Raw genomic sequence first — 144,179 nt, forward strand, 5'->3', positions numbered from 1 at the left:
TAGTTATGGCTTAAAATAAATATCTGTTATAGAGGGATGCTATTCAGGCAATATATCCTCCTCTGTTGCTTGAAGCAAATGTTATATATGGGTACTCAGTTTTAGGTAGGCATTTCTCTGACACCCCGGTAAATAACCATGCTACAGACCCTTCTCAAACTAGTCTCCTACTCTTCTTGTACAATACCACGTGCCACAGCCATCTTGCTCCCTGGGTTTTATCTAGAATATGCCCCATGCTATCCTGCTTCAGAGGCTTCCTGCTTGCTGCCACTGTTGGCCTTACCAGCTAGTCCCCACATGTTAAAATTCTACCCTCCATCAAAGTCCACCTCCAATGCCTCTTTCGTCATGAAGCCAACATTGACTCTCTGAAGCAGGTATAAACCCTCCTTCCTCTGACATCTCTTCTTCTCCTCCCCTTGACTATAGCACCTAGAGTAGCTTATTTACGCATTTGCTCTATTCACCAACTAACTTTTAAAAACTGCTTAATGAGGCCAGGCACAGAGGCTCACGCCTGTAATCCCAGCACTTTGGGAGGCCAAGGCAGGCAGATCACCTGAGGTCAGGAGTTCGAGACCAACCTGGCCAACATGGTGAAACCCCATCTCTACTAAAAATACAAAAATTAGCAGGGTGTTGTGGCACGTGCATGTAATCCCAGCTATTTGGGAGTCTGAGGCAGGAGATTCACTGGAATCTGGGAGGCAGAGGTTGCAGTGAGCTGAGATTGCACCACTGCATTCCAGCCTGGGTGACAGAGTGAGACTCCATCTCAAAAACAAACAAACAAACAAAAAACTGCTTAATGGCAGAACCTAGCATATCATATCTCTATATTCCCTTTGGTAACCTGAATACTGTTTGGTGTTAGGTATATAAAGAAAATAAATGTGTGTGTTTTTAACTGAATCTACCTGAATAAAAAGGGTAATATAGGAACAACATTACCTATAGGAGGTTGGATGTTCCTGTGAAGTACATTTTTTATCTACTTGCTATCTTTGTAATTCCTTCATGCTACAATGAGAGGTAGAGTTTAAACCTGAGAACATTCTTGGAAGAGGAAACTTCATTAATTCAAATATACCACAAGGTAAAAAAGAATGATACTAGTTTCTTTGAGACAGATGTAAGAGGGGATGGAATTGCTATACCCTCTTTCTTATTGCTGCAATGTGATGGGAAGGGTTTGGTGCTGGGTGGAGGAAGTATTGTCAGTAGCAAAACAGGCAGTGTGAAAACTGAGCTCCATGGAGACACATTTTTCTGCACTCCCCAGTTCTACCCTGGACTGACTTTGAGCATGGTCTCAAGGAAATGATCTCTACCCTTAGATTATGGGATCTCAGTCAACTTTCCTCTGGGACTCAGGAAAGAAGTTTCTTACTTTTTATGTTCTTTAATTTCTTTTAATTCACCTCCTAAAGTTGCAATTCTACCATTGCTGTTGACAGATTGGCATGGATTCTTTTTGACTTATTTTTATACATATAATAGCATAATTTTACTCTAATAAAAATAAGATTATATTATACACACTGGTGTACAATGGTTTTGGTTTTTAATGAACAATGTGATGTGGACACATTCCACATATAACTGCTTAAAAATAACTCCACTATAGAGTAGTATGTAATTTATTTTAACAATCTGAAATTTGCTCTATCAACTATATATTTCAAGCTCTATGATTTCGAATATAATAGTTCAGTTCTTCCTATCAAGAATTCAGCTCAGGTATAAAGAGAGAAGAGCCTTCCCTCCAGTCGACAATTTCCCTTGAGATGACAAGGGGGATTCCTGGAGCCAGAAGACAGGAGGGTGTACACATCTACTCTCAGGATTTTCCGGGTGCATGTGATGCTCATCTGCGTACTTCTGAGTATGAATTTCTGTGGGTGCACACTTTATTATGAAGGGAATCTGAAAGAAATTGGATCACTGCTGCTAGTCAAGGTAAAAAGTCATCTGACAGAGAAGTGGTATAGCATAGTTGTTGAGGTTAAACTACCCGCATTTAAACAACTCTGCATCTACCAGTTGTGTGACACAAGAAAAAGCTGCTTAGTCTCCTGGGCCACAGTTGTCTCATCTTTAAAATGGGGATAACAATAGAATCTGCTTTAAAAATTGTTAGAAGTACTAAATGATTTAAAACCTGTAAAGTGGTTATACAGGCCTGGCGCATAATAAATGCTTAATTAAATATTAATCAAGCCTTGATATGTACCTGGCAGTACACAACAGGAAGAGGAGGCTCAGTCGAAGGCTGAGTGCTGTCAGTCAGGCAGCAACTGGGATTTCTGGTGGTCAAACAAGGGGGCTTTCTGGCCCCACAAGCATGGACAGTTTTGGTCTTCTCAGCTTCAAGCCCCAACTCTTTGGGGACTTTACCAACCCACTACAGCCCACACATGTTTTGAGCTGAGTTTCTCTGGCACAAACAAATGCTGGACTAGTGTAGGGTACGTGCATGCGGCCCCAACCCAACTGCCATTTGATGCCAGTTAAGTGGATGTGGATAATTCTGTCGTGTGCATTGTAGGATGTTTAGCAGCAAGCCTGGTCTCTACCCACTAGATGCCGGCAGCATACCCTCAGCTGAAACACCAGAAAATGTCTCCAGATTTTGCCAAATGTCCCCTGGAAGTCTTGATGGCCCCTAACTGAGAATCACTAATGTAACCTGATACTGGATAAAAAAGTTGCTTATTCCAGCTCTTTCTTGTTGGTAAACCTTATCTATTTTACTAGACTAAGAATTTGCAGGCAGGGACCAGCCTTATACACCACCCACTCAGCCACCAGCACAGTGCTCGATCTTCAGACTTCACTTAAATACTTACTGCTTAACTCAAAACAGACAATCAAACTAGTTGGTTAACATTTTAATTTCTGATTTGTACTAAAATTGATTTAAATAAAGGTGACATCAAGACTAATTATTCCTGCTAAGCTTTGAAATGTCAATTACTTCAAAACACATCCTTTTCTTAAAATACATAACATAATTCAAGCTGGGGTTATTTTTGTCTTTTCTCTGGTCACAATTCCGTACATACTTCACACAATAGCTGGGATATATAAAGTTTGGTTTTAATTGCCATCTATTCATTTTCTTCTTTACAATGAATTGGAAATATCTCAAATGCACTGAGGACTTCTTTCTAGCGATCCCTTTGTCACTGGTGTCACGATGTCTGAATTTTAAATCACTAGAGATGCTCAGCCTAAGAAGAGGCAGGGGGATTTTGCTCTGTGCTTCACACACAGCCTGGCAGTGTCTGTTCATAATAGCCCTCGCAGCAATGCTCAAGGAAACTGTTTGTTCCCTTGTGAGGCTTATTAGCCTGACATTTATCACATTCTGATAAATACAAATTCCACACTCTGAATTTTGCTGCAATTTCATATTTTATACTTCTTTTTGTCTTTCAAATAGGGGCACACATGAATCTAAACACCAAGACGCACCCATGGGAATAAATGTGCATGACTATGCTCATCCCTACTGAAAACTGCAGCTCATTGTACTGAAGGTGTAAAGCTGTGACTGAGAAACACACTTGTGGTAACTTTCTACTGGAGTCCTAGAAAACTTCATAACATTGATGAGGGGGTTTGAAGGCATATGTGTGAATTTCCAGCAGACAGAGGTGTAGCATCAAGAGAAACCAAAGAAACTTTTGAGAGGGGGCATTTGCATAATGAACCTACTATGGGGTCAGATGTGGCCCTCAGTGTTGGGGCTCAGGATTTGAGCTTTGCAATCACACTGATGGGGAGTGGTGTCAGAGACAGACTCACATGTCTGTAGCTCCCGAGGCTATGCCAATAACTTGTTTGCAAGAAGCAGTGCAGTCAGCAGGGCAGCATCTTATCCCCCATCGGCATTGCTATGACAGGCTAGGTAGTCATCAGAAGGGAATTTAATAGGCTTGAAGAAACTATGGAGGGAAATAGATATATGGTCTAAAGATAGACTGCTCTCTAGCCAAAAAGCCCAAGACACCCATTCCCTTGACAGGGATACACATGCCACCCATAACAACCAAGTGGAATTCTGCCCCTTAGGATCCTCCCCTTTGGCTTGGATGCTGGTGACATTTGACTCAAGGACACACCTTCACTGTTTCTGAAAGCCAACAAAACCTCTTCTGACTAATGCATTTTTTTTTTCTTAAGGTAAGTTAGCCTTCAGACAGTTAATTCTCTCCTGGCATTCCACCCAGGAAGCAGAGAGAATGTGTGTGAACCCTAAGGCAAAGGACACTCAAGTCTTGACCAATGTCCTGCTGAAAAGTAGGAGAGTGATTAAAAATATCAGGTCCATGCTGGACTGAAAAGAGCAAATTTGGACATCTCCTATTTTTTTTTTTTTTTCAAATTACTCTGAATATCTTTGCTTTGTTTCTTGAAATGTAGAGTTGGAATTTAACTTTCAGAAGACATTTTATTTTTCTCTCTTTTAAATCTTTGTTTGAGGATGAAGGTGGGAAGGAACCACATTTTTTACTTCTGTGACAATGAATGAATGTGTGAAGGGAGATGAAATTTATAAAGTGCCTGTCCCCAACAGAGGCAGTGCTGCAGAACCGTGAAGAGTGAGGACTCTTGAATTGGACTGCTGGATTGTGAATCCTGGCTCTCTCACTTCTTACATTGGGTTAATCACCAGTTTTATGTCTCTGTTCCTTCATCTTTATGTGAGACTAATGAGAATACAAACAAGGGTTATAGAGAGGATAAGATGTGTTCACAGAAATAAAAGGCCCAGATCCATGTCTGGTATATAGCACAAGCCTTTCAAAACATTATTACTGTTTTCTAATCTGATCAACTAAAAAATCTGACAATTTTTGATAATTTTTTTAGCAAAGAAAAAGAAAGCCCATCATTAAGCTTTGTTTTGAATGTTTTATGTGCAAGCCCGTATTGTCTCGCTCTCAAACACGGGTGAAGGTATATAAAATTACAGGTTCCAAGAGTCTTAGAGATCCTCTTTACTCTCCTCACTGTGTATCTCAGGAAGGTAGGAGCTCATGTTGAGGGTTACATAGCTGAAGTCAAGGTGGGTGGGAGGGCAGAAATAAAATTCATGCCTCTAGATTTCTGACTTTCCACCAAATAACTCTATCTTGCACTATTGATGGCCACATCTGATGAAATTCACAGAGGAATTTGATCAGAAAATATCATGATATTAACAATTTTTCTTCTTCCTCTTTATTAGACTTCCAGCACCAGAGAGAGAGAGAGAGAGAGAGAGACGCTCACTTAAGACTTTCTCATTGCAACTATGCCACAGAATGTGTGAGTTGTCCATGAAAGCCACCAGTAATAGGAGCAACAGGAGAATGTGTAATCAGTAAGAAGAGGAGAAGTGAATGCTAAGGGGCACTGCTGTGACCTGTCTATAAGTAGGACATTATCATCTCAGGTTTAAGCATGTCTGCTCATGTCAGTACTTGATGAGAGAAAATAACAATATAAATAGATTCTTACCTGCACACATTGCATTTAGAATGTATTTGGTGCCAGGATCTTAGGAACATTTAGAAGAATTATTTTATTTAAAGTCTCAAAAACTTTCTTTGAGGAAAAAAACAAATCTGAAAAGCCTCTTCTACCAGCAAGAACAGCAGCATCTGCTTAAGAACACATAGCAACCCTACATTCAGATTAGGACAGGAAATAAAAAAAAATAACATATCCAATTGAAACTGCGGGAGGACACAGTAGACAGAATGTAATTAGTTGGTTTGACTGTCAGCCAAAACCTCAGGCAACCACCCCCTTGCTCTTATGAAAACTGCCTGGAGATTTTTAATGATGATGAGCAGTTAGGATCTCGGTTTTAAATCTTCTCTGAAATGCAGGGCGCCATCATTCCCTCCAGCGACGCTGGGATATTGGTTCTGGGTTGGCACTGAAGAGCTCTGGAAAAGGTGAACCCTAACTCCTTAAGCAGCAGTGACTTCTGTTGCAAAATGTTTGGTGTTGTCAATTCTTTAACTCTAACGAATCCAGTTGAATTTATGATGAGTTGGGTGATTTAAAAATGAAGACACTTTGGTCTATGGAATTTAAATTTGGGATTTTGGAACAAATATCTCCATTTTAGTGCTTTTCTCAGCAGCGAGTGATGGGAGGAATTCTGGATTAGGAATTACGGGGTCCATGGCCGGACTTGAAGATGCTCAGTGCGTGATGTGCATGGGCAGGTGCCACCCAATTCTGCTGCTGTTCTTCCCTCAGGTTCCCAAAAGAGCCACTGGAGGGGACACAGAAGCCAGAACTGGCTTTGAATCCTTGCTCTGTCTCTTACTAGATATGTGATCGTGGGCAAGCCCCTTCAGCAATCTAAGCCTCAAAACAAAGAAGGCAGTAAAAGAGTTGGGCCTCTTAGATTTCTCAAATCCCTTTAAATGATAAAATATGTTACCTTTATATATATACACAAAGGGTGCTGTTGATGGTGCTTTCCTGTGCCTGAGATTAGAGATCTGAAAGACCAAGCTGATCCAGGCCTCCTTCCATGAAGATTGTGTGTTTAGTCTGTCCTATGGCTAATGACTGCAGCTGCTTCCTGCAGAGACTGTTATAAGATCTATAAAAGGCCGAGATATTATGGTTTCAGAAGCAGGTAATGAGCATACACAGAAATCACGTGGTTTTTTCTTTCCATTTGGATTTTTAGTTTGTAGGCTTTCTACACAGGAGTTCATGGGTACGATGCCAACTCTCACAGACAACAAGGATTTATTGTATTAATAATCTGCAAATTATGGATTGCAAAACCAAAGACATTTGGGGATTTCATTGAATTTCTACCCAAAAAGATGCCTCCATGCTGAGGTTTTCAAGTTTTTCACTGTGCCCAGTTGAAATTAATTATAAACTATACATCTATTTGCATATTAATTATGAAAACACACCATGGAATATATTTAGGATAAAGTACAGCAGGAAAAGATGGCAATTTATGAATACTGTGTACCAAATCAAATGAAACACCCAACTAAGAGTATTTTCCAAAAATAGACTTTAAAATGTATCTTTCTTCAATGCTATAGGAATTCAGTCCTTTGAAATCCGCAAACAAAAAGTCCATTTGCTAATTTCTTGATTTCAGATTGTTTGGGACAGTATCTACTTGAACTATGATGGTAAACCAATTCCAAAATTAACCTGAATTTTTAAAAATTTTTTACTGATAACCATAACCATGGTCAAATCTGTTCTATGGATGTGGCTCCACAAATGTGGGTCAAAAATATGAATCTAAAAATTGAATGCATAGTCAAATAAGTTGTGAATATGCTTGGTTTTTAAAAATGAATTCTCTTATTGCATATTACCTTTGATGTGCCATACATTATTTTAAGTATTATTTAAAGTGTTTCACAAATTTCTCTGACCAGGGAACACTTTTTCACAGAGCATCTTCCTGGACCAGTGTTCTTTGGGAAATCCTGGGTCTGATGACTTGCCATTGTTGTCATGTGTCTCCATTCTCTGGTTTCTTCTTGGCTTCCTAGGTTCTGCCACTGTGTCCGTCACCTGGGATTGGAGAAAGGCAAATGGAACGGACCCACTCAGAATTACAGTCCTTGTTTATTTCATCAGAGGCTGGCCTAATACTTACATTAGCATTAGCTCTTTCTGGCTCTTCTTCATGTTTCACTCACTGTCTGTTCACTTCTGACCTGAAACGATGGGACTGCAGAAGACAGAAGGAAAATATCTGGTGGTCAGGCCAACTCTGTATACCCCATGATGAAGATGTTTTCCATAGGAGTTCATTGTCACAGGTGAAATTTAGTAGCCATAGCCAAAGATTTCTTAAGCCTTTCTTCTAATCAGTGTGCCACAGCTATTTGATATGTCAGTCTCAGCAGATGAGTTCTGGGAAGATTCATCCCTTTCATGAGCAAAGGGAGAATGGAAAGGGAAATGGTCCAACTCAAAGAGGGGAAAATAAAGGACGGAGGGATATAACATTTTTTAAGCTTCTAGTATGTAACCAGCACAGTGCCACGTGATGTGTATGCCAATTTCAGTTCCAATCCCCATATTAGGACTGAATTTTAAAAAGCTACAGAAGTTAAGAAAAATAAGAAGAAAGAATGATGCGAAAGCTAAATGAATATTTCTGTCTCAAGGAAAGAGCTGCGACACTTCTTCCAGAATTCCACCTGGGCCTTTTTCTGTCCCTTCCCACTGGGACAGCAACTTCTCCCTTCATTCATATTCCAACCTCTTTTCTCCACTTCTTTCCCTCTTGCGCACTAAAAATCCAACTCCTCGTCATCAACCCACCACCACCTATGTCTCTTTATTCACATTAAAACACCCTCATGCCCCTAGTTTTCCACTGCCTTTTATGCTCAGCTCTCTGCAATCTGACTTTGGCTCCACCATGCCATACCCAGTTTAACCAGTGGGATCCTCAATAACCTTTCAATAGCCAAATCCTAAGGGAAATATTAAGTTCTCCTCTTACTTGAAGGCTGTGTCACAACTTGCATTCTTGACACTTTCTTCTCTCCTGATTTATTACAACTGCTCCTTTGTATTTCTCTTAACACTTTGATTCTTTCTGAATCTTCTTGCCTGGTTTATCTTCCTTCTCCTCCTCCCTTTAGGTGTTGATGCCTCCAGAGTTCCTGTTCTTATCCCTCTTCTTATTTTACATACTGTCTTTGGCTTATCTCATCCACTATTCTCTCTCTAATCTTCTAATCATTACAAGTTCCTAGTCTACAAATGTTGATGCCTTTTGGGTTCTGTCTTAATTTTTCACATGTTTGCTGGATATTGCCATGAGGAAGTTCCCAAAGCAAACCCATTTTATTTCCCCTCAATTTTTTTTTCCTCCTTCAAGAATCCTGTCCTGAATTCAATGGAACTTTATTTGCCCAGTTACCTAAATCAGAAACCCACAAGTCCTCCCCAACTCCAATTCAGCTTTCAACTGCCTCTCCTCTCCCAAGCAAATCTGATCTTGTCTTTAACACACAATCTTTAAACACATCCAGGGCTTCTCCATTGCTTGCAGTTTAAAAAGCAGATGTCTTGTATGGCACTCAAAGCTCCTTAAAAACTGGCTCTGACCTATATTTTCAGTCTCATCTCACATCATTTTCATTCCCAAATTCTCATCATGATTTGCATAACTTAAATCATCCTTCCCTGCTGGTAGCTCCCTAAATATTCTAGATTTTCATTCATCTTGATGCATTTCCTGAAGATTGCTTTCTTGAACATGACCTTTTATGTGTATTCTTCAAGATCTACCTCCTCTCAGAGAAACTCTTCCAGTTTTCTCCTTCCTCTTGTCCCGCAAGTCATGGGTCGCTCTGAGTTCTTTCTGAACCATTTTAGGGAGCTCTAGTGTAGGGCTTCTTACATTGCATTGGAATTATTTGTCTGAGTGTCAGCCTTCTCAACCGGACAGTAGACATTCTTTCCTCTGCTCCTTTCTGGCCTCCAGCACAAGCTGACACAGTGCCTAGTTACATGCGTCATCAATTGAAACCTCTCCCTTAACCCTGGTTGCCTCAAGTGTCACTGATGTCCAAATAATATAGGTGTATCTCTCCCCTTGTACCTCTTCTGCCTCACCTCATGACTCCTTCTCCTTTGCAGTTAGTAGACACAAAATGTGGGTAACTTGCATAATTTCTCTACACTTCACTTCCTCTATCATTAAATGAGAAGAATAACAGAACAGAACTCAACGCAAGGACTTGTTACAACAAGGATTCAATGAGAAAAAGCAGGCACCATTTTAGCACAGTGCCTGAGTTATAATATACGCTCCATAAATAATAGCTGTTGGTGTTGCTATGACAAAAGGAAGACTTTTTTTTTATGATTCAATGTTTTATTGTAGCCTATAGCAAATTAAAAGTTATCCTTACTCATGTTTTGCTTTACCCTTTTTTCTGTTGCCTTTATTGGATTTGTATTGACAATACCATTTAGCATAGAAATTTCATTTTAGATTTCATTCATGTGCATTGGTCATTTTGTCTACCCAGTATTTCTACATCTTTTCTTTGGTATGAGCGTTCTAGCTGTCTTTTGAGAAATTACTATCCCTACGTTTTATGTGATCCTCCTAATGGACTTGTCAATCACAGTGTCCTCCTAGCTACATCTTCCATTCACAAAGTAGGGACATGACATGGCCTAAGCCAGGATAATCTCTATTCTAGAATTTTGTCACAGGACCAAATATACTGATACTAACTCATTCATAGTCAATATTATATGCATCTCAGAAGCTCTCTATGTTCTGTTGCTTGACTGTTACTTTAATTGTGGGAGTTTTAAGTTCACTATCTTTCTAACAAATTAATTCTTTCCCTTAAATTGGGCCAGACTGTTATTCCATGGCTTTCAACAAAGTAACCATAGCAGGTAAAACATTGCTCAGCTATGTCAACACTGAATGAACTATCTTTTGAGCAAGTGAGAATTGGAAAGTAGAAGGTAATTCAAAAAAGCATGAGACATAGTTCTGGTTTAAAAGGGATTGCAATTCAAATAGGAAGAAAAAACAAACATGGATAGAAATTAACTCAGGAACAACTAAATGATAAATAGGGGACAATTAAGTATTAGGTTAAATCATATGCAATTTCTCTTTTTGTAAGTAAAAAAACTATTGCAATTTCCTGTGGGTTAATGTAATGGAATTCTAATGGAACATAAGAAAAGAAGGGAAAAACAGAAACAAAAACAAGATGAGCACTCTGCAATGGGAAAAGCTCCATGTAGGAGGTGAAACTTAAGCTGGACCTAAACATGTGGACAGGCTTTGAAGAAAAGGAAGAGGACTTAGTTGGAAGGAAGAAGTGAATTAGGAAAGGCATAGAGATAGAAAAAAGCATTCACCTTGAAGATCAAAAAGGAGCTCAGCTTGATGTCAGAAAAGGACATGTTCGGGAGATCGGTAGAAAGCATGCAGGGAGAATTGCATGAATAGCTGTAGTAGACAAAATAATGGCACATAAAGGAGTCTGTGTCCTAATCTCCAGGATCTATGAATATGTTAGGACACAGGACAAAGAGGAATTAAGGTTGCAGATGGAATTAAGATTGCTAACCAGATGACCTTAAAATAGAGGGATTATCCTCGTTTATGCTGTTGAGCCCAATGTGTCACAAGGGTTCTATAAGTAGAAGAGGAGGCAAAAGAGAAGTTTGCAGTGACATGCTGTGAGAAGGACTCCATCCACTGTCGCTGGCTTTGAGGATGGAGGAATGCCACCACAAAATGAGAAATGTGAGCAGCGTCTAGAATAGGAACAGTGCAGGAAATGGATTCTTCCTTCCCTACAGCCTCTGTAGGGAACACCTCTCTGCCCAAAACACGATTTTAGCCCAGGGAGATCTGTGTTCGACTTCATAACTATAGAACTGCAAGATACTTACGGTATGTTGTTTGGAGCCACTAAGCTTTTGACAACGTCTTACTGCAGCAACAGAAAACAAATATAATGATATTTAAAACAATTAATTTTTAAAAAATAAGATAAGGCTACTGACCAGTCAGAATGAATGCCCAACCAATCAAAAGTACCTGCTGAACATCAGCTCAGAGTAGATGGGCTATAGCCACTTTACAGAGGGCTTTGAACTCGATTCCATGGGGAACATGTAGTCTATTGAGGTGTTAGGTATGAATGTATTCTGGCAAAAGCAATAAGATCAATGGATGTTATCAGTGGCCTCTCTAACACATCTCTGTCCACACTGGAGTAAATTTTCATTTAAAAGTTGCCTGGTTTAAACATACCAGCATTTTTTAAACTCTGTGTGATTCACCTGTGGGACCTGCCAGATTATTTTGTTTGATTATTTTTGCTTAAATTATTAATGCAGCAGATAGTGTTGATGTTTATTGCTCGTACTAGGCACAGTTCTTTGGCAGTCACTTTTCTCAGCAAGAGAATCAACTAAATGAAAAAAAATTAAAAATTCATAACACTTAAAGCCTTCTTTTTTGTATAAGTCATAAATTAGATGGAAGAATGGAGCTTTTTCCTCTTTCACCAAAACATGAGATGAAATGGCAGAGATTAGAACATCAACAAGGGACCACTTCTGAGTCTAAAAGTAAAAAAGGATGAGATTACTTCCAGGAAATTCTGTGGCTTACTTTGGAGGGTCATCCTAGAAGAAAGGCCGAGTTTGTTAATTTTCTTCTTCTTTTCTTATACACAGTCAATAACTCAATCTTTTTTTGTCCCAAACTATTTAATCCTATTTACACCATTAGTGATTAGAAAAATGCCTTCCAAATTAAAAAAAAAAAAAGAAAAAGCTACTTATGTGAATGAAACTCTCATACATTGGAAGTTATTTAGTCTGTGGCTTCTATGATGCAGTGCATGCATTTCTGTATGTTTGACTATTAAAAAGAAAGCCACGTGGTGTAAGGGATAGGGCATGGGCTTTAGAATCCAATGGAGGGGTTTCAAATTTTAGCTCTTTCATTTACCAGCCATGCTGTTGGAGCATGTTAGTTGATACCTTTAGGTGTCCTGTATATAAAATCAGGATTTAAAAAGGACTCGGCAGGCTATTAAGAATAAAGTTCACATGTATATAGCTTACTATGTGCCAAGTACTATTCTACTTTTTACACTGATTACCTCATTTAATTCTCGCAACAAAACCATGTGCTTGATACTATTTTACAAATGAAGAAACCCAGCCTTAGAGAGGTTTCTTATAATTTGCTTAAAGTCTCACAGCTAGTAAGTGGCAGAGCTGGGATCTGAACCCAGGCAGTCTGACCCCAAAGTCTATGATCTTAACTATTTAGTCTAATTACTGGTTTCCTTCGTTGTTTCTTATCTGAAGGATTATACAGGCAATATTCAGCTTAAAAATAGGTTCTATTTTAAAATTGCCTTTGAAATTGGTGATTTGCCACTTTGAATTTATTTTATCCCAAAATTGTGCTACCAAAATCTTAAATCTATTCCAGGTTATTAATAAAAAACAAACATAAATAAAATCTAACCCTTAATGGAAATAAAATATTATATATTTGTAATGCTAAAGAAGAAAAGTACCATAGAACATAGTATAAATGACACATGAAGATAGTATAAATCACGAAGATGATTGAACATTTCTAGCCCTCAATTATCTTATTTGTGAAAGATCCTAGCTGTCCCTAAGATCTAAATTAGATGAGAATAAGGAAGTAAATGGAACTTGTGGTGGGAAATCCGAAGGGGGAGTTTAGGGAGCATTAATACACTCGGAATTTGATGATGTGGGCTTTTATTGTTTAATTTCCCTTTAAAATGTATAAATTTCTTTTCCCTTCTTATAGATTCACCACCAGCACTACTCTAACTATTTTTCTTCTTGAGAAAGAGGAGAGGGAAAGCAAGGAAGAGGAAGAGAAAGAGAAATAGATAAAAACACGGTCAAGTAGAAGAGTCTGTGGTGAGTTGAGGAACAAGACAAGATGGAGGTGATAGTTGGAGAAATTGAGGATGTGCGTGGAGTAAGAGGGAAGTGGGAGTAAGAGGGAAGTGAAGTAAGACAACACAAAAGGCACCAGAAAGACGATTGAACATTTGCAAATCCAGACTCTCTGTTAAGTGCATCCATATCAACAAATTCAATTCAATCCAATGTTACATTCCATCATCTAACACCCTTAGAAGTCATTCCCACACATATGCTAGGTTTCTATCCTTATAAATTAACAAAATTTTATTTGTTTTTGTGTAGTAGAAGCTAGCTCTTTCCAGATCAGACTTTGTCCCCCTGGCACTTGCTGAGAAACGATCTTGGTTATAGGTCTAGAGATAGTAAGTGGTAGTTGGGGTAAGTTTTAAGGAGAACAGATATTCTCTTGCAAGGCAGCTGCCCCAGTGAGGTTATTACAGTGTCTTCAAGCAAAGGGAAACTAGTCTTCTCAAACTGAGGGGAATAAGCTGCTTCCACTGGGAAGGGAGGCTCATAGCCATTTGGTGATTCAAGATTCTCAGCTTTGATTCAATTGATCCAGATGCCACATCCAAAGAGTCAGGGTCCCACCTCTCCCCAGTCAATACCCTAAAATTCACATAAGAAGGCTGGTGAGTCTGTGTAATTTTGCAATCCACATAATAAGAATCTGAGTTTGATTTTCAATTAGGTCAGCTCTGTGGTTATAGGAAGAGAGTCTTTAGGAGCAGCCATAGCAAAAGTTTTCTAGTTCTCTTACTATAATTTGAGCGTTTAAAGCCCTGAACTTGTCATTGTCCTCCTATAAGTCCCCCAGTTCATTTGAAGCAGCCCTCATACCTCATAGTTCTTGAAATCATCATCACTGCCATCACTGCTACCATGAAGGCCAAGTTCAGCAGCTATTTGTTCCCCTAAGACACTGGTTCAATTGGCACTTTTATCACAACTAGTCACAATTAGTCGAGATAGCACTGCATGCCATAAAATACTGATATTTCATTTCCACGAGCAGGGTGCAGCATTGCACTCAAGCCCAGGGATTTAAACCAATCCCATAACTCCATTTGGAGGACCTCTCTTCTGGGACTATTCCTAATATCAGTACTGTACATTCAGGGTCCATGAGAGAAATCAAAACCACATTGGGAATTTCAACTGAGAAATTTAGTAAAGGAATTTAGAAAATTCAAGAACAAAAAGGCAATCCAGCCAGAGATCTGGCAGTTCAAGGGAGGGGCCAAATGGAGAATGTGATGCAGACCCAGCAGAGGAAGTACCTGGATACTGCACTTCCTTAATGGGGTATGAGGAAGCTGGTTCTTTGTGCTAGAAGGAGTGGGACATGCCGTTCCCAGAATAATGCTATTGGAACAGCTTAGACCCTGAAGGAAGAAGACTCTTTTCTTCTCCTGGCTTTCTTTCTCTAGTATCATCTATTGGAAGAACCTAACTGGAAATAAAGGAAAAATAGTTGTCAGAGTCCTGGTTGCAGTATCATAGGACAGATCACAGAAGGCCAGGTTTGGAATGAAAGACAGTAACTAAATCACTGCACCATGAGTGCAGGGTGAAGGAGTTAGCAGTTACATGTAAGGAGCGTCTGTGGCCAAATCATTCACATAGTGTCTGTATTTACATAACTATAGCCATGGACTAAGATAATCAAACCGTTAATCAAACCAATGTAGCCAAATTGATTGAAAAGTTTATTTGTACTAAACTGATACACTTTTTTTCTTCATTTGAAATTGTTTTGGAGATGTTGCACATCAAGCTTGTAGCTAGCCATGCGTACAAAATCTTCCAGCCTAGTCTAAGATGAAGAAAAAATATCTGCTGCCATGATTCCCCATGGGCAACTGATAGACACCGTGAGTAACAGGACTTGGATTTCTGAACCTTTGCTCTGTGGCAAAGCCATACAGCTATCCCCACGTGATCTGGATATATCTTAGGCTAATCCACTTTATCAGTGTAAACCTGAACCTGAGTCTAGTGTGAAGTACAGTGACAACTTAAACTGTGTTGTTAGATAGAATATCTGACATAAATGTATAGATGAATGAATAATTTAGAAAGTGAATATCTGATCCACTTTTGTTACAGATTTCACGTGAATCGAAATTTGGAGCTTGAATGACCCAAATGCTTTGCCTACGTTGATCCTACATTCAGGCTGCTTACATCTCTCTTGACTTCTCTAAGAACCAGATGGTCACCACTTAAAGGTCTGCTGGAATTTTAACAACACCTTCTCAACCAATTTCTTCTTCATGGGAAAGTAAAAGCAATAAAAATGCCTTCAAGTTAACCAGGTCGTATTAGGTACAAATTGTTGCAAAGAAAGTGAGGTGGGATGGAAGTAGAAGGTTGTTTTGAAATCATCTCACAAATGTCAGCATTCAAGACCTGAATGATCCAAGATAGCAAGAGCAGATCAATGATCTCTATAGAGAACACTCTACAAAGGATTTGGAAGGAAAAGTAAACCCACAGGGCTTTCAACCCTCTTCCTTTGAACAATGGGGCTCATAGAGTTCTCAAGACAGAGGAAGAAGTTCCTGGAGATGCCAGACAAAGAAGGAAAGGTGATCCATCAACCTCCACCTGCTTTACAAACTGGCCAAAGAAAAGCCCTGCTTAGCAGCCCCTTGTAGATGGGGCTAAATTGAGTGAATGGAGTTGAGTGGAGATGTTCCCGCCTCATGGGGCTTCCTACAGCGGCTGCTGCTTCCTTCGACGTCACAAATTGGGCAAATCCTCCAACGCTAAGGGACCCCAGACTGTGCTCCAGCTTTCAGACGGAGCCTTTCATAGCAGCTTCCAGCTGTGGGCTGTAATGGTGCCACATGCGTCACTGGGGCTAGGATCTGTCCCCTGAGCACTGCTGTCAGAGGCCTAGTGAGTGATGTGGTCTAGGGCCGTGGGTGCTCACTCAGATTCTGCCTTGGTCTTGACCACAGCATCAGAGATGATTTGACGCATTGGGTTTGAACATGTTTTGAGTTACTCTGTATTGCATACACATGTAAAACAAATCTGGGAACCCACAAGTGTGTGACCCATTATTTTGTTCCTCTGCAAAGTGTTTATTAAATTTTCAAAAACGAGATGATACAAAGAGGCAAACAACAGAAGCAATCACAAACCCGAAACAGTTTTCAAATCTATAAACAAGTTTTGAAAAAGATTCAAGTAACTTTCCAACTGTGTTGCCAATGCAGTGAGGAAAACAGATCTTTCTTAAGGTTCGGGAAATTTTCAAGTGTGTCAGAGTGACCCGCACACGTCTGTTGGGATGTTCTGAGTGGCAATGAATTCACAGAGAAGCCCTTGCTCCAGACTTTCAGGATACAAAAGCAGCAAAAGCAAGGCCTTGCATCTTGGTGCCCTTTAGTGACTCTAGGTCTCTCAAGATTGGAAGCCCAGAGACCTAGGTCCAAAACCAACTTCTGCCCCTAGTCATATAAGGGATATTGGACAAACCACATTGAGCCCTACTTCTTTATCTATAAAAAGAAATGCTTTGTCAAACCATTAGCAGTGACTCATTAAGAGGTTTTAAAGACGATTTGGTGGGTCTCACCAATATTTTAGAAGAAAACAAAACAGAATCAAACCAAACAGAAAATATCAGAGCGTATTACAGGTAGTGAAAGTAGGCTTTGTTGTAGGAAATTTCTGTTTTAATATGTGTGTGTATTGAAATTGTTTTGTTCTTCTATAACATGCTTATTAACTTTAAAAAATGAAAAAATATAAAGAGGTAAATGTCAGAAGCAATCACAAACAAGCCCCAGTTTTTAACAATTTCAGAAAAACATTAACTTTCCATATTACTGGCAAGTATATTTTTCTGTACTAGGTTATACAATAAGATGTTTTTCTTAATAAACATTTGGGTCAAGAGTTTTGAAAAACACCCCTCTAAGTTTCTGTCCAGCTCTAATCTTCTATGATTCCCAGAAATAGAAGGGACCTGCTCACTGAGCCGTAAAGATAATACTCTCATGTAACATTTTTTAGCACTTACTACGTTTCCAGGCACCGTGTCAATTGCTTTCCATGCATCATCTCATTGAACACTCCCAACAACCCTATGTGTTAGGTAATCATGATGCTGTTTTACAAGGACTGAGGAAATTAAGCAATCTTGGAGAGGTTCAGAACATATAGTTAGCAAGAGAGCCAAGATTTGAAACTTACAGGCTGACTCCCAAGTCTTTAATTTTTCTTATGATTTGCTGCCAAACATGTGAGATTCTGAGCATCAGTTAGTAACTGGGCCCCTGGTACAGATGGGCACAGGTCTTTTGCCTGAATTTCCATGTGAAGGAGGATGACCAATCATTTCCCTTCCTCTTGACTAGGAGAAGGTGCATTGTGCATTTCAAAAATCTGCCTAGCCCTGGGAGATAAGGGGGTCACTTTACCTGTTTGCATTTCATTAAATTTCACTCAGTGTCTTCCAGAGTCCTCATGAGTATCAGAGAAGGCATAATCTGTACACGTGGTTTCATTTAAAATGAAAATATCAAGCAGTGTCATTTTCTTTTTTTTTTTTTTTTTTTTTTTTTTTTGAGACGGAGTCTCGCTCTGTCACCCAGGCTGGAGTGCAGTGGCCGGATCTCAGCTCACTGCAAGCTCCGCCTCCCGGGTTCACGCCATTCTCCTGCCTCAGCCTCCCAAGTAGCTGGGACTACAGGCGCCTGCCACCTCGCCCGGCTAAGTTTTTGTATTTTTAGTAGAGACGGGGTTTCACTGTGTTACCCAGGATGGTCTCGATCTCCTGACCTCGTGATCCGCCCGTCTCGGCCTCCCAAAGTGCTGGGATTACAGGCTTGAGCCACCGCGACCAGCTGTGTCATTTTCACAAGTATCCCCACCCTGTCTGAGGCTGAGAAGAGTGTAGCTACGCATACTGCAGTGAGAAGAAAACTTCAGCTCAACTGGAGGATGTAAAGGTACAAGTAAGGTTTCAGCAGAAGCACTCATAAACCTCACATGAAGTCTTTCTTCTTTCCTAGCTCATACCCCCATTAATGCATGGACTCTGGCTTGACTTTATCAGGTGTCAGAATAGGCTTCTGTGTGTATTCTTGACTAGAAGTAAAACAAATATTTTCTTTCTAAAGTTATTGAGTCCCATTGATCTGTATGAAATTTCACCATTAGATAGTCATTCCTTTTGCTTGAAGGCTCTGGGTCTGCTTAAAAATCAAACCTTTGTATGGTTCACAAGCAAAGTAATTAATTGCCTAAATGACCATTAGGTCATTCTATAATCGAATAAAATTCCAATGGTACACAAACAGTAAATTCAACTGGGAGCCATGGGTAAGATTCACAGTGTACAGCATGATCTGGAGAGGCAGGCTTAGCTGGGGATCTAAGTGAAGCATGAAACTCAGTGGGGAGGGTCATAGCAAAGCATCAAAGACAACTCTTGGCCACTTGTAAAATGTTGCAAGAGGTTGCAATACTCCAGAATAATCACAATTTTTTCATACAGTGCTTCCCAGTTTATAACATGTTACTCTATTTAACACTCCTAGCATCCCTTGGGGTAGATATTTCTGGAGGAGGAAACTAAGGAGAAAAGGGATGTTACGTGCCCGAGGTCACCCACTGTGAAATGGCAGGTCATATAACTCCTGAGCCCTTCTGAATCAACCACACTTTCTTCCCAAGCAGAGGGGCTCATTCTCAGTGCCCAGATCTGAGCTCAACCATTCTCTTTCTGGAAAAAGACATCTCATGCCACTTTCGACACATGTCAGGGAACACAGAGATACATCAAAGAATACAGGATTCTGGCTTTAATGCCTACCTAAATAAAAGACTGGAGATGTGGATGTGTGTGGTACAGACACACACAACACAACACACATACAGCACACATACAGGATCACTGGGAAGAGTGTCTGTTCTAGGTTCATAATTCAACCAAAATTTATCGGTGATTAAAGCAATTGAGCTTTGCTCCCGTCTCTGATTTTGCCTTGACTTTCAGTCCTCAGCTTCTTTCTCCTTTTCTCCCCGCCCACTTTTTAGTGGCCTTTGTTCTTCGTTCCTGAGCCATCTGGTTGCAAAGTATGGTAGGAGCACAGTGCAGCAGACACATGAAAAAGCAGTACAAAAAAAAAAAAATTAGTAGGAGTGAAAACAAAAGACATGAAGATCCTGAATTTTTAATTTCTCTTTTCAGATTGAAATATCACTGCTCCTAGTTCTGATGCAAAATTGAAAAGAGTGCACTGGGTCTTCGAATGGCAGATTGACATGGAGAAAGAGGGAAGCATGCCCAAGACAGCCTGGGGGTCAAGGCTGGGCTCAGTCATGCCTGGACAAGCCATGTGAGTTGTCTCTGGACTTGGACGACATATCAGAGGAGCTATTTGAGGAGCCATATCAGCACCCCTGCTTCTATGGGCCACCAGGCTGTGGTGTTCAGTCCTTGCACCATGAAACTTTTTTTTTCCAGAAGCCAAAGCTTTGAGCATCTCCTCCCGTATACAGAGTGTATATGTTTATGTCCATGTCTTCCACCATGTGAACGCATGAAACCACCACCTCAAATATCATAAATCCTCTCTCTCCCCCTTTCTGTCTGCCTGTTTATCTACAATCTGTCTATTTAAATTCTTTTTAAACAAGAAGGGAATATCTTTATGCCTGTTTGTAGGGATATTCTACATCCATCTGTTATTTACATCATTCGTTTTCCTGAGGTGTCTCCAACAAATCCTGGCTGGATGCACTGTATGTGTTATTAATAAAACAGCTGTAAAAATATTAACTGTACGGCCTAATTGTCAGCCCTGATTGGGAGCCAAGTTTATCCCCGGACGGATGCGGAGACTCAGAATTTGGGCTTCCATCCAGATCTGACCCTTGCAGCTCACTTTACATTTGATTCTTTGACCATTTAAGCTGTTCTGGCTTCTTTTTCCTCCCAGGGATCTGTGCACATCCGGCCTCCTGGCCTCCTGGCTCCTTCAGGTGGCGCTGGTCCAGCTTCCTGAATGTTCATGGCCAGGCCCTCTCTCCTCCTCTCCCCACTTTTGTTAAACTTAACAGCCATATGCTAGAGAATCACCTTCCAGTAACTTAAAAGATGAGTAGAAATATTGTCAGCATTGCCTCTCCCTGCACACTAGTAGGAAATAGCATTTGGAGAGTCTGCATTGGAAAACACATCTCTATTAAAAGCATTGGGTTAGGATACCAGAAAACCCAGAGTGATTGGCTGCAAAGTGATACTTCCTTAGTATCTGGAATCAGATCAATCTCTCAGCCAAACCTTCTGGATAGGGAAGATAAATGAAGAGGTGATAATACATTTTATTTTTAATGAAGTGCTCAAAATAAACCAAATGAGGGCAGAAGTTGGCAAGTGAGGCATTTTTTTTACTGTGCCCTCCTTGGGATAGTTGGATTAACCCTGATTGGCTTATACCTAAGTGAAGCTAAAGTGTTTACTGTGGGGCAAGACTGGGAGGACAGACACTGCATAGAAAACAACTTGGATTCTGCCAGTATCCAGAAAGCCTTGGCGTCGTCTGCATCTAATTCTTAGGTGATGGCATAGAAGAACATTCTTAGGTAGGGTGGTATGGTGGTTTGCTTCATTAAATGTGAAATACATAAATTATCTGCCAACATTTCACAGGTGAAAGGATGAATGGCACCATTCAAGCTCACAGTCCCAGTAACATTTAACATGGCTGTGATTAGCTGTCAAAAAGTTGGATAAGATTTGATGCTTTATGTTTTGTTTTGTTTTTTTTTCTCTATTGGGACCTTTTTTATGATTGCAATACTCCACTCAGTGAAGGGTTTTGGAAATTTTATAGGACTGGCCTTTGATTTTGCTTATTTTTCTAGAAAGATTTCAAGCAGGCTCTCCTGCCATATAAGATTACCTCTCATATTCTCTTAACCTCACATTTTCCAGGGCATCCCTGCCAATGTTTCCAAAAAGACTGCTTGTGCTGGGGTCATCATCCCAATTCTCATAACTATTAGTATTGACAATCTGGTCGGACACTAATTGTTTGTTTGACTTACACATTTTTAAATAATCACTTGTAAGGGGAACCCATATTTTGGTCTCTAACAGAGGTAATGAAAATTTAAAAAAAGAAAACAAAAATTCGAATTACCATTCCTTAAAAGAAACTGCAGCAGGATGTCAATGAAGTCATCAAATGCACTGCTGGAGAGCTGACCTCAACAGAAAATTTAACACTCCGCTATCTTGCTTGAAAAATACAGATCTTTTTTTATACATGGTCAATTGTCTTCCAAAAATGTCTGCATTGTAAAATGTTTTTGTCTAACAATTGGACTAGATTAAAATGACTTCATAGAGACAAACTGTTTTTAGCCCTGAAATAACTCGAAATTGTTAGATATTTCAACAGCAGCTATCCTTCTTTTTCTGCCTTTGCTTACCATATAGTTACCTGAGTTTAAATGTGTTGATGTTTCCTGACCCATATCTTATAAATGTATGACAAATTAAATGTCTTTTCAGTGAAGCAAAATGAAAATATTTAATAGAAATCTTAACTTTCATGAGAGCAAGAACTTGCTTTATCTACTATATGTGTCTCCCATAGTGCTTAACAGACAGCAGTTTGCCCATAGAGCTCAATATTCGTTGACTAATGACCAAGTTAATAAAATTCTCTACTTGGCATAAGAGGGAGGTCTAAGTTTCTTCCTGCTTTAAGCTTCTATATTACACTGTTAAATGGTAAAAAGACTTTTAGCAATTCTTTATTTTATTTAGATGTTAAACAGTGTTTGCTGAGTATTTTCTATGGCACTTAGCACAGTGGTAGGCACTGGGATGGATTCATAAATAAACATGAGACCTGCCTCCCACCAATAAAAATTATATAATTTGTTTGTGGAGCCAGGATATCACATAGCAGAAGCATTGTAAAATCTGGAGTAGAATGGTAGTAACTGCATATAGGCAGATAGGGCATTCAATTTCAGAGAAAAGGGCTGTGGGATTAGTTACAAGACAAAACTTCATATGAAAGACAATGGAAGAGCTGGACCATATTGAAAGCAGAAAATGAGGAAGAAATAAGCAGTTTAAGATTGAAGACTTGGTAGACCCAATATATTCATTGCTGAACTTTTTGTCCTAAAGCCTAAATAACAATAACAGATGGAGACTAACTGGTGAGCTCAAAGTTTGGTGATAATTCAAGCTTTTCTTATAATCAATGTTTATAATGTGAAAAAAAGTCTGCACTCAAGTGTGTGGTATGCATTAATAAGTTACTGAATATGTTTAAGACGGAACAAACTTTATGTCATTGTTAATGTCTATTAAAATGTGGCATTCTGAGAAGGTGAGAAGTTAATTTTTGGTGATGGCTTCCGGAGGTAGATGGAATGAATAGTCCTAAAGGTATTCAATTACCAGAGAGAAGGCTACTGAGGAGATAAGTTTAACTCCCATGATTCTGGAAATCTCAAGTGAAAACAACTTTAAAAATAACAAATTCAGCAAATATTTACTATTTCAAACAAAACACCGAGTTTCCATTACTTTTGCATGGCAAAGAAGTGGAATTATTAATCTCAGAGGAGATAGCTTTTTGTTCAGGAAAATATTCTAATGCACTTTTTTTTTTTTTTTTTTTGTAAATGATGCCCCTCTTGTCTTAAAAGATAGGATTTAAAAAAGAGAGAGAGCTAAACTGCACTACATAAAAAATTAACTGGAATTTGGGAACTGGTCACTGATGCCTCATTGGTGGTTGGAGAGGGCTGAGCAACTTGGCAAGAGGCTGGCAAGAAGCCTAGAAAGAAAAGACAGCCATGCAGACGTCCAGGCCGAGTGGATAGCTGAGGGGCTTTTAAGAGTAGTGGTGATTAATATTCAGTTGTCAATGTTTCCTATTCTGAGTTGTGCTGAAACCATTCATTTCTATCTTTAAAGCTTTAGTTAAGATCTGCCTAGAGATGTGTTGGGTGTTGGCAGAGAGTGGAGCAGTACTGAGCCTGGGTCAAAGCGGCGTAGAAAGAGGATGTTGGTTATGGGAGCTGAGACAGCTAATTTAGGGCAGGCTGCCCAATGACCAACCCTGGAGAACATCAGCCTTCCCTTGGGAATCCTCAAAGGTTTCAGGAAGAGTGTGGAGGACATGGATAGAGGCTTGAGCCATTTCCTTTGGGTAGTAAAGAAAAGGGAAATATCAGGCTCCTGACATGTAGGTAACTTTTAGCCATGCTGAGACAGCTGGATGAACAGAACAAGGACAACATATCTATCCATCCGTCAATTGATCCAATTATTCGTCATTCAGTAAGTACCAAGAACCTATTATACGTGAATCACTACATTACCAGAGACATAGTTTCTTTTTTTCTGTGCAGATTTTAATTTTAATAATTAACGTATACACAAAGCACATTAAAGAAATAAAACCCAAAGCTTCCAGGATGAGCTTGACTTTCTATGGGCCTCAGAGAATGACTTGCATTTGAATAAGAATCAAAGGAGACATTCCAACGTGGATACCCTGGGAAGTCACTCTCCCTAGGCTCTGTCTAAATGGCATAGGGGAGCATATGGTCTCATCCCAGGATGTACAGTCCTTTGCCACAAGTTAGAGATGAAGCTGGGCCTGGTATATGCACCTGAATATTCCTACAGCTTCTGAGTCCTGTGGACAATGACAGAGGAGACAAACCACGCAAGAAATGTGTCTAGTATAAAACAAAACTTTAAAAGAAAGAATTAAAGGAGGGAAGAATAACATTCATAGCAACTCTTGATATTTAGATACTAATTTGTAATTTATCATGAAATTGCATGTATAATATCTGATCTGTCATCACAACTGCTCTTTGAAGCAGGTATTATTATTCCTATCTCTCAGAAGACAAAACTGAAGATTATAGTTTGAGTAATATGTTCCAAAAACATAAAATTAGACCATGTGAGTGACTCAATTGTCAGAGTAATTGTTATTAGTTTTCTCTCAGATCCAAAAATATTCCCTGACTTGTTCATCATTTTAATAGTTTATATTAAAAGTGCAGGACATATAATGAAATTTAAACTAATGAAAGGTAGAAATAAGGAAAGATTACTGATTAAATCATTCATTCTTCATCTAAATAGCCAATTCTCCATTTTATATGATGCAATTCCCAATAATGTTACTGTCATGTCATTTTTCTGGGATGCATCACATAAGTGAGAAGGTACTTAACAGAGTATTTGGGTGTTGCTAAATGCATCTATTGCATACCACCTCTGCTTATTCCTATCCTAACATTATGAACAGTACTAAAGAAATACAAACTACAGTCTCTGCCCCAAAGAAACTTCTCATCCTCTACATAGACCTTTTCCCCTTTCATGAAAGAACTATGGTGACTTTAACTTCCACCTAAGAGCTCAAACATGGAAACATTTTACCAAGTTAAAAATAAGCAATTTCTAACATTATGTGAATTACACCAGGATAAGTTATCAAGAAAAAAAGCAGTTGGTGTAAGCATTTTCTTTCCTTACTCCCATTTTGAGCAGAAGTTAGCATTGTATCTCCAAATGTCCAAGTTATCCTTATTCCCATGTTTGTAGGGGAAATGGAAATTTCCTTTCATGACTTTATCCTCCTCATCCCACTCTCCTTTGGACCTTGAGTGTCATTAAGTTGGGTAAGGAGAGGCAGAACGTTGGCGACTTGGGGATGAAACTGGATAGGAACAACTGGATCCACCAGAAAGACAGAGATTCCTTAGAATTCCTCCAGCACAGAGAAGCCATAGACTTTCCAGCAATGGGCCACATTGTGGGCCACTCTCCAGTGAGGAACTGCTATGGGGTGCTGAGAGGTAGACACTGGACACATGCACAGCACTGACCTTGAAGGCAGCAATGAGCTTCCCAATGAGCATGACCATAGCCCAGTTTTGTTGGCTGCTGAGAAGGACCCCTCTGCAGCCTCCTGGAGCAGCTGCCTGAGTGTTGCTAGAATACCAGCACTTGACTAAAGGGACAACAGAAATAATGGTGACTCTAAGGAAGGAAATGTCCCTCAATTTTTCTCCCAGCACACACACAAAATCAATATCTTTTTAAAGGTTTGTGAAACTAGTTTCACTAGTCAGATATGTGGTTGCTCAGGGCAAATTTAATTTCATAAGGACTAGAAACTCCACGTGTGCCATTCCTTGCCCTCAAGTGTTGTGTGGTAGAGTCACCTACATTTACAGGCAGTTGATCCTCACAAATCACGGATTTCCTATTTGGGGATTTGCCTACTTGCTAAAATTTATTTCTAATCCCAAAATCAATATGGGGGATACTTTCGCAACTACTCATGAACACGGCCAGAGCAGTGAAAAATTTGAGTTCTCACACTCACGTTTCTAGCTGGATCCAATAAGATGATACTCCCCCTTCTTGTTTCAGCTTTCTCACTGTAAACATGTGTCCTTTACATGGTCTATTTAGTGACACATTTTTTACAGTTTTCTGCTTCCTGTTGATGATTTTGCTGTTTAAAATGGTCCCTAAACATACTGAAGTGCTATGTAGTGTTCCCATGTGAAGGAAGGCTGGGATGTATCTAATGGAGAAAATATGTGTTAGATAAGCATCCTTTAGGAATGAGTTATAATGCTATAATGCTATTGAGTTATGAGTTCAATATTAACGAGTCAACAATATATATTAAATATGGTGTCTTTAAACAGAAACACACATGAAGCGAGGTTACGTATTGACTGGTGGACAAAAATGTTGTAAACAGAAGCTTTCAGGAATTTAACCCTGTATTTCTCCTAAGAGCAATGACTTGGCATTTGCTGATTCAGTGTTTGTGGACTTTATAACTATCATGAATAATAAGAATCTACTATATTTACATATTCATTGATTCAACCTATTATGTGCAAAACATCCCATTAAGCAGCAAAACAAAAATAGGCAATAAATTCTGCAATTTCCACCAGATCCTAATATACTGTAACCATCCCATGCACCACAGAACAGAATTCAGTGAAGGTTTTCTCACTCAGGAAGTGTTTTGGGCCTCATGATTATTTCTGGAAGTAAAGGAGATAGTTATAAGGCAATCTCATTTATACAAAAGCTCTGACAAGAACCCTGAGGACAGCTCCGAGGATGTTTGTAGTGTGACTTCAGTGTGTTTGCGGTCAATGCTTCCTGTTATAAACACAGGACTCAGGCTTTCCAGGGGGCTCTGTGAGCATCTGATCCTGGATGAGACTTGGCATGTTGCATTCCAGCAAAGGAGTGTATGTAAACAGGTTGTAAAATAATCATCTTGAACCCTTCCAAATGTAGGCAAGGTTAACAAACAAAGAAAATGAATACACCTATGCCTATGAGAATGTTGCTTTTGCACCTGTCTAAATTGAAAACTGATGAGTTTACAAAGTGAATGTGGCTAATGATGACTGATACTTGACTTACAAGGGTGGAGCCAAAAATGTCAGCCATTTGCTGTGGGGTCAACTTTAAGTTCTGGAGAACTTAAAAAAGCAATTGTGGAAAGAAGCAGTTGCAGTCTTCAGGTGAGCCTCATGGGTAATTGGGTTGAGTTCTAGCATATTTCCAAGACTTGGTAGCAAAATTATAACTGAACAGTAAAGAAGTAGTCTAGAAGGTAAGCACCAGAAGGATGAGAATTTTTGGCTGTATTGCTCATCACTACATCCCTGGAGCCTAGAACGGAGCTTGGCATAAGGGAAGCACTCCATAAATACTTGTTAAACTAGGTCCATTTAACACTTGAATATGTTGTGATACGAGTGCTAGTGTTTCTGGATATAGAGCATCATGTATCCCTGTCCTGCTTCTCATACCTATGTTATTTCTCTCCCCAGACCAATCTGTCCCAGTCTCCACTTTGCCCTCTAAGCAGCCAGTGATTTTAACCCCAGAAGAAACCAAGAGAAGAAGCAGAAGCTCCATTGCTGGGCAGAAAGTCACCAAGTACCCATCCAGTCCCATGACCTGGGCCTCTATTCCCAGTGGTCCTGCTCCTGACCACTTCCAGAGGAGAGTCTATTATTTCAGAGCAATCACACCTCTGCCATGTAGAGGACTATTTACTTACAGGTAATTGGTGGTATTTTGCATAACGATCTTAGCTTGTTTTAGCAAGGATGTATTTGAGGTGATGGAGTTGTTGATTTTGTGGCTGCTAATGATATTTTTAAATTTAGAAATTTTTCCCTTTTATGTTTCATTACCAACTCAGAACCCAAATTTCTCTCCAGAAGTTTCAGGAGGCAGTAGGCAGGCTATTTGGGATAAGAACGCATGTTGTTCTATGCAGTTTTTCTCCATCCCCTATTTCAAGGATTCCTCCTTATAACTGAGTTTCTCTAAGCCTCTGTTTCTTGTCATACTTTTTTTTTTTTGGAGACACAGTCTTGCTCTGTCACCCAGTCACCTAGGCTTGTGTACGACAGCACAAGAGTGGCTCACTGCAGCCTTGACCTCTTGGGCTCAAGTGGTCCTCACACCTCAGCTTCCCAAGTAACTGGGACCACAGGCATGTGCCATCATACCCAACCATTTTTTTTTTTTTAGAGATAGGGTCTCACTATACTGTCCAGGCTGGTCTTGAACTCCTGGGTTCAAACAATCCTCCTACTTTGGCCTCCCAAAGTGATGGGATGATAGGCATGAGCCACTGCACTGCGCCCTTGTCATATTTCTCTGGGGCAAACCCCCTTGTCATGCAGGTGATATGACTTTGCTATGAATAAGTAAAAATTTACCATTTGCACTTATTATTCACTTGCTGTATGCTGAGCTCTTGAAGAGTACTTGGACTGAATTGTGTCTCTCCCAAATTCCCATGTTAAAGCCCTAACCCCTAATGTGACTGTGTTTGGAGATAATCTTTTAGGAGGTAATTGAAGTTAAATGAGGTCATAATGGTAGAACCCCAATCTCACAGGGCTGGTTCCTTGTAAGAAGAAGAATGAACATCAGAGCTCTCTCTGTCTGCAACGTGAAGACACAGCAAGAACGCAGCTGTCTACAAGCTAGGAAGACAGCCCACACCAGAAACTAAGTTGGCTGACACTTGGACTTCTCCACCTCCAGAGCTGTGAGAAATAAATTTCTGTTAAGTTACTCAGTCTGTGGAATTTTGTTATGGCAGACCTAGCTGATTTAAAACGAAGGGATTTTCTACTTTCTATGTAATTCAATAAGTTTACAGATTAATTACAGCATTAAGAGTTACAACCTATATGTCGTAAGAGCATTAAAGCACACACAAGTCCTCTCATCTGCCATGAGATCTTATCTGTAGACCTCTCATCACACTCATCTTCAATTACAAAACCTCTAATTGTTGCAAAGTTCTCACCCAGACAAGATTTTGCATACGCTCATAGACAAGTTTTCTTGGCTACTACATGGAGCCTTCCTCTTGATTTCTTCTTGCACCTCTCTGGCAATTTTCACAGTGCATCCTCCAGAGTTCACAGCCTGCAGCTGTCTCCCTCAAGTTTCCTTACAGATTCCAAAGCTGTAGAAGCACTGGAGTCTTTGAGGGTCCAAAATGGTAGGTGCCATGTTCTCTGGAATTCTCAGGCCACCTACCTACACCTCATCTTACTTCCACTCTCCTTAATCACCTTCCATCCTACAGGACTCAGACATGGATCCATACTGAGTTGGGTCAGAGACAAATACAAATCTGAGTCACAACATTCATGCTGTCTCCACATGGAAACCTTCTCTCTCCAAGAGCCAGGCTTTTTTTCTGATTCTATCTTCCACTAGGTTAAGTTCTCTCTCAAGAGTTCCCTCACTTCTCCCTGCTACATTTAGTTGCATGTCTGGAGGTTACCAAAAGTTCAAATTATATACTGTTATGACCTTAGTTCATGCCTTTGAGATATATATGTGTGTGTGTGTATATATATACACGCATATATATATACACACACATATACACATATATATACACACACACATATGTTTTAATATGTATAACCATTTTGATGATTTTAAAAGACTACTCAATCAGTGTGGGAAATTTGTAAAACACAAAAAATGTAAAGAACAACATAAAAAAATTAGAACCCTATCCCTGTTCTCCAGCATTATATTATTTCATCATTACATATTTCAGTGTGTGTCTCTAAAATGTAATAACACTTTTAAAATACCACCATCACAATTTTTAAAAACTAACAAAATTAAGGCTGGGCATGGTGGCTCACAACTGTAATTCCAGCACTTTGGAAGGCCAAGGCGGGCAGATCACCTGAGGTCAGGAGTTCCAGACCAGCCTGGTCAACATGGTGAAACTCCGTCTCTACTGAAAATACAAACATTAGCCAGATGTGGTGGTACACCTGTAGTCCCAGCTATTCAGGAGGCTGAGGCAGGAGGATTACTTGAACCCAGGAGGCAGAAGTTGCAGTGAGCCACTGCACTCCAGCCTGGGCAAGAGAGCAGGACTCTGTCTCAAAATAATAATAATAATAATAATAATAATAATAATAACAACAATAATAACAAAATTGTAGTTGTATTATTCATATCTAGTTAGTGTTTAAATATTATCAATTGTTTTGTAATCTTTTACAGTGTGTTTGCTTGTATCAAGATCCTGTTCTTAGATTACAATTGATTGTATTTCCCTAAGTCTGTTTAAATCTCTAAGATTTTGTATCCATTAGTTTTCCCTTACAATGTATTTATTGAAGAAGCCAGATTATTTGTCTGTCACAGTTTCCCACAGCTTGGATTTTGATAAATTAAATCATCAGGGTATCATTTAACATGTTCTGCTGTCCCCTGTGTTTCCTGTAAGTTTGCAGTTAGAACTAATAATCTGTGGTCTGCAGCCCGCAAACAATTAGTGAATATAATTCAGGGACACACTTGGGGAAAAAATGACATATGTATTTTTACTAACTTGCAACTAAAATTTAGTATGCTCTTCAATTAAAATATTAGACAACAAACAACAGTAATTTTAATAGCATATGTGACTTTGCCATCAATAGAAATCCTATTTTCCTATCATATTCCAGCTGTTTCATGATATACCTAAATATTGTTTCATCTTACCATGACTTCAAAATTATTACAGCTATTGGACCTGCCTGTAGATCTTATTATTGAATATGTTGATGAAGAAGCCCCAACATATTGTGTGTGTTTGTCTGAATGTGTGTATCATATATATGGGTGCATACACATGCACACACATTTTTTTTTCTATTATTTAAGTAACTGTATTTAACATAATCGAGTTTAGTTACTGACAGGGTTTGGCTCTGTGTTCTCACCCAAATCTCATCTCGAATTTTAATCCCCATAATCCCCAGGTGTTGAGGGAGTGACCTGGTGGGAGGCAATTGGATCATGGGGGCAGTTTCCCCCATCCTGTTTTCATGATACTGAGTGAGTTCTCACGAGATCTGATGGTTTTATAGTGTATGGTAGTCCCTCCTTCTCTCTGTCTCTCTCTTTCCTGCTACCTTGTGAAGAAGGTACTTGCTTCTTCCTCACCTTCTGTCATGATCGTAAGTTTCCTGAGACCTCCCCAGTCAGACGGAACTGTGAGTCAATTAAACCTCTTCCTTTTACAAATTACTCAGTTTTGAGTATTCCTTTTAGCAGTGTGAAATGGACTAATACCCTTAACAACTTTTGTGTTTTATTTTATGTCTTTGAAATATTATTATCAAAAGGGGTTTAACTGAACTCACTAGCCTGCCCAAGCCATTTGGAGCACAAACAAGTGAAGAATCCCTGAGTCTTGATCCTATGTGAGTTCTGATTTTTGTCCGGAACACTTTATAGGAAGTATTGTGTAGCACTCTTATGGACAGGCATATAATGTCTTGTTTCTCTTTTTTTGTAATATTAATAACCATTGATGATCATTGCCCAATCCATTAATGGTTACCAAATGGTGATATTCTAATTTTATAATTTCTTTTTTATATATAGTTTAAATGCTTCTTTAAAAGAAAACATTGTAATCAACTATCTAATGACTTTGAGATGAATTTCATATGGGAAAGCAAGATAAATGCTGATTCTCTCCTTTTATTTTTCAGTTTTCAAAATATTGGACCGACTCCATAGAATCCTCCAAAGGGGGATTCCAATGAATTTTTGTTTTCTTCTCTTTTGTTTTCAATATCGTTGTGAACTTATAGATGTAAATATGTTTTTGTGTGTTTTCAATGGTTGCACCTATTATTCTTAGTGATACTCAACTGCCCCGTGTTTGGCCAGAGGAATCTCTCAAAGTTGTCTCCTGAGTCCTTTTAACATGACCATTATCCTTGATAGCATCATTGCTCTCCAGAATGGCAAAATGTTCCAGATTCATATTGTTTATTTTCTACCCTAGACATGAAATCGTGTTCTGTTTATTTCAGTATGATATTTAGAAACCACAATCTGTGTGTTAAGAGTACCAATTGCTATTGTGTTGACATTCTCCCACTTCTAGTACTTTTTATCATACAGACCTGGAAAATATTTTTAAGATAAAATACAGCAACAATAATTTGGTCAATAGGATACTTTATCCTGTAAGCACACAAAATACAATCACAGAAAAACAGTATCAATATTATCATCACTAACGTAATTACATAAAACAGTTTGGCATTCTTTTGCTGTTCTTTTTGTTCTTGAACAGTATCACCCTAGGGATGAACAAATACATTCTCGAGTTTTAACATCATTTGAAATAATTCGTTTTTGTATATTTAGGCTATCAACTCAAAAACTAGTTTTTTTTTTTTTTTTTGCTTTAGATTTTTAATGATCACTTTTTAAAAACACTTTTCTATAATTGTGTAAACATATTTTAAGTTTCCAAAAGTCCTTTTAACAAAACAAGATATAATCAGATAAGCCAAGCTCATACCCAGCCACCTCTACCTTGTTTGCTTACCATCCTTATAGATAAATACCTTTTAAAGTTTATTCTCTCATTAATTTTCTTAAATACAATTATTCAAATATGTGTATATATTAGCATTTCCCCTTTCTTTGATAAATGGTTTTATAACATAAACACTTTCTCCTCCTTGCTTTTTTCCTTGGGATTGTTCCAATGCAGTTTTGTAGAGATTTTTAAATCCTCTTTACAGCTGCATAGTATTTTGTCATGTGGATTTAGCAATTGTTTATTTAAACAGGTCCCTCTGGGTGAATATTTGGTTTATTTCTGATCTTTTACTATTACAATTGGGCTGCAGTGAATATAGAATGTATTTGGGTGGCATTTCTCTTTTCACGTCTGCCAGTGTGTCCTTATGATAGAGTCTTAGAAAGTGAGTAAACGTAAGTTGGCTAGATGTTGCCAAATTCCCTTCCACAGATGTGGTATCATTTTGCTTCCCACTAGCAGTGTAAGAGAGTGCCTGCTCTCCCACAACTTTGCCAACTGAGTATATTTTCCAAACTTCTGGATTTTTGCCAATCTGGTATGTGAGAAATGGTCAGGATATTATATTTTGCTTTTCTCTTATTAGGAACAAGGCTGCGCATATTATAATTAGGAACCATTTGCTTTTCTTTTTTAAGAAACAGTCTGTTCATTTCCCTAGCCCATTTATCTACCAAGTTGCAGTCTTTTTCTTCTCTATTTTTAGAAGCTCTTTATATATTAGGCATGTTCAACCTTTGTGATAAAAGTTGCAATTTTTCCCATTCGTCATTTTTTTACATTGCTTAGAGTATTTTCTCCTTGCAAACGTATTTTTTTAATGCCATCAAGTTTAACTTTTTCCTTAATGCTTCTGGATTTTGATAAGTAGGATGAGGTTTTCCTCATCCTAGCTACTGGAGGAAAATATCCATGTCTTCTCTTCAAACATGTATAGTTTCATTTATTTCACATTTAGATCTCCGAGTCTTTTGGAATTTATCCTGGCTTACAATGTGAGAAATGGATCCAATTTTATCTTTTTCCATATGGCTATTCACTTATCCCAACACCACTTATTTAAAAGTCCATCTTTTCACCACCAATTTGAAATGTCACCTTTATTGTGTATTAAATTTCCGTAGGCAATTGGGTTTATTTCTGGAGTTTCTATTCATTGATCTATCTATTGGTGTGTGTATATCCTTCTGTATTAATTATAAAGGTTTTATAATGTATTTAATATCTGATATAGCCAACCCCTCCCAAACTCATTGCTCCTCTTTTACAAGAATTCCTGACTACTGTAGCTTATTTTTTCTTCTAAATGGTATTTTTGAATGACATTACATTTATAAATTAACTAAAGGAGAACTGACTGTTGTCTATCCACAAAAGTGGCATGACTTTCCATTTCTTCAAGTCAACATTTACATTCTTCAAGAGTGTTTTTAGCTTTCTTCACATAGATTTTGTACAATTTTTGTTTCTTTTTATGCTTAGGTTTATCATTACTACTATCTTAAATAAATCTTCCATATATTCTCTAACTACTTTTAGTTTGTATATGAAGGTTGTTTATGATGATTTTTTTTCTATCTACTACTTTACTAAATTCTTCTACCACTTGTGGTACTTTTTCCATGAGTTTTTTGGGATTTCCAGATATATACACGTTTTCTGCCACTAGATATGTTTTCACTTTTCCTTTCTATTTTTTATGTATGACAGATTTTGTTCTATTTGATTTTTACTAAACACTCTATGAGCATTGCACAAAAATATTAAATGGTCTTTGAAGCACAATTTTAATGGTTGTATGTATTTTACTATTTCGATACACCACAACTTATGTAGTCATTTCCAACTTGAAATTCAGGTTTCCTCTTTTTACTCTTATAAATAAGGATGCAATGAATGCCTTTTGTTTAAATATATTTGTGCTTCTTTCTGATTAGATCTTTAGCGAATATTCATATAAGAGGAGTCACTACATCAAATAGCATGCCAACTTTTAAGAGGTTTTAAACACATAATTGACAAAATTCCCTCCAGAACAGATGAACCAAGGTACACTTGAACCAGCAGGTGTGTCTTCCTTCACTATATCCTCACAAATCTAGGTATTTAAAGAGTTAATGACCGCTCAGTAGGCAAACAATACCTCATCATTATATGACAGGTTAGTTGAGCAGTCTCAACTCAATGTGGCTATATCCATGAAGCAATTGTATCAGAGAAAGGGAGTGTGAGGGAATATGGCCAGTACATTCTACTTATAGGGACACAATAGCAATATTTTTCCTGTGGGGTGTTAGTACTTTTCTCATTTTGACTAACCAGACATTGATATCTCTGCATGGCAGGCATTCAGGTTCTAGTTCTTCCAAGGAGTGATGTAGTCTTTTTGGCCTTTTAGAGCTCCCATTGACACACTTCCTTGCTCCGGGAAATCAGGCTTAATCTCAATCTCTATATCTCCTCTCAGTCTCCATCACTGGAATCATCTCACCCATTGGGTAGGCTTTTTGAGCATGTGAATACTAGCTACAGTTTCTGGTGTCCTCTTGACTCACCAGAAATGTGTGCATCCTTGGGGATACCCATTGGTGGAAGTGCAGGCTGCTCCTTGGCCACCCCATCTTGTAACTTTCTTGCATTTCTCATCCTTAATTGGATAGGCACAGCAGCAGATCAGAAAGCCTGTTCCTCCAGAAGCGGAGTTCTAGCCAGGAAAGTGAATACCAGTCTGCAACTTCAACCTCAATGGGTGACTATCTGTGAAGCTCCTCTGCTGGGGGACAGTAGGCAGCCTCTCCCTTGCCCATTGGGAGAAAAGGGAATGACCTTGGGTGCGTAACAGTTCCACACTGCCTGACCACTCCCAGGGTTGATCGTGTCCCTCATGCCTCCTTCCCAGTCCTCTGCTTATATAATGATGATGTGGGGTTGGGGTCTGGCTGTTCTTTTACATGTTGAGCACTTAGCACCTGTTGTTTTTGGCTGTGGGCCTAGTGCTGACTCCAGAGCAGCCATAGAAGCTCCCTCCACATCCTACTACGCTTGTTTTTATTTCTATTTCTTTGCTTAGTAGTAACATTAGATGTTTTTCACATGTTTACTAATGATCATATTTCTTCTTTTATGAATTGCCTGTTGTTTATGGCTGGTGATTTGTTTTTTTATTTTCTTTCTCTCTATCTAGCAAAGTTTTCTTCTTGGGAAATAAACTCACTCAGTTTTCCAGGCTGCATAACTTTATAGCCCCACTGGTTCTGAATTTAACACAGTCGCTTTCCAATTGTAGTTTCTGCCTTTAGGGTGAGAGTATTAATATTCAAGATACAATGAGCTAAGAAACAGGATACACAGATCTACTATTTGATATTCAGCATCTGGTTTATAAATTTGTGCTAAATATGCACAAACAGTGATATACATATTAACATGTATGCATGACCACCTATTATATAAAGATACGACATGATGTTCAATATCAGCTTTTGCCTCCCATTAAATTTTTCCGTAGCCTCTCATTCATTCTACCTAATAACAGCAATCTTAATCAGAGTATTGATTTATAACTCTACCAGGTGGCAAAAGGCTTTTCCAAGTGACCTCTTGGGGATCCCTTCTGGCTATCTTCTGGAAAATAGGAGATTAAAAACATGTGTGTTCCCACAGTGCTGCATTCTGAAGATGTTTCCTCTCCTAGTCCTGCTCCATGTAAGTTATGTAAGACTATGGAAATCAACAAAGAGCAATTCATGCCTTGACTGGGATTATTGTTGTTATTGTTTTTAAGGACAGACCTAAAATTGGAAGAGCAACTCAAATGCAAGCAGTTTGTACATACTGCCAAGCTCATAGAAAATTCACTTCTGACTTTTCTGCAAAGGATAGAAGTGGATAAAAATTCTTGGTATTTTGTGAGTCTATTAACTCTTGGAGATGGAAATAAAATGGATTTAATATAATATCCTTACATCTTAAGCCATCAGAGCTTAACCTGGGAAGCTGAACTTGAAATGTGGGAGGACTAGGAGAAAGCCCAGGGCTTGCAGCACGAGTGTGTGTGGCATTTTGATGTTACTATGGGGATTGCTATAGTAACAATTCCACTCACCCTTAATTTATTAAGTTATTTTATTGTGGAACCAAAAGGTAAACCAAACATTCAATGAAACAATAGCTTTTAAAGAGATTTTGCTGTTTCTGCAGCCCATGCCAAATGTTTCAATGAAAGTACTTTGAGTGGAAAAGACAATATTGGCAGATAATTTAATACAATTGCAGGAATGAGATTCCTCAAGGTTTCCTCTGAGACTGAAAAAATAACAGCAGATCTATGTCATAATGCAGTGTCGAATCTGAGAATTTACCAGCCCTGAGACTCAACCCTCTGAGACAACAGTGAAATTATCCTTACTCTCCCATACCCACCCTTGTTCTTTTATTCCTTCACTCCTTTAGAAAACAGCCTCTTTCCCCCATCTCCACCCCATAGACAGAATGAGAAAAATTCAGCTGACCAGCAAAAAAAAAAAAAAAAAAAAAAAAAAATGACCTTAATCTTGATGGGTTTAAAGGCTTTAAGTGCAGTATCCCACCCCTGGAGCCTCAGCAGGCCTACAGTTAAAATAGAGGGCAAGAGAAATAGGGAACTTTGGGAGAGGGATTGAGGTGAAATTTTCCTGCCCTATCCTTGGATCCTGTGTTCCTGGTCCCTTGAGGGTCTCTACCAGGGTGGGTGGATTCTCCTGGAAAATGTTCATAGACTTTATGAAAGCAAAAATAAAAGTTGGGGGGGGGGGTTGTTGAACAAAAGCATGTGTTTTGAGGTCTGCCCTACTGTCATGGAGCTTCATGGTAAGAAGCTCCTTGGGGGGTGGGGTTGCATAAAGGGAAAAAAAAAAAAAGGAAACCAAGTAGTATCTAGGAAAGGCAACTCTGAAAAACCAACCCACATCCACGTAAGATCACAATAATATGAAAAATGCAAGCAAGTGACCACTTCGCTTGGCCCCTGCACCTCCCCAATTCTAAGGGAGAAGACTTCACTGCTTTTTTGCTTGTCATTGTTATGATTCAATCAATCGTTTTAGCACATAGAAGACAAGGCTTACGAAGAGAGGCTGTCACCAAGATCAAAAACATGGATAAGTGGAGATAGAATCCATCTAGACATGGTGAGCAAAGGACAGTCTAAAAAAGACTTCCGGGAATCAGAGCAAGTGGTGTTCTGAGCCTTTCCCATGCTGATTCAATCAACTCACACAAGTAATGGCCCTTAGAAGTCACTGCTTTCAGGACCGTCAACATTCAAATGGGAAAGCTAAGACACAGAGAGGATAAGGGGCTTTTCTACAATAAAATGTTCAATAAAGAAAGGAGCCTGAGGTCAGGAGTTTGAAACCAGCCTGGCCAACATGGCAAAACCCTGTCTCTACTGAAAATACAAAAATTAGCCAGGCATGGTGGTGCGCACCTGTAATCCCAGCTGCTTGGGAGACTGAGGCAAGTGAATTGCTTGAACCCGGGAGGCAGAGGTTGCGTGAGCCAAGATCACACCACTGCACTCCAGACTGGCAGACAGAGTGAAGTTAGACTCCGTCTCAAAAATAAAAAAAAAAAAAAAAAAAAAAAAAAGGAGCAGGATCGGGAACCCCAGCAGCTGACTCCAGAGTCCATATGCTTACCCAAGACCCTGTCCTGCTCCTCTAAGTCAGCACATGAAAAACAGAAGCAAATTGCAAAGCTGCTTTCTACTAAGTTGGAGGAAGAGAAGCACAAAGGGGAACAAAGATTTGGCTAATGAAGGTACGTGTGCTCTAACTGTGGGCCAACAGCAGCACATGGCCTCCCAGGGGCTGGAAAGCCAGCCAGGCAGAACACCCTGAATCTCAAATGAGGAAAAGCAGGCACAAGACTGCACCCTTAGGATGCTCTAAAATGCACTGAAGCCTAAGCCGACTTTCTCCTAAGCCAAACCAAATCTTTTGGGCTCCCCTTGCATATCTTGTTTATGGGAATAGAATAAGATATTATTTCCGTTTTTTCCTCCTTCACAGGTTGGAAAAGTCAAGTCCTATAGAAAGAAAGAATTAAACATTTGGATTCTATATTGCAATCATCAGAGGTAGCATGGGAAGCCTAGAAATCTCTTCCTGCAAGTCGGTAGTAGAAGCACATTTAAAACCTCACATGCAAATTCTTGGCACCTTCGAAGAGAAACAGAAAACGTCTAAAAATCCCAGGCTCTATTCTACTTTAGTAAAAAGTTTAAAAGGCTCCTGGCCTCATTTTAGCAAGCTCCCAGTTATTTTATTTGGATCATTTGGTTATATTTGGTCTTGAAAAGTTTCAAGGTTTTCTCCACCAGTGGCTTAAAAAATTAAAGCAAGGTCAGATTAGGCTTGTCTGGGGAGCTGAAGATAGAAAGGATAGGGTTTAAATGTGCCAGTGTTAGGACCCAGTAAGGGGAGGAAGTGAGAGGAAGCAAATGAGCTTCCAAAAAGAATTCACATATGGACGATGCATGAGAGTTTGCTCGTGCTTGCGTGTGCACACGCATGTGCAAGCACGTGGGCAGAGGCGACTGCCACTAAGGAAGGACTGGTTTCCCTCAACTATAATTAAGCTTCCTCTGGGCTGGGGTGTTTGCTCGTCAGGCATATTTCCTTGATTCTCAGAGCTCTACTAATCATGCAAAGTCTTTTGTGCCTCAGAGACCCCAGCTCTCCTTTCCCCATGGCCAGAGTCTGGGAAGCCCCACATCATACTAAGTAGGAAATTACTGATCTCCAAGGATGAGTTAGTATGGGAAAAAAATTACAGTACTTGGGAAGTATCTAGAAGTCTCATAGTCCCATGCCTGGGGATATAGCATTGGGGAAAGAGAAAGGCCAGGAGAAGGAAGACAACAGAGAATTAGGCACGCTAAATGTCCTTACGTTTTATAAGGTGAAAACATGAAGCTAGCTGTACTTTGCCACCACACAGTAAATATAAGATTACTAGGCAGTTATATTTAAACATTACAGAACCTCCGAAAATAATTGCCATGTTCAGGGCAGTTTCTCAATCCCTTGATAACAGTATAGTTTAATGGATAGAAACAACTATATCATTTATTCCTCTTACATAAAACGCCACCAACCATGTAAGTACATGATCAATAATAGAGGTTTACAGTGGGTGTGCAGTCGTCCTGAGAGCTGCAGCTTCGTGTAAAGTAATCAGAGGTAAAATGAGAAGAAAAAAATATGGAAAGGAAGTGCTTCAGCAGAGCAAGGACCCAAAGGCTTCTCAGTGCCTTTATTTTTATGGTATACAAGGAACAATGTGAAAGCTAAACTTGGAACTTTTAAGAGATTTGTAAATTAGCTGTAAAATGTGACAGCTAAGTAGATTCTTCCATTTAAGGTTTTGGATATAATCGAAATGAGGATTGGGGCTATAGGAGGGATTTGGGGGTGGGTAGAAAGAGGGGACACTTTGGAGATGAGATTTCTCTTTTGACTTCTGACCATTTTCCTTTCTCACAGACCTGGGTGTTAGGAAGAAAATTAAAGTGGTTTGGTGGCAAGCCTGGAGCCTTTTGTAGGTGTTAATTTAACTGAAAGAGATATTCCCAGGTCAGCCATTATGTAGTCTGAGCAGCATTTCTAATATTGAGTCAATAATTGACCGCTCTTCTGAAAAACAGATTGCAGAGTTTCTAATGGGAAGAATGCAGGAGGGGTGCTTTGAAAGAGGTGAAGGAAGCAGAGTTGAAGAACTTAACCTGCTCCCAGATGTCCACAATGAGACTTCCTTCATAGAGAGGCACAAACCCCCTTCTGAGATCACCCGATTGCACTGTATCTTATAAGCAGACAGCCTTTCCTTTTTTAATAATTGCTAGAACCTATTGAGGGCTTACTATGTTCCAGACCCTGTGGTAGCCGCTTCACTTGATTGATATCATTATTCCAGATTATGACAGAGGGAATTGGAGTTCTGGGAGGTCACGTTGTGTGGCCAAGGTTACCCAATGTGTTAGAGGTAGGGCTGAGGTCCAGCACACGTCCTCCAAATTCACAATGTTCACTCTTAACCAGAACTGCTTCCCTTCTTATCCAATGCAATAATTGATTCCATTTAGTCAAAGGAGGGCAAGAGGGACCATAACATACATTGATTTGCCTAGATATATCCTACCATATAGTTTTTTCTTTTACATTTGTGAGTTTATATAAAAGTTAGAAATGACCTAGGGAAAAATGTATTAACCCTACTGTACAGAAGAGGAAACTGAAACTCAGAGAGGTTAAGCCTCACATCCAGTAGGTAGTGAAGCCAAAGTTATACACCTGACTCCCAAACGTCTACTGCCATTGTAGTACACTGCCTCCTACAAGGCTAAAGTAGCCAGCCCAGCTAACCATCAGGAGCCTATTTGCTCTAACTCACACTTACAGTAAGTGAAATAAAAATCTACCTTTTTGACCTGTATTCTGAGATGTCAATGAGCTATGAGATATCTCAGAGTTCTCCATGGGGGAGGCTGATCCATCTCTCAGCTCTGTCTCCTCCTCTGTGGTCAGGCTAATGTCTTCATTGGTAGTCATAAAGAGCTTCTTTGCTTTTAATATGCCCTCTGTCCTTCCTTAAGTCCAAATTCTACCCATGCTTGAAGGCTCAGCTCAAGTTTGCCTTGCTCCTTGAAGCTGTTCAGGATTGCTTTTCCCATATTTCCCATATAGTTTCCATTCTTCCCTGGAGCTCCTGCAGTGCCTACCAGCACATTGCCTGTGACGGTGCCCTGGTTTCCATTTCCTAACTCCTCAAGGGCTCCAGGAACTCTGTCTTGTACTTTCACTTTTTTGAGCTTTCTTTTAAACATATTTTTAATTGACATATAATCATTGTACATATTTATGGGCTACAGAGTAGTATTTTGATACACACCATGTGTAACAATCAAATCAGGATAATTAGCCTTTCTATCACCTGAAATATTTATCATTGTTTTGCACTGGGAACATTTAAAATTCTCTCTTCTAGCTCTCTGAAAATATACAATAAATTATTGTTAACCATTGTCACCCTATAGTGCTATAGAACACTAAAGCTTTTTCGCCGTATCTAGCTGTAATTGTGTGTCTTTTAACCAGCCTCATTCTATCTTTTCCTCTCCCCTACCCTTCTCAGCCTTCAGTAATCACAATCCCATAACATGCCTATGACAAGATTGGGTGAGTTGGGATTGAATTGAGCTGGCATCCTGCAAGCCCTTAATATATATATGGTATGGAAATAAACAGGAGGGAGAAAAAGAGGAAATAAATTATGTTCTAAAGAGATCATTAAAATAGTAAGGAATAAGATTAGGATTATGATGGAGAAAATGGTATCAGAGAGGGTACTTGGGAGTCTTCTTCAGTATCTCAATACAGAACCAATTTCCCTAGCTCAATAATCCTCAAACTTGAGTGTTCATCAGAATCACCTGCAAGGTCTCTGACAACATATAGCACTGTTTTTTATTTCCCCCTGCTGCACAGAGCTTCTGATTCAGTAGGTCTCGGGTGGGGCCTGAGAATCTCCATTTCTAACAAGTTATCAGGAGACGCTGTTGCTGCTGGTCTGAAGACCACTCTTGAGAACCACAATGATTCTCTACTGTGGCTGCAGATTATAATTACCTGCGATGGGGAACAAGTGTAAGCAGCCTACTCCACATCAGGCCAATTAAATCAGAATCTCTGGGGAGAGATCAGTACAAGGAAGCTCTTCACAGACATGATCCCTCCACTGGCTCACCTCTTAAAACTCTGAAACCCCTGAAGTTTCCATTGTGTTGTTTATTTTCTAGGAATGAACTTGGTAAATAATCGTTCAGTAACTGTTTGTTGAAGAAAGAGAAGAACTATGGTGGGTCAGATGAGAGGAAAAAATCACTCTGCAGAGATATGGCACGCAGGGGACCACCTCTGAGACTGAGGCAAGAGTGTACCTGAAATGCCAGGGATTCGATCTAGGTCCTGCTGTTCCCTGGCGCAGAAAGCCAATGACTGACACAATGAGTATTGCCAAAGAAGGCTTTCATGGAGTGCTGCAGCCAAGGAAATGGGAGATCAGTTTCAAACCCATCTCCCTGAACAACTAAAAGTAAAGGTTTCTACAGCAGGGAAGAAATGTAACTATGCATGGGAAAACAGGAACTAGGGAGGGGTCTTGAGGCAATCTTGATGAATGAGGGGTCTGGCATCCCATTGGCTGGATACGGTTATATGATGAGTTTCTGTTCTTTGACACTTTTTGAAAGGCCTGAGGGGCCTTTCCTTATGAAGAAACTCAGATAAAAACAAATGTAAGTTTCAAGCTTTAAGACCAGAAGGGTCCATTTCTATGTTACTATAGGAAAAGAAAAAAGCTGCCTATGGGACTATTGGGTTGATTTCAAGAGGTTATCTGAAAGGCAAGGCAGCCTCCATAAGTGCTTATTTTATTTTCTTTTGAAAATGTCATTGTGGGCCGGGCGCGGTGGCTCAAGCCTGTAATCCCAGCACTTTGGGAGGCCGAGGCGGGTGGATCACGAGGTCAGGAGATCGAGACTATCCTGGCTAACATGGTGAAACCCCGTCTCTACTAAAAATACAAAAAACTAGCCGGGCGTGGTGGCGGGCGCCTGTAGTCTCAGCTACTCGGGAGGCTGAGGTGGGAGAATGGCATGAACCCGGGAGGCGGAGCTTGCAGTGAGCCGAGATCACGCCACTGCACTCCAGCCTGGGAGACACAGCGAGACTCCGTCTCAAAAAAAAAAAAAAAAAGAAAAAAAAGAAAATGTCATTGTGTTCCCAAGATCTAGGCTTCTGATCATATGGGTAAGCTTAGATCATACAGTCTGTCCACTCTACCCAGACCTAGAATCATACAATCAAAGATATACAGAGTCAGTGGGGTAATATAAGTGAGTGGAGTTGGACTGGAGTAAGGTCCATGGAGGACTGCAACTAAATGGGTACATCTGGTCTGGAGCTGGACTAAATCATTGTGAAGCATTAAGTCAGATTTTCTTAGTGTGTTAATTATACACCCTCCTGGCATATGAGTGACAGGAAAGTCAAAGTCATTGACTCTCTAATATTTATTGAGCACCTTCAAATACTTTTTGAGTGTCTACTATTATTGGGCACCTACAAACACTTATTGACCATTTGCCAAGCACAGTGCCTAGCAAGTTCTTTTTTTCTAATCAAATCAACAAGTTCGACATCCCAAGGATCAAATGATAACAAGTCCATGCCTTACTTGTGTCAGTTCTCTTATTGAAAGAGCATCTCCTAACCATCCTACCAATAAGGTAAAGGTGTTATTTTGAATCTGAATCAAAAAGAACCTTCTCCATAAATCTCTTCCTCACTAACTGGCCCATACCTTATTACCTTTTCTCGGTCCTTCCCTTAATAATTAGCACTGAACTCACAATTATTGCTTTTTCTCTTAACACGTTGCTTTGTAATTGTCCCCAAGATCCCCTCCTATTTTTATATATCCAGTTTACTAAATCATTCCTATTTCTTCAGCAGCCCTGAATGCAGCGCACTGTGATTCAATAAATATTTGTTAATGAAGGGAACTACAAGCTGGTTGGGAATCCAATCTTTTCCTATAGGAGTTACCAGGGATAAAGTCAGTCAGACCCTTCTAGGGCCTCGGAAGTGCTGAGAGTAGCTTCCTTTAGAAGCTCAATAAAAACAAGTCTCTGAATTCTAAAATTGTCTCCACTCCATTGTGAGATGTCTCTTCAACCATGACTATTCCTTTTTTCCGGGATTACTTCCCAAGTAGATTCCACGCGTGGGTGTATTAACTTTTCTCAAATCATTAGGTTATGTCTCATAAAAATCTGCATCTCCAAAAGTGAAAATTTTCTTTGACACAGTAAATAATTTACATCTAATTGATAGCCCCCATTGGATATTTAACATGAAAAGACTTCTATAAAATCTGCAACATAGTTCTTTTTGAGTTCTATACTGACTGCTTTTGGCTAGAATCACACCCTAAAATTCCAATGGGTGTGAGCCAAAGCTGCATCGTTTTGTAGCTAATAATAACAATAATAATGAGCACATTTCAAAAGTGCTAATTACAAATTCAATTGGATTATGTTCTCGTTATAAATGCTACAGGTTTTCTGCCAGGTTGGTACTTCACAACAGTATGTTTTCAAACACCTGTTTACCTTTATCATCACTAGATATATTCAAAAAGAGAAACTTTTAAAAGTTAAGATGCATATTAAATCTTATATGTCTTTATACAATTTGGAATTCTTTACCCAGAGGCCTTTACTGAACAAACTGAAGCAAAATGAATATTTATATAAATCATATGCAGATAAAAACACAGAAATGTATAAATTATTTACTTATCCAGTAGGCTTCAACAGGCTGAAGGGATGAGGGGTAAGGGTAGAAAATAAAACAGAATTATCCCAGTAATTTCTTACATCAAAGAAAACTTTACTAAATGTTAACTGTATTTAAATCTCTATTCCATTTTATTATGAGAATGTAAGACTACAGGGGTCTTACCTCCCATACCATCTATTGAGGGAGATTTTCCTGTAGACAAATGTTTTGAAGTGGTAAACAAAGTCTGGAGACAGAAGCAAGACCAGGAATGAAAGGCTGGATGTGGACTACAGATAGCAAACAAAGGCATTAGGGTTAAGGCAGGATGGTAGCTTTGCTTTTTGTTGTTGTTGAGACAGTGTCTCTAGTGATCTTGGCTCACTGCAACCTCTGCCTCCCGAGTTCAAGTGATTCTCCTGTTCTCCTGCCACAGCTTCCCAAGTAGCTGGGATTACAGACATGCACTACCATGCCCCCATGCCTGGCTAATTTTTGTACTTTTAGTATAGATAGGGTTTCATCACATTGGCCAGGCTGCTCTCAGACTTCTGACCTCAAGTGATCCACCCACCTTAGCTTCCCAAAGTGCTGGGGTTACAGGCGTGAGCCACCACACTTGGCCAGTTTTGCTTTTTAATTCAGTTCTGGGAATGTGGTTAATGGCAGAATCCTTGTTGAATCTGGAGGCAAGAAAATATATGATGAGGCACCCTTTTAATCTTGCTCCATGTGCAATCAATGTTAGGCTTCTACCTGCAGAAGTCAAAAGACCAGGGCTTGTTTTTTTAAAAAAGTAAACATCTCAGAGGTATAATAGATGCATTAGACAGTGGTTCTCAGTCCTGGATACACACTAGAAGCACCTGGGCAGTTTTTGAAGCATCTCAATGCCCTAACCTAAAGGAGTGAATCTCAACTTCACTGGGTGGGGTCCCAACGGAAGTATTTTTTAGAAGTTCCCCAGAGGATTCTATTGTGAAGTTACAGTTGAGTTACTATATTAAAAAATGGGAAGATGTTAGGCTAAGTATCTTCATAGTTCATTTTTTTTAGAGTGTGTATGAGACGCACACAAAGGAGACCAGGAAGGAGATCAGCATTCCATCATTGATTGTTACCCTTCAAATCCACAGTGCCCCATCTTTACTCAGTTGCCAGGGTTATTCGACTTTTCTAAAGCAGATCAAGCCTAGAAGGTCTCCCCTGAGATTACAGATGGGATAGTTTAAGCATCAAAAATGATGATGACTATAATGAATTGAAACTTATCAAATATATGAAAACTGATGAGTTCATAATGATACTTCAAAAATAAACAAACAAAAAAATCTCATTGATCACCTCGGAGGTTGCTAGGGAACCAACTCATTATTCTGAAAGTGTTACAATTAAGGGAAAAATCTCAAGCATTCCTCTTGTCTTTCCCTACTTGGAGTAGAACTCAGGCTAATCAGCTAGTTGATGAGGAATACAGTTGTTCTTTATATAGAAGAATCATGCGTAATACATGCAGAAAAAAATTATAGAATTAGAAAATCACTATTTTCCACTCACTAATGAAATAATGAACCTAGACAACAGTAATCAATGGCAGCTAAAATTATTACAGTAGTCCCCGCTTACCTGCAGTTTTGCTTTCTGAATTTCAGTTACTCATACACACAGTACAATAAGATATTTTGAGAGACAGACCACATTCACATAACCTTTTTTTTTTTTTTTTGAAACAGGGTCTTACTCTGTTGCCCCGGCTGGAGTGCAGTGGCCCAATCATAGTTCACTGCAGCTTTGACTTCCCAGCCTCAGTTGATCCTCCTACCTTAATCTCCCAAGTAGCTGGGACTGCAGGTGCATGCCACCACACCCGGCTAATTTTTGTATTTTTTTGTAGAGACAGGATTTCGCCATGTTGCCCAGGCTGGTCTCAAACTCCTGGGCTCAAGCAATCTGACAGTCTTGGCATCCCAAAGTGCTGAGATTACAGGCATGAGCCACCTTTCCCCACTCACATTCACATAACTTTAATTACAAGTGTATTATTATAATTGTCTATTGTTGCTAATCTCTTACTATATCTAATTTATTAATTAAACTTTATCAAAGGTATGTATGCACAGGAAAAGACATAGTATATATAGGGTTTGGTACTATCCGTGGCTTCAGGCACCCACTGTGGGTCTTGGAACATATCCCCAGAGAATAAGTTGCAGGGCGGGGTTGGGGAGTACTATTGTATTGAAAAACTTGATGGGGACATTTTAATGGATGAATCAGGCAGTTAGCTCATACTTGTATTAAGGTGACTCTTGAATATCACAGATGTGAACTGTGCAGGTTGACTTATACTAGGATTTGCTTCTGCCTCTGCAGACTGCAAGACCAATCCCTCCTCTTCCGTCTGCTCCTCCTCACCTACTCCACATGAAGACTGTGAGCATGAAGACCTTCATGATGATCCACTTCCACTTAATGAACAGTAAATACATTTTTGCTTTCTTATCATTTCCATAATAATGTTTTCTTTACTGTAAGAAAGACTATACAATACATATAACATACAAAATGTGTGTTAATGAGCTGTTTACATATTTGGGTTCTTAATATGGGTTCTTAATAATTTCAACAGTGGGTTCTTAGTAATTAATATTTAGAGAGTTAAAAGTTATAGACTGGGGTTTTCAAGTGAGGGGGTGTTAGCGCCCCTAATTCCTGCATTGTTCAAGGGTCAACTGTAGTTTCCTACAGCGTCTATAACAAATTACCACAGACATGGTGGCTTTGAACAACAGGCGTTTATTTTCTCACAGTTCTGGAGGCCAGACATCCAGGACCAGTTTCACTCAGCTTCATCAAGGTGCTGACGGGGCTGCACTCCCTCTGGGGGTTCCCTCCACTCTTTCATTTGCCGCTGGCTCCGTTTGTGGCTGCATTACTGTAATCTCTGCCTCAATGGTCACACTCTCTTCTTTTCTGTATGCGTCTTTGTAATCTTCCTCTGCCTCCCACTTATGAGTTGTGAAACCAGAAAATCTGAGACAGGGCTCAGTTAATTTAGAAAGTTTATTTTGCCGAGGTTGAGGACACGCCCATGACGCAGCCTCAGGAAGTCCTGACGACATGAGCCCAAGGTGGTCGGGGCACAGCTTGCTTTTATAGCTTTTAGGGAGACATGAGACATCAATCAATATATGTAAGAAGTACAGTAGTTCCGTCCAGACAGGCGGAGACAACTCAAAGCAAGCCCCACCCCTACTGGGGACTTTCAGGTCACAGGTAGCTGAGAGACAGACGGTTGCATTCTTTTAAGTTTCTTATAAGTCTTTCCACAAGAGGGAATCAGAATATGCATCTATCTCTGGGAGCAGAGGGATGACTTTGAGTAGAATGGGAGGTAGATTTGCCCTGAGCAGTTCCCAGTTTGAAGGGGCCCAAGATATTTTCCTTTCACAAAGGACACAGGTGATGGTGTCTGAGTCCCAGATCTGGTATCCAGATAATGCGGGATAATCTCTGCATCTCAAAACCCTTAATTTAGTCACAACTACAAAGATTCAGCCTCCTTTTCTCCCTATAAGTTAATATTTATAGGTTTTAGGGATTAGGATGTGGATATCTTTTGGTTCGGGGACCATTTTTCAACCTACCACAGCACTAAATCACGGAGCAATCTTACTATTAAGGAAAATGGGGTAAATGCGTGATCCCTGATATGGCTTTATAGGAGACTACTAGAATAAGAGGCAATACCACCTACGAAATCCCTCTACCCCACACCCCCAAGTCAACTTTAATCAGGCCTCTAGTTCTAACTACTGATTTTTGTAGAGATAGAGAAACATATTAAATGACACTGAAAAGATATAATTAGCCAAATCCAATCATTCTACAAGACAATAGGCCCATTTCTCAATTTCTTTAATAAATGCACCAAAGAGAGCAAACAGTTGCACATTAAAAGAAATATAAGAGCATGTTAACCACAGGCAATATTCCTAGAATCTTGTTTGGATTCTGAACTGCACAAACCAACAATTAAAAAAGGATATGTTTGGGACAATCATGAAAAATTGAACACAAATTGATGATATTGGGGAATTGTTGAGGTTTGAGGGCTTTGATAATGATTTTGTGATTATGTTCAAAAAATAAAACTAGATATTTAGACTGAAATACGTATGATATTTAGACTGAAATACATATGAAGGAAATGATATTATGTCTAGAATTAGCTTTAAAATACCCCAGCAACAAATAAATAAATACATAAGCACAGGTAAACAACAAATAAAAATTTTTAACATGTGATGGTAGGGCATCGATAAAATAAGAACAGCAGATGTGGATTATTGAAACGAGGTGACAGATGTGTGAGAGTCTATTGAACTAGCCTTTCTATTTTTATGCATGTTTGAACATTTCCAGAGTATAAGTGTATATATATATATATGTGACAGTGCAGCCTGTCCCCGTGAGGCCACTTTTAACTAACTGTCCTTAGGCCTGGCCTCACTCTAGGGAGTTGTTACTTATGCAATAGTAACACCCACTTCATCTTTTAGGACTATTTTAGGGGTACCATAGAAACAGATGAAAGTGAAGTATACGTGGAAGTCATTAATGAACTCGTTTCTTAGGTTGGCTTTTCCAGAAAGGTATCAGCCTGAATAAGCACTAAAATTGGTAAGCACTACATTTTTGATAATTAAAAAGCACTAAACTTTCAGGAAGCATTTGAAGTCTGTTCGCAGACAGCATTCATAGCTCCCAGACTTCTGCAGTGTCTGCCCCTTGAGGTGACTCCAGTACAAATGGAAAAGAGTAGAGTGGATGAAGACAGAAAGTGCAAAATAGACAAAAGGTGGATGCAACTCCAATGTTCGTCAAGATGAGTGGATAAACAATATGCGGTATATTCATACAATGAAATATCATTCAGCCATAGCAATGAATGAAGTATTGGCACCTGCTACAATGTGGGCAAACCTTGAAGACATTATGCTAAGTAAAGGAAGTCAGACCCAAAAGGTCACATACTATGTGACTCCATTTACCTGAAGTGTCCAGAATAGGGAAATCCGTAGAGACAGAAGGCAGACTAGTGGTTGACAAGAACTGAGGGGATTGACTGTGTAATTGGTAAGGCATTTCCTTTTGGGATAATGGAAATGTTTTGGAAGAGAAAGGAGGTGATGATCACACAACATGGTGAATGTGCTGAAAGTCACTGCATTGCTCTCTTTAAAATTGTTAATTTTATGTCATGTAAATTTTGCCTCAAAAAACAAACAAACAAACAAACAAACAGAGGGCGGTGTTCCACTGTGCCTCCCAGCCAAACCACAATGTTCTGGTTGTGAAAAGGAGAAGTAATCAACCAATGCCCATTCATGAAGCATCTTCTATGACAAGATACTGGGATGGTACTGTAGGGGATTCAGAGGACAGAAGAAAAGCTAGCTGTGACTTTTCACTTCAAGATGCTCATAATCAAGTTGTGTTCAAGGAGGCCATTAGACAAAATTTAAACAAAATAAGACCAAACACGTAAGCTGTGGTAAAGTGTGAAGTGATGGAGTAATAGATGAGTGACACAGGCCAGCAGTTCTGAAAATTCTTCAAGTGGAGGGACAGAAAGAAGTCACCATGTCTTCATGGAACACTATGAGATATTGTGTTTAATACTGATTCATTTATTATACCTAGGATAAACAAATATCAACTTCATATTAAATAACATATCATCTGGCAATAAATTCCAGAATAGATAGGTATTAACAGGGAGCAGTGGTTTATGAAAAAGTAGATAAAATTCAGAATGGAAATCAGTTTACTTATTAATATTGGCATGTTTGTGAAAACTTGGAAAGCTCGATTCTATCTGCCCCTTGCACCTTGGTCCAGCTGTGGACACCAGTGTTCTTAAGCATAGCTCATTAACTTACACAATCAACACGTTTTTATTGAGTGCTCAGAATGTGCTGAGCACAGTACAGCCTCTGGGTAAGTATAACAACTAAGGAGTAATGGTCTCTGTCCTATGTAGTCTGCAGTTGATGGAGGAAATGGAAAATAAATAAGCAAGCAATTATACATTGTAGAAACATGGTGTAAAAAATGTCCAGGATAATATGGTGAGACAGAATAGTGGGGGAAAATGGTGTGCAGAAGACACGTCACGTGCAGTGACCCCGAGGAATGGAAGTTCTAGATATGTTCAGAGTTCTGAAGGCATGTTGGAGGTTGGAGGGGAAGAAGAATGTCTGGGCTAAAGCTAAAGGAGCCAGTTCAGCTGAACATTGAAGATCAGAGTAAGGAGTTCAAAAAGAAGTCATTAAGTGTGAAAATGGCATGATTATGTTTGTTTCTAAAAAGGATAACTCTAGTCACTATATAAATAAAGATGGACAAGATGAAAGCTCATAGAATATAGAAGAAACCAGATCTTGGCAAGCTTAGATTCAACCCCTTCTTTCCCTTAAAATCAAGCCCAGAGCAGCCAGCTCTCAATGGCTCAACCCTGAACCTCATCCTGGCCCTTCTGAGTGTCCCAAGTCGCTCAAGAATCTCACAGGTTCTCAAGCTTCTGGAAGAGTTCCACAGCTAGAAGTGATGCTATCCAACTTAACATTCCAAAACGTGAAGATATTCCAGTGAACATGAAAGATGTGGTCTGACTCCCGAGTCCTTTGACAGCCTCATCCAAGAAGGATAGAATCTGTCTACAAAGTCTGAAGACAGTGTTGGGGCTTTTGGATGCCTTCGGCTTGTGTTTGAATCTGAGCACTGTGTGATATTCTCCTGTAAAAGATGTCATGTAAGAATTACATGAAATAGCAGGTGCTCAGCATACAATAGGCACTTATTAATATTTTTCATTGGTGTTTCAAAGTCTTTGCTTGAGCCAAAGCTGAGATACAGATATGACTATGTATATGTGGCAAAATGTTGAGTAAAGTCACCCTTATGGGAAATATAAAGGATCCAGGGAAATTGTTCATTCTAGGGTAAGAATGAGATCAGAAAAATGCATTGAACACCATTAAAAGAAAATAGAAGGTTTCATGACTTCAGGAGGAAATGATTTTAAATCCCTCAAATCTACTTTATAATCAATCCCAGGGACTGAGTCCTTAGTCTTGGGGTGAGGGGAAGCTATAAATAAATAAAGCTGTAAATAAAACTGGAATAACTGCTTTGCTAAAAGTCAAAAACAAACAAAACAATAGTATTGCATCAATATTTCTCAGACTAGGATGATTTTCAAAACTTTTATAAACCGAGACAAGGGTATCATCCAATCAGAACAGAACAATAAAGGTCAGCCATAAACAGACATGACCTGTGAGGAGCTCAATGTCATTATTACTGAAAGATACCATAAAAGGTAGAGAAAAACTGCCCCACTCCTACCATTTACTTTATTAACAGTCACAGGTATCCTCAGCAAAGCAGATGCACGCTTCAGTGTGATACCATTTATAGCCACAGTGGAGACAACTTTGCGTTTCTGTTGGTTGGCTCTATAGCATACCCTAATTGCCTGCTGGAGGCCCTCTTTAAGCAGGTTGGAAGAGGCTAGACTGAGAGACCTACCCTGCAAAGCAGTTTGTATACGTTACTCCAATTGAAGACCAAGATATGGGGTTTAGGATTAAGGATTTTAAAATTTTCATGTTTTGAAACCAAGGAAGGATTTTTGGCTTTTAATGAAAAACAAAAAGATTAAATTGATGCATGAAATAGCTGCATTCTCAGATGATGTAATTAATTAGGATGTTTAACTCTTCAATGGTTGAGCTGTATTTAAAAGTAAATCCAAAGTGAATACTGAATGAAAGATTCAACTGGTTTTTTTGTTTTTATTATTCTTTTTTTTTACTTACAGTTTTGAATCACAATGTTGGACAGGGTCACTCATCTATCAATCAAAGACAATTCTGAGGGAAGACAGGCAAAGACCTCATAATCCTGATATAATCTCTTTTCTAACCCAGCATCTTGAGACACTCATATGGGCTGGCACTGAATTTAAGCTCCAATTCACTTAAATCAAAAAGAGCCACTCTCAGTCTGTCATCGGGAAGCTAGCTCTCCAAGGTGTATTTTTATCCCAGCTTCATCTAAGTTATGACAACTCACCTGGTTGGTTTCTGCCATTTGAGTAGAGAGAGGCATCAGAGTGACAGGCCATCACTCGTTGTGTTCCTCTTGAGGTATGACAGAGAGGAAAAACAAACCTGGGGAAACAGATTTCAAAGTGTTTCCAAAATGTCTCCGGATTGGAAAAAGAGATATAGGGCACTGTTGATGCTTTTTTCTACCCAGAGCTCTTCTGAAGGTGAAACTCCTCTCTCTTCTATAGGCACTTCAAAATTTATTTGTCTGTTTGTTTATTTGTTTTACTGCTTTGACCTCGACTCATCTCCCTATGCTTCTGGTTCTTAAAATGTGCAGTTCTAGTAAGTTGTACTCCTAGTCAACATCTCAAACTCTTTTCACATTGATTTCTACATTGAAGCACCCTCTTCCGGTGGCTGACCCAACTTACGGCTTGGCTAATCTTTCTGCAGACAGATCCATATCCTTAGGACACATTGATTTCCCACACTGAGAAATGCCTGCTTAATTTGCATAAAATATATAAACAAATATTAGATATTAATATAAATAATATAGACACATAAAATATATAATTATAAATTTTACACTTGTCAGGGACCTTCCAATCTATAGCGTTAGTTGACTATCTAATCTAGCTATCCCCTAATTTTCCAGATGAAGTATATTTTTGCTGCCACTGCTCAGTTTAGGTTTACTATAACTGCACATGTATTTCATCTTTTTCGACTTTAGTTTTTGCTTTCTTATCATATTATACTATTCCTTTTTACTTTTCTAACTTATTTTGAATCAACTGAGTTTTCTTTATTACCACGTTTTCCTCTATTGGTTTTGAAGAGATACATTCTATTTCTATTATTTTAGTTTTTATTTCTACATTTTTAACATGTCTCCTGACCTAACAAGGTCTAAGTTTAACTGATCTTTTTATTCTGCTGTAATATGGCAAGTACCTTACAGCACTTTAACTCTGACCACCCCCTCCCACTTACATGCTATTTGGTCCAACATTTTAGTGTCATCTTAGTTTTATATCTTACCAAATTATTCATTTGAATTATTATTATTGTTGCTTTATATAATTATTGATTTTTATATAAACCCACATATTTACTGGTTTCTTTGCTCATGAGCTTGCATCCCATTCTTTCCTTTGAAGTTTAAATTCCTAAGTCTTGCTTCCCGTTCTTTCATTTGGAGTTTAAATTCCTGCTTCTTGACATTGCTGTTATCCTGGAGTGGGGATAAGCTTAAAATGAGTGCTCAACCCAGGATTATAAAACACAGGACGACATCATCCATGAGTGACAGGTATCAGATGCAAAAAATAAACAAAAGTATTAGAACCAAAGAGCTTCAAGTTATTGATTATTAGAGGGATACTATAAAATAATATGTTAAAAATGACTAAAGAAAAAAATTAACATGTCAGAAAAGCATAAGACCTACTATAATTGCACATGGATATACCTTATTTTGTGCTCCCAACATGGCTCTGATAGTGGTTAGCACTCAGCCTTTATCTGCGATATCTCTTTATTTCACTCTTATTTATAAACGATCATGTGGTTGGGTATAAAAATATGGATTGACAGTTATTTCTCCTACCCCTTTGAAGATATTATTCTGTTGTCTTCTGATTTTTCCTCTCATTACTGAGAAGGTTACAGTTAGTGTGGTTGTTCTGTTATAGGTGTCTTTTCCTTCTCTCTTGTTACTCTTAAGATTTTGTGTTGGTCTCTGGTATTTCCATAAGATGTATCTATGTGTTGCCTTATCTCACTTGGAACTCCAAAACCCGAGGTTTCATGTCTTTCATCAAATCTCGAGGATTTGGCCAGGCACAGTGGCTCACACCTATAATCCCAGCACTTCAGGAGGCTAAGGTGGGTGGATCTCTTGAGGTCAGGAATTTGAGATCAGCTTGGCCAACATGGTGAAACCCTGTTTCTACTAAAAATACAAAAATTAGCCAGGCATGATGGTGGGTGCTGGTAATCTCAGCTACTCCAGAGACTGAGGCAGAAGAATCGCTTGAGCCTGAGAGGCAGAGGTTACAGCGAGCCAAGATTGCACCGCTGCCCTCCAGCCTGAGCAACAGAGTGAGGCAGTGTCCACCCCAATCCCCTCACCCACACCCCACCAAACAAAAAAATCTGGAGAATTCTAGGTCTTATCTCTTCACATATTTCCTCCCAGTCTATTCTTTCCTTCAGGCACTCTCATTAAAACACTCTTTCTCCCCTCAATGTGTATTAACCATTTTTAAATATTTAATTGCTCTCTGCTATCCTTTAGAAAAACCTTTATTCAACTGTTTGAATGTTGAATATCTGGCTAAACTATCCATTGTGCTTTTCCCTTCCAAGTTGATATATTTTTTAATTTTAGAAATTTAATTGTTATTTTGAAAGCTTCCTATTTCTTACTCGTATTTCTTATGCTTTTCCGATTTGTTAATTTTTTTCTTTAATCATTTTTAACAAATTATTTATAATATCCCTATAATAATCTATTACTTGAAGCTCTTCGGTTTCTAATCCTTTTGTTTATTTTTTGTATCTGATAACTGTCACTCATCATGGATTACGTCTTCCTGTGTTGCATAATCCTGGGTTGGGCACTCATTTTCAGCTCCTCCCCACTCCAGGATAACAGCAATGTCAAGTTCACTTGGTTAGTACTTTTAATTTGGGTTGAGAATTCTCTTACTCTCCTTATTTCCTTAAGGACACAGCTGTGTATTTAACGTGTTTATAAATACTTTTCCTACCTTGCCTAGGTGAACTTGTTCAAGTTATCCAATCCAAATTATTCCCAGAAGCACACATCACATCCTCAAGAATTAAAATGACAAGAATAAGAAGATATGACTACAACTAAATAAAATAAATACAGAGAAAGAAAGAGGAAAAAGAAAAAGGAACGAAGGGAGAAAAAGAAGAATGGAGGAGGAATGGAGGGAGGAAGGGAGGGAAGGAGGTGGGAAAGGGAGGGAGATGAAGGTGGTGTTGCTCCTTCCTGGAATTCTTTTCCCAGGCTTACTTCACCCTTCAGGCCTCAACTGAAACAGTACCTCCTCCAGAAAACCAATTAGTTCTTCTTACTATTCCCATGACTCTTTGCTTCTCCTATGATAACTCTTACCATGCTTCGTCGGAATTATTTGTTGCCTATCTTTCTTTCCAGGTAAAATTAAAAGGATGAGAGCAGCATGATTCCTTCATTTATTAACAAATATTTATTGAGCCCAATGGATACAGCAATACATAAAATAGACAAAGTCACTGCTCTTCCAAAGCTTACATTCTAGGCAGGGAAGACAGAAAACGAAAAAATACACAGTGTGAATAATACACATAAGTGATGATAAATGCTATGGAAAAAAATAAAGTGGTGAGAGGATGGAGAACTATGTAAGGGAGAGGGCCTAAATGAGATAAGGCAGGCCAGGAAGGCCTCTCAGTTTTGATGACTTGATTGGAAACCTGAATGGGATAAGTGAGCAAGCCTTGGTTGTATCTTAGGAGAAGGACACAGACACCTTCAGTGAAGCATGCACTGGGTTTGGGAAGGAGGGAATGAGATCAGAGTGGGCAGTGGGCTCAGAGATGGGGCCAGGCAACATAACACAAGGACTTTCCAGCCTCTGGAAAGACTCTGGGATATTATCATGAGTGAGATTTGATGCCACTGAAAGGTTTTGAAGGATCTTGCTTACATTTCAAAAGACTACCTCTGCGACAGCACTCCAGCCTGGATGACAGAGCAAGACACTGTCTCAAAAGAAAAGGAAAAAAAGTCTATCTCTGGTTGCTCTGTTGTAACAAGAGTGGAAGCAGAGTGGCAAACTAACAAGCTAATGCAATTGTTAGGCAGATAAAAGATTGTAGACTGGAATAGCAAGTGCAGAGGTGGTGAGAAGAAGGGGGTTGGATCCCGGATTTACTTTGAAGATAGAGCTGAATGGATCTGCTGATGGTATCACCCTATTTCATGACTTTTATAACCAAATCCTGCATAGAGGGTCTCGCTTTCTATTTGTGGAATATATGAATGAGTAAATGAATGAATGCATTATTTACAGACCCTCCTTCTTGATGATGTCATCTCCATTTGTGAAACGAAAATTATCAAACACTATGAAAACTATGCAGGTTTTGCTGCTACTGCTAAAGTGGGTCTAATGTAAATAATATTAACCACATTTTGTAAGCAACAGATCCAGCATGTGTACTACTTCTTCCTACCCCAAAGCTTTTGTTTTAGACACAAATGTTGCAGATATTTTTCAGCTTCTGCTAGGATTTAGAACTGCTCTATATCAGTTTTGTGACTGACCCTCAAACAGGCCATCAGTAAATTTACCTCACCCATACATTTGATCTGAAATCCAAATCTATTTTCAAGAAAAATATAATTGACCAAATAGACAAGACTTTGATTTCAAAATGAACACTGGACAGGTCATATTTTTCTGTGAATTTATTTCAAGACAATGTTCAAAGGAGTTGACTGATAAAATCCACTACTCAGTGAAAGACACCAAGACACATCTTAGGTATTGTTTACCTCTTGAAACAATATGGTGGCTATTGAAATGTTACTGTGGGCGTACCTACCACCACTTTTAACAGATTTCAATGAAATTTAAAAGTGACAGAGATAAATGTCTTAAATGAATCTGTAAATTCATTGATAATTTTCTAATCAATCCTACTTTTATTAGATTGTCTTTTGAAAATTTAATTAAAATTATAATTAATTCCATTTATGAACTGCAATAATGTCTGCTAATTATGTGATTATACCAAGTGAAGTCTGCTGTTTATGGAAGTCATGGTTAAAATGTCTAAAATTACAAAGTATATATTTTCCAGGTTATATGTGCTATGGAGAAAAGATAATTACCAAGTATATATGATCTTTTCTCTATAGTACATACAACCTGGAAAATTGCCCTTGTGATTAGTACTCTTTATGCTTCCTATCATGCATTAACAGAATCTAGAGCACTGATACTATAACAAGTGTACAAGTATATAAATTGTGCCAAGGGAAATGGGTGCCAAACAGGTCCAGCTTTCATGGTGGCAACTTCACAGGAGACACAAGGTGGTTAAACAACATCTATTGCAAGGAAAGCTTCAAAAATCACAACATCTTGGGTTGGAAAGAACTTGAAAGATGGTCTCTTTCCAGCCCTACATCCCTCTTAGACTTAATTTGATTTGGAATTGCAGTCCCTTTGCAGCACTACTCTTGATAACACATTTCAATTCCAGCAGTCTGGCAGGCTCTGCATTGGGGTGATTCTAGAGAAGGATGGGCAGGCAGCCTGCCCTTGAGGATCCCAGAATCTACCAGAGCCTCTGCAAGTTTCCCACAGGTTGCCTGAATTTGGCAGTTTGCTTCCCCACAGAAATCAAACAGGAGCTATGAGACATTCTCACTTAAACGCACGCGCGCACACACACACACACGCAGGCACACACACATTAAGGATAGGGTCCAGGTTTTCTGCTGCACTCACTCTAGGTTGGAGAGATAGAGAAGAGGCTGATGAGACCATCCCCAGCATACATTTAAGGAACTGTCCTTCTGTAATAAGCCACATGAAAGCAAATTAGTCTTCTGTTCAGTCCTTGAGACAAATGGAGTGGCCTCTGCCAGTGTACACTTTCTTCCCTGTGTAAAACATTTTACTTTGGCACTACAATCACAGCCTGGTTCTGAAGCTTGTATTCTTTTTTCCCTCCCTCCATTCACTCATCACTTCAGTGATGTTGCCCATGATTTCACAGTGGTTAATTTTCTACCAAGAGAGAGGATGCCCTAAACCAATCTTTCATTAGTGACAGTGATCACTACATCAGTCTCTTATTAATGACAATAATAGCTAACATTTATTCCCTGTTAATCATAGCATAATACTATGTCATTGAATTTCACGGTACCCCATGAGGTAGGTGGCATTGATATGCCCTCTCTATAAATGACGGAATAGAGATTCAGAGAAGTTAAGAGACTTGGTTATGGTCCTATTGCCAGTCAGCCCTGAGCCAGAATTCAAGTCAGGTGTCTGATTCCTAAACCAGGCATTTGACCCCTAACGACATTGCTTTGGTTGTAGCAGGAGGATGGGAATGGCTGGAATGGGACCACAACCACCTGGCCTCACACCTGGCCCAAGTTCTTGGAATTCCAAGACACCCCTCAAAGCACAGGCTTATGTCAACAAGAGTTTTCTAGAGGAGCTGAGGTTATCTGGGAATCTGGCTGCCAGTGTTCGTTCTCTGATCTGCTGCGCCATCCAACAACATAGACCCGACTTTCTTGCCAGCAGCCAGCAGCACAGGGCAGCCAAGACTAACAAGTGTAGGCACTGTGCAGGGTACAGGGCGCATGAATAGCACTATTCTTTTCTGGCCAACACTGGCCCCATTGTTTTAGGCAATGAATAGAGCTGTGTGGAAAAAAAAATTCACACACGAAGCAAAAGCAGCAAAATTTGTCTCTTTGTGATGGTTTCAAGACTGGGTGAAAAAGTCGTTCTTCACCTGGTGCTATTTTACATACTCTTTCACAAACAGAAAGCACTTTCTGGCAAGGGAAGAGCCTTTCTCTCAAAATTAAAAAGTTATAGGTCACAGTGCAGGTGGGAGAATTGGGAGTAGACCTCAAAGTTTTAATGGCATTCATTCATTACAACATTGGGGAGATGGAAATGATGAGGCATCATTTTGATTTAGTGGAATTAAGCTCTGTTCCCAACAATCATCTTGATCTATTTGGGACACACAGTTTTTGCCTGCATTTTTCCCAGATAACAGAGGGAAAGTTAAGAGCACAGTATTAACTACAGTATATATTAGGACTCCTATTCAAGGCAAATAATTGCCAAACTTTATATTTCTTTTTGATAGGGCTAGACTCGTTTAGTCCCAGACCCATTTCTGGGGTTGCGTTGCTGGCTGCTGTAACTCACCACCAGGGAATCTATCCCTATCTTTGTCCTGGCTGTACCATTAGATGAAGTCAGAATCTCACAAAACCATTACATTCATTTAACTTCTGCATATGGAAAATGAATTCCTCTCTTAAGAGCAGACATTAACACATAGTTCTGATACAAGTCCATGTCCCATATACATTATCTCCTTTTCATTCTTACACCACCCATAAAACCACCATTGGTGGTAGATGTTCTGTGGTACAAATCATCTTGGATGTTGACTGAATTATTATTTTGTGTATCTTGGTATCATAAAGTTCTAGGAATTCAGTTTCTTCAAAATAGGTTTCTATTTTTGTATTTAAATACAGAAACTTCCAGAGACAGATTAATACAGTGGGAAGAGCATCATGGGCTTTAGATGCAATCTGATTTAAATTCTGGTCTATACGGTAGCTCTGTAGGGTGACTCTATGTGCTATGTTGTCCTGGAAAGACCTTGCTATATCTGTTATCCTGCTGTAACTGTTAATATTGCCCTCTTTCACTTTAAAAGGTGTACGGTTTAAATGGTAGATAATAAGGTCATCCTATGATTAAGTCACCTTGGGCAAGCAACTTAACTTCTGTCAGCCTTGCTTTCTTCATTTATTAAATCAGGACAACACTGTCTGTCTGTTAGGATTAGTATTAATTAGTATTAATGTTAAAGAGAATATGTAGAACTCTCTGCATATTGTCTGAAGCATAGCAGGGACTCAATAAAGATGGCTATTACTAATATTTCCTCCGGAGACACTGCCTTAGAACACTGTTTCCAAGTGTCTTCATCCATTTTGTGCTGTTATAACAGAATACCACAGACTGAGTAATTCATAATGAACAGGAATTTATTGGCTCACCATTCTGGAGGATGAGAAGTTCAATATCAAGGTGCTGGCATCTGGCAAGGGCCTTCTTGCTGCATCATCCCATAAAAGAAGGGCAAAGAGAGAATGACAGAGAGAAAGAGGCAAAAGGGGGCTGAACTCATCCTTTTGTAAGGAACTTACTCCTGCAATAACAAACCCACTTCCACAGTAATAGCATTGATCTATTCATGAAGGAAGAACCCCCATGGCCTAATCACTTCTTAAAGGTCCCTCCTCTTAATACTGTGACAATGGCAATTAAATTTTAACATGTGTTAGGGAGAGGACAAACATTTAAACCATTGCACCAACTGTTTGAGAAATTATGGACTATTGAAATAAAAAAGAAAATAATATAATATAAATCAAAGGAAGGTATTAAAGTCACCAGGGTTTTACCTTGCCTAGTAAAGACATTAGAGAAAAAGAATAACACTGATTACAAACATGTTTCCATGAAAGAAAGGGGTTTTAAAAGCTGAAAATGTAGAAAACAAACTTGAGACTAAAAGACAGTTCACTTAACTGAAAGTATTTATCATCATTTTTTAAAACAAAGTATTACCTTTTGAAGGAAATCAGAATATCTCACCCTCAAATATGCCACTTTGGCATAAGGATTATTGTGAGTTGAAGCCAATTAAGAATCAAGAAATGCAGGAAGAGTTTACTGTCCTCTCCTTTTCTGCCTAAAAACCTACACATAAATTTCCCTTTGAAGAAGGTTCTCTCTTGCCTAACAGAATAGCAGCTCTTAACATCAAAGACCAGAGTCAACATTAAGGTGAGTTCACATAAACAGATCTTACTAAAGTCTTATTTTCCATTAGTTCCTCCCCATGTTTCCTAGTCACTTCTCCACAACTTAATGTCACTTGAGGCTCACACTCCTTTCCTTTGTTAAAATGGTATATAAGTCCCCGAGTCGAATCACTTCTTTGCATTTTTTTTTGTATGTGAACTCTCATGCATGTAAATATTAATACAAATTGTGTTCTTCTTCTCCTATTAATTTGTCTTTTGTAAGTTTAATTCATAGGCCTCCAGGTACTGAACTTAAGAAAGTAGAGAAAAAGTTTTTCCTTCTCTAAACTTTTATTTCTTTTAGCAGCAGACCAGTGAATGCTCATAGACTAGTAGTGGTCCACACTCAGACAGCTGGGGAATCGCTGCTCTAGAGGCTTATAATCCAATCTGTCTTTTTCTGTCTGCTTCCTTCCTGACCCTGTCCTCCCCTTCTTCCTGCCATTTTATTCCCATCCTTCTCAAACATTTTTTTTATTTGTATCATTTGGCAACTTCGTGATATTAAGCATTCTTCAAGTGCAGTGCTCAGTAGGCTATGGGTACTTTAAAAATACGCAGTGGATTTTTAACTTCATATCTTCCCAGAAAAACATTTTAGTTAAACCTGATGGTTACTCTAATTCACCTGTGCATTTTTCTGTAGGTTTTACACACTATTGGAGATCCAGTCAATATAGAAAAAAAGTAGATGATTCAACAAAAGAATAGAAAGAAGTTTTGCATTATACCTGTTAAGAGAGTAGCCATATACTTCATGTATTCATTTTCAGCAGTTTTGGTAAAGAATGGGTTTAATTTGACTCCTGAGCTGCACGTAAGTCACAGGCAAAAGCTCTCCTTTAACTCTTTTTTTTCCTCCAGGTTTGGAAAATACTCATCTTTGATTGAAAAGTTGGGAAGAACTGATCCACACAGGTGATTTTGTGGAAGGACGAGGAAGCTCTCCGGAAGCCCCCCTCACCTCCATTCAATTTTTCCTCTGAATACCATTGAATAGCTACAACGAATTTCCTAGCATTTAGCCTAACAATGCTTTTAAAGATTTAATATTACCCTCTTTTCCCTCAAATGATATTTGCATAAGCCATAATTAAGTTTTTGGAGTCTCATTAAAAAAAAAAAGCTATTGAAAGAAATAAAGCAGCGAAGCAAACATTATAAGTTGCAGTAGCTAATCACACAAAAATGATAATAGCTTCCAAACTATAAAGTCAAAATTTACTTATATTTCCTGAATATTATGACTATTAATATTTTAAGATCTATTTATACCAAGATATAGCATTGCTTTCTATTTGCTCTTTTATTCAAGATGATCTTTAACAACGAAAATCTTGTAACCCAATATCATAATCAAGCCATTGAACTTTTAAATTGAAGCCAGGTTCTTTCTAAGCACCTCATTTTTAAACATCAGGAGATGAAAAAGCATTTATTCTAGATGCAAATTTTTAATTATTTAAGAAAGTAGAAGCTTCTTTGGACCTAAAATACCAAAATGAAATGTCCCTTAACAAATATGAATTTTTTTAAAAGATGCAAATTCATCATTCTTAGTTTAACTCCGCCATGAATTTTCTCTTTCATGCAAAATAGTACATTGCATTGTGTTACCATTTTGTATTTTGCTCTATTAAAGTCCTCAGCAACTTTATAAATTCTTTAAGGAGTGAAAGTGTGCAATTTGTGCTGTGCCAGAAACAGAACTCACAGTTTGTGATCACATAATTAATATACATGAGGTTAATAAGCAAATGGCAAGGAAGACTGTATGTTTCGGCAACATTTACCTCAATCAATCCTCTGTGATGGGAATGTTTTTTGCAGGGCTTACTAAAGTTCACTGGATGATTGAAATAATAAGGAGTTGGGCGAATAACTAGGATATATGCAAAATATGTAAAAAACAAAGGAAAACCAGGGAGGTTGAGACAGGATTGTTGTCCTTCCTTGGACCTGGTCTCATTAAAGTCCTCCTCAGACAATATTTTCTCAGAACTTTGGATAAGAATTGCATTACTGGCTTCTTTTTGAAGGTAATGGTTATTTTCAACATTTTATGCAACTGAATGATAAATGACAAGAACTTTAAATGAAATCTTCGCATGCTACAAAACTGAGCGCTGTGTGAGGGGCTAGGTTGGGAACAGCCCGGCAGATGCTTCTTTTCTTGCTTCCCTTTTTTTCTTTTTTCTTTTTATCAATTTAACAAATGTTTGTTTTCAATTTGTTTTTGACAATGGACTTATTAAACTCTTTTACCTAGTTAAGATTTATGAAAAGTGTTTCTCTCCCCACTTATCTCATTTATAGAATTTGTAATTTGCATAATGGTAAGACGGGCATTTTCATTCCTGCCTTTCAAGCACCTCCATTCTAATTTTCATGGTAATAGTAAGTGCACTTAACAACAATGGTTCATTGATCCAGCATGTCTCCTACCTGCCCTGGAGCAACTGGGCAATTGTTAACTATAGAAGCCACAAAACAGATAACCCAATCGACCATTTGTGCAAAAGCGCTGCCTATAATGGTTTCAATAATAATTAATATGCAGGATAGCTAGTCCTGTCACACACCATTTCAGACTAGAATTGCATCTGTCAGTCCAAATCCTGACTCCATTCGAGGCATCCAGCACCGAATCTAGTTAGACAGCTAACTGAATTAAAACAAAAATCTACAGATGCATGATAAATGCACAGGATGCTATGTCACACATGAATGACTCCTGCGCAGGCCAAATGACAGATGTATTTCCGCGACTCCAGGCCAGGCTCCAGCACAAACCACTCTTCATTTATCAATAATTGGGCCTTAATTTCATTTGGCAGTGGTGGAGCAGCATGCTCAGCTTCCTCTCCAATAGACGAACACTAATTAGACTTTTTTGGGGGGATGGGCACCAATCTTTTGGTTTTATTTCAAATACTCAACCATCAGCAAAGTTAGAACTGTCCTTTGGAAGCAAGGGGTCTGTTTCAACCACAGCTCATTATGAGTCATAATATCTTGCAATGGGAACTCTTCAAGTATTAATGTTCCATTTCAATAAAGATGAGAAACATAGGAGATGCCATGTGGAAAAAGAAACATGGGGAAGGATTGTGGTTACACACTAAGTCTCTTAAAGTACTTGCTAACTCTTCTTACTTATTGAAGAGTTTTGCTTTGCCTTTTACGTTAATGTGTATGTTTGAGGGAGAAAGAGAAAGAGCGAAAGGCAGAGAGATTCAGACATAGACAGTTGGAGTGGCAACGCAAACAGGAAAACTGCAGAACAATTTTTAAACTTTTAATTGTAAAAGGAGAAACCTATTAGGATTGTTTTCTCAGGTTATCATATTAATTTCCAGACCAGCTTTTTGTGGTTGCTTTAACATTAGATAAATCATTGTAATAATTAGTAAAATGTCTAATCAATTACTAAAACGAAAAGGCCTCCAAAGGAATTCCAATCATGTGTACAATAAAACAAACAAAGTCTACCTTGAATCATATAAACCAGCCCCAGATTTACCAAAAATACATGAAAATATCCACATATTGCCCACTTTCCTCCTTAAATCTACATTATGGGGATTCATGTTCCCTCCCTCAGTGCCTACAGAGACCAAGTGTTCATTTGTTCATTTATTTAAGCAGGAGGAAAATTGGCATGGCAGATTGTGTACTGCGGTTTTGCCCATGGGTGGATCTTTCTCCATTTAAGGAGCTGTGGCTAGTTGCTCATTTGGGCTTAGAACTAGCTATGCTTTTCAGGTTCTCTTGAGCTTCTTGCCTCTCCTTCCAAATCCTGTCCCAGAATGAGTGACAAAGGGGTGCTCTGCTTGTCCTTCAACTCCCACACACAAACTTACTTTCAGCAGGGCACCCTATTGATCCACTCTTGGGATCTTGCTGTTCTCTGCCACTCAGACACTCTTCAGTGTCACATTTTTTATTCTTTATTGGCGTAGGTGAAGGCAGTGATGTTGTCCTGAGGACTGATTGCTATGCCCAGATGATCTGTTGAAGTTGGCTGCCTGATCCAACATACAGCATAATTGAAGAGGACTAGGAACAGAATCCGTTCCCGTTTCACCCCAGTAACTATGCCAAATTCAACAGAGAGCTCTCCATATGGTCTAACACAAGTGAGGTAATGTGTATATTATGCCATAATAAATGAAGTCTCATAGGTTTCAATGGCTCATAGTAGCTATCAGGAATTTTTCCTAGCAACTCATGGGAAACTGAGCAGCATGCCATAAATGGGAAAGCCATAAATAATTTTGCAACTCAGCCACCAGGGCTGTGGTGAAATGCTGTGCTTGCATTATCAACTCTAAACACTGACAGACATGTGAGCATGTCTGCCATTTTGTAAGCAGGCTCCCCTGACGAACAGAGGAGTACTGAACGATTGGCAGTATACTTGGAAGAGATCCGGAGACTTAAGGAGTTATAAAGACTGTGGTCTGGATATCGTGCTACTTATAATTTCAGAGTAAAAAGATTTGTACAGACTGTTGGCACTTGTACTTCTTAGGAGATATTTAATGAGAAAGACAAAACAGAGTACTCATGGGGTCTATTGTATTATTCAAAACATGCTTTGACCCTACCTCATTGACATTAGGCTTGGCCATGTGATGTGGCTGGTCAATGAAATGTGAGTGGAAGTGTCACATGCCAATTCCCAGCATGAGCTTTAAAAGCCACTGTGTGATTCTGCCATGTTCTTTCTGCCATGAGACCAATAATATACCAGATAGGGGCTGCTGTATCAATCTGGGTCCTGGAATGAAGACATGTAAAGCAGAGCTGTAGCCAACCTGTAATGATGATGTAACAAGAGAAGAATTAAACTGTTATTGCTGTTAGCCACAAAGATTAGGGGATAATTTATTACTGCAGAATAATTTAAGATGGCTAATATAAATCATAGCTCATGTTTAAGATAATATGGATTCTGACTACTTTAACATAGGCACTGGCAATCCAGTATTCTGAACAAGTAATGATAAGAGGGTTGGTCTTTAGCTTCTGCTAGTTTCTGCTACTCTTGACTCTTCCACTTGCACATGCTTCCTTGAAGTGACCTACAGAAGTTTGCAACAAGTGTTCATCTGCCATTACTCTTGCATTTAAAGCTACTGGTATATAGCTTTTCTCCTACCTGTTTGACCACCTATGCATGCTTCCAGTACTTGCTTAGCAGTCTTTTTCCCTCCTGACTCCCATAAGGAAAGGATGCAGAGACCTAATATGAAGGATTTGCTGACTTACACAATAATACATGAATAGAGCATGGTGATAGTATGGTCGTTGCTATGTCTGAATGTGTGTGTTCCCCTAAATTCATATGTTGAAATCTTAATCGCCAAGGTGAAGTTATCAAGAGGTAAGGCTTTGGGAAGTGACTAGGTTATGAGGGGAAAGTACTAATCCCTTGTAAAAGAGATTCCAGAAGCTGCCTTGCCCTTCCCCCATGTGAGGCAACAGCAAGCCACCATCTACAAAGTTCTTACCAGATACTGAATCTGCCAGTGCTTTGGACTTCCCTGGCTCCAGAACTGTTAGCAATAAATTTTTGTTGCTTATAAATTACTTGGTCTATGGTATTTTGTTACAGCAACCAAATGGACTAAGACAATCAAATTGAGCTCACAATCTGTCATGGCCAGAAGGGATCAAGTTGATTGTCCAAAATCCCTTCTGAAAATGTAGGCCTGGGTATAACAGAAATGGGCAGAGGTTCCTGGAACTTAGGATAGGGTTAAGGGTATTGCTGAGTTGGCTAAAGATCTACAGCAGATAGAACCATGGCTTGGGACTCTATCTAGGGATTAAACCAAGCACCTATTTAAACACACTGAGCAGAGGGGTGAAGTTCAGGTATGAAAGAGTAACTAGAGACCAGAGGCCAGAAGGAGCTGGAAAAGGGTTCCAAGAGAGTTTCCCAGGGACTCTCCAGTCTTGACCCCAGGGCATTGTGTAATCATGGCTTTGCCCTTGGGTGTGGAAGTTTCTGTTAAGAACACGGAGCCAGTTCAGGCCCTAATCAGTCCAGCATGTTTACATGTTTACATAAACAAATCTTTCTCAGCCCTTGGATCAGGGCTGATGGTAGTTGTGGTCAGTCTCCAGAAAAGGTGAGTCCAAAAAGAAGAAAGCTAAACCTTTGTGTGTCATCTGATTAATCTCAAGGTGAGGGACCTCTGCCTCCAGGGTGCTGCTTAGAGGCATGCAACTATTGGCTATTTCTTGAGCCAGGGCTTGTTTTTATACAGTGGACTTAGAGAAATAAGGACAATATAACTTCGGATTTTCCTAGAGCTCATTGAATTGGTTTTGTGTGGTGTATGTGTGCATGTGTGTGTATGTGTGTGTGTGTGTATGTGTGTGTAAATGTAAGTTCTGCTTGCTTTTTATTTTTAAATTTATCTTTAAGTATCAGTGGTGATGGTATTTGGTGATTTCTTCAAGTTTAATATTCTTAAATGGTATAACAAAAAAAATAGCAATTACAAATGAGTCTGATTTTTTTAAGCTTTACTGGCATGTGAAGTCTAATGTCTGGGAAACACTGAGCCACACTGATATGGTTTGGTTGTAACCCCACCCAAATCTCATCTTGAATTATAGTTCCCATAATCCTTATGTGTCATGGGAGGAACCTGGAGGGAGGTAATTGAAGCATGGGGGCAGCCCATGCTGCTTTTCTCCTGATAGTGAATTCATTCTCAAAAGATCTGATGGTTTTATAAGGGGCCTTCCCCACTTTTGCTCAGCACTCTTCTCTCCTACCACCATGTGAAAAAGGACATGTTTCCTTCCCCTTCTGCCATGATTGTAAGTTTCCTGATGCCTTCCCAGCCCTGTGGAACTGTGAGTCTATTAAAATAATCTCTTTCATTTGTAAATTGCCCAGTCTCAGATATGTCTTTATTAGCAGTGTGAGAACAGGTTAATACAGTAAATTGGTGCCACAGAGAATGGGGCCCTGCTGTTAAGATATATAAGATATATTCTACAAAAATGTGGAAGAGACTTTGGAACTGGGTAACAGGCAGAGGTTGGAACAGTTTAGAGGGCTCAAAAGAAGACAGAAAAATGTGGGAAAGTTTGGAATTCCTAGAGATTTGGAGGGCTCAGAAGACAGGAAGATGCAGGAAAGTTTAGAACTTCCTAGAGACTTGTTGAATGGCTTGGACCAAAATGCTGATGATAATATGGACAACAAAATCAAGGCTGAGGTGGTCTCAGATAAAGATGAGAAACTTGTTGGGAACTGGAGTAAAGGTCACTCTTGCTGTGCAAAGGGACTGGCAGCATTTTGCCCCTGCCCTAGAGATCTGTGGAACTTTGAACTTGAGGGAGATGATTTAGGGCATCTGGCAGAAGAAATTTCTAAGTGGCAAAGTGTTAAAGAGGAAGCAGAGAATAAAAGTTCAGAAAATTTGCAGCTTGACATGTGATAGAAAAGAAAAGCAGCTGCAGAAGTTTGTGTCAGTAATGAGGAGCTAAATGTTAATCACCAAGATAATGGGGAAAATGTCTCCAGGGCATGTCAGACACCTTCATAGCAGCCCCTTCCATCACAGGCCTGGAGACCTAGGAGGAAAAAATGCTTTTGTGTACTGGACCTAGGGCCCCTCTGCTCTGTGCAGCCTCAGGACATGGAGACCCGTGTCCCTGCTGCTTCAGATTCAGCTATGGCTAAAAGGGGCCAACATACAGCTCAGGCCATTGCTTCAGAGAGTGCAAGCCCCAAGTCTCGGCAACTTCCATGTGGTGTTGGTCCTGCAGGAATTGAGGTTTGCGAACTTCTGCCTAGATTTCAGAGGATGTATGGAAATGCCTGGATGTCCAGGCAGAAGTTTGCCACAGGGACAGAGCCCTCGTGAAGAACCTCTGCAAGGGCAGTGCAGAAGAGAAATGTGGGGTTGGAGGCCCTACAGAGAGTTCCCACTGGGGTACTGCTGAGTGGAGCTGTGAGAATAGAGCCAACATCCTCCAGGCTCCAGAACGGTAGATCCACTGACAGCTTGTACCATGAGCCTAGAAAAGTTGCAGGCACTCAACACCAGCCCATGAAAGAAGCTGGGAGAGGGGCTGTAATCTGCAAAGGCAAAGGGCCAGAGCTTCCCAAGGCCATGGGAGCCCACCTCTTGCATCAGGGTGCCCTGGATGTGAGACGTGGAGTCAAAGTTACATTCTGTAACTTTAAGGTTTAATGACTGCTCCACTGGATTTTAGACTTGGATGGGTCCTGTAGCCCCTTTGTTTTGGCCAATGTCTCCCATTTGGAATGGGTGTATTTACCTAATGCCTGTATCTCCATTGTATCTAGGAAGTAACTAACTTGCTTTCAATTTTACAGGCTTAGAGGCAGAAGGAATTTGCCTTGTCTCAGATGAGACTTTGGACTTGGACTTTTGGGTTAATGCTGGAATGAGTTAAGACTTTGAGGACTGTTAGGAAGGTATGACTGTGTCTTCAAATATGAGGACAGGAGATTTGGGAGGGGCCAGGGTGGAATATTATTGGGCTGTGTCCCCAACCAAATCTCACTTTGAATTTTAGTTCCCATAATCCCCATGTGTCATGGGAGGGACCTGGTGGGAGGTAATTGAATCATGGGGACAGTTGCCTCATGCGACTGTTCTCATGATAGTGAGTTCTGATGAGATCAGATGGTTTTATGAGGGACTTTTCCTCCTTTTGCTCAGCACTTTTCTCTCCTGCCGCCCCATGAGGAAGGATGTGTTTGTTTCCCCTTCTGCCATGATTGTAAGTTTCCTGAGGCCTGCCCAGCCCTGTGGAACTGTGAATCTATTAAACGTCTTTCCTTTATAAATTACTCAGTCTTGGGTATTTTTTCATAGCAGTGTGAAAAGGACTAATACACACACTATCCCAAGGTTTTAGCTGGATGACTTTCCTGGTGACAGGACATCTAAGAGAGCTCCTGAGATTTACTGTAGATACAAGTTCACCTAGGAATTGGGAAGATGAAGGTTATGGGGAAGATGAAGTCTTTTCCCTTTTTCCTGCCTCAAGACCCTCATAGTTGGGAAGATTCAGAACACTCAAACTCATTTTATTTGGGCTTTCAAGGTCTCCGAGAAATGAAAGATTTCCACTGAAGACTTTGAAAATGGTCTATGGCTTTTCTAAAAAAAAATGAGAAAAAATAAGTTTATAGAAGTCACTGAACATTGTGAAAGCAGAAGTCTATGTTATTGGAGTGGCTTTACCTTCATCAAAGGTAGACCAGCCTGTGCAAGGCTGAAGGATGTATATTGCTGTCTTCAGCCACCTTACTGTGCACCTCTTGCCATTGTCTGGGTAGAGCTTCTTCCCAGGCTCTCAATGACCCATATTGTGTACATCTTCTTAGGAATATCTTTTAGGTTACAATTCTTTGTTGTTAGCAACAGAAAATAACTGTGACTACTTCTAAATGAAAGAAATTTAATTGATGGATAAGGTATGGGGTAGTTCCTAAGATAAAAAAAAAAATATGGGGAAAATAGACCTTGGAATGAGGAGTAGCTCTAGAGATCTAAGTGGCAGGAGCTAAGGGATAGTCTTTTCAATATGCCACCTCTGGGATGAATCAATAGCAATAATTTTTAAAAAGTATTGTCACGCGGCTTAATGTTCAAATTCCAGAAAGAGGTTTATATGCTGGCTAATGTTATTTGCCCATTCCTGACCCGATGAGGGCAGAACATCTCAGTTTACAGTTTCACTAGGAGTATTTGCAATGGGGGAGGGGAAGTCCCCAAAAGGGGGACAGTGGGGTTGTTACCAGAGGGCCAAGGATTGATTCTGGATGAGCAGAACAGATCTCTACTTTAGTCTCCAAAGAAACCTTTCTTCTCTGCATTCCAAACTTAAGTCTCAACGTGCCCCCAAAACAACTGATGCTCATCAAGATGATATCTTAGCTATAAACCCATAAGCTCACAGGCCTGAGGAGCACTTGCCGTGATAGCAAAACTAACATCTTAACTTAAAAATTATTTCATAGCAAAAATTGATTCTGCCTAAGGGTAAGGCCAATTCTGCATGGCAGGTGGAATTGCCTTGGGTTTTCTCATGAAGAAATTTAATAAATCAGATTGATGACCTTAAGGCAAACCTTTGAATGTTAATGTGAAACAAAATTCTGGTTTCTTATCTTGTTACCACTCCCAAATCATTCACCAAGCTGAATAATTTAACTAGCCAAATAAATGTTGCTAAGGCTCATTAGGGCTCTTAACATTTGGGTCAGATAAATCAAGGGAAAAAAAGTCCTTTTGGAAGACTCTGTAGTGATATTTAACTGTTTAAGACAATATTCTGAATGTTACTAGTGTTATCTGAAAGCTAACATAGCTTTGTATTTCGTATGACTGAATAAACGCTCCACAAATTATACTATATAACCCAGATCAACATATGTAGCAAACCTGGTCCTAAATTTAACCATAACAGAGGATTTCTGAAGGAAATACAATTCTTGTACTGAAAGAGTCTATTCCATCTCATTCAGTTTTAGATTATTTAAGAATACTTGGATTTCACATTATTTTATAATATTTTGTGCACTGTCACCAAAAAAATCTTAATGAGATTTTAGTGCCATAGGCCTTTATTGTCTGTTTTTTTGTACACATGGCCAATTTAATTTTCAGCGTAGTAGAAAGAAAATTTTTTCACATTGCAAAGGGGAAAACAGCTTGTTAGAATTGGATGCATGACTTTTACAAACGGAAGTAGGTGCCTTGTTTAAATGTATTATAATGGAATATGGTAATAGATTAATTAGTTCTGGATTTTCCAGCAAATTATTTTGTACTCACCATTCCTCCTACAGGTCCCATAAGATTTTAACAGAAGTTAAAACATGTAGTGATAACCTTTGCCTTCTGTGCCCGTGATACTCATCTGCTCTCTCTCCTATTGATTACCTCACCAACCTGTCAACTTGGATGACTTGTGCAAAAGACAAACATGCTAACAGCCAGCAAGCAGGCAGGAAGGTAGGGGAGAGGGGCTGTTAGCAGGAAGACTACCCTTGTCCCCAAAAATCAATTGAATTCTTCTTAGTTCTGTTCTCAGGGTGTGTGGTTTGAGCTTGGAATGAGTTGCTTACAGTCTGCTCAGAAATACAGAGTCATATGGAAAAGCGGATGCACATTGGATGAACAAAGATTTCCAAAGTATTCTATCTTGGAATTACAAAAGAATGGGGGAGGAAGGGGATTGTGTCTTTGCAAAGCTAAAGGCCTACAGACATTCACTACCATCCTTCCTCTTCCCATCGTCTTAGCCATTTCAGTGTTTCCAAAAGTAGTACAAATACCCAAGATTTGAGAGTCAGACCCATCTTAGTTTAGTCCCTGCCATTTTATGACCTGGCCTCGTGGGATGCTCTGGGCCAATGGCCCAAATTCTCTCAGTCTGAGTTTCCTTGCAGTGGAACTGTGAGGTGAAGTGAGACAATATATCAGATGCATTTGGTCTACATAAAGTGTTCCTTTAGCAGCTTTAAAATTAGCTACCGTTTAATGACAGCCCATGTGTCCCAGACACTTTACATGCACTAATTCCAGATAGTATCCACAGAAAGAATTCTCATCACCATTTATCGTACAGCACACTAAAGTTTAGAGAGGCTGAATAATTTGGAATTTGAACTCAAATCTTTGGACTCCAAAGCCTATGCTCTCTACTAGGTTATACATTACTTTTTCTTATAAAGAATTAGAGCCAGTCTGTTCAAGTCCTATGCCCCCACACCAAAATTGGGAGTGTCTAAAAACATTCAAATTCAACATTCTCTAATGGGAAAAAAAAATCAAGAAAAGGCACACATAATACCATAGTATATTCTGGCTGAATTACATTTGAAGACTTTGGCTTCAAAGGGGCCCTCCCATGACACTATTAGAAAGATCATGCTGTCTTTTTATACCTAGCACTTTTACTGTCTTCAATCATGAAATTAGATATTATTTAATAGTTAAAGATATGATAATTTAATAATAAAATTTGAGACTCCAAAATTTAACCATGAAAGCAAATTGGAATTCCAGAAAAGTATACCAATTATCAACATTTCAGAAATATTCTCTTTGTCATCTTAGTAATAATAACCTTTATAAAATCATTGTTCTAATGCAGAAACAGGCAATTCACGACTTCTACCAGAAATACTCATATTTTTTAGTACTAGGTATATTCTACTCCTGTTTCTTAGAACTTTGGGAAATTATTCAAGAAGAGAGGCATGGTGGTATGCTGGAAAGTCTGCTGGGCTTAAAAGTAGGCAACCCAGGCTCCAGTTCCTGTTCTCATTGATGAGTTCCCTGACTTCAGGTGAGTCACAGCTTCTCTGGACTTTCATGGCCTTTTGCAAAATGAGTCTGATCATTTCTAGGATCTTTTCCAGCTCTGAGATTGTACGACCTGCAATAGCTAATAGATATGGGAAAGTGGCTCATGCAGTTGTTTTATTAACTCCACAGGCAACAACGTGCCTCATATTTAGCCATCAAGGGCAAATATGAAGGGATGGGAAGCACTCTCTTCACTGCCCATTTGCAAGCAGAATGACTCCTCCCTTGATTGTCTGGTGTTTGTATAGTCTCTCACAGAGCCCAGCACATGTGGGCACTCTGTAAACGGCCATTGAGAACTGCCAGGTCTGTGGCTGCTACAGACTACAATGATATGATAATGGTGTTGATGATCATGATGATGATGGGCTGGTGTATTGAGGCACAGACCCAAGGAAGGCTAATGAGAATGTTTCTAGGGAAGCTTCCTGCATGTCACTCTTCTTCCCTCTACTTCCTCTAGGTTCATCTTCCTTGACAAATAGGGAGCCAGGGCTATAATAACGGGAAGGAAGTCATCATGTGATTCTACCTAGAAATGCAGGCATCAATTTGAAATGTTTTTCTCTTGTAGCTCTGGAATTTGGCTCCTTGGATTAGAGGTGGCAAATACCATGGGTTAAACAATGCCACTTTGAGCTCTTTTAGTACTGAATGATGCAACATATACCATATTCTACCCTCTTAAAGAAGGAGTATATCAGCTATGTGCCTGATATAGTTTGGCTCTGTGTCCCCACCCAAATCTCATCTTGTTCCTCCCATAATTCCCAGGTGTTGTGGGAGGGACCTGGTGGGAGATGATTGAATCACAGGGGCTGGTCTTTCCCGTGCTGTTCTTCTGATAGTAAATGGGTCTCACAAGATCTGATGGTTTTTGAAAACAGGAGTTTCTCTGCATGAGCTCTCTCTTTGCCTGCTGCCATCCACTTAAGATGTGACTTGCTCCTCCATCGCCTTCTGCCATGATTGTGAGGCCTCCCCAGACACGTGGAATTGTGAGTCCCGTTAAACTTCTTTCTTTTGTAAATTGCTCAGTCTTGGGTATGTCTTTATAAGCAGCGTGAAAATGGACTGATACAGCGCCAAACACCATGTTAGGCATTTTCACGTGTATTCTTCTCATTTAATTTTTATAAAACCCTGTAAAATAAGATTTATTATTATTAAAGTACAGTTGGGGAAATTGGGGGTCAGTGGAGTGATATTCACAGACCCATCAAGATTGTTAATGGCTTGGGAAGGGATTAACCCTGCTCGTCTGATACAGTCCTTTCCATCTTCCTCTAGAGCGTCTACCCCTTTGTTTTCTTGGGGAATGGCATATTCTGGATGAGTCTGAACCTAATATTTTTTAAACCTTGATTACTGCAAGATCAAAAAGGAAGATTCACAGTTTAAGGCTCGTTTCAGTTTCTCCAGAGGGAGAGATCTGAATTAATCTTTAGGGTAACTGCTCTTTGGTTTGCAGGGAAATCATTTGATAGGCATTTTTGTCCATCAAAAGTAAAATTGAAAGGTCTTACTCTTCACACATATTGTGTAAAAGATAGGTTTTATGTTTTTGTTTTGTTTTGTTTGGTGGGTAGAATTGCATCTCTATGGATCATAATTCTTTCTGGAAAGGTGTTTTCTAAATATTAGTTTTTTCTTGGGAGATGTATATTCTTTTCTAAACACTCTCCATCTGATAGTTACTAGAAGGCTGTAGTTGTGAGATGGAAGCATATATTTACCAATTTATATTACAGTGGAGGCACTGTCCTTGCTGAGATGCCTGGAAGCAACCCTTGCTGTTCTGCTAAAGTCCTTCTGTGGTGTTTTGGAATCCAAAATAACCTAGATTTAGGGTTATGTATTGATGTCATATATTATTCTGTTCCAGTGGATTGTGCTAAAGGGAAATGCACCCCACCAAAATAAACAAATGAATTAATTTAAAAACAGCAAAATTCAGCAAAAAACAGAATCCCAAAAACACTCCCTGGGGATCCTTAGAAACATGTGAGGAGGGGTCCTGTGCATCCTTTGGTGAGGTATAGTGGAAGTTCAGTCTAGTATGACTGGGCATCAAAGGAAGTGTGACCTCACATGACACCTGGGACGGGTAGGTAATTCTTGGAATCAGTTGTTTCCTGACAACTTCATGTTAGGAAATAATGTATTCATTTTTATCCTTAGGAGACTTGTACTTAAACTGTTTCTGCATATTTTTGCCTCCAAAGTAAAATGGATGCTTATTCCCATTAAAGATTGTGTACTCTTTTTCCTGTGTCCCTCACACAATGAGTGTTAATAACTGCCTTTGAACTGTAATTGAAAGAAGAAATTTCACCAGATTAAGATTTAGATGCAAAGGTTTTGAATGTTTTTTCACTTTCACATCCCAAATAAATTAATGGTAGGACCAGAAAACCATTTCTTAACTCACGTAGATCCCTCCGTTTGTTTTTTGCTCTCACTTAACAAGTCCAAAAAATATTTTTCATGACTCCTGTCATCTATTTGCTGCTAAATTGCTTTGCCTAGTTACATAGAGCAATGATTGTGAGCAATCTCTGTGGTTTTGAAGTAAACTATATTTATAGTAAAACCACTATGCATTTTTACAAATTATCCTATGACTCATTATCAGGCCAATTTTCAATGTTCTCATAGATACTAAGGCAAAAGACATGGTATAATTTTCATCACTGCAGCGTATTTTATTAGAAAGCCTCTACTCTCTCAAGCCTTTTAAAAATAATAATAATAATAAAGAAAACCTATCAACCAAATAATAGTGAATAGGCTGGGTCCAAAAACCAAGTCTCCCAAATTTCCAGTTCTGGAGCAGACTACCACTTGTGCAATATACTTAGAAGCTTTTTCATAATAAATACATTAAAGGCATAAATTATAAAAATGCTTATTACAATTGGTGGTGACAACAATATTGCTTTGGATACAAATAGTCTAATTTATTGCCCTATAAACCTTAGCCATCGATTCTGGTTAGGAAAAGAGTCCTCACCTGTGTTCTTATTGGTTCATATTTACTTATTAATGCTGAGAGAATATTTACTCCTTATATAACCATTCAGTAACATGCTCAGTAAAATGGCATTTGCAAGTTCTCCTTTGTTCACAAATTTCCATCTTCATAGCTAATTTTCCAAAATGATTACAGATAAAAACCATTTTAAGAACTTCTTTCAGTACCTCAGAAATATGTAAAGAAAAGAAGAATCAACATATATTGAGGACCTACAATGCACTAGGCACTGAGATCTACAATATCATCTCAACTGATTGTCCTCCATTAATTTAATAGAAAAATAATGGCAGCAAATAGAAAATGTGATGTACAATAATTTAAATGCTCTTACTCTCAGTGGTTTCTCCTTTGCAGTAGCTCAGGATAGCAACCAGACCTGAGATTCTTTTCAACTTATACGCTGTTGATGGTGAGTGCAAATGAAAATCTCAGCTTACAAACCAAAGGTTTTAGCCCTAAGCCCAAATATGTTATAACAAATATACCGTCAAGAAAGAGTCTCTGAAAAGGGATTTTCTCCTCAAAATGGGAAAATAGGTTTTCGTATCCAGACTCATTCAAAACTGATGGTACTTATACTAAAGTGGGAGGATTTCAACTTGGAATCTGGAGTTGCTAACATGATTTTGTTGTACTTTTAAGAGGGCTTTTGGAGAAGCTCATAGAGTTTCTTAGATATCAACAATGTGGTTTAGATACAGTTTTGGAAGAAGTCTGTGTAAATTAATCAAACCCATGTGGAATAAATCTTTAAAAAATACATATATAAGATTTAATAACTGATTTGAAGCAACTTAAAATATTAGGGAAAAGGTCTGTGACCATTCTTTCCAGGCTATCTGTCCAATTTTGAGAATTTAAAATCAGATTTGAAATTTAATAAAAACTCTTAAAATTGGCTCACAATCTTGCCAAAAATTTTTTCTTTCTTTCTCTTTCTTTCCCTTTCTCTCTCTTTCTTTCTTTCTCTCTTTCTTTCCTTCTTTCTCTCTTTCTCTCTTTCTTTCTTTCTTTTGATGGAATTTCGCTCTGTCACCCAAGCTGGCGAGAAGTGGCACAATCTCAGCTCACTGCAACCTCTGCCCCCAAGGTTCAAGCAATTCTCCTGCCTCAGTCTCCTGAGTAGCTGGGATTACAGGTGCACGCCACCACACCTGGCTAATTTTTGTATTTTTAGTAGAGACAGGGTTTTGCCATGTTGGCCAGGCTGGTCTCGAACTCCTGACCTCAGGTGATCCACCCATCTAGGCCTCCCAAAGTGCTAGGATTACTGGCATGAGCCACTGAGCTAGACTTTGCTGCTCTTAGGACAATTTTAGCCCTCCATCATCTTGAACAGAACTCCACTCAATAAATCATCATGACTAGGCATGGTCATGCCTCTAATCCCAACCTCTAATCCCAGCACTTTGGTTGGCCAAGGCAGGCAGATGACTTGAGGCCAGGAGTTAGAGACCAGTCTGGTTAACATGGCAGAAACGTGCCTCTACTAAAAATACAAAAGTTAGCCTGGCATGCTGGCGCACACCTGTAATCCCAGCTACTTGGGAAGCTGAGGCACTAGAATTGCTTGAACTCAAAAGTCGAAGGTTGCAGTGATCCAAGATGGCACCACTGCACTCCAGTCTGGGGGACAGAGCAAGACTGTGTCTCTAATTAATTAATTAATCAAGTCAAATTTGTCACAGAAGTTGCTTTATATAATGCATGCTTTAAGGAAACCTACAGAATAATAGCTTCACATTTGAAGCTGAAGTATATCAGGAAAAAGTGATTAACAAGATCCTCTCCATCCTATGCCATACTATATACAAAAATTAACTCAAAATGGATATTCAACTTAAATATAAGTGTAAAAACTACAAAACTTTTAAAAGAGAACATAGGAGTAATCCTTCCTGACCTTGGATTAGGTAATGGTTTCTCAGATATGATACAAATAAGTGGCAAAAGAAAAAAGTAGATAAAGTGAACTTTGTGAAAATTAAAAACTTTTGTGTTTCAATGGACACATTAAAAAGGTTAAAAGACAACCCGCAGAATGGGAGAAAATATTTGCAAATTGTATAACTAATAAGAGACTTGTGTCCAGAATACATAGAGAACTTATACCATGCAACAATAAAAAGACAATCCAATTTTTAAAAATGGGCAAAGGATTTGAATAAACATTTCTCCAAAGAAGATATACAAATGGCCAATAAACACATGAAAAAATGTTCAAAATCATTAGTCATTAAGGAATGCAAATCAATACCACAATGAGATACCACTCCATACCTTCTAGAATGCCTAAAATCAAAAAGACAGATAATAACAAGTAATGATGAGGATGTAGAGAAATTGGAAACCTCATACTCCTGGTGGGAATGTGAAACGATGCAGCCATGTTGGAAAGTGAGCTTGCAGTACCTGGAAATATTAAAACACAGAGTTATGTGGCCTAGCAATTCCAGTTCTAGGTATATAAACAATAGAACCGATGACACATGTTCACACAAAAACCTGCACATGAATGTTCACAGCAGCATTATTCATAATAGTCCCAGAGTGAAAACCCAAATGTTCATGAATTGATGAATGTACAGACAAAATATATTGTATCCTTACAATATAATATTATTTAGCAATAAAATGTAGTGAAGTACCAATAAATGCTACATCATGAATGGAACTTGGAAATATACTAAGTGAAAGAAGCCTGTCACAAATTCCACTTGTTAGATGATTCCATTTATATGAAGTGCCCAGATGGACAACTCCATAGAAAGTACAGTGGTGGCTTTTACGAAATAAGGATGGGGAGAATTGGGAGTGGTTGCTAATGGGTATGGGTTTATATTGGTAATTCAAGCTGCTGTAACAAAATACCAAAAGCTGAGTGACTTAAAAAACAAAAATTTTTTTCTCACAGTGCTGAAGGCTAGGAAGTCCAAAATCAAGGGGCCAACTGATTTGATTACTGGTGAGGGCTCTCTTCCTAGCTTGCAGATGGCCGCCTTCTCACTGCATGCTCACATAGCCTTTCCTCAGTGGTGCCTGTGCATGGAAAGAGAGAGAAAGATCTCACTCTCTTCCTCTTCTTATAAGGCTTCCAGTCCTATGGGATTAGGACTCCACTCTTATGATCTCATTTAATCTTATTACCTCCTAAAAATGCTAGCTTCAAATAATATCACACTGTGGATTAGGGCTTCAAAATGTGAAATTTGGGGAGATGTAAGTATTCAGCATTTGCATATTTGCAAATAACTCTGTTATTTGTATGATTATTTGCATAACAGGATTTGTTTTGGGTGGTGCTAAAGATTTTTAAAAATTAGATAGTGGTAATACTTGCACAACATAGTAAATATCTAAAAATCACTTAATTATATACTTTGAATGGTAAATTTTAGGGTATAGGAATTTTACCCCAATAAAGCTATTATTAAACAAATAAAAAACAAACAAGACCATCTTGAAACAAATAGTTCTTTCTATATTGTATATTATTGAGGGTGGTGGGTCCACAGGTTTATACAAATAGCAGCTTTTTGCAAAACTGTCCCTCCCTTCCAATAGTAAAAGGCAATCATTCTGGACTTTTTTGTTGTTTCTTTTTATGATGGGGGAGTTATCCATAAAGCTTAAGATGCTTTATGAGTAGACTTGTTGTTTGTTCATTTTATTATAATCCCTTTGACATTTCTGCTAAAGAATACTTGCTCCAGGGCAAGTGTGTAGGTTCAGTATTTTTAGCTTCTAATGACCTCAGAGTTGTTCCTTATGCTTCTAGGTTCCACGCTTGTGTATGTGTTAGCCATGGAGACTGGCCATGTATACACACTTTCAAGGAATTACCTCAGAAGGAAACACTTGAGCAGCAATCGTCAGATGGGAGTGGGAGCATTTAACATGTTGCTATTGGGATAAATGTTGGATTCCTCATTACTGGACATCCTCTTTGAACATTTGCATGCTTCCCATATGCCTGATATACTTGAGCCTTGAAAATATCTTTGGTTTGTTTTGGGCTTGTTCTATAGGTCATCGTTAGATCAGCAGGTGCATGTATTAATAAATCCCAACCAATTTATTATGCATCTGCATTTCTGACTCATATAGATGACGTAAGTATGCACAGGCTTTCCTGAACACTCATACCCTTGCTCTGATGAGTCTTCTAACTCCATGCTTGGGGACTTATTCAAAAAATGATATCTTCATAGATAAAGAATAACTTGATTTATTTCATTACCTACTAGTAGCTAATGTCTGTAAATAAATTTAGACTAAACTGATCATTTCTGCATCTAGTTAGGGTTTCCTAAGATTTCACATACTGTGGTTTTGTCTCATATTACACTGGATTTGGGAGGTCTTCCTAGAAGGAATAATGCTTAAATGCAGTTTTGAGGGAGAATATGCCTGGAGATTTCCAGGCCGAACAGTAAGTGGAGGCCACTCTAGGAAGAGGAAATTGCATGTGCATGTAAAGTTTGGAGACAGTAAAGGGCATAAATGGAAATCAAAGAAGGCATTAGAGGAATCACGCAGATTCCATTGGAAGGGCCAACAAGAGTCATGGCAAAAAAGTACTTGACTTTGCCCAAATAATAGACACTCTGCTTTGAAATCAATGGAGTACCATTTGAGGATTTTTAACTGGAAAATGACATAATTAAGGGATTTTTCCCTCTGTTAAGTGTAATTTTGCTTTCAGAGTCCACCTTAATGACATATGGACTGGGTGAGGATTACACTGAAGGTGGACGAATACGAAGGCTACAGACATTATGAGGAGAGTTCTCTTAATTCAAGTGAAAGGCAATGAGAACAATAGTGAGGACATGGGAAGTGGAATGGAAATTATTCAGTGTGTTCAAGAAATAGGAGTAGAATCAACTGGGCCACAGAAGCAAATGAAAGAGAAGAAAGAATTAAGTGTAATTTCCAGAGGTCTGCCAATCAGGAAGCTGAATAAAAAAAGAGTGTTTGGGGAGAAAGTAAGTTCAGTTGTTGATATGTTGTATCCAAAGTGTTCAGTAGGCAGTTGGAGACATAATTCTGAGCTTTAGTAACATGTCTCATTAGAAATATGTATTTGACTTGGGTGCGGTTGCTCTCAGCACTTTAGGAGGCTGAGGTGGGAGGACTGCTTGAGCTTAGGAGTTCGAGATCAGCCTGGGAAATACAGTGAGACCTTGTCTCTGCCAAAAATTCAAAAACATCAGCCAGGTATGGTGGTGCCTACCTGTAGTCCCAGCTACTTGGGAGCCTGAGGCAGGAAGATCGCTTGAGCCTGGAAGCCCAAGGCTGCAGTGAGCCATGATCATGCCACAGCATTTCAGCCTGGGCGACAGAGCAAGACTCTGTCTCAAAAAATAAAATATAAATATATATTCAAGACCTGTTCACATATTTAAGATATTGGAGTAAATGAAGAATCCCAGGGAATGTTAATAGGTGAGACCTAGGAAAGGGGAAGAGAGATGAGAGAAAAGCCAAAGGAGGCTGAAAAAGTATTGTCAGAAATGTCGAAAACAAAAGGAGACAGCATAGAATAGAAGCAAGAGAGAGTGGTGCCCTCAAAGCCAAGAGAACAGAGAGTGCCAAGCGGAGACAATGAGTGTAACCTGCTCTATCAGGAAATGGAGGGCTCAGTCAGATAAGGAAGTAAATACAGTAGACAGGAAGTGAAGGGAATGGTTTTGCTTGGTTGGTCAGTTTGTTCTTTGAAGAGACTTTTGTATATGCATAGGCTGAAAGGAAGAGATAAGAGAGGTTAAAGACAGTATCTAGTTGAGAAGAAAAGATGAAAAAATAGCATATCCTTAAAGAGCAATACAAAATAAGTCAATATACAACAAATGCTTTATGGACTGTGTTGATGTGGAAGATTATGATGACCTCCAATGATTAAAAGTTTCAGGAAGGCACAAAGCATAGGCAACCCTACTGAAGATGGACTGTACACCTCTTCATTTCTATCTCCAAATGAAGTGGCTTTGGAGGTAGTCATGCTGTGTCTTTCTTGGGTTGATTCTCCATTCTTATTTACAGTCATGTTGATGTGATAATAGTATTACCTAAGAGGAAGGCTTACTGTAAGGAAAAAATAGTTTAGAGCAACTAGAAGAGTGCCAGTTAGCACTTGAAGTACATTGGGCTGCTTTTTTTATTGCCAGGTTTCCAACCAATAAGACATTGGTTGTAAGCCAGTCAAGTTCACAGCAAGACCACCATCTCCCCTCCATTTTCCACCAGTATTTCTATGATGAATTGTATGTCTGGGCAATGTGGAGGTGCTCTCCTCAAGGCTATTTTAAGAATTGTTCTTATAACATGGTTCATCAGGTATTAAACTACATAGAATAAATATAAGGAATTTTTCTTGCATGAAGTTTTTTCTCTAGCGGCTGTCAGCTTGGTGAAGAACATCATAAATCACCCTGACAGCTGTAGTGGCTGGTCCAGAGTAGTTCTGCCAAAATGGAGAGTTAGAAATTCACAGAATATTGTCTCATTTCTACTCCTTGCACTAATTGTACCCAGACTGGTTAATGACATATATCCAAGGAATAGCAAAGTAAGGAAATCGAGGTTATGCTGACAAAGATATAGAATCCATTTCTGAATGCTGATGGGGCTAGGAAAGCTAATGTAATGGGAGGTGCTAATATGATAAAAACAGTCAAATGATCAAAAATAGTTCCTACTAAATAGCATTGATATAACACATTATAGAACATGTTCATACACCATAATTCTTATGTTTTGTGTATTAAATCTGCATCAGGTATTTTTCCCTGTGATACAAAATGAGAAACTGAAGACTACTCAGGTTTCCTCAGGCAACGAGTGGGCCCAGACTAGACACCAGTCTTCTTCCCCAATCCCATCTCCCTGCTTTGGACCACATTATAACTATTGCTTTCTTGATTTGTCTCCAAAAAGAACACTCTTTTCTGATGGTTTCTGCCAGAGTATAAATGTGGTCCTTCCTTCATTGAAATACTAATAATAGCTCACATTTACTTGGAACTTAAATTATACCATGCTTTGCTCTAAGGTCTTTATATTAAATCTCTGAGGTAAGTACTATGATAATTCCTATACTAGGAATGATAAATCTGAGGCATTGAAAGGTTAAGAAACTGTCTTGAGGTCACATACCTAGTAAGTGGTGGAGGTGATGAATGCCAAGCCCTGTGCCAAATGCTTTTACATGGATTATTTCATTTAATTTTGACCAAAATCCACATTACTACGCTGCTAGGTATTCACATTCTCCCTGTTTTTCGTAGGTGCAAAAGATGTAGTTTAGAGATATGTATTATAATAAAACCTGAATCAGGTCACTTATGTGTTAGTATAAAACAAGTTTCTGTCCACCTGGAGCTAATAATGAAACCTAAACAGGCAACTTAAATAGTATAATAAAGACATTAGGGATTCTACATAATGAATGACTGAGATCATTGTATCTGACACATTTAACTTCTGAAATATTTCATTCAGATTTTATTTTGGAAGCAATTTCTCAATGAAACAATTCCTTCATTGCTAACATACTATATGGATTATTCTTTGTGTTTTCGTTTTGTTTTTTTTGAGGCAGGGTCTGGCTCTGTTGCCCAGGTTGGAGTGCAGTGGCACAATCTCAGCTCGATGCAGCCTCCACCTCCCAGGCTTAGGTCATCCTCTACCCCTAGCCTCCCAAGTAGCTGGTACTACAGGCATGCACCACCACACTGGCTAATTTTTGTATTTTTAGTGGAGATGGGGTTTTGCCATGTTGACTGGGCTGGTCTTAAACTCCTGGGCTCAAATGATTCACCTGCTTCAGCCTCCCAAAGTACTGGGATTACAGGTGTGAGCCACTGTGGCCGATGTGCATGGCTTATTCTTGATAAGCTAGTTTTATAAACTCCAGTTGTATTGCTGAAAGATAAGACCATATAGATGACCAATCCTGGCTTTTACTGCTATATTCAGCAGATTCTTACCTTCTGCCTCTGATATGAAGACTGCTAGTTATTCTTCATAGTCTGTTGTGGGCTTGAAAATCAGTCAAACATTTCAAAATTGTGGTTAAAGACAAAATAGGCACTTATAAACCTCAGGAACATACACATAAATAGAATATATTTTTTAAACCTACAATTAACTACTAGTAAAATTATAAACAAGATGTCTCCAGAAGACAAGAGCAAATTTAAAATGTATTTATACTAATAGAAGAGAGAGAAAGTAGGGAAATCAAAATATCAGAAATTGTTCATTCATTTAATATTTATTTGTTGAGTGTCTCCAATGAGACAATCACTCTTATGGTGGCAAACACACAAATAATTCAACACTTGAAAGTGGATTGAATTTCCTAATGAAAGGCATAATATTCATGTTGTAATAAAAATAAAATCCAATTATATTCTTTCCACCAAAGACACACACAAAGCAAAATAGCTTGGGTACATTGGAAATTAAAGGAAAGCTGAGAAATTCCCAAGCAAAGGCTAAGAAAAAGAGAGTCAGAGTGGAAATGTCAGACTTAAAGGAGAAAAGTCACAGAATAAGAATAATAGGGTAACTTTATACTGATAAAAATTATACTTTTTATATCAGGTATATGAGTCATAAACCATTATATATCAAATAATACTTTATCAAGAAGCATACATGAAACACAGTTGTATTCTTCCTCCTTACCCTTAGAGGTTTTCATCAAGAATTGACTGCATTACACATTCCCATAAGATTATAATAATAAAGCTGAAAAACATTGTAGTCGTTATAGTGTCATGGTGCAACACCTTACCCACGTGACCATGGTGATGCTGGTAAAAATAAACCTACTGCACTGCCAGTTGTGTAAAAGCACAGCATATACAATTATATACAATACATAATACTTGATAATGATACTAATTACATCACTGGTTTACATATTTGCTATATTATATTTTAATCTTTATTTTAGAGATGGCAGCTCCATGCATGCTTTTGCTGCTGAAGACCCAGTAGGACAAGATGTGGAGGTGGAGGTAGAAAACAGTGATACTGGTGATCCTGACTCTGAGTAGACTTTGGCTAATGTGTGTGTTTGTGTCCCAGTCTTTAACAAAAAAAAAAAATTTTAAGTAAATAAATTTTTAAATAGAAAAATATGTAGAACAAGGATAAAAAGAAGTATTTTCCACAACTATACCATGTGTTTTTGTTTTAAGCTAAGTGTTATTACAAAAAAGTCAAAAATTAAAAAAATAAATAAATAAGTAGCCCCAATGCCCATGAGTCAATGAGTGGATAAAGAAATTGTGGTTATATATATACACCATGGAATACTATTCAGTCATAAAAAGGAATGAAATAATGGCATTCACAGCAACCTAGATGGAATTGGAGACCATTATTCTAAGTGAGGTTAGCTCAGGAATGGAAAACCAAACATCATATGTTCTCACTCGTAAGTGGGAGCTAAGCTATGAGGATGCAAATGCATAAGAATGATATAATGGGCTTTACGGATTTGGGGGAAGGGTGGGGGAGGGTGATGGATAAAATACTATAAACTGAGTTCGGTGTATACTGCTCGTGTGATGGGTGTGCCAAAATCTCACAAATCACCAGTAAAGAACTTACTCATGCAACCAAACACCACCCATTCCCCAAAAACCAGCAGAAATTAGGAAGAGAGCAGCGGATCTCCCAGCACAGTGCTTGAGCTCTGCTAAGGGCATACTGACTCCTGTAGTGGGTCCCTGATCCCCATGCCTCCTGACAGGGAGACTCCTCCCAGCAGAAGTCAACAGCCACCTCATACAGGAGAGCTCTGGCTGGCATCTGATGGGTGCCTCTCTGGGACAAAGCTTCCAAAGGAAGGAGCAGGCAGCAATCTTTGCTGTTCTGCAGCCGCCACTGGTAATACCCAGGCAAACAGAGTCTGGAGTGGAGCCCCAGCAAACTCCAGCAGACCTGCAGAAGAGGGACCTGACTATTAGGAGGAAAACTAACAAACAGAAAGCAATAGCATCAACATCAACAAAAAGGATGACCACACAAAACTGCCATCCAAAGGTCACCAGCAGCAAAGACCAAAGGTAGATAAGTCCAAAAAGATGAAAAACCAGTGCAAAAAGTCTGAAAATTCCAAAAACCAGAATGCCTCTTCTCCTCCAAAGAATCACAACTCCTCAACAGCAAGGGAACAAAATTGGATGGAAAAGGAGTTTGATGAATTGACAGAAGTAGGCTTCAGAAGGTGGATAATAATAAATCCCTCTGAGCTAAAAGAGCATGTTCTAACCCAATATGAGGAAGCTAAGAACCTTCATAAAAGGTTAGAGGAATTGCTAACTAGGATAGCTGGTTTAGAGAAGAACATAAATGACCTGATGGAGCTGAAAAACACAGCACAAGAGCTTCATGAAGCATACACAAGTATCAATAGCTGAATTGATCAAGTGGAAGAAAGGATATCAGAGATTGAAGATCAAATTAATGAATTAAAGTGTGAAGACAAGATTAGAGAGTAAACAATGAAAAGGAATGAGCAAAGACTCCAAGAAATATGGGACTATGTAAAAAGACCAAACCTACATTTGATTGATGTACCTGAAAGTGACAGAGAGAAGGGAACCCAGTTGGAAAATACTCTTCAGGGTATTATCAAGGAGAACTTTCCCAACATAGCAAGACAGGCCAACATTCAAATTCAGGAAACACACAGAACACCACAAAGATACTCCTTGAGAAGAGCAACCCCAAGACACATAATCATCAGATTCATTAAGGTTGAAATGAAAGAAAAAATGTTAAGGTCAGCCAGAGAGAAAGGTCGGGTTACCCACAAAGGGAAGCCCATCAGACTAACAACGGATCTCTCCGAAGAAATCCTACCAGCCAGAAGAGAGTGAGGGCCAATATTCAACATTCTTAAAGAAAAGAATTTTCAACCCAGAATTTCATATCCAGCCAAACTAAGCTTCATAAATGAAGGAGAAATAAAATCTTTTCCACGCAAACAAATGCTGAGGGATTTTGTCACCATCAGGCCTGCCTCACAAGAGCTCCTAAAGGAAGCACTAAATGTGGAAAAGCAAAACTGTTACCAGCCACTGCAAAAACAAACCAAAATGTAAAGACCATTGACACTATGAAGAAACTGCATTAACTAACGGGCAAAATAACCAGCTAGCATGATAATGACAGGATCAAATTCACACATAACAATATTAACCTTAAATGTAAATGGACTAAATGCCCCAATTAAAAGACACAGACTGGCATATTGGATAGAGTCAAGACCCACTGGCGTGCTGTATTCAGGAGACCCATCTCACATGCAAAGACACACATAGGCTCAAAATAAAGGGATGGAGGAAGATTTGCCAAGCAAACGGAAAGCAAAAAAAAAGCAGCGGTTGCAGTTCCAGTCTCTGATAAAACAGATTTTAAACCAACAAAGATCAAAAAAGACAAGGAAGGGCATTACATAATGGTAAAGGGATCAATACAACAAGAACAGCTAATTATGTTAAATACATATGCACCCAATACAGGAGCACGCAGATTCATAAAGCAAGTTCTTAGAGACCTACAAAGAGACTTAGACTCCCACACAATAATAGTGGGAGACTTTAACACCCCACTGTCAATATTAGACAGATCAATGAGACAGAAAATTAACATGGATATTCAGGATTTCAACTCAGCTCTGGACCAAGTGGACCTAATAGACATCACAGAACTCTCCACTCCAAATAAACAGAATACACATTCTTCTCGGCACCACATAGCACTCATTCTAAATCAACCACATAACTGGGAGTAAAACACTCCTTAGCCAATGAATAAGAACAAAAATAATAATAAACAGTCTCTCAAACCAGAGTGCCATCAAATTAGAACTCAGGATTAAGAAACTCACTCAAAACCATACAACTACATGGAAACCGAACAACCTGTTCCTAAATGACTACTGGGTAAATTATGAAAATAAGACAGAAATCAGTAAGTTCTTTGAAACCAATGAGAAGCAAGACACAATGTACCAGAATCTCTGGGACAGAGCTAAAGCAGTGTTTAGAGGGGAATTTATAGCACTAAATGCCCACAGAAGAAAGTGGGAAAGATCTAAAATCGACACCCTAACATCACAATTAAAAGAACTAGGCATGGTGTAGTGGCTCACGCCTGTAATCCCAGCACTTTGGGAGGCCAAGGCGGGTGGATCGTGAGATCAGGAGATGAAGACCATCCTGGCTAACATGGTGAAACCCCGTCTCTACTAAAAATACAAAAAAATTAGCCAGGCGAGGTGGTGGGCGCCTGTAGTCCCAGCTACTCGGGATGCTGAGGCAGGAGAATGGCATGAACCCACGAGGCAGAGCTTGTGGTGAGCCGAGATGGTGCCACTGCACTCCAGTCTGGGCGACAGAGCAAGACTACTTCTCAAAATAAATAAATAAATAAATAACTGGAGAAGCAAGAGAAAACAAATTCAAAATCTAGCAGAATACAAGAAATAACTAAAATTAGAGCAGAACTGAAGGAGACAGAGACACGAAAAATCCTTCAAAAAAATCGATGAATCCAGGAGCTGGTTTTTTGAAAAGATTAACAAAATAGATAACCACTAACCAGACTAATAAAGAAGAAAAGAGAGAAGAATCAAATAGACACAATAAAAAAATGATAAAGAGGAGATCACCACTGATCCCACAGAAATACAAACTACCGTCAGAGAATATTATAAACACCTATACGCAAATAAACTAGATATTCTAGAAGCAGTGGGTAAATTCCTGGACACGTATGTCCTCTCAAGACTAAACCAGGAAGAAGTCAAATCCCTGAAGATACCAATAACAAGTTCTGAAATTGAGGCAGTAATTAATAGCTTCCAACCAAAAAAAGCCTAGGACCAGATGGATTCACAGCCGAATTCTACCAGAGGTACAAAGAGGAGCTGGTACCATTCCTTCTGAAACTATTACAAACAATTGAAAACGAGGGACTCCTCCCTAACTCATTTTATGAGGCCAGCATCATCCTGATACCAAAACCTGGCAGAGACACAACAAAACAAGAAAATTTCAGGCCAATATCCCTGATGAACATTGATGCGAAAATCCTCAATAAAATACTTGCAAACCAAATCCAGCAGCATATTAAAAAGCTTATCCACCACAATCAAGTAGGCTTCATTCCTGGGATGCAAGTCTGGTTCACTATACACAAATCAATAAACGTAATCCATCACATTAACAGAACTAATGACAAAAACCACATGATTATCTCAATAGATGCAGAAAAAACCTCCAATAAAATTCAATATCCCTTCATGCTAAAAACACTCAATAAACTAGGTATTGATGGAACGTATCTCAAAATAATAAGAGCTATTTGTGACAAACCCACAGCCAATATCATACTGAATGGGCAAAACTGGAAGCATTCCCTTTGAAAACTGGCACAAAACAAGGATGCCCTCTCTCACCACTCCTATTCAACATAGTATTGGAAGTTCTGGCCAGGACAATCCGGCAAGAGGGAGAAATAAAGGGTATTCAAATAGGGAGAGAGGAAGTCAAATTGTCTCTGTTTGCAGATGTCATGATTGTATATTTAGAAAACCCCATTGTCTCAGCCCAAAAACTCCTTAAGCTGATGAGCAACTTCACCAAAGTCTCAGGATACAAAATCAATGTGCAAAAATCACAAGCATTCCTGTACACCAATAATAGGAAAACAGAGAGCCAAATCATGAGCAAACTCCCATTCACAATTGTTACAAAGAGAATAAAACACTCAGGAATACAACTTACAAGGGATGTGAAGGACTTCTTCAAGGAGAACTACATACCACTGCTCAAGGAAATAAGAGAGGACACAAACAAATGGAAAAATACTACATGCTCATGGATAGGAAGAATCAGTATCGTGAAAATGACCATACTGCCCAAAGTAATTTATAGATTCAATGCCATATTTTTACTGTATCTTTTCTATATTTACTCAAATATGTGTTGAAATTGCCTACAGTATTTGATATGGTTTGGCTGTGTCCTCACCCAAATCTCTTTTTGAATTCCCACATGCTGTGGGAGGGATGGGGTGGGAGTTAATTCAATAATGGGGGCAGGTCTTTCCCATGCTGTTCTCAAGATAGTGAGTAAGTCTCAAGAGATCTGATGGTTTTATAAGGGAGAGTTTCCCTACACGAACTCTCCCTTTGCCTTCCACCATCCATGTAAGACATTACGTTGCTCCTCCTTGCCTCCTGCCATGATTGTGAGGCCTCCCCAACCACATGCAACTGTGAGTCAATTAAGCCTGTTTCCTTTCTAAATTACCCAGTCTCAGGCATGTCTTTATCAGCAACATGAAAATGGACTAATACAGTATTCAATACAGTAACATGCTATATAGATTTCTAGCCTAGAAATAGTAGGCTATACCATACATCCCAAGTGTGTGGTAGGCTACACCATCTAGGTTTGGAATACAATCTATGATCACACAACAGTAAAACTGCTAAAGAATGCATTTCTCAGAAGCAAGGCATTACTAAAGTTGTAAGAGGGAAATCTGCCTCAAGGCAGTATTAGTGAGTGAGGGAGAGTCAGGGCAGGGTTCTATATGACAGACAACACCCAGGAAAAACTGAATGAACTTTAGGATACATCTAAAGAGATTTATATCTAGGCAACCAACCCACAGTCAGACTGTCCAAAGACAAAGAGAATATCTTGAAAGAAGCAAGAGAAAAGCATCTCTTCAGGGACAAGGGATCCCTAATGAGATCCCCAGCTGAGTCCTGAGTCCTGAGCAAAGTTTTGTATACAATTGAAATTAAGTATTAATTCAAACTAATTGTCTTAAGTTAAAATGTTAACTGTAGTCCTCAGCACAACCACTAAGAAAGTAAATTTAAAATATAGAGCAAAAGAAATAAGATAATTAATAGGGTATATCAGAAAATACCTATTTAACACAAAAGAATGCAGTAATGAAAGAATAGATGAACAAAAAAGACATAGAAAATAAATTTTAAAGTAGTAGATGTAAAACCTATCTTATCAATAATTGTATCAAATATAATTCATTTAAATTTTCATTAAATGCCTGTGAAAATATATAAGTTAAGTTTGAGTAGTTAACTCTTTGGAGAAGCGCTCTCATCAGTCTAATACAGCCTATTACATTTGCCTGAGAAACAATCAGTGGCAAAAACATACTTGTCTTGAGGCAGAAGAATCTCTTCAGGAAGAGTTTCCAGCCTTTCCATGAGGTCCCCTCCCAAGTAGGGACACCCAGTGTTTGTTCAAAACAGGGCTTAGACTGCCATTTCCTTTCCAACAGAGTACTCTTTGAAGCCACCAGAGTTTCTTCATCAATATCTTTTATGCTGTCTCCATATGAAGGTTGCAGCTCTGAGTAAACTGTATAGCAGGAAGCAAAGGAGAGCTGGCACTTTGGTATGTGGCCTCTTGGGAAGTGTAGCCCTAACATGTGGAGGATGGCAGTTGTAGGTGGAGGTGGGGTCAGTGTAGAAAATGCATCATGGGACTGCAACATGGTAGACAATCATTGTTTTTGACAACTGTGCCCCTGTTTCCTTTTGGAAAATTACCTTCCCCCATCATGTGGAGTCTGGGACAGTCAATCAAAGAATCCTGCCCTCTCCTTAGCCAATGATGCCAATCACTCTCATTCTCAAAGCTGATTCATCCCATGGGCAGCAAGTATAAGTACACTTGTCACTGACAGCTGCTACTGACATCTCCACATCTGCTGGCTCCTGGCTTTTCTGAGCCCAGTTCTCCTTGCTAAACTTACCTATATTTAAATTTTTGGTATTTGCTTCATCATGGATTCTTTTCACATTCATTTAAAACACGAACTATTGCATTAAAACATTATTTATCTTGATTCGTGAGCTTTTTGATGTCACTTAAATTTGGCATCTGAGGAAACTGCTTCACTTGCCTCATCATGTTCCTGGCCTATCTCTAGCCTTTGATCCTGTAAATGAACTCTATTTTGCTTTAAATAATCAAAACTGTAACCTAAAGAACCTGGCTTATTCAAGGAAAAGAAGAATGAAAATCTAATATCAAAAGAAAAATGCTGCTGCTCACTTGGCAATCTCAAGAAGAAAACTAGAAAAACTAATAAGGTCTCTTAGTAAGGTGGCTGGTCCCAAAATATACAAATATTATGACTTTAATATAAGAAATATGAAATATCCCAATTAAATGCAATGAAAAAGTATACCATTTACTTTAGACATACATATATGTAACCTAGAAATTAAATTAACAAAAAATTGCAGGCCCTGTATGAGAAAAATTATAATACTTTATTGAGGTACGTAGCACAGGCCTAAATAGATGGTGAGATTCAATCCAGGAACCCATATTCCTGGGTTGGAGCATTCAATATTATAAAAATGTCTGTTTTTCTAAAGATTTAATGTTTGATTTTTATGCAGTTCTAATCAAAACCTCTTACAATATTTTAATTGGCCAACTTATCCTAAAATTAATCTAGAAAAATAAACTTCTGAGAGCCAGGAAGCTTTAAAAGGATGATTCGCTCTGTCAGATTATAAAGTAAATTATAAAACTATAAGATTTTAGAGTATTTAACAGGTAACTTTCATCCTAGAACAGATCAATGAAACAGATCAAATAATCTTTTTGAAATAAACTACTGTAGAGATATGAGAAATTAGTATAAATTAAATTAGGAATTGCAATTCAGTTGCAAATGATGGATTAATTAATGTATGCTATTGTGACAGTTAGGTAGCCATTTAGAAGAAAATTAAAATTTCTAGGTTACTCATGCACCAAAATAAATCCCAGAAGAATTGAAGTGTTAAAAGTGAATGCTCATACACATATGCATTGTTGACTACTTAAACAAGGGTTGCTCTTTCAAAATAAGATAATAAAGTCAGAAAATTGTGGAAAACATTGGCCTATTTAATTATAAGAAAATAGAAAATATCAATTATCTAATTAATTAAAATGATGTGAAAACACTAAATAATCCATTAAACAGAGAGGGGAAATAATGAAAGAATTTGACAAAGTTCTCTCCTTGAAAAGAATATCAGCCTAAGCAGTTTTAGGACTTTGTTCTATCAAACTTTAAATAACTGATAATAAATAGATAATAATTTACCTTTAAGTAGATGCCTGGATAGAAAAATAACTTGAATTTTAAAAAGAAAGAAAATAAAGAAAAGAATGAATGTCAAATTTGACATGTCTTTAAGATAATGATATATAAAAGTCATCTTTTAATAGTATTTCATCCCAAGCGAAATGTTTAAATTATGATGCTTCCACCTATAAGTCAATATTGACAGAGTTTGAGAGAGAAAATTATGATAATCTTAGTAAATACTAAAAAGTGTATTTGATAAATTTCCAGTAAAAGCTTTCATTGTGTGAGGAAGAAAGAAAGATTCCCTAAAATGAATAAATACAATGTGATAACAACTGTTAATTTCCCCAGTATCTATTCTCCCTCCCTTCCATGGTGGGAAGATTTTTAGCCAAACATAAGATTAAAAATCTCATTTGTTGCTCAACAGAAAACCACGTTTGTTAGCCTCCCTTGCACAGAAGTGTTCCCATGAAATTAGATTCTGTTCAATAGGACGTGAGTGTAAGTGATGATTGCAAATTCTGGGCTGTGCCCTTAAAAAGAAGGATTGTACCCTCCCTTTTGTATTTCTTTCTTCCTAATGACTGAAACACAGAAATGATGGTAGTAGCTGGAATGGCCCTATCAGGTCATGAAATAGAAGCTCTGTATTTTCTAAGACAGAGCAGCAAGACAGAAAGATACTGAGACCCTGATAATGGCATAGGTAAGCTACTAGACCACCCAGCAGTGCTTACTCCCAGACTGTTCATGTGAAACACTATTATTTGGGATTTTTCTATTATAGCAATTACATCTATATCCTAATATATATAATTACCAGAAATCTAAAGCAAGCATTATCATAGTATTTGTTTATAATCTTCCTTGAAGCATCAATAAAAGCAAAGTTGCCTGCTATTGCTATTACAAATTGACATTATACTAGCAAACTAGCCAATGAAACAAGAAAATGAAAAGAATGAGAAGGCAAGTAAAGGAACTAATTTAACATTACATTCAAATATATGATGATCTATCAAAATTTTGAAAGAATCAACTGAAAAATTATTAGTTGTCTCTCTCCAAATCCAAAGCTAGGTCCATGTCGAAGTGTCAATGCACAAAAAATATGCAAATTTTAAAAGACATGAAAAAATAAGACGTAATTCATTATCACTATAGAACTTTAAAATACCTAGAAATAAAACTAATGAGAAGTATGCAAGACCTATACGAAGAGAAATATGAAACTTTATTGTGGGAACTTGAAGATGACCCGACTAGTGCAAAGACATACTATGTGCCTTGATGGAAAGACAATATTATAAAGAGGTCAATTTTCCCCAAAACAACATAAAATACAGAACACTCCTAATCAAAATCCCAAAAGAAATATTTTTACAGGAGCTCTATGAGCCAATTATACAGTTCATTTGAAAGAGAAAAAACAAAAGGTTGGCTGTGAAATTTTTGAAAAATTATAGTTAAAATAGATTTTCCCTACCAGTTATCAGAGTCATATATAAACAGTAATAAATACAATGTTACATTAGATCTTGGACAAAATAAAGTTCAAGAATATGTACATATGTGCCCACATACACACACACATACACAGTTTTAGGATATGGCCATGAAGATATTTCTAGACAGTAATAGACCATTCATTTATTAGAACTGGGACAACAGTATACTCCATAGGAAAAAAAAAACAACTTAGATGGTTCCCTCCACCATACAGAAAGGTTACATTTTACATAGATTAAAAGTTTAAATGTTGTTAATCTATATTGTTACGGAATAGAAAATTAGAGGAAAATCAGAAGATTTTATCTTTTTAATCATTTTTAATGAAAACTATGCTAGTACCACATAAAAATGAATAACCTCCTAACAAGGAAAGATGGCAAAACATGTTAAAAGAGAAGGAAGAGCTTGAGAGAAAACATTTGCACAGCATATAGCAGACAAAGGCTGAATATATACAATATATAAAGATATAAAGTAAAGTAGGCTCAACTTAAAATTAAGAAATGAATATGAAGAGGCAATTCAAAGAAGAAGTACACATGGTCACAAACGTTGGAAAATATGTTTCACTTCATTGTAATTAGGGAAATACAAATTAAAACAGCATTGAGATTGTATTTTTCACCAGATTGGCAAATATTTTTAATTTTCATAGCATCCAGTGTGAGAAAACAGAAACTTCTCATTCACTGTTAATAGAAGTGTAAATTGGTGCAGCCTTACTTAAGGACAACTTGGCAGGAACTATCAAAATTGAAATTATGAATACCCTTTCATCCACATTCCAGGAGCTTATCTTAGAGAAATACTTGCAAATAAGTGTAAAGGTATCTTCACAAATTTTTGATACCATTTTTTATCATAGTAAAAATTTTAAATTGACCTAAATGTCTGCCAGAGGGGAATTTACTGGCGTAGTTTTTTTTTTTCTTTTTTAACCCATTTTTAAAAAATGAGAATACCTGTAATCCCAGCACTTTGGGAGGCCGAGGCGGGCGGATCACAAGGTCAGGAGATCGAGACCATCCTGGCTAACACGGTGAAACCCCGACTCTACTAAAAATACAAAAAATTAGCCGGGCGTGGTGGCGGGCGCCTGTAGTCCCAGCTACTCAGGAGGCTGAGGCAGGAGAATGGCATGAACCCAAGGGCAGAGCTTGCAGTGAGCCGAGATCGTGCCACTGCCCTCCAGCCTGGGTGAGAGTGTGAGAATCCCTCTCAAAGAAAAAAAAAATGAGAATAAAGTCATGTATCTATGCACTTAAAAACAATAAGCAAGACAAGGTGATAATGTTAATAGAAAAAAAAAGAATCTGTGATGTGACAGTCTGTGTGTTTTTTAATGGTGTACTAGTTCACGTTAAGTTCCTAAATTGAATGAAATTCCTAAGTTAAAATGTTATAAGGAATTCTAGAAACTTAATTATAAAGTTCACTTTGAATGTAAGTAGCAACAATGGTTAAATAAGTTACAGTACTTCTACTAAGTACAATATGCTGATATATCAGTAATTGTTATTACTGGTAACAATTTTGTACTGAAATAAATGCCTGCACAAGATATTAAATGAAAACATAGAGAAAGGCCCTTCTCTATATGATACAGTCTCAACTATGTTGCGTTAAAATACACATAATGACTCTAAACAAATACACCAAAATCATTAAGTGATTTTATATGAATGAATTTTGGGTGGTCTACCCTGTTTTCAAACGTTTTCCTCCATTTTCCAAACTTTTTAAAAGAAAGGTTTGTGAAAACAAAACTTTATTTTATAAAGCTGTTTGGAAAAGCTTGATGGCACATTCTGCAACATAAGCTGCCCAGGCACAGGACTCTGGGGATGCTAATTAGAAAATGATGAGTTAATTAAAGTTGTGTGCTTAGTCTCTATGGCAAGGATTTCCTTTAATCCAACAGTGGTTTTCTCTCCATTTGCAGAATGTGGTTTCTGGATGAAAAACTGAGAACAGACTGACCCTCTGGCCACAGCTACTCACGTCAGGGACGCACAGTTGCAGGTGCATGCTGTTTGGTTTAGTTTGCCAAGTCAAAATAGTTGTGTTTCCTGCTGTGGTGAGAGTTTCCAACTTCAGACGGGGCAAGAGAAATTCTAAACAGTTTGCCCTTTGCAGATGTATTGAAATAGTACTGAAATTTACTGGTTTTCCCTCATGTTTTTTCCATGCTTTTATCACTACCCTGAAAATAAACAAGGAGAAAAGGCGAGCATACCAAATGTGTTCTCAGTTGTTGAGCAAAAGGAGGTTTTCCTGAGTAGTATGACTGCTCCAGTGCTCCTGGCTTGACATGAGAGCAAACAGAGAGAAATATAAAAGCCACGCTTTTCCCCTCCAGAACACAACTTTATTACAGGGACTTGAATAAGACAGTAGGACTTGTACCAAAGCCACCATACAGGAATTAGGGACACTGTCTCACAGGGAGCTGCAGGAAGCCCGGAAACCTTGGGACATAATCCCCTCCCAACTCCTTAGGGGCTTTAGACAACCACTTTGTTCTCTGGTTCAGTTTCCTCTCTCCCAGTCCCCACCAAGGTGTTTGAGCATTAATTAGCTACTGCTAATTAGGGCCACACAGCTGAAAAGTACCATTGTATATGGCAGTAGAGAGAAGAATCCCTTCATTATCTCTTACTGAGGCTTCCATTCAGGATCACAAAACACACCCTGAGACTATCCCCTCATTGGCATAGCATTCTCAAATCAGACTCCACAATCATGCACATCTCGGCCACACACCCTGCACTGTGGCTTTTGTCACCCACAGTCAGAAGAGTCTAGGACACAGAGGTAAGCAAGAGGATCTCCAAATCAGCCCAGAATAATTTGGGGGAAACAATTCTAAACAAGTGCATCTTTCAATGTTGGACTTTAGCTCTCAATAAAACTTTCTCAACAGCCTCCTGCTCTTGGAGTGGGACCAACGTAGGGCCATTTTTGGAGTAGAAAGGGTATCCATTTTGGGAATCGAAAGCAGGGCCGGCTGGTGCAGTGGTTCATGGCCATAATTCCAACACTTTGGGAGGCCTAGGCAGGCAGATCACCTGAGGTCATGAGTTCGAGACCAGTCTGACCAACATGGTGAAACGCCGTCTCTACTAAAAATACAAAAAATTAGCTGGGCATGGTGGCAGGCACCTGTTATTCCAGCTACTCTGGAGGGTGAGGCAGGAGAATCGCTTGAACCTGGGAGGCAGAGGTTGCAGTGAGCTGATAGCTCCAGCTTCAGTGACAAGAGTGAGACTCTGTTTAAAAAAAAAAAAAAAAAAAAAAGAAAAGAAAAAGGAGGGCCATTTTTGAAAATAAAGCTTGGAAGACTACAGATTGTTTGGAAGACTCCACTAACAATCAGCCTTACGGTCTTCCCAAGGTGCTGGAGAGCTGTCGCTAGATTCCTGGTCATGTTATTTTCCAAGTGCCCAAACCTGATTTATTACAACAAACAGGAAACAGTGGCTGAAATGACTTCAATAATAATGATAATAAAAGAACACAGTAAGGAAGAAAACAGAGATTCCCTCTCTTGGAATACGATCTAAACCCTTGGGTTTGTCATTTAGGAAACAATCACCATTCCAGACCCTCAGGTTTTAAAGCCTATGTTGACCAAGAGAGGGAGGTAGGGGCAGATTAAGTGCCACAGATCTGCCAATTAGGGAACGCCCTGCATGCGGACATGTGCGTTTCTTGTTCTTGCATCAGAGCTGCTCATAGAAAGACTTTTGCCTAATAGAGTGGCTGTGATTTTCCATGTCACATTGCTGTTTCCAGCCCTGGAATTTGGTGACAATGAAAGGCTCTCAGGATCAAAATAATAACTAATTTAGCCATCCTCATAAACCACAGTCCCTAGGCGCCACCAGCAAACAGCTCTTTGGACCCAGAACAATATACAAACTCCAGCTTTAGCACCATGTGGTCGGAACTTAAAGTGTACTCGCTAGCCATGGTTCTAAGAGCAGTATAAATTCCTGTAATCTGTTGCACAGTCAGATTGGCCGTCTTTTGGTGGTCAGTGGTGGGAGTACACATCATACCATAATAGTAGTCTTGGGATCAACTAACCAGTAACCCAGACCCTGGGGAAAAGTGAGCCAGTGCATCTGAGGAGCTGAGTATGGGCCACTGCAGGGCCCAATGCTGGGGAATGGAGAACAAGTGGAAAGAATGGATGTGGGCTCCTGCTTTCAAATAACTTACAGCCATGCTAGAAAGATGTGGTTCATACATAAAATTAAATATAAATCATAAAGTGATATGTGACTAAACATAAATGCTAATTGTATAATTTAGGTTGAATGCAATATAGAAAATAGGTCACCACATTGTTTCCACTGTGATGCTCAAGATGATAATATATGATGATGATGATGATAGAAAAAAACTGCACTATTCTACTGTTCACATATTAGCTCACTTAATCGTCAAAGGCACCACTATGAGGCAGCTGTTAGAATCTCCATTTTGCAGATAAGGAAGCAGACCTCCAGAGAAGTTAAATAACTTGCTCACACAGCTAGCAGGTGTAAGTTCAGAGTTTGAACCCAGGCAACCTGGCTTCAGGGATTATATTCTTAACCTCAACGTCTCAATGCTCTACTGTCTCATTGAACGATGAAGGTCAATTATACAAGACACTTGGTCGTGGGCTACACTTCACTGAGGCTCATAGATTGTAAGGTACATGGAAATTTCTATAATATTGTATTTAATATTTTATTATTAAGTACATTTTATTGTATTTTTATAATTCTAGAATATTTTTTCTTTCCCTTCCCCCTCACTTAAAAAAAAGTAAGATATTACTCACATACCATAAAATTTACCCTTTTAAAGTGTACAGTTCAGGCCAGGGGTGTTGGCTCATGCCTGTAATCTCAGCACTTTGGGAGGCTGAGGGAGGCAGATCACTTAAGGTCAGGAGTTCAAGATCAGTCTGGGTTACATGGCGAAACCTCATCTCTACTAAAAATACAAAAATTAGCCAGATGTAGTGGTGCACACCTGTAGTCCCAGCTACTCGGGAGGCTGAAGCACGAGGATTATTTGAACCCGGGAGGCGGATGTTGCAGTGAGCCGAGATTGCACCACTGCACCCCAGCCTGGGCGACAGAATGAGACTCTGTCTCAAAAAAAAGAAAATTAAATGAAGCATCCCGTTCAGCAGTTTTTAATATACTCACAAGCTTGTGCAACTATTATCACTATCAAATGTCAGGCTATTTGTATTACCCTAAAAAGAAGTCCTGTACCTATTAACAATCACTCCCCATAGCCCCATCCCATCCAGCCCTAGGCAACCAGTAATCTACTTTTTATCTGTATAGATTTATCTATTACAGATATTTTATATAAATGGAATCATACAAAATATCGTCTTTTGTGTCTCACTTCTTTCACTTGGCATAATGTTTTCAAGGTTCATCCATGTTGTAGCTTGAATCAGTGCTTCGTTTTTTAAATTACAGAATAATAGTCCATTGCCTGGTTATATTACAATTTGTTTATCCATTCACCCATTGTTGGACATTTGGTTTGTTTCTACTTTGAGGCTATTATGAATAATGCTATGAGTATTTGTATACAAGTTGTTAAGTGAACATATGTTTTCAATTCTCTCCGATATGTACCTACAAATAGAATTCTGGGTCATAGGATAACTCCGTTTAATTTTATGGGGGAGAGCAATTTTTTAAAAGGTAACTTTTGAGATGTTCAAATTCACTTTTTGCAAGTAAATGATGCACAAACTTTGATATTTCCGAATTATTTCAAATGACTTGCTAAACACTATGCAAGTGCTTGCAATGCACTGGTTCAAAGAAGAAAAGGCCCACAGGAGAGCAGAATAGGCAAGGAGAAGTGTTCCTATGAACGCTGTTCATTTCTCAGCAGAAGCGCTGGCATGCAGATCCCACAGAACTGAGCAAAAACAGCTGCTTGTGCTCTTTCTTTGGTAAGGAATACCAAGGAGGCTGGAATGTCTGAACTGACTTGTTGTTAGACAGCTTTGTTAAAAGCCTCTGTGGATTTCATACCACCCTAAGGAGTTGTGCTTTCCATCTTTTTATCTTGATTTAAACTGAACAAAACACAGAGGCAAAAGGAGTGTAGAGGCCTGGAGTTTTCTATTATCAGGAATAGTTTTGCCCATTGTTTGTGTTCAAAGATGAATTCCTTTCCATAGGCTAGCTTGAATATTTTCTTGTTGGAAGTTTTATAATAAAAACGTAACAGTGATCCCTCTATCCTTATATAAATGGCATGAATGATCATCTGCCTTTGTAAAACAATCTGAAATCATTTCATCAATTGAACAAGCTGAGCATGGTGGAAGGGAAGTGGCATCCCATGAACTCACAGTTGCTGAGGACAACAATCACTCTCTCCTTGCTGCCCTCCTCAATTCTTTCTTTAAATACGGTGCATCCTCAGAGGGATAAATTTGGGGATCCCTTGGCATATTTATTCCACTGGGATGAAAGGGGCTGAATTTACCCATTGTCAGATTATTATTTGTTTTCCGCAAACTCTGCTGCTACCAGAAATCTGCATCATGTGAGCGGAGAGAAGAGAAGATTCCTTGTGCAATATGTTTTCCTTATTAGCTGTCTGCCAGGGCTATTACAGAGAGAGAAGACGGAAAACCTCAATCTACAACCATATGTCCAATGCGTGTCCTTCTCTTTGACTCCCAGGGAAGATTCTCTTTTTAATTTCCAAACTGGACTTTGATTCATCTTATTCTCTTGACCATCAGTACTATAACTTATTAACTTCACAGAGTCTTTTAAGGTACCTGCTTTGGAAATAAGAGGCTAATGGTAATAATGGGGGAGATTTTAGTTTTGGAGTCAGGGAGAACTAGATTTGGAACCTGACTAATTCAATAGCTATGCTCATGTGCACACACACACACACACACACACGCACACATATATATGTGTACACATCTTTGGGAAAGTTGGTTAACCTCTCTGAATTTGGATTAAATGAAACAATGTATGTTAAACTCCTTTAACAGTGCTTGGCATATAGTAAAAGCTCAATAAATGGGAGATCCTCCTTACCATCTTACAACCGTGTGATAAGTGCAGTAACAATGATATGGACAAGTTGCTGAGGTGACACAGAGGAGGGGTCAATCAACCAGCTTCTTTCATTTTCTCACAGCCTTTTTGCCTTCCTTTCATTCCTTCTCCTGAGATAGGGCTTTTGTGCCTGTGCCACTGCAGATACTGGTCTTAAGTATCATCTTACCCCTCTCCTTTAACAAATCTGATCTGATGTTAACAGCTCTCCAGCTTCACAATTAGCACCGCCAACTCGCCCAGCGGTGATGAGAATGAAGCCACAGCTGTCGAAGGCTGTATTCACTCTGGGGCTATTCTCAGTGTCAAAGAAGAGGTCCCTTAGTCTCTCCCTGCTGGCATTAGGCATTAGCTATGTCGGCTCACCCTCTCCCACTGCCGGCTCCAGTGCCCGTGGCACTGGCTCACTGGGTACAGCCTACATTAGCTCATGGTCTGTGGCAGAGCCGCAGTTGCAGCTCATCTGATTGATTTGCTTCTGAGCGCTAGAAAGCTCAACTAGCTCAGCAGCTCTTTATGACATCTGGCACATACAGCAAATTCCTTCCAGCTCAGCTCGTGGAGCTGGGCTCTGTCCTGCCTTAAAACCAGCCCCGGCTCCTCAATTACCTTCTGCCCTTATTCATGCCCTGCCAATTCCTCTTTGCTGGAATCTGAATGAAGCCACTGCATATGCCAAGGCTGAGAATCGCTTGAGAGGACTTATGGGCCTTTTCCTTGAAGGAAAAGATGGCACTTGGAACTTGGCCGGTGGAAGCATCATTCAGCTATGATTCATTACAGGTGAGAGAAAGAGGATAGGAATCTTCAGAAGAAATCTTCCCATAAGTCTGATATTTCTGGAAAAGGAGACAGCGCTGTCTGCTCTTTGTGACTTAGATTGGTCCAGTGCCGAAATCACGAGTCCACAGAGTATGTCTGAAGGGAGATGGTTCTCAATGCACCTGCTGGGAAAATGCACTCACCCTCAAATGACTGAGGCCATTGCTTCCTTGCCTTTTAAGATCTCATCCCAGAAGAGATTCTTCTCACTCTCTTTCAGTCCTGAACTCAGAGGATTGTGCTGCTTAGGGAAGCCACCTCATTGAGACAACTCATTTTCCCTTCTCTCTAATAGAGGTTACTGCCACAAGCTGAACACAGTGAAAAATAAACCGTGAACTTGAAGAGGGAGGAGGGAAGGTGGAGGTGTTTATCTCAAACTTAAGAGAAGTTCTGCAAAAGGTGTTTTTTAGTTTGCCCTGTTTAATTTCTTTAATCTCTGGTCTTTCTGTGGTTTTGCTGTATGCTTGCCTAGACACGTCACATCCACCAGCCTTATAAATAGAAAAGTCTCTGACCTCACAAGAAGAGGGAGATCTCCCTGAAAATAATCTCCAAAGGGTTGGTCTGGAGCAGGAAATGGGAGTGAAAGGCACATCTGTAGGAGGGGTTCCACTTACTCAACTCGGAATATGCTCGCCCTCTCCTCCTCTTTGATGATAGGAAGGGCACACACTCCAAGCTCCATTTCCTCACTGTCCCAGGTGAAATTATCCCTGGAGAGAGGGATAACCTTAACTATTAAAAAGACGTATGCTTGATTCAATGTTCCAAATAATATTCAGCACAAACGAATCTCTGGACACCTGAGCCATCATAGACCATGAGATCTGAAAGAGGATGAGGAAGAGTACCATCCAAGGAACCGGCTCTCATCACAAATTCTGCAGACTCAGACACCTCTCAATAGCATGTCTCTAACAACCCCGCCCCCCGCTTCAGAGCCACACTTCTGGAAATCAACTCATAGTTCACCCCCTGTTCAAGTTCTGGTCTAGAAATGGAAACCTCTTGTAAGATGTCATAGATCTTTTGGCTGAATCATAAGCAGAAGTTCTTGTCTATCCCTTAGACTTAGGATGACCTGGTTAGTATGGTTTGATGGGACAAAGCTTGAATACCATGACCAGAAGCATTTCTGTGTTCTCCTGTCTAAGGTGGGTAGGATCCCTAGTATGTTATCCCATCAGTTTTACTCAAGTGATTTGAAATCCAAATGGATGATGTGGGTGGCTCTGTGGATGAAAAGCAATGTCAAATGAGAGACTCTCGAGAAAGGTGGGTGGTAGTTGTGGAAATTCAGTCCAACAGGTGATCTAGGGATAAGGGACTCAAAACTATGACATTGTCCCTGTCCTTGAGATATTAACAATCCAGTAGGTGGGGCAGACAACAGACAAATAAACAATTACAGTAGAGTGTGACACACACATTGGTCCGAGCAAGGTGGATAAGCACTAAAATGAAGAGGAGGTTAATTCTTTCCTGAGATGACAGCGTCAGGGTCAGGGAAGATAGACCAGAGGAGGTGACTCTATGAGGCAGGAATAATTTTTATTCTCATTTGAAAGAAGTAAGGGCCAGAGGGGGTTGCTCACACCTGTAATCCCAGAAATTTGGGAGGCTGAGGCAGGAAGATCACTTGAGGTCAGGATTTCCAGACAAAACTGGGCAATGTAGTGAGACCATATCACTACAAAAAATTTTAAAAGTTCATCCAGGCATGGAAAAATGTACCTGTAGTCTTAGCTACTCAGGAGTTGAGGCAGGAGGATCTCTTGAGTCTGGGAAATCGAGCCTGCAGTGAGCTATAATGATGCAATTGCATTCCAGCCTAGGTGACAGAATGAGATCCTGTCTCAAACAAAACAAAACAAACAACAACAACAGGAAAAAAAAAAAAAAAAAAAAAAAACTGAGGTAGAAACTGTGGCTCAGCAAGATTGAATAATTATCCTAGGGTAATGCAATTATTAATTGCATTGTAGCTTCCCCGGGTGTGGGACTGAGTGGTGGTAAGAGAGAAAGTTAAGTCAGGTTTCCGAGGGGTATAAGCTGGGGCTAGTCAAAGAAGGAGCAAGTCAGCCTTTACATCCCGATAACAGCAGGAAGAAGCTTAAAATCCCAAACAGGGCAGCTTGCATGCAAGCAGTGGGGATTCATGCCTGTATGGCATGAATACATACAACAAATTTTGTTTAAAATTTCCTTACTAAGGGCTATAGAGGTTTTATTCTACTGTCAGTGGTAAATTTTTTAAGTATGATACAGTCAACATCCTGGAAATGTTAACTCTCATTGTCATCATTATCATGATTGTAAGGTTATTGGATTATGTTCTAAGAAAGAAAACATTGATCACGCGAAGGGTCAGAGAGTAAAGGAAGGTACACACTACACTACGGACCCATGGGGAGGGAGCCGTAAGTGGGAAGGGGCCCCAACACCAGTTTAAACATTTTCCCTCTTTTAAGAGGTACAAATGGGCTAGAAGGATAAGGAGTATCTTCCCAAACTTCTCACTCCCATCCTAATGTCCACAAACCAGATATGTATCAAGCACCCAGGGCAGCCCTCAAGCAGCATGAACAAGAAACTGACCTCTGGAGTCAGATGTTCAAATCCTGGCTCTCACTTAGCAACTGTGTAACTTGGGGAAACTTCCTAAGCAGTCTGCATCTTCATTTTACAAAATGAAAATAAAAATAACAGTACCTTACCTGATAAGGTAAGTATGAGAGTTAAAATGAATAACTTAATATGTTAAATTAAATATATGAGGCAACTATGCAGCCATTATTTTCATGGCTGAGTGAAAAAGCATGCAAGTGCTAAGAAATCATTATGATATGATTAGGGTTATTCATATGTGTGAGACAACAAAACAAAACATAATCCCTACTCATAATCTAATAGGAGAAAAAGACAGTTATGGAGATAAGTGCAATGGAGGCATGGATGAAGGTGAGATGGGAAATGCATTTGGGAAGAACTAACAGTCAAAGCGTTTTTAAGAAACTAGAAAAACTAGTATGGGAGTGGGGCATCCTAGTAAAAGCAAACTGCTCAAAAGCAAGGAGGCATGATACCACCTGGTGCATTTGGTGGTTGTTAGTAATTTAAGATGGCAGGGGAACAGAACGGGAGGGAGGTGAACTGGAAACATAGATGGGAGCTAGATCACATGGTGCCTTAAATGCCAAGTCAGAGTCCAGATCACATGCCGAACACACGAAGGACTCAAAACTGGACTTCAGGAAGGAAGTGACGTGATAAAACCTATTTTCTTACAAGATTGCTGAAAGAATTGTGGAATATGAGTTGGAAGGGGCTGAGATTATCAAGCAGCGAGACCTGTTTAGGAGCCTGTATTAGGAATTCAGAGAAGAAAGAATGAGTGAATAAGATGAGGTGTTGAGGATGTAGCAAAAAAAAAAATATATATATATATACATATGAAGTGAAATAGAAGGATGGGGATTGGTAAGTGATTAGATGGGAAGTATAAAGCGAAAGAAGTAGACAGGAAAGATGCCCAAGTTTCAGGTTTGGTCACATGTAGTGGTGTATTCCCAGAAACGAAATAAGAGGATCTGGAAAGGGGGCGGGGAGAGAACGGGTTCAAAACTGAAGTTCTGTTTTCAGCTCAATTTGCTTTGGGATAAGTGAATATGTGGGTTGACTGTATATAATGTATGTAATGATTATGCAAATCTTTGCAAATAGCTCAGATCATCCATTCATAACATAAGGCACATCAAAATCAATTCTACTCCCTACTACTCCCCAAAGGTAGTAAGAGCATTGCACTGGCAACTTGACCTAGTGAAGTTTGGAATGTCTAAAACAGTGGACTGACCCATTATATTTCTGGAATATAAAGGAAAGCAGCTGAAACTCTGGATGAAAGCTGTAATTGGACTCACAGGGCTTCACAGCAGAAAGTGCACCTAAACATCAAGTGCAGTGGTCTGGGAAACATGAGGCAGGGAGCAACTTGACTCAAAGGGGCAAGAAAGAAGCGGACATCCCAGCAGAATTGCCCTCCTTGGAGTACCAAGCCCACCTACCTATAAAAATGGGAAAAGTGGCATATTATCTCAGCCTAGACTAGCAATGCCAGGCCCACTCAGGAGAAGCAGGACTGGAGAACCACTCTATGTGGCAGCAAGGGAAGCCAATCATAATCCTGAAAGACACAATTCCAAATGCTATGATCACGAATGCTGAAACCCTAAAAGAACAAAATCTTGAAAATATATATTTCTGGAAAAAATCATGAAAAATTCTTTAAAACGGCCAGGCACGCCGGCTCATGCCTATACTCCCAGCACTTTGGGAAGCTGATGCAGGCAGATCGCCTCAAGTCAGGAGATTGAGACCAGACTGTTCAATATGGTGAAACCCCATCTCTACTCAAAATACAAATACTAGCCAGGCTTGGTGGTGGGCACCTGTAATCCCAGCTGCTCGGGAGGCTGAGGCATGAGAATCACTTGAACCAGGGAGGCGGAGGTTGCAGTGAACCGAGACCATGTCACTTCACTCCAGCCTGAGGGATAGAGCAAGGTTCTGTTTCAAAAAAAAGTTTCTTTAAAACATATTTATTTACATTTTAAAGGAGGACTTATTTGAGAAACATATAAAAACAGGACAGAACACTTCATAGGCCACTTTACACAATAAAAGAGGCAATGGCAACATACATATTTTGCAAGCATGAGCAGTCAGGAACACTAAGGACAATCACATGGGTGTAACAGTTGTGAGCAGATGAACCATATTCATAAAGACATTGGTCAAAAAGGGAAATGTGTTATCACCTATCACTATGCTTGGTAATTGTGTGCACCCAGCTTAATAACTGCCATCATCTGCAATATGGTGACAAACCACTTAAGTCTTTTAATGAAATTGATCAGAAACTGGATGGGTCACCACTACATATGCAGTCACCCAGAGAGTCCAGATCACGAGAAATTTTATCTTTCACAAATGCAGATGTACAAAAAGGACATCTCTTCATTTATTGAGGAAGTCTCAGTATTTTTATATACATGCACAATACTTGAACACAAAGTCAACATGGTCATAAAGCACTTTGGTGGAGCCAAATTTGTTAAAAATGTATAAAATGAATCTGAACTCTCTAAAAATTCTTTGCACAATGTATACCTCCAGTATTGTAAGTAATATGAAGATGAAATACAAAGCATAGAATATTGTAGAAAAATAATGCTGACAATTTAAAGTAGTAAAAAAAAATCCTAAAAAGAAAAAAACTGAAAAGTAAATTCAACATATGAAGCAGTGGATTACAAGGTTAGATTATGGACAATGACCTGGAGATGGCCCATGAGAGTCGGTCTAATAAGATATAACTATTTTGTGATTGTGATTTTCCAGATTTTTGAAGTGAGTGATATTAGAGTTTATGGATTTTGATCTTTGGAGATTTCTTTTTTTTTTTTTAATACTTTAAGTTCTAGGGTACATGTGCATAATGTGCAGGTTTGTTACATATGTATACTTGTGCTATGTTGGTGTGCTGCACCCATCAACTCGTCAGCACCCATCAACTCGTCCTTTACATCAGGTATAACTCCCAATGCAATCCCTCCCCCCCTCCCCCTCCCCATGATAGGCCCCGGTGTGTGATGTTCCCCTTCCTGAGTCCAAGTGATCTCATTGTTCAGTTCCCACCTATGAGTGAGAACATGCGGTGTTTGGTTTTCTGTTCTTGTGATAGTTTGCTGAGAATGATGGTTTCCAGCTACATCCATGTCCCTACAAAGGACACAAACTCATCCTTTTTTATGGCTGCATAGTATTCCATGGTGTATATGTGCCACATTTTCTTAATCCAGTCTGTCACTGATGGACATTTGGGTTGATTCCAAGTCTTTGCTATTGTGAATAGTGCCACAGTAAACATACGTGTGCATGTGTCTTTATAGCAGCATGATTTATAATCCTTTGGGTATATATCCAGTAATGGGATGGCTGGGTCATATGGTACATCTAGTTCTAGATCCTTGAGGAATCGCCATACTGTTTTCCATAATGGTTGAACTAGTTTACAATCCCACCAACAGTGTAAAAGTGTTCCTATTTCTCCACATCCTCTCCAGCACCTGTTGTTTCCTGACTTTTTAATGATTGCCATTCTAACTGGTGTGACATGGAATCTCATTGTGGTTTTGATTTGCATTTCTATGATGGCCAGTGATAATGAGCATTTTTTCATGTGTCTGTTGGCTGTATGAATGTCTTCTTTTGAGAAATGTCTGTTCATATCCCTTGCCCACTTTCTGATGGGGTTGTTTTTTTCTTGTAAATTTGTTTGAGTTCTTTGTAGGTTCTGGATATTAGCCCTTTGTCAGATGAGTAGATTGCAAAAATTTTCTCCCATTCTGTAGGTTGCCTGTTCACTCTGATGGTAGTTTCTTTTGCTGTGCAGAAGCTCTTTAGTTTCATTAGATCCCATTTGTCAATTTTGGCTTTTGTTGCTGTTGCTTTTGGTGTTTTAGACATGAAGTCCTTGCCCATGCCTATGAACTGAATGGTATTGCCTAGGTTTTCTTCTAGGGTTTTTATGGTATTAGGTCTAACATTTAAGTCTCTAATCCATCTTGAATTAATTTTTGTATAAGGAGTAAGGAAAGGATCCAGTTTCAGCTTTCTACTTATGGCTAGCCAATTTTCCCAGCACCATTTATTAAATAGGGAATCCTTTCCCCATTTCTTGTTTTTCTCAGGTTTGTCAAAGATCAGATGGCTTTACATGTGTGGTATTATTTCTGAGGACTCTGTTCTGTTCCATTGGTCTATATCTCTGTTTTGGTACCAGTACCATGCTATTTTGGTTACTGTAGCCTTGTAGTATAGTTTGAAGTCAGGTAGCGTGATGCCTCCAGCTTTGTTCTTTTGACTTAGGATTGTCTTGGCAATGTGGGCTCTTTTTTAGTTCCATATGAACTTTAAAGCAGTTTTTTCCAATTCTGTGAAGAAACTCATTGGTAGCTTGATGGCGATGGCATTGAATCTATAAATTACCTTGGGCAGTATGGCCATTTTCACGATATAGATTCTTCCTATCCATGAGCATGGTATGTTCTTCCATTTGTTTGTGTCCTCTTTTATTTCACTGAGCAGTGGTTTGTAGTTCTCCTTGAAGAGGTCCTTTACATCCCTTGTAAGTTGGATTCCTAGGTATTTGATTCTCTTTGAAGCAATTGTGAATGGAAGTTCATTCATGATTTGGCTCTCTGTTTGTCTGTTACTGGTGTATAAGAATGCTTGTGATTTTTGCACATTAATTTTGTATCCTGAGACTTTGCTGAAGTTTCTTATCAGCTTAAGGAGATTTTGGGCACGACAATGGGGTTTTCTAAATATACAATCATGTCATCTGCAAACAGAGACAATTTGACTTCTTCTTTTCCTAACTGAATACCCTTGATTTCTTTCTCTTGCCTGATTGCCCTAGCCAGAACTTCCAACACTATGTTGAATAGGAGTGGTGAGAGAGGGCATCCCTGTCTTGTGCCAGTTTTCAAAGGGAATTTTTCCAGTTTTTGCCCATTCAGTATGATATTGGCTGTGGGTTTTTCATAAATAGCTCTTATTATTTTGAGATACGTTCCATCAATACCAAATTTATCGAGCGTTTTTAGCATGAAGGGCTGTTGAATTTTGTCAAAGGCCTTTTCTGCATCTATTGATATAATCATGTGGTTTTTGTCTTTGGTTCTGTTTATATGCTGGATTACATTTATTGATTTGCATATGTTGAACCACCCTTGCATCCCAGGGATGAAGCCCACTTGATCATGGTGGATAAGCTTTTTGATGTGCTGCTGGATCTAGTTTGCCAGTATTTTATTGAGGATTTTTGCATCGATGTTCATCAAGGATATTGGTCTAAAATTCTCTTTTTTTGTTGTGTCTCTGCCAGGCTTTGGTATCAGGATGATGTTGGCCTCGTAAAATGAGTTAGGGAGGATTCCTTCTTTTTCTATTGATTGGAATAGTTTCAGAAGGAATGGTACCAGCTCCTTCTTGTACCTCTGGTAGAATTCAGCTGTGAATCCATCTGGTCCTGGACTTTTTTTGGTTGGTAGGCTATTAATTATTGCCTCAATTTCAGATCCTGCTATTGGTCTATTCAGGAATTCAGCTTCTTCCTGGTTTAGTCTTGGGAGAGTGTAAGTGTCCAGGAAATTATCCATTTCTTCTAGATTCTCTAGTTTATTTGCGTAGAGGTGTTTATAGTATTCTCTGATGGTAGTTTGTATTTCTGTGGGGTTGGTGGTGATATCCCCTTTATCATTTTTTATTGCGTCTATTTGATTCTTCTCTCTTTTCTTCTTTATTAGTCTTGCTAGTGGTCTATCAATTTTGTTGATGTTTTCAAAAAACCAACTCCTGGATTCATTGATTTTTTGGAGGGTTTTTGTGTCCCTATCTCCTTCAGTTCTGCTCTGATCTTAGTTATTTCTTGTCTTCTGCGAGCTTTTGAATGTGTTTGCTCTTGCTTCTCTAGTTCTTTTAATTGTGATGTTAGAGTGTCAATTTTAGATCTTTCCTGCTTTCTCTTGTGGGCATTTAGTGCTATAAATTTCCCTCTACACACTGCTTTAAATGTGTCCCAGAGATTCTGTTATGTTGTATCTTTGTTCTCATTGGTTCAAAGAACATCTTTATTTATGCCTTCATTTCATTATGTACTCAGTAGTCATTCAGGAGCAGGTTGTCCAGTTTCCATGTAGTTGAGCAGTTTTGATTGAGTTTCTTAGTCCTGAGTTCTAGTTTGATTGCACTGTGGTCTGAGAGACAGTTTGTTATAATTTCTGTTCTTGTACATTTGCTGAGGAGTGCTTTACTTCCAATTATGTGGTCAATTTTGGAATAAGTGTGATGTGGTGCTGAGAAGAATGTATATTCTGTTGATTTGGGGTGGAGAGTTCTGTAGATGTCTATTAGGTCTGCTTGCTGCAGAGATGAGTTCAATTCCTGGATATCCTTGTTAACTTTCTGTCTCGTTGATCTGTCTAATGTTGACAGTGGGGTGTTGAAGTCTCCCATTATTATTGTATGGGAGTCTAAGTCTCTTTGTAAGTCTCTAAGGACTTGCTTTATGAATCTGGGTGCTCCTGTATTGGGTGCATATATATTTAGGATAGTTATCTCTTCCTGTTGAATTGATCCCTTTCTCATTATGTAATGGCCTTCTTTATCTTTTGATCTTTGATGGTTTAAAGTCTGTTTTATCAGAGACTAGTATTGCAACCCCTGCTTTTTTTTTGTTCTCCATTTGCTTGGTAGATCTTCCTCCATCCCTTTATTTTGAGCCTATGTATGTCTCTGCATGTGAGATGGGTCTCCTGAATACAGCAAACTGATGGGTCTTCACTCTTTATCCAGTTTTCCAGTCCGTGTCTTTTAATTGGAGCATTTAGCCCATTTACATTTAAGGTTAATATTGTTATGTGTGAACTTGGTCCTGCCATTATGATATTAACTGGTTATTTTGCTCATTAGTTGATGCAGTTTCTTCCTAGCCTTGATGGTCTCTACATTTTGGCATGTTTTTGCAATGGCTGGTACCGGTTGTTCCTTTCCATGTTTAGTGCTTCCTTCAGGGTCTCTTGTAAGGCAGGCCTGGTGGTGACAACATCTCTCAGCATTTGCTTATCTGTAAAGGATTTTATTTCTCCTTCACTTATGAAACTTAATTTGGCTAGACATGAAATTCTGGGTTTAGAATTCTTTTCTTTAAGAATGTTGAATATTGGCCCCCACTCTCTTCTGGCTTGTAGAGTTTCTGCCGAGAGATCTGCTGTTAGTCTGATGGGCTTCCCTTTGTGGGTAACCCGACCTTTCTCTCTGGCTGCCCTTAAGATTTTTTCCTTCATTTCAACTTTGGTGAATCTGGCAATTATGTGTCTTGGAGTTGCTCTTCTCGAGGAGTGTCTTTGTGGTGTTCTCTGTATTTCCTGAATTTGAATGTTGGCCTGCCCTACTAGGTTGGGGAAGTTCTCCTGGATGATATCCTGAAGAGTGTTTTCCAACTTGGTTCCGTTTTCCCCCTCACTTTCAGGCACCCCAATCAGACGTAGATTTGGTCTTTTTACATAATCCCATACTTCTTGTAGGCTTTGTTCATTTCTTTTTCTTTAGATTTCTCTTCTCGCTTCATTTCATTCATCTGATCCTCAATCGCTGATACTCTTTCTTCCAGTTGATCGAGTCGGTTACTGAAGCTTGTGCATTTGTCACTTATTTCTCGTGTCATGGTTTTCATCTCTGTCAGTTCGTTTATGGCTTTCTCTGCATTAATTATTCTAGTTATCAATTCTTCCACTCTTTTTTCAAGATTTTTAGTTTCTTTGCTCTGGTTATGTAATTCCTTCTTTAGTTCTGAGAGGTTTGATGGACTGAAGCCTTCTTCTCTCATCTCGTCAGAGTCATTCTCCATCCAGCTTTGATCCGTTGCTGGCGATGAGCTGTGTTCCTTTGCAGGGGGAGATGTGCTCTTATTTTTTGAATTTCCAGCTTTTCTGCCCTGCTTTTTCCCCATCTTTGTGGTTTTATCTGCCTCTGGTCTTTGATGATGGTGACATACTGATGGGGTTTTGGTGTGGGTGTCCTTCCTGTTTGTTAGTTTTCCTTCTAACAGTCAGGACCCTCAGCTGTAGGTCTGTTGGAGATTGCTTGAGGTCCACTCCAGACCCTGTTTGCCTGGGTATCAGCAGCAGAGGCTGCAGAAGATAGAATACTGCTGAACAGTGAGTGTACCTGTCTGATTCTTGCTTTGCAAGCTTCCTCTCGGGGTGTACTCCACCATGTGAGGTGTGGGGTGTCGGTCTGCCCCTAGTGGAGGATGTCTCCCAGTTAGGCTACTCAGGGGTCAGGGACCCACTTGAGCAGGCAGTCTGTCCGTTCTCAGATCTCAACCTCCGTGTTGGGAGATCCACTGCTCTCTTCAAAGCTGTCAGACAGAGTCGTTTGCGTCTGCAGAGGTTTCTGCTGCTTTTGTTGTTGTTGTTGTTGTTGTTGTTTAGCTGTGCCCTGTCCCCAGGGGTGGAGTCTACAGAGACAGGCAGGCCTCCTTGAGCTGCTGTGAGCTCCACCCAGTTTGAGCTTCCCAGGGGCTTTGTTTACCTACTTAAGCCTCAGCAATGGCGGGCACCCCTCCCCCAGCCTCGCTGCTGCCTTGCTATTAGATCGCAGACTGCTGTGCTAGCAATGAGGGAGGCTCTGTGGGCATGGGACCCTCCTGGCCAGGTGTGGGATATAATCTCCTGGTGTGCCCATTTGCTAAGACCCTTGGTAAAGCGCAGTATTGGGGTGGGAGTTACCCGATTTTCCAGGTGTTGTGTGTCTCAGTTCCCCTGGCTAGGAAAAGGGATTCCCTTCCCCCTTGCGCTTCCCAGGTGAGGCGATACCTCGCCCTGCTTCAGCTCTCACTGGTCAGGCTGCAGCAGCTGACCAGCACCGATTGTCTGGCACTCCCTAGTGAGATGAACCCAGTACTTCAGTTGAAAATGCAGAAATCACCTGTCTTCTGTGTTGCTCACGCTCGGAGCTGGAGACTGGAGCTGTTCCTATTCAGCCATCTTGCTCTGCTGCCTTGTCTGGAGATTTCAAATTCAGGATTATGGTGTTTGGGATTGTGTTTTTCAGGATTATGATACAAGGCCAGCAGCAAGAAGGATGGCAGCCACTGCCTGGAACCAGGGATCTTTCCTGTTCAAAAGTGGAAGGCAAATGGGCTTCACTGAGTACCATTTAAGACCCCTGTGTTCTTGGCTGGTACATAATCCTGTCCATCTGGACTGCAGCCTCAAGCCAGGTTAAGTAGATTTGCGGAAAGATGAGAAGTATGAAATATTGTATCCTGAGTGTTGAAGAAAAGTTCACACCTGTTAGCATGATCACACAAAATCATTTTCTCTTCAATGGAGGGTGTCCCCAAAGGCCGGGAGTTGCTGTATCCTAGCATGATTGTGTCACATCCCATCCTACCTCTGTATTATTCTTTGTGGTTGGAACATATGGATTGTAATATTTATCTTTTACTCAAAATGATATAGGTATCCTTTAAGTAGTCATTGAAGTATTTAATGTATTTATAAGTATTTAATTATCCATTAAAATAACTAGTAAAGACTATAAAATAACAAAAAATATTTTATCCATTTTTTAAAAATTTTTTCCTAGAAGAATAGTAGTATTTTAAGATCTGTCACATTTATTAATCATGTTGAACAGTATTTATTTAATAGCTATCTCCAGTTATTAACATCTTAAATTCTATTCTTTATAGAATAGATGCAGTTGCAATACAAAACATTAGAAATGTTCTGTTTGGAAAATTCCTTGAATTATGATTCAAAATAATCTCAAAAATATAGTTACTACCAAACAAAAGAAATCTAATCTATATTCTTATACAATTGCTGCTCACCTAGAGATGAGAACTACCAGCTCCTCTTTTTAATGTGAATCTACAAACAGATATGGAAATTAGAGCTATTAGAAATAAAAAATAAAATGATTGAAGGCTGAACAGTGGTTATAGTACCAAGAATATTTTGATAAAATGGGATTTTAGGCCAGGAATGGTGGCTCACGCATGTAATCCCAGCACTTTGGGAGGCCGAGGCTGGTGGATCACAAGGCCTTGAGGTCGAGACTATCCTGGCTAACATGGTGAAACCCTGTCTCTACTAATAATACAAAAAATTAGCCGGTGTGGTGGCATGTGCCTGTAATCCCAGCTACTCGGGAGGCTGAGGCAGTAGAATCACTTGAACACAGGAGGCAGAGGTTACAGTAAGCCAATCTTGTGCCACTGAACTCCAGCCTGGGCGACAAAGTGAGACTCCATCTCAAAAAACAAAAAAAAGAAAGGGATTTTATTTCAATTTTTTGCATACCTCTGATAAAATTATTCAAATTTTTGCAAATGGCTCTGGTCATCCATTCATAACATAAAGAAGCACAACAGGCTGGGCACGGTGGCTCAGGCCTGGAATTCCAGCACTTTGGGAGACTGAAATCAGTGGATCTAACCTTGTAATCTACTGCTTCATATGCTGAATTTTCTTTTCAGTTTTTTTCTTTTTAGGATTTTTTTTTTTTTACTACTTTAAATTGTCAGCATTATTTTTCTACAATTTTCTATGCTTTGTATTTCATCTTCATATTACTTACAATACTGGAGGTATAAATTACGCAAAGAATTTTAAAGAGTTCAGATTCATTTTATGCATTTTTAACAAATTTGACTCCACCAAAATGCATTATGACCATGTTGACTTTGTGTTCAAGTATTGTGCATGTATATAAAAATACTGAGACTTCCTCATTAAATGAAGAGATGTCCTTTTTGTACATCTGCATTTGTGAAAGATAAAATTTCTCGTGATCTGGACTCTTTGGGTGACTACATATGTAGTGGTGACCCATCCAGTTTCTGATCGATTTCATTAAAAGACTTAAGTGATTTGTCACCATATTGCAGATGATGGCAGGCTAGGAGTTTAAGAGCAGCCTGGCCAACATGGCAAAAACTCATCTCTAGTAAAAATATAAAAATTAGCTGGACATGGTGGTGCACACCTGTAATCCCTGCTACTTGGGAGGCTGAGGCATGATAATCTTTTGAACCCAGGAGGCAGGGGTTGCCATGAGCTGATACTGCACCACTGCACTCCATACTGGGCAACAGAGCAAGACACTGTAGAAGAAGAAGAAGAAGAGGAAGAGGAAGAAGAAGAAGGAGGAGGAGGAGGAGGAGGAGGAGCAGCACATCACAAACAACTCTATTCCCTAGTAGTAGTAAAAAGCATTGCATCTGTAAACCTAACAGTTGGAATACAACTTTGTAATTGAACACAAAAATGCAGAAGAAATAATGAAGAGATAACATTTTAAATTTAACCAACTTAATTTAGCAAATCTTAAATATACATATCTCATCAGTTTATACATGTTTAGGTACATATGTGGATACTTATATATATATGTGTGTGTGTGTGTGTGTGTATTGCAATGAAACTAATATATCAACACATTGCTGATAGGAGAATTGCTGCTACCCTTTGGGAACTAATTGCACAATATGATTAATAATTTTGGAAGTTTTCATTACACATAGTAGAAAGTTCAATTCAATTCACTTCAACAACAACAACAACAACAAGCCTGTAATTTCACATGATAAGAATTCCAGAAGGAGAGAAATTTAAGGGCGTTAATTTAATGGTTCAACAGATTACAAGGACTGAGTTTCTTTCTGTCTTTCTTCTGTGTCATGTGCTTGTGAGCTAGTTCTCCTCAACATCACATGGTGATTGCTACAGTTCTAGGCATCACATCCTTATCCACCAATAACAGAAAGTTTAAAAAGAGTGATCTTATCCTTAAATCTGTTTTTAACATCTAAGAAACCATCACCTGAAATATGAAATCATCCTGGCAAATTTTCATTCACCAATTATTAAATAAAATTAAATCATATTCTCTTTTCTAAGCCAATCACTGACAGAGGGAATATAATTACTATGGTGGGCTTTTTCTAACCATTGAGCTTGAACATGGGTCCACATTTCCTTGAAGAATGTGGCTGAATAGAAGATGATAGACTCCTGGGATAGAAACAGGGTACTCTTAGTAGAAGACGAAAATTGATGTTGGATGTCTACAACCAAAATTGCTCACCATGTGTATCAAGAGTTATATCCATGCCTTTTTTTGTTTGTTTGTTTTGTTTTGTTTTGTTTTGTTTTTTGAGACGGAGTCTCGCTCTGTCGCCCAGGCTGGAGTGCAGTGGCGCGATCTCGGCTCACTGCAAGCTCTGCCTCCTGGGTTTACGCCATTCTCCTGCCTCAGCCTCCTGAGTAGCTGGGACTACAGGCGCCCGCCACCGCGCCCGGCTAATTTTTTGTATTTTTAGTAGAGACGGGGTTTCACCGTGGTCTCGATCTCCTGACCTTGTGATCCGCCCGCCTCGGCCTCCCAAAGTGCTGGGATTACAGGCGTGAGCCACCGCGCCCGGCCTATCCATGCCTTTTGACCCAACAACTCTACTTGTGGGAATTTCTTGTTAAAAAATAATTTAAAGGTATTTATTTAAAATACTCATTAGTGCATCATTTATTTTAAAACTATAACATAATGTCCAGTAATATAAAAAATATTCACTTAGATGATTTCTATTAAGTGAAATATTATAGAATTATTGGAATGATAATTATAAAACATTATGGCATTAAGGAAATGTTTAGTACATAATGCTAAGTTTAAAAAGACACAATTATAATTACAGTATGATGGCAACTATATAAAATACGGTTTTATTTTTAAACGGATATCGTGATTTTTTCTTTGCATTTTTAAACATTTTGCTAGCTTATTTTTAAACTAACAAAGAGCATAATGTATTATCTACAGATAACGCATTATCTGTAGAAATGATAGCATCATTACATAACAGTCTAACAGTAAGCAGTTGGTTAAGACATAATCAGATATCTCAAAATTGGGAATGTTTATGAGGTTATTACATAAAATTATGTAAAAGTTCCAAAATTATTTAAATGGAAGTAACTCAAAAACTGAGTTGAACTCAAGGCATTTAAAAATATATATTTCAAATTTATATGATATACAGTATCGAAAAAGCTATACAATTTTCCATATTAGTTGGGTTAAAAAGTGCCCTTATTCTAGTGATTCTTTTTTAGGTTGGTTTTCTACATGACCCTATCAGAGAAAGTTTGTCTTTTTTTCTGCTTCTAGTAAGCCTTGTAGATATCATTGGCACATTTATTTTTCTTTTATTTCTTTGGAAGAAGGAGGCAACTGGCCCAGCTTTTTATGCCTGAGGTCCAGAAAACATACACCTGGGAAAGGCTACTGAATGTTAATTAGTCTTTCCTGTTTCTGAGTCTCCTTGCATAACAGTCTTCCTCCTGCACATGACCCTGTCGTCAACTGTCTTCCTGAAATGTTTATAAATAAAACATGGAAAAAAGTATGCGATCACAGCCCAGGATTAGGCTTAAGCCATGTCTTTAGGGTTGTTGCCATAGCAGAAATGTATCCAGGATCAAAAAACACTCTTAGATCACAGGACTCTTTCACTTTTTATATGCTGTGTAGCACCTGGTCTATGGAATGCATACATTTCAGCACAGGGTGGCTGTGCTCTGTCACAAGCTCCTTAAAAAGGAGAAGTTATCTTATGAGTGATGGCCCTATATACTATGTCATGTACTTTGTCCTTGTGGAAGAAACAGGGCCAGAGAGGGCAAATAGATTTGGTAAAGAGCGAATGAGACAGCAGAAATATAGAGATATATTGCTAATAATATTCATTTTTTGAAAGTAAGAAGTTAATGCCTCCATGTAGGACAGAATGGGGTTGTTGATATTTTTGTTCTTTTTATCCTTGCTCCCCAAGCACTTATCTAAGGATATCTAGAAGAGCAGGACTGGACTGAGTGGGGGTAGGGGTGCTGTCCCAGGGAATGGGGGAATAGCTCTTGGGATTTTGTGGCTTTTTATGTCCTCACTTGTCCTTTTTCATTTGGGTTTCAGTGTCCTGTCTGAGGAGTTTAATTGGCTCCAGAGCAGTGACCTCTATTCCCTTCACCAGACAGAGTGTCTTCTATGACCACAGTAGAATTCAGCTAGAAGGAAAAAGTAGGACAATAACTAGAAAATTTCCAAAATGTTTAGAAATTAAGCAATAATATTTTGAATAATGCGTGAGTCAAAGAAGAAATAATAAAAATTAAACTGAAATATCATTAATGTGGCACATCTCAAAAACTTGTGACATGCAGGTAATGCCATGTTTAGAGGGAAATTTATAGCCTTAAAATGTATGTATTAGAAAATGAGAAACTTGAAATCCAATGACATACTTCACACTCAATAATTTAGGAAAAGAATTTAAAATTAAATTCAAATAAAGTAAAATAAAGTAATAAAAATTTACTGAAAATTACAGCTCACCAAAATTGAAAATGAGGAAATAGAAAAGTCAAACAAAAAACAATTCTGTAATTTAAAATCTCCTTGAAAAGGAAATTTCAGGTCTGCATGGCTTCACTGGTCAACACCTCCAAGCATTCACAAAGATGTAATACCATAGTTCTAGAAACTCTTCTACAGTATAGAAAAACAAATAGCATTTTTTCAGCTCACTTTGAATATAATTTTGATACTAAAACCTGACAAGGATATTATAATACAGTAAAATTACAGACAAGTCTTTTTAATGCAAAGTATAAGATGAATAATGTATCATGACTATATTGAATGTATCCAAGAAATGTAAAGGGTTTTTTTAACATTCAAAAATCAATTAATATAATTCATGTCAACAACTGAATAAAAGAGAAAATTATATGGCCATCTCAACACACGTAGGAAAAATATTTGAGAAAATTCAATGTGATACATAATCTATGTTCTGAGTACTCACAAGTTTGACTTTTTACATGACAACATTTTTGAATCCAGGAAACCTTTTTTTCTCCTTAAATATCTGGCTCTTGAAATTAAAAAGCAGAATTTTATTGATCTTTGTCTCTACATACTGACTTTTTTAAGGTTTCTTTTGAAAGCAAAAGGTTGATTGTCTTCATGGTATTCAGTTGGCCAGGATACTTCCTCCCACCTAAGCGATGTGTGCCTCAGTCTCAAATGTAAAAGGCCATTGGGCAGTAGAAATTAACAGGGACGAAAATAAACTAGGTAATATTTTAAGATATTACCTGGTTGTTTTAATAATAGAGAATTCTATGATGAGAGTCCATTGTTCTTTCTTAGAATTGCCTATAGCTACCATTCCATGGAGATTTCATTTTCTCCTCACTGACCTCTGGAAGAGTCTATTTAATCCTTAGTCACGTGTTGTATTTGCGAATATAATTTGTTAGTAGTCTACAAACCATTTGTTATAGATACCCCAATGTGTACTGTCCTTTCTCCATTAATCATAAGTCCAACCATCAACTGGGCGACTCTCCACTCTCAGTGCTGGGGCCATTGTCAGGGTCCAGTATCCTTCAAGTCATCCAAGTCTTTTGACTCAGACATGCTGGGCATTACAGAAGAAGGTTTAGAATCTCTTTCTCATCTGGCTGCTTTCTGCTATGTTCACTTTACATCTCTACCTTCATATTAAACTGTCCCAAAAAGGCATTCTCAAAATCAGCCACAGATTGCAGGGTGCTCATTTCCATCACCAACATCCAGAAACTAGAGCCCTTTTTTAACTTTAGCCATCTCAGTGGGTGTGAGATGGGATCTCATTGTGGTTTTGATTTGCATTTCCCTAATGACTAATGATGTTGAGCACGTACTCTTATGCTTACAGATCATTTATGTGTCTTCTTTGGATACATTTTCATTCAAATCCTTTGCCCATTTTTAAATTGTATTTTGATCTTTTTATTAATAAGTGGTAAGAGTCCTTTATATATTCTAGATACAAATACTTTATCACATGTGTTCTGTAAATATTTTCCCCCATTCTGTGCACCATTCTTTTACTTTCTTGATGATATCATTTGCAGCACAAATGTTTTTAACTTTTGTGATGTTCATGCTATTTCATCTTTTCTTCCTTGTATTTTTGAAGTTGTGTCTAAATTAAAATCACAGAGAATTATGCCTTATGTTTTCTTGTAAAATTTTTATAGTTTTAACTCTTACATTTAAGTTGATAATGCACTTTAAATGAATTTTTTTATATTGTGAGTCAGGGGCCAACTTCATTCCTTTGCTTGTGGCTATTCAGTACTTTCCGAATCATTTGATGAAAAACAAAAATGTTCTCTCCACACTGAATTTTCTTTACACTTTTGTCAAAAATCAATTCATCAGAAATATAAGGGCTTGTTTCTGAACTCACGATTCCTATTGCATTGATCTATATGTCTATTCCTATGCAATACCATGCTGTCTTGATTACTACAGCATTGTAGTAAGTTTTGAAATCAGGAAAGCTAGTTCTCTTGGGTGCACCTACTTGGAATCAAGCCTCTACAAATGAGGCTGGAGGGAGAGAAATGCCAAAAGCCTGTCCTTTCCTGAATCAAACCATAGTCCAGACTTGGAGATGGAGGGAGAAGGAACCCCTATCTACTTGACTGTTTATGCCTAGGGCAAAGCTTCTGTAACATTGAGCTAGGGGTGGAGGTAATAGACTGGATCGTAGCTCAGATGCCATAGACTCTCACGGCTTTTATTGAGATTTAGTAGATTTTTAAAAATGAATCTTTCTGCCCTTAGGACAATTTTCAGACAGACATTTTAAATGATTGCTCTGTATTTTTTTACCAGTTAAATTGTTTTGTTTTTGTTTTTGTTTTAGGAAAAAGGTGCACTGAGCCTCATACTTTATTAAACAATTATTATTTAAGTAAATCTTGAAGGGATAATTGAAACAGCTCTTGGAAAGATTGTAGTGAGAACTCTGCCTCCAGATGCATCTGCAGAGGTGCTACAAAGCGGTATCATTTTAGTTTATATAACCTACTCAAGGATCATAACAATCATGAATTTACTCACTCATTGATTCATTTAATAAACATTTTACCATCTTTCAGGTACTACACTGGATAGTAGGGATGGGAAGGCACAAAAAGAATACATCATTAAGATGTGATCTGTGTTCTAGAGGAACTCACAGTCTAGTACATAAACAATGTCTCAGCCCCCAAAATAAGTAGGTTGGTGTATTTTATCTAAGCAGAATAATACTGCTTGTTATGGTAAGAATCTTATGTCTAAAGCAATATCATCCTGATTCTTGATATTCAATTCTTAATAATCCTTTTTTAACTTTTATTTTAAGTTCAGGAGTACATGTGCAGAATTTTGGGTTTGTTACATAGGTAAATGTATGTCATGGGGGTTTGTTGTACAGATTATTTCATCACCCAGATATTAAGCCTAGTATTCATTAGTTATTTTTCCTTATCTTCTCCTTCTTCCCACCCTCCACCCTCTGGTAGGCCCCAGTGTGTGCTGTTCCCCACTTTATGGCCATGTGTTCTCATCATTTAGCTCTCACTTATAAGTGTGAACATATGGCATTTGGTTTTCTGGGTTTCCTGGGTTAGTTTGCTAAGGATAATGGCCTCCAGCTCCATCCATGTCCCTGTGAAGGACATAATCTCATTCTTTTTTATGGCTGCATGGTATTCCATGGTGTCTGTATACCACATTTTCTTTACCCAGTCTACAAGGAGAACGACAAACCACTGCTCAAAGAAATAGAGATGACACAAACAAATGGAAAAGCATTCCATGCTCATAGACAGGAAGAATCAATAATATGAAAATGGCCACACTGCCCAAAGCAATTTATAGATTCAGTGCTATTCTCATTAAACTACCATTGGCATTCTTCACAGAACTAGAAAAAAACTATTTAAAAATTCATATGAAACCAAAAATGAACCCAAATAGCCAAGGCAATCTTAAGCAAAAAGAACACAGCTGGAGGTATCATGCTACCTAACTTCAAACTATACTACAGAACTACAGTAACCAAAGCAGCATGGTACTGGTACAACAACTTTCATGGTGTAAATACTCCCACCATGGTCAATTTCAAGTTACCAATCAAAGTCATTCAATGTGGAATTGAAGAGCCACGAACGCAACTGGCTCTTGCTAACTAGTGTATGCTATTTCCAGCACACCACAGAATAATCATGTTTTTAAGAACATTCATACAAGATATAGTGAAGTGCTTATAATACAATATTGAGTAGAAAAAAAGATACAAGACTATATACAGTAAGATTAAGTCTCAAATATATCTGCCTAATATTTTTCCCAGGAAAAGTTACTTCAAAATCTACCAGCACCTCCCAAAATTGCCGCTCCCAAATAAAACACTCTTGCCTGGCCTTCAAAGCTTCCTGCCATATGAATTCTCCCTACCCATTCAACTCATTTCCACCTTACTCCAATTCTATGTTCAGACAATTTTTTTTCCTAGCAACACAATATGCTAGTATTATTGTATTACTCCTATAGTCTATTACAATTGTTATTTATATAATACTAAGAAAAATGCTGTTTCTGTGCTCAAGGGAAGTAGCAAAATTCCTCTTAAGGGTGGATTCCACTGTTGGGAAAAATACTTCAATGGACTATTTTAATTAGACAAAGCTGGGACACAGGGACTTGTCTGGAATGGAAGCAGCTGAGACCGGTTTTACGATGCAGACAATTATTCTGCATAATGAAATAACGGGCTGTTCAGTCTCCCCAGATCACCACCTTATGTACTAGGAGACAGGACTTTAGAGAATACTGAAAAAAAGGATGAAAAAGAAGAGGTGGAGGAAAGAACTCCCACCAATAAAGAAGAAAAAACAAACTACAAAATAGTGGCAGCAGGTCAGGATCTGACTGGGGCCGAGTTTTTGGTGACCTTCCCTAGGATGAATACCCAGATAACAGTGGAATAAGCTCTTGCTTAGCTAGATAAGGGCATTAGCACAGGGAAAGGAAGGAAGAGGGGGAGAAGCAGAGAGTGAGAGAGACCTGCAGATAGCTATCATTTGATACCCTGGGAATGACTCCTGGGGTTAGGAGGGGCAGGGGCAGTTAGTGTAGAAAAGATAGCATCACAGGAAGGAATAAACACCAGGCACAGGGAATTCAGGAATATGGAGTGCCTGAAAGACGTTTCTTTCCCTCCACCTCTTGGAGGAATTCTAATTGGTATTGAGATATAAAAGGGAAGTGTGACCCAGAATGCTGAGAGACACAGAGCTGCAATTTACAGTTATACCTTCTTTGGAATTCTTTACTTTTGCTCTATGCATTAATCTCATTTCCCCAATAGATTTTTCCAGCTCCTAAAAGAAGACCATACTTGCCATGTGTGTATATACACATATGTATATGTAGATATGTATATGTAGATATACATACATTTGTAAACACATATTTGTGTTATACATATATATATTTTAGAGTTCCTAGTCATAATTAATTCACCTTGCATATGAAAGGTCCTCTCAGATATCCTGCTGAACAGCTACGAAAGAAAAGATTAAGTAATCACTCCTTTTGTGCTTGTTTTGGGTGTTTGGTTTCTCATTATTTGTAGTTGGAAGGCAAATCTTTCTAAGTTTTGTAGTCAATCTTTGCTATGTTATGTTTTTAAGTGGAGAGCTACAACCACTATGATTGTACTCCACAGAATATATTTTATGTGTAATGTCTTTTCTAGCACATATATAGATCTCTTTTGAAATGTGGTATCTATATACCTTTTAAACACGTCTGATATACATTGATTTTTTTAATGCTTTTTTTTTTTTTTTTTTTTTGGGGCAAACAGATTGAGAGGCATTGTCAGCATTTCCACAGCAATGTAGTCTTCATGTTCACAACTGAGATAATGTGTATGTCAAAGAAGAGTTTTATGCTTCATCAAAACCAGCATTCATGTAAATATCTAGGTTACCCCGATAATTCACATCACCTCTAACCTCTATTCAATGTCATCATAATTGTCAATTTCCAAAGCAGACTGAAAAAATGTTATTATATCAGAATATGGTAAGAATACTGCTTGCCAAATATAATCAACTGTTATTTACTTCCAAAAACATTATGTAAAGACAAAAGAATAAGTGCTACATATTCTTGGACTTCAGTAAGAAGGGAAAACGAAAGAACTCATAGTCTTAGCAATTGAGAACTAAAAGTGAAAGCGGTTCTTATGCTGCCCTGATGAAAGGGCTTGAAAAAGGTGCTTTATTTTTCTGTGCCTCAGTTTTAAGTTTTTGTCATAACAATGATACCACTTTTCTGGTGTTTCATTGAAGAGATAATACCTCTTTGAATGCCTCTTTTCCAGGAACCCACCCCCATCTCCCCCGTCACAGATGAATCTCCAGGCAGTTACTCCCCATCTTGTGTTTATTATACTTGAGTAATGTTTAGCGAACTATCAAAGAAAAGATTGAGAACCTCAGCGAACTAACAAAGAAAAGATTGAGAACCTCAGTCTCATCCTAAATGAGATGTACAAATATATATTTTCCACAAAATAGTTATAACTAATCCTTATTGAACACCCTTTTTGTGTCAGGGACTGTACCAAGTACTCTACAAGTATTAGCACATTTATCTTCGTGTGTTTAGTATTAATACAATTATATCACTGAAACCACAAAACCAATAAAATTCAATTTGACAGTATGAATTTTAAATGGGATAGACTACACTGTTTTGCAGAAACTAAACCTGGAATATGGGGCTTAATTATGGAAGAAATATAGCATTACTTGTAACTTAAATCTGCTTTTGTGGTATAACTTTAGTATTATTTGTACAGAGAATGCTTACTAACTACATGCAATGAAACTGGCATTGGTAACATCAAAGCTTTATTTGATAATTAAGATAATCAAGTCCATTACTTAACGACTCAACTTTAATGCAATGTCCCTTGATCTCTCTGGAATGCTGACTTGTTCACCTGGAAATAAGGATCACATGACAGTGTTATAGAAACCTGCATTAAATGGGTAACTAATCCAATGACACCTGGAGTCAGAATGGGACTTCTTTGAATGCTTGTGGTTGTGGTGAAGATATAATCCTGCCATGCAAAGCCTTTTGAGTCTCCATGACAATATTATCATGTATATTTTATGACTCAATTCTACTTTTAGGTTTCTCCATTTGGACTTCTGTGAAATCTGCATTTATACAGTAAGTTGTGCTGTCAGTTGACCTTCACTTGTAAGATGCATTTATAATCATACATGCATTTGTAAACTTAAATTAAAAGTCAGGTACTGAAATAGTTAAACAAAATTCTACATTTCTTAAAGAAGTTGTGGATGCTCAGGTTTTCTGTGCTCCCATTTGAGAGAAATGGTCTATATCAGTCACTTGGCATTTCATTATATTCTTCCTGGTGCTGTTATTTAACCTTTTATGTATATTTCCACCTCCTATTTTACGTAGAATTAATTTACACATTTTTGAATAATGCAAAAAGGCATATGAAACCTTTTAAAAGTATATCTATATTTCTGAGTAACTTGCCTTACAATAGTCTGCCAACTTTTGAAGGCCTTGTGTTGACGTATATTTTAGAATGTTGTGGTTGGAGAAGGTGGCAGCAGTATGTGAGAGTTTCCAACACAGCATCCACCTGCCCAGTTACCTCTTGGTGCCATTTAGTCCTGATTTCCCATTAAGTCATATTTTTTATCTTGAGATGTATGTTTGCAATGGTTAGGATCTTTAGAATATATCTGATGAGACTGCAATTATAAAATATTCATTTTTATGATGGCCATCAAATGAAGAAATAGGAATATGTCTATGTATATGTATTTTTTTTTTTTTACATTATTATGTCATTCTCATGGTCTTTCTAGTTTTCCTTTCTCATCTTCTCTCTATTCAGGACACTAGATATTTTCCCCCCATTATCTCAAGGTAGGATATGACAGAGTAAAAGCAAAAAAAAAGAAAGGATACACATTTTATCTTTGTGTTTCAAAAGTAGCAGGGAATGAAGAGGCATAGAGAAAACATTTGAGAATAGCTATGCCACCTCTCAACACATGGACACATACAATCTCTCTCTCTCTGTCTCTCTCTCTCTCTGTCTCTCTCTCTCTCTGTCTCTGCCTCTCTCTGTCTCTGTCTCTCTCTCTCTCTCTCTGTGTGTGTCTCTTTTTCTTTCTTTCTTAAAAAAATTCCCTAGGTAGGAAAATGTAGAAGATCAAAAGAAGAGAAAACAATGATGAGAGTAAAACTTGGGTGAGCACTGTTTAGGGTAGCTTTCCATGAAGGGCCCTGGAGAGGTGAAGACTAAAGTGTGTGATCTCTGAGAGTCTGGGAACCTGATCTCTGTGCCCATGGTAGACTTCTGAAGAGGGGACAAATCATAAAGAAGAAATGGTTAGTGTATTTTGGCTAACAGGCCTATAGACAACCACATTTTTTTGTCCTACTTTGTGCTTAAGAGTAGCATAATTTCCATGCCCCTGAGTATGGCACAAGAAGAGAGGGACTCTTTCTTCTTACAAGCAACCTACATAAACAGAGAAACAAGGACCATATAAAGTGATAAGTTCCTAGATGCACAGTCAACATTGAAGATCCAAGGACCTGACACAATATGCATTAGTACTGTATAAGCATCAACAGCTTAGATATGGCAGCAGGAAACAGAGGACCACAGACTGACAGAAATTATTCTATCACATAAGGCGTTAGGGTTTTCCAGAGAAACAGAGCCCGTATCTGCTGTCTGCAAGCTGGAGGGTCAGGATAGGTGGTATAGTTTGAAAGTCTAAGAGCCACTGAGTATAGATCTGGTATAGATTCATGCCCTAGTCTGAAGGCCTGAAAACCAGAAGTACCAGCTCAAGCAGTCAGGCAGAGCATAAATTCATCTTTTCTCCATCTTTTTAGTCTACCCCGCCTCTAAACAGATTGAATGAGGCCCACGTCCACTGGAGAAGGCCATCGGCTTTACTAAGTTCACCAACACAAACACTAATCTATTCTAAAAACACTCTCACAGGTACACTCAGGAATAATGTTTAACCAGGTATCTAGGCATTCTATGACCCAGTCAAGTTGGCACATAAAATTAACCATCACACAGAAGATATGTGTTGCTATGCCTTCTTGAGGAATTGACCCTTCTATTACAATAAAATAATACCATTATCCCTAATAAAATCCTTTGCTCTGAAATCTATGTTGTCTTTTGGTAAGTAGATAAGTAGATTCCAGCTTTCTTTTGATAAGTCTTAGCATGGTATATCATTTTCCTCCCTTTTACTATTGTCTCATTTGTGTCTTTATATTTAAAGTCCCTTTCTTATAGGCAGCATATAGTTGGGACATTTTTTTCAATCCAGTTTTACAACCTCTGCACTTTTTTTTTTTTGAGATGGAGTCTCGCTCTGTTGCCCAGGCTAGAGCGCAGTGGCACGATCTCGGCTTACCGCAAGCTCCACCTTCCGGGTTCACGCCATTCTCCCACCTCAGCCTCCCGAGTAGCTGGCACTACAGGCACCCGCCACCACGCCCAGCTAATTTTGTTTTGTATTTTTAGTAGAGACGGGGTTTTACCGTGTTAGCCAGGATGGTCTCAATCTCCTGATCCCATGATCCACCTGCCTGGCCTCCCAAAGTGCTGGGATTACAGGCGAGAGCCACTGCGCCCGGCCAACCTCTGCATTTTAACTGAGGTATTTAGACTAATTACATTTAACATGATTATTTATGTGATTGAGTTTAAATCTATCCCACTGTTTTTGGGTTTTTTTTTTTTTTTTTTGGACTTCTTTCTTCATAAAAATTTTTTCAAAACAATTTGTTGTTCAAAAATAATTTATTGTTATAGTCTTTGTTGACCTATTATCTATAACTTTTTGTTATCTTAGTGGTTGCTTTAGGGTTTCAATATCTGCTATATATCTTTAACTTATCAAGTTATATTATACAAGTTCAAATATTCAAATTATACCACTTCACATATAATAATAGAATCTGATCAACATATTCTTTCCCTAACTTTATGCTTCTGCTGTTATACTTTCACTTTTAGATATGTTATAACTGCACACTAAATTATTTTTCTTTAATCATTTATTGTTTAACGTGATTTAAGTATTAACTAAAACATATATATTAATATATTTTTAATTTCAGTAGCTTTTGTGGTACAAACGGTTTTTGGTTACATGGATGAATTGTATAATAGTGAAGCCTGAAATTTTAGTGCAGCTATCACCCAAGTAGTGTAAATTGTACCCAATATATAGTTTTTTTATCCTTCTTCTCCCTCCCACACTCCTCCCTTCTGAATCTCCAATGTCCATTATACCACTTTGAATGCCTTTGTGTACACATAGCTTAGTTCCTACTTATAAGTGAGAACATTAGGTATAAATACTTGGTTTTCCATTCCTGAGTTACTCCTCTTAGAATAATGGCCTCCAACTTCATACTCCATCCAAGTTGCTGCAAAAGACATTATTTCATTATTTTTAATGGCTGAGTAGTATTCCACGGTGTATATAGACTACATTTTTTAATGCACTCATCAGTTGGTGGGCACTTAAGTTGGTTCCATATCTTCGCAATTGTGAATTTTGTTGTGAAAAACATATGCATGCAGGTGTCTTTTTGAAATAATGACTTCTTTTCCTTGGAATAAAAACCCAGGAGTGGGATTGCTGGATTGAATGGTAGATCTACTTTTAGTCTTTAAGAAATATCCGGGCTGAGCACGGTGGCTCACGCCTGTAATTCCAGCACTTTGGAAGGCCAAGGTGGGCGGATCACGAGGTCAGGACCAGCCTGGCCAATATGGTGAAACCCCATGTCTACTAAAAATACAAAAATTAGACGGGCATGGTGGCATGTGCCTGTAGTCCCAGCTACTAGGGAGGCTGAGGCAGAAGAATTACTTGAACCCAGGAGGTGGAGTTTGCAGTGAGCCGAGATCACGCCACTGCACTCCAGCCTGGGTGACAGACTGAGATTCTGTCAAGAAAGAAAGAAAAGAAAGAAAAGAAAGAAAGAAAGAGAGAAAGAGAGAAAGAGGAAGGAAGGAAGGAAGGAAGGAAGGAAGGAAGGAAGGAAGGAAGGAAGGAAGGAAGGAAGGAAGGAAGGAAGGAAGGAAGGAAGGAAGGAAGGAAGATGTTGTACTAGTTTACATTCCCACCAGCAGTGTATAAGTGTTTCCTTTACACCACATCCACACCAACATCTGTTGTTTTTTGACTTTTTAATAATGACTATTCTGGCTGGGGTAAGGTAATATCTCACTGTGGTTTTAGTTTGCATTCTCTGATGATTAGTGATGTTGATATTTTATCATATATTTTCATATGTTTGGCCATTTGTGTTTCTTCTTTTGAAAAATGTTTATTTATGCCATTTGCCCACTTTGTGATGGGATTATTTGTGTTTTTTTTTTCTTTCTGATTTGAGTTCCTTGTAGACTCTAGATATTAGTCCTTTGTTAGATACACAGGTTGTAAATATTTTCTTCCATTCTACATTGTCTGTTTATTCTGCTGCTTATTTATTTTGCTATATAGAAGGTTTTTAGTTTAATTAGCTCCCATTTTATGAATTTTTGGTTTTGTTGCATTTGCTTTTATGGTCTTAGTCATAAATTCTTTATTTCAGTCAATGTCCAGAAGAGTTTTGCTAAGTTTTCTTCTACAACTTGTATGGTTTCAGATCTTAGATTTAAGTCTTTGATCCATGTTGAGTTGATTTTTGTACGTAGTGAAAGATAGGGATCCAGTTTCATTCTTCTACATGTGGTTATGCAGTTTTCCCAACACCATTTATTGAATAGGATGTTCTTTCCCCCATTTATGTGTTAGTATGCTTTGTCAAAGTTCAGCTGGTTTTAAGTATTTGGTTTTGTTTCTCGGTTCTCTATTCTGTTCTATTAGTCTGTGTATCTACTTTCATAGCAGTTCCATGCTGTTTTGGTAACTATAGGCTTGTAGTATAATTTGAAGTCAGATAATGTGATGCCTCCAGATTTATTGTTTTTGCTTCGAGTTGCTTTGGCTATTCAGGTTCTTTTTTGTTTTATATAAATCTAAGGATTCTTTTCTTACTCTGTGAAAAATGATACTGGTATTTTGATAACTGCATCTAATGTTTAGATTGCTTTGGGGAGTATGGTCATTTTCATACTGATTCCTCTAATCCATGAGCATGGGATGTATTTCCATTTATATAACATTTATATATTTACCAATGTAGATGCCATTTCCAGTGCTCCTCATTCCTTTGTTTAGATCCATATTTCCATCTGGTATCATTTTCTTTCCGTTTGAAGGACTTTCTTTTAGCAGAGGTCTGATGTGGATGAATTCTTTCAGCTTTTGTATGTTTAAAATGTATTTAGTTTGCCTCCTATTCACAATAGCAAAGACTTTGAACCAACCCAAGTGTCCATCAATGATAGACTGCATTAAGAAAATGTGGCACATATACACCATGGAATACTATGCAGCCATAAAAAAGGATGAGTTCATGTCCTTTGTAGGGACATGGATGAAGCTGGAAACCATCATTCTGAGCAAACTATCACAAGGACAGAAAACCAAACACCACATGTTCTCACTCATAGGTGGGAAGTGAACAATGAGAACATTTGGACACAGGGTGGGGAACATCACACACTGGGGCCTGTCATAGGGTGGGGGGAGTGGGGAGGGATAGCATTAGGAGATATACCTAATGTAAGTGATGAGTTAACAGGTGCAGCACACCAACATGGCACATGTATACATATGTAACAAACATGCATGTTGTGCACATGTACCCTAGAACTTAAAATATAATAATAAAAATAAAATAAAATAAAATGTATTTAGTGTGCCTTTAAATTTGAAAAATATTTTTACTGGATATTGAAGTCAAGGTTGACAATTTGTTTTCTTTTAATACTTGAGATAATTTTTCCCCATTATCTTTTCCCTTGTATTGTTTTAGATGAGAAGTCTACTGTCATTCTTATCTTTGTTCTTCAGCATGTGATGTGTTTTCCTCCCCTTCTGCCTGCCTTTTAGATTTTTCTCATTATCACTGTTTTTGAGCAATCTGATTATGATATGCTTGGTATTTTTTTTCTATATTTCTTATACTTGAAGTTCTTTGAGCTTTTGGATCTTTAGGATAATAGTTTTTACCAAATTTGGAAAAATTTCAGCCATTATTTTTTCTAATAATTTTGTCCTATCCCTTTGGGACCTCCACTTATATCTATATTAGGCCACTTAAAATTTTCCCACAGTTCACTGATGCTCTGTTCATTTTTAAACATTCTATCTTCTCTCTGTTTTTCATTTTGATAGTTTATATCACTATGTCTTCAAGTTCACTAATCTTTTTTTCCTGCAAGGTCTGATTCAGTGTATTTTTCATCTCAGACATTGTTAAATAGTGACGCAGACATTTGTACATGAACAAGTTCAAATACCTATGTTGCTAATTAACTTTTTATCTACTTAGTAAACACATGGAATGTAGTTATAATAACTTTTACTGTCCTTGTTAGCTAATTTTAATGTTTGCATCAGTTTTGGTTCTGTTTCAATTAATTTATTTTTTTCTCCTCATCAGTGGTTACATTTATGTGTGTGTGTGTGTTTGTGTGTGTGTGTGTGTAGTGATTTTTGATTGAATGCCATATTAAATTTACTTCTTAGGCACTGAATTTATTTTATTTCTGTAAATATTTGTGAGTTTTGTTCTGCAACATAGTTATTTGGAAACAACTTCATCTTTTCCGGTCTTCTAATATTTGTTGGGCAGGACTTTAGCAGTATTAATTCTGAGGTTAATTATTCTCAACTACTGAGGCAAGATCCCTTTGTTTATTCCCCCAGCACCATGTGAATCATGAGACTCTCTAGTCTGGTTGGTGAGAACAAGTAGTACTGTCAACTCTGTGTGAGTGTGGGGCATCATTATCACTATCATTTCAGGAGAAATTTTTCACAGCCTTGAGTAGCCTCCTCACACATATGGTCTGATCAGTAATTACCTGACTATTTAAGGAGGGGAGCCCTCTGCAGATCTCTGGAGTTACTTCTCTGTGCAGCTATCTCCTTTCCCATACTCTACTCTATGTAATCTAAACCTCTTGCTCTCCTTGGTTGCTCAACTCTGCCTCCTTCACCTTAGGGATATTGCTAGGCTGTGTTTGGGTTCTCTTCCTGCACTGAAACCTAGAAACTCTCTCAGGGAGGTATTCTGAAGCAATTGTAAAGCAGACATATTTAATTCATTTTAAACTGTCTTTAATTGTCTGTTATCCAGTGTTTTGAAAACCATTGTTTTATCTATTTTTGTCAAGGTTTTCATTTTGCTTTGCTTTCTTTTTTACTGTTTGAGGCAGTAGAGTAAACCTGATCCCTGCTATTCCTTTTTAGGCAGAAAAAGAAATTCTCTTATTATTTTTTAATTTGCCTCTTCACCAAGCAGCACCTATAGTCAATTTCCTGTGAGGTAATGGAGCATGCCAGCCTCAGACCATCTCCACAATGACGCCTTGGATATTCTACTTCACCACTGGGTCTCCAAGGTTACCTGAGTGAATGACTGTGCTGTAAAAATTTTTCTCTATCTAAGTGACAGAGGAAAACATAAAGTTTCAGATGAGTTTCCATGTAATATCATGTTTCCAGGTGTACTTTCATAAAACATTATTGATTCAAAACTCTTTAATTGGTAAGAGAAATCATTCAAATGATACTAGACTAAATTTATCCTTACAGTTGATTCTTTCTTCGTAAAAAAGACAAGTATACAGTGTACAAAGGATGTCAACAAGAAAGGATATAAGCTAATTTTTTAAAAGCTACTTTTAACATAAGTAGATAATTATGAAAAAAAGCTTTGATCGTTTAAAACCATCATTGCCTATTTATTTAAACATGTTACTTAAGGTCTCTATGACATAGTTGAATAAATGAGATCTTTAAATGCCTAGTTGAGTTATTCTGTCTCATTATGAATTTTCTACAGATTTTTTAGTCACCACATTAAACACTGATAAGCACCTCTACGTGGCAGATGGTCTCTTTTTCTTTTATACCTGAAAGTAACATTTTTTTTTCTGTTAAATGTATTCTTCAATTCAGCCTGCATTTCTCTCTTTGAAATATGAATTATATATTGATAATTGTGCAGGTTTTTAAATAAGTAAAGTCTTTTTGTGTACAGAAACCCATACTTCTCAGTTTAAGAAATAAAAGCTTTCAGAAATCAGGATCTTCCTGGCCCCAGTGTGGCAGGCCTCATCTGCCAAGCCAGAATCCTCTTGCATTTCAATTTTTCTGCAGAAAGAAGGAAAAGATCATAAACTGAGAAAGTATACCTTCAAATAGAGGTCTACCTATCTTTAAAAAAAGAGAGAGTGAGAAAGGTGGTTTTCCCAAACATATTTTACTTTAACAAGAAAGTATTAAGAATTGATTAAGCTCTTACAAGCAAATTTTATACATTCTTATTCCTGATCTACACTGACCTACACGCTGCACTTCAGGAATCCATGAGAATTTACCCTGTTTTCTGTTGGGAATCTGGAGGATAGACAAGTACGGGGTGGAATAGGAAGGGCTTCATTGGGCATAAAGTATTGAAGATGAACCTTGAATCATAAATTGCATTTCAGGAGTGATGCCAAATGGGACAGCCAGAACAGAAGTTGAGGGATGGCACAGAAGGTGATGCATGAAGGAGCGAGGAAGTAATTTTTCTAGAGCATTGGGTTTATGTGGAAGGATGAAGGCAGCTAATACTGGAAGCAGAAGTCTGATCTCACTGTGAAAGGGCTTACATACTAAGCGAAGACACTTTTTCTCTAATTTGGTAGCCACTGGTGATCCCTGGACATTTCTGAGCCAAGGAATGATACAAAAAGAGATGTGCTTTATGAAGATCAATATGGAAACAATGGTCAGATTAGATAGTGGGCAAGATGAAAAGGAGAATGGAGCCCAGGAGATGAGAAGAAGAGGTGACAGCTCCCTAAATCTGCATGACCTTAGACAGTTCACAATGTGCTTTCACACACAGAACCTTACTTGATCCTTATAACAACCCCAGGATATAAGTAGGAAAGATATCTTATTCTACAGAGAGAAAAAATCAAGGCTCAATTCAGGTACTCTGATTTGCACCGTGTTCTTTTCACCATCCTGTGCTGTTTTCTGAAAATGTAGAAGTCAACCCTACGAGAGAGGCCCTACTCTATTGGGCCCCCCAGTCGTGCTCAGCCTCAGGGATTCTGAGGGCTCTTTCAAGGGCTGCAGTTGTGGGTTCAAGGATCTCAATTCAGTCGCTTATTTTCAGAATGACTTTTCTTATCTATTAAGTTTCCATATAAGATTTCCTTTGACAAAGTCTTTTCAAATACAAATAAATAAATCAAACAAAAATTATTAAAAATTGCCAATCCATAGAACTTGCTAATTAATCAGGTATGGTGATTGACAGAGAAAGAGGGAATCAAACCTTAGAATTTTGACCCTGGTATTCAGAACAATAGTAGCAGCAGCAACAAAGTAAGGAAGGCAGGCTGGGTGCGGTGGCTCATGTCTATAATCCCAGCACTTTGGGAGGCCGAGGCAGGTGGATCGCCTGAGGTCAGGAATTCAAGACCAGTCTGGCCAACATGGTGAAACCCTGTCTCTACTAAAAATACAAAAAATTAGCCAGGCATGGTGGTAGGTGCCTATAATCCCAGCTACTCGGGAGTTTGAGGCAGGAGAATCGCTTGAACCTGGGAGGCAGAGGTTGCAGTGAGCCGAGATCACACCATTGCACTCCAGCCTAGGCAACAAGAGTGAACCTCCATCTCAAAAAAAATAATAATAACAAATAAGGGAGGCAGTGGAACTGGTTTGGGAAGGTGAATATGGGTTGGTTTGGAATGAGGATAAAGAATATTCAAGCATCCTTAGGATTTCAGGGATGATAAAGACCTAAAATTTTCACAAAGACTTGAAAATTTTACAAAAGATCCTAGCAATTAGTGTTAAACAGTAAGCCTGAAATGAATAACTCAATCATCAAGTACTTCAAAGGGAGCTATTGTGAACTCAGGTGGTCAGAGAACCCTTCATAGAAAGCTTGAGATTGAACTGGGCCATAAATACCATCTGGATGGTTGGAATGTGAAGGATTTGGACCAGTTGGTAGAAAGACTTGGGTGCTTAACAAAACTTGTCAATTCTGGGTAGCATCCATTTGATAAAAGATAGTGGTTTTAGTTTTGCAACTGTGTTAGCATGGATTCATTTTCTGCCAGAGCATAGAAAAATGTAGAAGGAAATTGCTTGAAACTCCCAAGAACCATCACAGACCCAGAGAAATCTGATGTCAAAGTTGGATTTGAGATGAAAGTCATGACAGCAATGAAACCAAAGTCCAGGAGCCAATCATTTATTTTTCCACCACGTCAAGGGATGAGGCCAACTCTATGCCAAACCAGACAGTGGGATGTGAAATTTTAAAATTTTAGCTTCACGAATGTTTTTACAGTGTCACTAAAAGGATCGGATAGGAAGTAACCTCATCTACAAAGAGGCAGCAAGGACAGCGGCAGCAGGTGCCACAAAGGAGTCATAGCCAAGCAAAAGCCAAAGCACATGCAAAGATTTTCTGTCTGTTCTCACCCCCATGTAGTAAATGAAAAATGGCTTCATGTACAGACTCTGCAGTTACTGGACATGGGTGGGAATTTTGCTGAAGCCACTTCTTTGTATGGGATTTCAGTTGTCCTCTTGCTCATAGAGTACCATTAAAAAGGTCTCAGGGGGCCGGGCGCGGTGGCTCAAGCCTGTAATCCCAGCACTTTGGGAGGCCGAGACGGGTGGATCACAAGGTCAGGAGATCGAGACCATCCTGGCTAACACGGTGAAACCCCGTCTCTACTAAAAAACACAAAAAAAAATCTAGCTGGGCGAGGTGGCCGGCGCCAGTAGTGCCAGCTACTCCGGAGGCTGAGGCAGGAGAAAGGCGTAAACCCGGGAGGCGGAGCTTGCAGTGAGCCGACATCTGGCCATTGCAGTCCAGCCCGGGCGACAGAGCGAGACTCTGTCTCAAAAAAAAAAAAAAAAAAAAAAAAGTCTCAGGGAAAACAGTGAAAACAGCAAAAATACAAATATGCCCACCAAACACAAAACTTTGCCTTCTAAAAGTGTGTCAGCTAGGAATTCAGCCTAAACAAAGGAACCCTAAAACATGTTCTTTTCCATTGTTCAGAAAGATTGTAAAAGTTTCCTAAATGTAATTTTTATCACCTTTCTTTTTCTTACCATTTATGAACATATGTGTTTTTTATGATATTCACAACATGCTTGTGTCACAAGATTCAAATTTAATTTCCTGCAATTACTGCACAATATGCATGGCAAAAAAAATGATATAAAAATGACAGAAAATAATGAACAGTTACTCCATTTCTGCTAAGTTACCTTTTGGAAATAAAAGTCAAGCATAACCCAGCTGAGCCTTTTGATTGGCTGCCACGGTCCATGTTGTTTGGAGGCATTGGTAATAATCGTTAGAAATGTTCAAATCATCCGATAGTAGCAGGATTTAGTTTATTGGAAAATTATCATCCTGCACATCAGAGATTTAAGATAGGTTGTAACTTCCTTTGTACTCCTCAGGAAATGTAGAGTGACGGTGGTTAGCTGGTGGTTTATCAACAATGGTTTGCACCTCCAATTTGGAGTCACATGTACTTGAACTAATTTATTCATGTTATTATGTACCTCATTTCGTACAGGTAGCAATAATGAACTTGTAGATAAAGGCTTATTTAACACGGAGGTGGAGGAGAAATTATTTCTACTACTGTTTCTGCAGAGGCCCTAAAACAGGGAGCTGAGGCCAGAAGACCTGGGTTTAAAATTCCTCTTCACCACTTCACCACTGTGACATTTAAATGAGATTCTTAACTATACTAACCCTTAGTGTCCCCATCACCTAAGTGGACATTAGAAAAGTTTCTGCTTTTAGGGTTGTTGGAGATTAAGTAACGTAATGCATATAATATGCCTGGTATCATGTCAGCCCTCAGCACCTTAGCTACCATTACAATTATGATCATGGTGACAGTAAGATAAATGCCTGGAGCCTTTTCCAGTCTTGAAAATAATAGCTATGGTATATTGAGGTACATGTTGGAGTATAGTTGGTTCTGTTGCATGAGTGACACCTCCCACCTGTGTTTATTTGCTTAGTTTCAATTCAGGCATCCAAAAAAGAGATGGAACATGTTTTGTCTTACTAGGTGTAATTTTCATGAAATGTCATCCCTGAATTGGCTTAACTTCTCCCAAATGTTCATGAGTGGGAGAAAATTCTCAAGTAAATAGGAAAAGGAAGGAAAGGAGGGAGGGAGGGAGGGATGGAGGGACGGCAGGAAGGTGTGAAGGAAAGAAAAAAGAAGAAAGAAGGAATTGCATAGGGTGACTGAACTTTAAAGATAATGTTCTTCATCAAAATTAAAAAGAAAAACAAAAAAGATTAACTTTTTAAACTAAGACATTGTCTTCTGAGTAAGGTTCGCTGTTATTGATCATGTCGTTGTTATTGATCATGTCGTTGTTATTGATCATGTCGGCACCTGATGGGCTACAGCTCTGCACAGATGACCCATGCTTTAGTGGTTTTCACTCTATCAAATTGCAAAAAAGTCATATCCTGAATGGGAATAGGGCTTCCTATTCCAGCTATTTGTTTTCTTGAACAAACTCACTGACAAAAACCCATGCTATTGAGATATGAAATTATACAACAGAAGATATTGAGGACTGTTTAAGACTCCTTCGTGTTGTCTTTATTCTCTGGTGGCCCATTATTTCTTTATATTTCATCTATTGCCCTAGTTTTACCAAGTCTTCAGGCCCTTGGATAGAAGTTCACCAGAATGCACTGGTCTAGAATAAATGAAGACATCTTGAAGTGTCTGCGTGAAAGAAAGTAAAGGTGGGGAAGGGAGAGCACTAAAATGAGATGGGTTCTCTGAATGGGACTGAATGAGAATGGCAAATTCTTAGTTTTATTCCATATGTTGGCTGCCTAGCACCCCGTGTTAAGAGTGGGCATGATCTTGTATCCAGGCTCAATGGAAACAAGTACCAGTCAAGACTGACTCCCAAGGTCTGCCATGGGCCCATGTAAGAGCCATGTTTATGTTATCTTTGGCCCGAAACTTAGGAGCCCACCTTGAATAGTAAAGGCAGGCGAGGGTACAGGGGCAGTGGCAATAAAGGAAACAAGGAAAACGAGCCATGGAATCCCATTTTTCACAGGGAGCTCACTCCTGCAGGTGACTCATGGGGCTCGGTTAGTGTTATGTCTCTGCTTTGCAGTAGATACAGTTCTACAACTGACCGTAACTATTGACTCCCTACGATTTAAACGAATGACGATAGACCAACTGAATGATTCACACGACCCCCACCAATCCCATACATACACTGTCTCTTTTTATTGAATGGAACTAAAAATGTCTGATGAGAATTTTGTTTTAAAGTCATTTGCCAAGGAATCCCAGGTCACCCTGCTTGCTAATAATTTTGGATACAGCTTTAGCACCTGGATATGTTTCATGTTTTTAATTTCCTGTGCTTCACATTGATTATTGAGACACTGTAATTTTTAAAAAGCCATAATTTTCAAGTTCTTGTTTATGATTGAATATACCTATGTCTTGCCTAGCACAGGGTACATTTTAAAGTGTGAGTAGCCGGTGCTTGAAACAGCAAGTTTTCACCAAAAAGCCATCTTGAAATAAAATTTTACACAGACCAACTTCACCATAAACAGAAGCCTCTCCTCACCATAATTTCCACGTCAGTTAACAACATGGAAACAATCCAGTGGTGTCTGCTTTAGCCCAAGGTCTTTCCCTCGGCAAATGCCCCCAAGCTTATTCCCCTCAATGAATTAAGGACTCATATATGGGAAACACGTATGTCTCTTTTGCAACATACACGTAAACATTCACAGAGCTGATTTGTGACCTCTGTTTTCTTTTGAATTAAGACCAAATGTAAAAGAAAATTCCTTAAAATGAAATGTTTTATAACAGTCACTCATTGAAAACGGTACTGGTAGACGTGGACTGAGTATCAAGATGCTGCTTCGCCACTATCAAAAGTCAAAGTCAGCCGGGCACGGTGGCTCACGCCTGTAGTACCAGCACTTTGGGAGGCCAAGGCAGGTGGATCACCTGAGGTCAGGAGTTGGAGACTAGCCTGGCCAACATGGCGAAATCCCGTCTCTACTAGAAATACAAAAAAAATTAGCAGAGCGTGGTGATCTGCACCTGTAGTCCCAGCTACTCAGGAAATTGAGGCACAATAATCATTTGAACCTGGGCAGTGGAAGTTGCAGTGAGCTGAGATCATACCATGGCACTCCAGCTTGGGTGACAGAGTGAGACTCTGTCTCAACAAGAAAGAAGAAAAAAAAAGAAGTCAAGGTCAGTGACTTCTTTGCAGGAGTGCAGGCTTACAGCTGAAAGAACCCTTTCCTTGGGCTGCATTATTAATCCAACTGTAGTGTCTACTTCGTGCTCTGCGCTCTTCGGAACACACTTATTATATTTGTTTTCAGTTCTGGTTCCCTAGATGTAAGAGGATACAGTCATCAATTAGAATAGAACTGCCCAGAAAAGGACAAACGTAACAGAGAGGGGAGTTTGGAAACCACATTCTATGAGGAACAGTCAAAATGGATATGATTTTTTAAAAGTCTAAGTTGTCTTCATGTGCGTATTTGAATAATTTGGGGAAGAGGGCCACATGGTCTTTTTTGCTCCCTAGTGCAGAACAAGAGATAGGGTGGAGATAGCAGAGAGGAAAATTTTGCCGATACATAAAGTAGATCTTTTAAAAATGAGAAATTTGGGTATTTCATTATGAGACTTGTTCCAGCAAAGGTTGGTCTCTGTGCTTTGGCTGCTGTAAAGGGACTTCCCTGCCCTGAGAAGAGAGAGAAACTACCTTCAAAAGAGTAGTTTCAAATTCTCTAATTTCTTCCTATCATTCTTTAGTCAGTTTGTTTGGTCTTCAGAAATATATAGATTCTGAAAGCAATCAATAAATGGATCCATTTGAAAATTATGTCAATCAGATCCTTTTGTAGATTAATCATATTATAAATGCATTTAAGTAACTCGCTGTTTAAAGGAAGTCAAATGTAAATCCTTTAAGAATCCTTCTGCAATGCAAATAATTACTTCCAAAATGAAACATTTTTATTTCCTCAAATTGGTTTTTTCTTACATAGATAACATCTGTGTTCCCAACAGTGCAGGATGCCCCCCAAGTAATTAAGTAGAAGAAATTCTGACTCTTTTGTTGTTAGGGATGCAACACTGAGGCTCCATCCTACTCCTCCTCTCCTTGAGTAAACACTTCATTAGAATGTTTCACACTGGAAATATGAACACCAAATTAATGAAATTCAGTGCCATCAGGGAGCTACAACATTAACTTCTTGTGCCCTGTGTGGAGTTAAAGTCCTCTTTACTAGAGTTCCTTCCCAAGCTTAGCATTAACCAGCTAAGGGATCTGCTCCACCTGCTCGAACTTGTATGTTCTCATCTTTGAAATGGTGGTGATAGCACTATATGCCCTTGCCTGTGAGAATTACATCCAAATGTACTGCCAAATGTAAAATGTGTAATTCAAGGGGCCTTGGAGGAGCAGCTTCTCCTCTGCCTGGGCTGACCAACACAGAAATATTTGCAGACAGAACGAATCTTTACAGGACTCTTTAATCCAGTGTCAGGCAACAACATAGTTGCCTAAGTAGTAACTAGCCATGCACTTTGGTGCAGTTTTTTGCCCCTAGTTTCTCTAAAAGGATTGGGAATTAAAGAACTATCCCATCTAAAGCAAAGAATGACAATGACACTCTCTAAAGCTGTGATCAAGAATAAAGGTTTAACAATACACACTTAGGTAGGAGTAATATTTAGAAGACTTAACATAAAAATAGAGAAAATTACATAAAACTTCATTTCATAATTTATGAAACCTTATTTTTAGGCTATGCAAAGTCTATGGTTTGCTTAGGAGTAAAATCACATTTTGTATGTTCTTGGCACCATTTTAAAAAAGTTTTCTCTTTCTGCTAAAGATTTGCAAGGTCTTAAATGAAGTGATATAAACTCTGTGATATGGGAAAGGCAGGGATGGAATGCAGACCTCCAGCCCCCACAGAATTCTATTTTTCCTATCTCTTTTGGAACATCTTTCTCTCTGAACCTCTGCCCCTTCCTTGGACCTTCCTTGTGTGAGCTTACCAAGGACACCTCTTGTATGCCTCCTGTTGTGTACTGATGATAACTGACCCTTAGATTTATGTAAACATGTCAAAAAAATGAAATATTACTTTTTTGCAAATATTACAAACAAAAATTGCAACAGGATGATGTTAGAGTGAAAACCCTAATCTCAGGGATCCTGTTCTGAAGCTGTTATTCACATCTGTCTTGTCAGTGGCCCCTTCCCTCATTTCAAATTATCATTGTTAACATCTATTGACCATTCACTATTAAATGGGGATATCATCTTAAACCTGGAGAGAAGGAATTTTGGATGTTATCACAGCCACGGCCAGACAACCTCTTCCATCACCTTCAATCTCAGTGCTGTTAGGTTTGCAAATGCACTCATTTATGTGCATTTTCTTTTAACAAAATAACAGTTGTTCAGTTGTAGGACATAGATTCAAATATAAACTCTTACCTGGAATCTTTTCTTTTCTGTTATACATAAAATATACTTAAAGTGTTAGCATTCATAGGCTTTGCTCTCTGAAAATAAGATTTCAAAAATTCTCAAAAGGTTTTAGGTTAATTCTCCTAAATATCAACTCCTACCAAGGGTGTGTTAAACGTCTAT

General features: G+C 38.7%; 2 long non-coding RNA genes and 1 other non-coding gene across 3 annotated transcripts; 1 reads left to right on the forward strand and 2 right to left on the reverse strand.

Moving 5' to 3' along the window:
* Positions 1-7,325: 7,325 nt before the first annotated feature.
* On the reverse strand, positions 7,326-61,027 carry LOC126940985 (uncharacterized). The gene is made up of 5 exons (XR_007721027.1): positions 60,818-61,027; positions 52,979-53,076; positions 25,902-26,105; positions 25,399-25,523; positions 7,326-7,569 (listed from the first exon to the last, which is right to left on the reverse strand). It is a non-coding gene; the product is annotated as an uncharacterized LOC126940985 (long non-coding RNA).
* On the forward strand, positions 24,031-24,231 carry LOC126941575 (small nucleolar RNA SNORA73 family). The gene has a single exon (XR_007721362.1). It is a non-coding gene; the product is annotated as a small nucleolar RNA SNORA73 family (small nucleolar RNA).
* A 12,462-nt stretch (positions 61,028-73,489) lies between the features above and the next one.
* On the reverse strand, positions 73,490-103,196 carry LOC126940986 (uncharacterized). Its single transcript, XR_007721028.1, has 3 exons — positions 102,826-103,196; positions 79,402-79,462; positions 73,490-75,156 (listed from the first exon to the last, which is right to left on the reverse strand). It is a non-coding gene; the product is annotated as an uncharacterized LOC126940986 (long non-coding RNA).
* Between the last annotated feature and the right edge of the window lie 40,983 nt (positions 103,197-144,179).

The sequence above is a fragment of the Macaca thibetana genome, chromosome 18, assembly GCF_024542745.1.
Source record: "Macaca thibetana thibetana isolate TM-01 chromosome 18, ASM2454274v1, whole genome shotgun sequence".
Lineage (NCBI taxonomy): Eukaryota > Metazoa > Chordata > Mammalia > Primates > Cercopithecidae > Macaca > Macaca thibetana.